Source organism: Cavia porcellus, unplaced genomic scaffold, assembly GCF_034190915.1.
Source record: "Cavia porcellus strain 051 isolate PalLab524CR breed Dunkin Hartley unplaced genomic scaffold, mCavPor4.1 scaffold_24, whole genome shotgun sequence".
Lineage (NCBI taxonomy): Eukaryota > Metazoa > Chordata > Mammalia > Rodentia > Caviidae > Cavia > Cavia porcellus.
In genome coordinates, this window is record NW_026947507.1 from 19,229,358 (window position 1) to 19,373,536 (window position 144,179).

The following is a 144,179-nucleotide window of genomic DNA, read 5'->3' on the forward strand; positions in this document are numbered from 1 at the left end:
TTACTACATCAATATTCTATTATATTATCTTGGTCTTTATAAGTACTATGATGACATTTAAAGGTTAAAAGTGTTGCTTAAAGTTTATGATTTTAATCTTTACTGATTTGATAAACTATTTGAAGGCATAAACAGAAAAAAAATCTCAGAAAGGAATAATATTCTCTTCTTTCATTTAGAGAATAAGATAACGCTTCTTTGTAATTCTAATTACATCCATAATATATGATCAGATAGTACCATCAGGTGTTCCTGAATTAATGGACAAAAGGAATTAAATTAGAAATATAGTACAACAATGATTTAACATCAGTAGAAGTCATTACTTAGTTTGCAAAGCTGCTAGGAGCAAATGCCAATCAAATAAATAGCCTGTATTTAGATAACCTAGGTAATAGTTCAGTGGGGAGTTTTAAAAAAAGGAATTATTATTTCAATGCCAAGTCACGCTTACAGCTTTGAACAAGTAGCAAAACATGGGCATGTTTCTCAAATGGATTTCACAGCATCAGTGCAAAAGCCGGAGGGGACGGCTTAGTTTTTTAAGCCTCAGATTTGAAATACCTAGATTCCTTGCAACTACAGCGTTAAATCCTCTGTAGAACCACAGCTTCAAATACTATCAGGAGAGACTCAATTCTTCATCCTTTTGAGACTGATAAATTGAAAGCCATGAAGTTTAGAGGAAAAAGAGGGGTGCGTGCAGCTCCTTGAACCACCTATCCTTCCTCAACCTACAACACACACACATACACACACGAGCACAGAAAATGGTTTTATTTGTAACATCATTTAAGGTTTCATTAGAGACTTTATCCTATGTAGAACCTAAGGATGCTGTTTTTAAAGACATGCAGAAATCTCACAACCCATGATGCAACATCTTTGTAAATTTAAACTAAATTTAGATATATCAAAATACACCAAAAACATTTATAACTCTTATTTAATATACAAAGAAGTTCTAAGTACTTACTTTAAAATGCATTCTAGGAGGCCAGGCATACAGCTCAGCAGCATAAGCACCTTCCTGGCAAGCACAAGGTCCTGAGTTTGATTCCTGGTAACAACCCTCCAAAAAAATGCATTCTAAGTATTCAGCCAACTCTATAGTTCCTATATAAATTTCTCTGTCTCAAACTAATTTCTTTTTGCTGCTTTTTGTTTCTGGATTGCTGACACCAATTGACAAATACTTGATAATACTAATTAAAACATTAGTATATTATTTCATTAGCACTCTAACATTATCTAACATCTCTTACCTCATTCACAAAACTTTGTATGATAAGAGCAGTATTACTATAGATGAAGAACCAGATCTAGGAAGACTACACAAAGTCAACTGCATTTGATATAGTTGCTCTAAGTTTCACAATCCAGGTCTTGAAAATCTGCTAAAGTATTGTTAGATATAAATTCAATTTAGGAATAAAAACATTTTACCAAACAAAACTGTGTGATGCATTTTAGATTTAAATAAAATTAATTATATAGTTTTTTGATTTCTCAGAAACACTGTATCTCAGCTATTAAATATAATGACTGAATAAAAATTAAAGAGAATGTCAGGAAAATTGTACACTGTATTATTGGTCTACCCACCAAACTGTAAACAAATGTTCTTGTTCATTTAGATTTTCCCCATTACAAAGCAGAAGGAACCAGTTAAATTGATGACAAATGAAAGCTTGAAACTAACAACAAGTGACTTCTAGGTCTGAAGGCTGAAGTACTGCAAATGTTAGTTAGAAAACAAGTAATAATACAGAAGGAAACCTAATATCCAAACTAGATTAACTTCCTTAAGCCATAGAAATAATTAAATCTAGACAAACTAGATTCAGTTGGTTTGTAATAGCCACCAAAGACTGTAATCTTTTGAGATTATTATTATTTTAAATAAAATGGGCCAAGGATTTAGTTCAGTGGCATAGTAAGAGCCTGCCTCACCAGCATGAAACTGTGACTTCAATTCCCAGTACCAAAAACTCCTAGTATGAAAAAAAAAAAAAAAAAAAAAAACTTGTGAGAAAATTAGCATTTTGATTAGCAAGTAATTTAGCTGTTTTTCTCCAACCAACAAATGGGATGAATTTCTCTGATGAGATTTTGACTTCAAGCAAAAAAATTTTGGAGAAAAGATTGAATACAGTAGGAGGTAAAATTTAGGTTCTTTTAATTGGAGAAACACAAACACCTGAAAAGCTAGGAAAAGGCTAGAGAATGCTGCAGGCACTAAGGCCAATTTCCCACGTATAGTATTTTACAATTTTTGCTGAAGAAGTGTCCTAGTTCCTTAGTCTGTATAAGCTATATTCAGCTCAAGTGCTAAGAAAAATCCATTCAGAGGACAATGTAAGTTTTCTTGGCTTTCTTAACCTGTTTCACCTACCACCTAGGATTAACTTTTGGTCTGCTCCCCAGCACGCATGGTTTATTCCCCCTCCAAAAGCCCACTGAAGGAACTCAACAACAGGTTTTTTTTTTATTATTATTATTTTTAATTACACCCGACTTTCGAATAGCATTCCTTTGCCTTTATTCTTCTAGGTATCTTATGCTGTTTAAATTACATATTCACTTTCCTAGCAGTAAGAGTTTTGAAGATTTTGTAAGCCTGACAACTCCCATCTAGTTCATATTTTACAAGTCTGGATAGATTTATAGAGGTTCTTCACAATTGTCTTCCCTTACATACATGGCTAAGCATTGCAGAGCCCCAGAGGGATTACTGGTCCACGCTCACACAACAGTGCAGCCGAGTTATCAAAATGAGCAGCTTCTACCAGGCATGTAAACGCTCCATCCTTCCTTTTATTCAAACATTTATTTAATACTTAATGGTGCCAGGCACGAAAATACAATAGGTAAGACTGGAGGTATTATTCATGCTGCAGGCGCAGGAATGCGCCCTTCAGTGGGCTATGCAGAGGGTACACTTCTATTTTCCCAACTGTCCAATTCTTCCACCTCAGGGATTTATAACCAGAGGACGTCCTACAAAAGTGTGTGGTGGGTGGCAACGCAAAGAATGGGTGGATGTCTGAGGAATTCCAGAGGACAAACTTTCAAACTTCAACTTTTAATTAAGAGAATAAAGTAAAAACTAAATGAAATAATAGTAATTACCAGAAGTTGCTACCGTCATACTAATTTTCCAATATGAGGCGCAATCTACCTTGTAAAAACGGAGAAAGTAGTAATTCAATTGACTATTAAAAAAAAAAATACTGCACAGCATCTAAGAATTCAAGAGGAAACAGTTCATGGCTGATGACCTCAGCACCACCGACTCAACTCTGCGCTCCACGGAGAGGTCAAATCTCGCGATAGTTCAAAGGAGCCCAGACCAAACCCGGGAGAGGGCGTGGTCACAGGAGGGCGGTGAACCAGGTTCCTGTGAGCGCCCGCGGAAGCATTCGGGTGACTGCGGGCCGCGGGTCTCGCGACCTTTCTCGTGCTGCTGGGCTCGGCTCGCAGCTATGGCGCGGAAGTCGAATTTGCCTTTCATTGTCATTCCGCTTCTGCTCAGCCCGGCTGTGGTGTGCGGCTGCGGCCCTCTCCCCTTGGTCGTCAACACTTGGCCTTTTAAGAACGCGACCGAAGCAGGTGCGGGGTGGCGGCCGGGGCGGGTGGCCGCGCCGCCGGGGCCGCAGTGGGGAAGGGCTGGCGCCGCCGAGTGGGGCGCGCGGCGGCCGGGCGAGCGCAGCCCCGGCCTTCAGCCCTCCTGCCCCGCGCGGCCTGCAGCCGGCCTTTCCTCTTCCTCCGTGCCACTGCCGCCCTTTACTGTCCTCTCCCCCGCAGTTGATCTAGAGCGCTTCTGTTTTTTCTGTGCCGGCGGCGCCCGCGCTGGCTCCTATCAGACGCGCAGTCCTCTCGCAGGCCGCCTTCCATCTGCTTTGCCACACCTCTCTGACCCCTCACTTCACTTCGACCTTGGGTTCCACTTTGGGAACATTAATTTATTTTCCAAGCAAATTCTCACTTTTCCCTTTTACGTTTGCTGCTGCTCGCTGATGCAGCGTCCTTGTTACCCAGGCTTGGCTGTTCATTAAAATGACCCGGGGGGCCTCGGAGGATTCCTGTGGACCTGCCTGCCCTGCGACTGCTCTCACTGCTGAACCAGGGCATCTGATTTTAAAAGCTGCTGTGTGAGTTTTCGTTTGCAGCCAGGGCTGAGAACCACAGGGCTAAGGTATCACCTTCTTGAGGACGTGTACCCTTGACTGCCCACTGGATTAGGGTCCTCTCTTGTGCTCTTTGTTCTTACCCTGTGTATACCATTATCGTAGCGTTCATGTAGTGTCATGCTCGTTTTTTGAATATGCTTCAAAACATACTACCCCGGGAATCACTTCAGACCTTTTTCTGAAGCTGCTAGTTGTAGTAACAATGAAAGAAAAATTGGTTCCAGGGCTTAGTAGAGGAAAATTTGTGTGTTACAAGTAGTGCATATAAAATCAGAGAGCATGAGAAATCAGACTGGGCAGGGGACAATTCTGTGTAAGTTACAAGAGAGTAAGTCCAATAGTGATAGCAGTTGGTGCTTTTCAATAGTAGCACCTACTCTTCAAGGAATTCTCTTTTTATCAGTAAAGAAATTATCTTTTTTTAATTACTTTTGAACTTGACCATTAAAAATGCACCCCCCCACACACACAGAGAACAGCATAGAACTAAAAGTACAGCCACACTTGTCAAAGTGACTACTGTTAGAAATTGCTGTGTGACCTTGAACAGATTACCTAACCTCTCTGTCTGTTCCTTGTGTTTGAAATAATTTTATTTGTACACAGTGCTACTGTAAAAACTGATGTGAATATAAAATAAGTTAATCCTATAAAGCTTGCATTATTTATTTCCTATTACAGTATTAGAGCTAATAGGTGTTGCCTCAAAAACAGCACTAGTTATGAGTATCTTTAATGCTCTAAGGATATAGAAGTATTTTATAAGGTGGGTTAATAGATTTTTGAATTTAGCTGGCTTTGGGTGATTTCAGTTGTGCCTTTTAAAATACAGTAGAGGAAGCTAGGTGTGATGGCCATATCTGTAATCTGAATACTTCAGAAGTCTAAGGCAAAAGGTTCATAAGTTGTAGTTCACGCTGAGCCACTGAGTGACCTAGCTGGACCTCGTCTCAAAATACAAATTTTTAAATGGCTGGGGATCTACCTTAGTGCTAGGGCCTTCAGTTCTGTCCCCAGCAGCTAAAAATAAATAAAGGAGAGGATACTTATTTATACAGAAGAAATAGATATTAATAAATAAACCTTCACTTTCCACCAACAGGTAGTCTGATTTTTTTTTTCCTGAATTGAGCATTCAACCTAAGACCTTTGTACTGAGCTACAGGTAGTGATGTACTTTTTCCCTTGTCTCTTAAAATTCCTTTGTAGCGCTTTGATTATCTTGTTAAAAGTTCAGTTTCAATGTGAAAACAGAATCTCAGTAGGGATATGCAAAATGTTTTTGGTTTGGTTCATTTGACACTGAAAAAATCTATAATTATAAACAAGCGTTATTGGGATTTGGCAGCATGGCGGACGTTAGCATCTGGAGGGTCTACCTTGGATGCAGTGGAGAATGGCTGTGCCGTGTGTGAGCAAGAGCAGTGTGATGGCTCTGTAGGCTTTGGAGGAAGTCCTGATGAAATTGGGGAAACCACCTTGGATGCAATGATCATGGACGGGTAAGAGTGCCCCGCTGCACCTGTTTATCCTTGCGATTTTGATCCATGTTTAATTACATTTAGAGGTGTGGTCCTCTTTGAAGAGTGAGATGGAAGGATGTATGATCAGTCATAGGTCAAACTAGGTTATTGTACTTGGCTTTTCTAAACAAAAAGACTTTCCCTCTCAGTTAAAGCAAAATCCTAATGGTGGAAATAACTAACAAAGTACATACTCTCAGGGAGACTCCTAAGATATAAAAATAAGCCTCTGATCCAGTTTAGTCATTTATTTGCCACCCCCAAATGATGTAGTTTGCTTGGTCCAAAACTGTAAGGCCACATTCAAAACCAGGTTTAAAGTAAGGTAAGAGATACAGAACTTAGTGCTTTGGTCTATATGGTTAATTGAATTACTACTTTGTCTTTAATTGTGTCTGATTGTGGTACCCTAGGGAGTTTATGGTTGTACTTTCACATTTGTGTTAAGAAGGTAGAATTTATTCTACAGCACATTACTTGGAGAAATGCATTGCAGTGAACTTAGGAGAATATTTTCCTGTACTTGGCATTTATATCTTACAGCACTACTATGGATGTAGGAGCAGTAGGAGATCTTAGACGAATTAAAAACGCTATCGGTGTGGCACGGAAAGTACTGGAACATACAACTCACACGCTTTTAGCGGGAGAGTCAGGTATTTTTTAATTATACTGAAAGTTTTTCCGGTCTTGTCTATAATTTTCACTGTAAAAATAGAACTCTATATAAAACAGGGATAAAAGCACATTTTAATTCAAAATCCAGCTCTTGTACTTAATACCTGTTTAATTAGATAGATTTATTACCTTGTAAATCTCACTTTCTTTGTCTTTAAAATAGGATTTTTAAAAATATTTATTATCTGTAGATGAATAATTACTGAACTGAAACTAGATTCAGCATCAGTTTTCTTCCTATATTACATTTTTATATATGTTAGACCCCGAGAACATTATTAGCAAGTGAGAGGGTAGAGAACCTGTTTGCTTTAGCAGAGGGTCTGATTTCAACATTTTGCCTCTTACATATGGTACAGTGATGTATAAACAGAAATTCTGACATATAGTAGACCTTCAGTTTGAAAGTATACAATTGTAAACCACCTGAAATAGAATCTTTTACTTTTTCAGTGGAATCCATTCATCTCCTTGGTTGATATCCTAAAGTTTTTTTGTGCCCTTAGCTTTATGCCCTAGTTAGAGCAGTAAGATTTTTGTCTTGGTGAAAGGTGAGTCTTTTGATTTTTGGAAAAGTGGGGAGGAGCCAGTGCAGGTGAGGTTGCATAGGAGATACATAACATACACACTTCAAATAGATCAGTTAAAAAAAGACATGTGGAAATTAGAAGTTGATCTCTAAACCTATCTCCGTCTGAAAACACCTTTGATAATCTTTGAGTACCCCACTTGAGAGATAGCTGACAGTAGACTGCCTCTAGTAGATACAATTTGCTCATGGTATATATAAACTTAGTTACCTTACATTTTTTTCCCTAATGTCTAGCCACCAAGTTTGCTGAGAGTATGGGATTTATCAATGAAGATTTATCTACCAGTGCTTCTCATACTCTTCATTCAGATTGGCTTGCTAGGAATTGCCAGCCAAATTATTGGAAAGTATGTATATATATTCAATTTTAAAAGGTAAATTGCTTGAAAATTTTAAATGACATCCTTCTCCTCTCTATTGCCTACCCATCGCCAAGGGTGCAGGTTATTTCCCTAGATGTACTACACATTAGAAGCAATGATTTAAGTTGTTTTGAGGACCTTGGGTGCTTCCAATGGCTCTCTAGCAACCTCACTTTCACACCTGGGGTACAGAGCTACTGTTCTCTAAAAATAATTTGCAAACTGTGAAAGGTTTACTTTCGAAGTGAAGCTGACTGTGTCAGAACTGGTCTGTTAGTATTTCCTTGGGACAGAGTCTTTTAAAATAAATCAAAAGTTGAGGAACATTACTGCAAAATATTGTTAAGTTTTATCTGTGTAAAATCTATCCAGTTCCTTCACCTGATTTGACTGGAGGATTTATACTGTTACGTGTCTAGTACATTACTAGTGGGATAATTGTCTTTAATGAGATTTTTAGCATAAATCAGTTTGTTTGTGCCATAAAGGTTCCTTCTATCTAGTATTGTAGTTTCTCATCTATTTCTTAAGTCCTGATTATGAAGGACTATCAGGGCTTATCATCTAGAAAGACTCTATTTATAAAACCAGGTTATACGAGGTATCTAGTACACTGACATAATATATGAGTATTTGTTGATCATCCTTGATCCAGATATCTAAAAATCCAATCCTCTGAGTGCTGACATGATGTTACAAGTAGAAAAATCCATACTATCTCATGTGACCCATTGCTTTTCAAAATGCAGTCACACTGGAAACACTGTAAAATTACTTTCAACATGAATACTTATGAAACATTAATGAATTTTATGTTTACATTGGGATCTAACCTCACAATATCTCATTATGTACATACAGATATACCAAAATCCAATACAGTTCTAATCTCAAAATATCAGATAAGAACTATTCAACCTGTATTTTTACCAAACTATATAGACAATCTAAATTTATGAGTTTAGATTATATTTTTGTTCCTTTAAGATATAAAAGATAATTTAAGAGTGTCTTGTAGAACATACATAATCCTAGCTTTGAAAAAAAATGATTTGAAAACCGATGTCACTTTAAACTTCAGAATTCTTCATCTGGAGAACAAGTTCTGAAATGTGAAGGTCAGGTTGTGTACCTTATTCCTTTGGGGATTAGTATCTAATAAAAAGCTTTATATCTGCCACTAGGCTAAGAATTTTAGGCATATAAGGAGAAAATGCAGAGACCTGTTCTATGGAACAAAGATGCCTAAACCTTATTATTTAATTCTGAGGCTATCATGGGAATTTAGTCAAATTACACATTCATCTATTTTTACATATGACTTAGCCAATCTTTAAGCTTTGAGTTACCAGATGTCTTTTTGATTTTGTACTCGTGTGTAATGATCATACATAATTGCTTGACAATTTGTAAAACACCTTTCTTAAAAGTAAAACTCTTTCACAGAACGTTATACCAGATTCTTCAAAATACTGTGGACCTTACAAACCACCTGGGATCTTAAAGCAGAACAGTCATACCTCTAAAGAAATAAGAGATGATTATGGTCATGATACTATTGGTAATTTATTTTTATATAGTTTTCATGATTAAAATTTAATTTCCTCCTATACCTCTTTATTCCTATATATATATGTTTTATATATATATATATATATATATATATATATATATATATCACAAAAGTATTTATGCACATATATATAATTCCCTCCTATACCTCTTTATCCCTATATATATGATAGATATATACATATATGTAACATATATGTATCACAAAAGTATGTATGTACATGCATACTTTTGCCTTAGCATTTTTACCTAGTTCAACATAGTTCAATAAATTTCTTATAAAGACCCCCAAAATTCAATGATTTCACTTTTCAATTTTAAATATTTATTTCATATTTATTTGATGTTTTATGTGGTTTGAAATATTAAAGAGACCTTAAATAAGACCTTAATAATCTTTTCCAAATTGCATTTCTGGCAATTTCTTTTAGTCTATATCAGAAATTTTATTTGGCATTACCTTTTTTAAAAGTATTGAAAGTAACTTAACATTTTGAGGAGTAAGAATATGGAATGTCTAACAAATGATGCTATGAAACTAGGTCATTAAAATGTAAAATTACATCACTGGTATAATTTTCAAATTATAAAATTTCTCTTTTCTTCTATCTGAAATTAACAAGAAAACATTTGTATCACTATTTTAGTCTTTATTGTTAAGTAGTACCATAGAAAGGCTGATTTATGAATAACAAATTTATTTTTCATAGTTATGGAAGCTAGGAATTCCAAGATGTATAGTGAAGGCTTGTATTTTGACTCATAGCTGGCAATTTCTCCCCATGTCCTTGCATTGTGGAAGGGGCTAGCTAGCTTTCAGGACACTCTTATGAGAATATAAAGCCAAATTATTAGGACTCTGCTTGTTCACCAGCCAGAGGTCTCCCTCCTAAATCTTTCACTTTGGGATTCAATTTCATCATATGAATTTTGGAACACAAACATTGAGATTTTACCACTGCTTGTTTATTTGATTATTAGTCTGATTATATCTGAAGTAAAATTAGGTTTATAACCTTGTATCTATCTATCTTTTTATTCCCCCCTAGGCATGGTTGTAATTCATAAGACGGGACATACTGCTGCTGGTACATCTACAAATGGTCTAAAGTTCAAAATACCTGGGTTAGTGTTTCTATAAGAACAGATTTCTCCAACAAACAATGTAAAGCAATATGTGCTAGGTGCTATGGAAGATGCAAAATGAAAAATACAACCCTAATCTCACAGCTGAGATAGATCAATGTGATAGAGAAGGCCTCACTGTCTGCTAAAGGCCAACCGGAACTTTGGCATGCAGGGCTGAGAGAGCTGATCTGTTTAAGCTAAGTAGGTAAGAAGGCCAATAAAGTGAATGGAAGGAACTGAGTCCTGAGTCTGCAGAAAAAAAAACAGGAAACATACAGGCCGAAGCCCTCGCAGATGGAAAGCAGGATATGCTTCAAGTCAGAGCCTCTGCTAACTGGAGAGAAATCACTGGTGGGAGTTTGTGGAGGGAATAGTGGGAGTTGGCAAGGGAAAGCTGGAGCCAGATTTCAGAGAGTCTTAGGTCTCTTTAAGGAGTTCTGGAGTTTACTTTGAAATAGTAGGACTTTAAAGATTTACTATATGGAAAAACTTTTATAAAAATTTGATACATTACGTGGAATGTAGAAATAAATTGCAGGTAAGAAAATCACTTTGGAAACCTGTTGAAGATCCAGGAATTTAGCTACTAAAGAATGGTAGTAATGGAATAGTAACTGTAAATCTATATATGTCATCTTAGCATAAGAAATTCTGTTATTTTTATAAATTTATTTTTAATTGACAAGTAAAAAACTATGCCATACAACATGATTTCATATGCATAGACAATGAAGTAGTTAAACCAAACTAACTTATGAATTACCATATATACTTACGTTTCTGTGATGAGAATGCTTAAAAAGACTCCTTTAGTAGTTTCCAAATATACGGTATACTGTTATTAACTTACTGTAGAACTGTATTATACAACAGATTCCTTGAATTTAGTCCTCTTGTCTAACTGAAATTCTGTGTCCTTTGACAAACGTCTCTTATCTGTTTTTATAAGCTTTTTTATTTTCTACATGTGATAACAAATTCTTATGTAATTTGTATAAGTTTATGAAGGCCTAAGTTGAAAAACTAACCTTTCCTCCTCATATTCTGGTGAAGAATTTATATAAAATAGTAATTAGTATCTATATGAAAATGTCCCATTTTTGAAACAGCTCTTAACATAATTTAGTTTACACCTAATTTCCTATGCTAAATTCTTATGCTGTGTGCTCATAAAGTCGAATAGGAGATTCCCCAATACCTGGAGCCGGGGCCTATGCGGACGATGCTGTAGGGGCTGCTGCAGCCACGGGGGATGGAGATATATTGATGCGCTTCCTTCCAAGGTATGACTTCTTAGATTTGCAAACTTTAAAGGTTTTTCATGGAAATGTTTTCTTTGTCAAAGTGTAAAATAATTCTCATATTATGTCACTTGAATTTGAGCTATTTAGGAACTACATATACAAGCTTTTTACTTATCATTTAATTAATGATCTTTCAAATTAAATATTCATAGCCCTGTGAAACTCCACAGATGAGAATATTTGTGGTAAATAATTAGTGTAAGGCCACTGAGTAAACGAATTGTGATTATTGTTAAATTAAGGAGCATAGTTGTGTACAATTAGCTATACAACTACATGTTTGGACACATTTAGTATTATCTCCTTTGTAGTTTCTTTCCTCATTTAAATATAACTGCTATTCCCTGAGACTTCTATTATTATTGACTGCTATTCAGCTATATCTACCTCTGCCCCTACAATGGTCATTTGAAAGTAATAGTGATTTAAATAAATAACATTATATTAAAGTATAGTTACTTTGTTATTGAAGCTTTAGCAGGAGTTTCTTCTGTTCATTTATATGAATTCTATCCAGTGTGATAATGTCAGTAATTTTAAATTTCTAACCTTACATAACCCAATTTGGAGTTAGTATTTATTCTCTGAGATTGAAGTTTCCTTTCTGTTTAAATCAAGCTACCAAGCAGTAGAATATATGAGAAGAGGAGAAGATCCCACCATAGCTTGCCAAAAAGCTATTTCAAGAATTCAAAAGCACTTTCCAAAATTCTTTGGAGCTGTTATATGTGCCAATGTGACTGGAGGTTATGGTAAGTTGTATTTGGATTATATTTGTGTGAACTTTCAAATGTTTATAAAGTTATACATTTAAATATTGTAGCATGTGATACACTATATTCAAAAGAAAGGGGACTGCATAGACCAGGCTCTAGGTAAATGTTAACAGATGCTCTTATCAAGTCCCACAAGTTTTAAAAACATACCTAAAATCCTGTTGTGGTTGACTTCTGTGATCTATCTACTGCTGTTAGTTCTTATCTCTTACATCTGTCCTAAAGGTAGTTTAGTTTCAGCTCTGGTACATGTTGAAATAGGCTGATTTAGTCAAATGCTTTTAGTAATTAAAAATAAGTAGGGAGAAATTATCTTCCCTACTTCTTTTTTTGTTCATCACATAAATGGTTTAGCCATTAGATCTTGGGGCTCCAAAGAACAAAATGTAATTCTAATTAATAAACCTGAAAAATTAGCAAAATTATTTTTGCAGTATATTTGAGGGATGTCTTTTGCTTCATTTAATTTATGGATGAGCCTACCACAGTTTCAAAGTATTTGAAGATCAACCACTGCTGATTCTTACTAGTGAATTTTCAGATAGGGAAGGTATACAGCTTACTGATCAATACAGCTTATTGGTTAGACTGCTGCTTATTGTTCTTTGATCTTTTACTTTTCACACTTCTGTATTTGAAAAACTTTGTTTGAACAAATCCTTATTCTTTTTTAACTACTAAGATGCAAAAGTCAGTAAAAGTTACAGGACAGTGAAGGCTTTATGTATAAAAAGATTCATTAATTCCCTTATAAGAAATAAAACATAGAAAACTCAAAGTTGCATTTAACAAGATGGAAAAATGCTAATTATATACTGGTAGATGAATTTAAAATTGACTGGTTCCTTATATCTGCCATAATGACAATGGAAAGACCCTCCTAACATGCACAATCTGTGTATTTGAACTGAAGGTGAGCTCAGTCGGACAGATAACATCTTGTCAGTAACTCTTCTTTAATGGGAGTAAAAGAGTAGAGAAGAATAGAAAGCAGTAGTGTTGGGGGGGGTTAGTAATAAAACGGAAGGAATGTGCCTGAATAATTTTTTCTAAGAAACAGAGGTAACAGTAAGGTAAAATAATAGAAAAGATAGCAAAAATAGAAAAGGTAGCAAAAAAATCAGCTACCTTTTTGAAGCTTGAAAGAATAGCTTACCTACTGTTTTTTTTTTTTTTAAACTTACCTTGGACTGTTCACTATTTAGAACTGTTCATCCTAATGAGGATGACACTGCTATACTTCTAAGTGACTTAATTAGACATAGGTATCGTAGCCAATATCCAGGCATATAGCAACGCATATACTGGTTATAAGTATATACATCCTATATTTAACCATGTAACTTTTTCTTTTTTGGCCCAAGGTGCTGCTTGCAATAAACTTCCAACATTTACTCGGTTTAGCTTTATGGTTTACAATTCTCTAAAAAACCAGCCAACTGAGGAAAAAGTAGACTGCATTTAATCCACCTTTTCTATTAGTGTCTATATGTAAAGAAGAAAGAAACAAAGCCTGAAAAGCTTGTTCATAATCATTGTTTAGTTGTCTTCATATATTTTAAAATGCTTGTGCAAATTAAGTACAAAAATAAATTTATACTGAAAAGGCACTTTCACTTTCTGTATCTGAAATTGTTTGATTGTTTTAAGCTTTGTAGACCCCATGAAAAAATATGCATATGTGTCTTATTGTATATATTTAAATTTTTAGTGATACTTGAATTTCTCACTGACATTGCACAAAATTGCTATTTTCGGGATTTATTTCCACACTGATATAATACATCCAAATCTGTATTTGAGTACTTAAAATAGAGTATGTGAGCTTTATAGACCCAAAGAAAAAGTAACACTGAGTCACAGCATATTAGTCTTGGTTGGATTTCAGTATGTTATCTAGTGTGTCTCCTATCATTGATTATTAGTTTTACCCAATATTTTCTAACAGCTTGAAGCAGAAAAGATGCTATGCATCTTTTTATTTTGCATATGTTAAAAAATATGAGCTATCTCCCAATAAGCAATTATGTTGATTTTCTTTGCATTTTTCTCTGATAGAGTGTTCACCCTATGAAAGTTCTTAGGCCACAGAAATCTCAGATGTTTTGCTAATGTTCAATATTGAATCGTTTCTTTTAAAAATTTATATAGCGAACTTTATTTGTAGTGAATTTTATAAATCTTTTTCTGAGAGGCGGAACTTGCAATTATAATTGTCTCGCTTGGTGTTATTTTCCTAACTTCTGAATTCACTATCTCTAACAGACAAGTACAGGAACATTGTATGTCAGCTTTTTTGACAAAAAGCATTATCTTAAATCAGCAATGGAGGATATACAACATTGTCCTCAAACTTTAGTATTCTGTTCTGTTGTTTTCCACAACCACCCTATTTACTGTCCTTATAATGTAAGGTAGGAAGCTATCATTGAAAATGATACAAGTCACTTGTTCTCAGGTCTTCTATGTATCAGAATTGTCTGGAGAGCCTCTTTAATAATGCCTGCTATTCCACTATATCAGATTCTCCACAGATAAGAATCTAGACTTAGTACCCATTCGTGGTAGTCTGAAGTCTAAAAAGAAAACAATTCTACAACTCCATATTCAAAAATCAGAAAAAGAAATATTACTTTTGAGGTTCTCAGGAATTGCAGAGTTGCTTAAATCTGATATTGAGCCTTGGAACAGGAGGAATGAAACCGTATTTAAATTCAAAGTGTATTTATTTTAAGATGATATTCCTGTTTTGCATTTTCCTCTCTGTTACTGCGAGGCAGTCATTCACCACCAGAAAAAGAGAAGAGTAGAATAGAAAGTATTCATGGCCTGTAATTCCTTTCCCAATTAGGAGTTCAGCTGACAGAAACAACTTACATCTGTTTTTAAAGCATGTTTTCTCTTCAACTCACATTCTTTCTGATGGAAATAATCTCCCTATATATTTTACAGAAATTAGCTTTGTAAGTACATTTATAAAGTTCTAAGTTGGAATATAACATATTTACTATTTAATATGATTTATGTACTATGTATTATCTTTTAAAAAGACAAAATTATCTGTCCTGGGAGCTCATATCTTTTATAATATTTTAGTATCAGTGTTCACTAAAATCATACGAAAAACACGTAAGAAACTAGTGAGACACTACAGCCATTAAAATGTAAGCTAATCATTAATAAATTGACTTTGAAATGGTTCACCTATACTTGGAAAAACCAAGAAAGCTGGCAAAGGAAACGTTAGAAAATGTAATGCTGATCTAACCTTTAATGGCAGACAGTAGTTTCCTTCACGTGTATCCTGGTTGTATCTTTGCTACAGATTACATGGCTGTTACAGAGAATGAGGTAAAGGTAAGAGATGTAATTCAGAGCTTTTGTCATTTTCTTTTTTCCTTTGTATAAGAAGTATTCTATGACATACTACCTAGGTGAAACACACATGTGGACTAGCAATTTTCCTAAATGATTCTGAAAACAATATTGTCACTTAAATTTACTTTATTTTCTATTTTGTTTATATATATATATATATATATATATATATGTGTCTATATATGTCTATATGCACACATATACAGAAGAAAAGTAGAACACTTTTTCAGCTCATGTTTCATATAACTACTGACAAATTTGGTATGCTTGAATTTGATCATTGTCCTAGTTTAACAACAATCAGCAAAAAAGAAGTGATTTTGTTATTAGAAATATCAGAATATCTTATTACCCCAGAGGCTACAGATGAACTTTACTCAAGTGTTTTGTCTTTTAGCATAACATGCAAAAATGAATATGTTAACCATAGTATATAATAAAGATTTGTAATTTTTCTTTTTATTTGCTTTAATTAATCCCTGGGATATATTTTTTAAAATCATTTCATTCTCTTTGTTTAAGTGGGACAAAAATGGGTTGATTCTTTTTCTACTAACTCCTGTATAAACTGGTAATCATGAATACTGTTTACCAGACATTTCCAGCTCTGCCTTCCTAGCATATTGTGAATTTGTTGTTCTTGACCCGGTATAATTTGGTGTAGCCATGTGACTCACTGTAGTAATGACTTTTAAGCAGAAGTGGAGTGAGACTCTTTCTATGCCTTCTTTTCAAACAACCACACGGTGGTGGCTTGTGTCCTTGAGTGATCAAAATGAGCAGATCTCTGTGGGATCCAGTATAGACTATCCAATTTTACATGATACCTTGATTATGCTTGAACAGGGGTTCACAGTGTAGCTCAATGCTTTCCTAGCATATGTAAGATACTGGGTACAATTTTGAGTTATATATTTATATATAATTTTAAAAGTTGTGGAGTTACAACAGAAAAAAGACAAAAGGAAATTTTTTATAAATAGACAAGGGTATCTAGAGAGATACTGATAGGAAATTAATCAGAGAGGTAGTACTTATGTGCAGCACCAACAGTGAGCTATAATGCAAGCTATGGATTCTGGGTAATAATGACAGTTCAATACATGCATTTCAAATGTAACAAACTATCACTCAATTTGGGACATTGACAGTCCAGTCAGAAGAAAGGGAAAATATATAGCTTCTCAATTTTGTTGTGAGCCCAAAGCTCCTTTAAAAAATAATGAAGTTCATCTAAAGCAAAGAAAATGTGTATTATTTTTATTATGGAGGACAGATATTTACGCATTAGAGGCGATATATTTCAGTATATGCTTAAATATTACAATAGGAGCCAGCAGTAATTTACCTCTTAATACTAAGCACTTGTACTTATGTTATCTCATTTACTTCTACCTAAAGCCATTGAGAAAGGTAATGTTGGGGTCCTTAATTTAGGTATTTAAATACATAATGGCTGCAATCACTTAAGGTGCCTATTGTTCTGGTTTTCATCTCATGTTTCTGTTTGAAGCAAAGTTTAGTTAGATTTGCTTGCAGCTACTTAGTAAAGGATCATGGTTTCTTGAGTGCCTTCAACTGGATGTGGGTAGTGTGTTCTTGAACCCACCTCTGTATGCCTCCTGTTGGACCCAGTGGGGACGTGGACATGAAGGTTATAGTGGTTGCTGGGCTGACTAATACAGTCCTGTGTCTGATGCCTTCTGTCAACTTCTGTGACAATGTGACAGGCAAACTTGTTTGCTGGAAAACAGGATAAAATCACAGGCCATCCACTGTTCTTGACATTGTCTGTCGATATTAGTGAGAGAGCCTCCTGATTTTGTTACTATTTGCAGCCCATTGTTTGCTGTCTCTTTTCTTTCCTTCTCCTGCTCCCCATCCTTGTCTGTATATACACATTTGACATAAAACTTTGTAGACCTACATGTAAGTCAAGGACAAAAATGAAAACTGTTTTGGGAGTTCAACTCCTGAGGAATTGTTTAACTAAGGCCTAGAAGGTCAACCTTAACATTGAGTGTTTCTTATAAATAGTTCTTATAAAATTTCCTAATCTCTTGCCCAGAAATCCACCTAAAATACCTAAATATTAACTGTATTTTTAAATAAAATATCCAAGTAGTAATTCAAATTTTATCAGCTTATATGTAAAAAACTGCATAACAAATAATACATATTTCAAAATAATAATTATAATGCCCTACATTGCATCTGAATATTCTTGATTTACCTTGTAAAATATTGGCTTAAAGTTGCTAGAAAAACACATATGTGCTATATACACAGAAAGATAAAAACATACCTGTTTCCTCAGTACTCCTTTTGGCTTAAAACGGCAAATAATAAACAATTTAACTGATGTGTACAAACTTCTTAAAGTTAACTAATTTTTAGTCATTTAACTTCTTTTTAAAACTGCCTGATGCTCAGTGACTGAATTTAGAACTGAGGACATAATTGAACTTATTTAATATCTCAAGCACTACAATTATATTCATTTAAATAAAAAACTTTGTTACATAAATATGTATTCTAATTGTATGCTGATTGCAAAAATAAGTCAAGATATACTTAAGTCACTTGTCAATTTTTGTTATTTCTAAATCTTCTTAAGAAAATGTTTCTCAAAGGACATTTAAAATTTTTGTTTTTTTGAGTATTCATGTGTTGCTCAGTATATTTCCAGCTGCTTTCTTAAAATGAGATAATGAGGTGCAGAAAAATATGATTTATTTGTGATTAATTTGTGCAATACAATAAATATTTTCTTCAATTTAGGGTCATCTTAGGGTGTTTTATTATTCAAGCATTTGAATAATAAAATAATTCTCACTTTCAAAATAGATATAATGGAAGCTAAAACTACTCTGATCAACCTATTTGCTTTTGAGTTAAAGGAAAAGGAAATTATGTATAGTTCTAATGCATGATTAGTGCACTAAAGAATTGGTCAACTAATTTAAATTTTGACCTTTCAATACAGTTCATTAGATACATTTACTCATTTATTTTCTTTAATTAAAATTTGATTACTGTAATGTATATGTTGACATAATATTTCTAAGAAAATCAGATTTTAGAGTAAATATGGAGAAACAATTCCTTCTAATTGCTCATAATCTATATTTTACCTAACTTGTGTAAAATTCTAAAGCACTATAAATGTCAAAATGCTTTTTTCCATTCCTTAAAGAAAGAATATTTGTCTTCTGTTCATTGTATAAGCTGATTAAAAATAAACCAAAGAAAAAAGAAGTGTCAGACAATTCAAGTTCATACAGTTTAATTCAAATAAAGCTAAAGCAATGTTGTAATGGAACCCACTTTTACCACTACAAGCATTGCTAAATTGTACACTGTGCATGTTACCAAATACTATAAATGAGAGCTTATTCTCACGCTGCCCCGCCCTGGAAAGATGGTTTTGAGATAATGTAGCATAAATATTACACATTCACACACTCACATACTGTTTTAAAGGAATTCTGGAGCCAAATTACTTGAAATTCCCCAACTACCAATATCCTACAACAAGTAGTATGTTTGTTATAATCTAGGAACCTACAGTGACCTAACCTCTTTACCCAAAGTCCATAGTCTACTTTCAGGGATGCTTGAAATATTGTACATCTTATGGATTTTCACAGATGTATAGTGACATGTGCCATCTGTTGCTATGTCTTAGAGTAAAATAATTTCCCTGCCTTAAAGTCCTCTGTGTTGTGCATATTCATTTCAGTCCACATTAACTTCTGGCAAGCACTGATCTTTTTACCGTCTCTATAGTTTTGGTTTCCCAGAATGTCAGCTGGGAATTTAGGTGGTGGGTGCTGGAAGTATATGGGGATTCTCTGTACAATTTTTTTAAGGATTTAAGCATAGCGCTAAGATGCAATCTTTTGGAAAGGGAAAAACAATTTCCGTTTCTAACATCTCTGAATGCCTGAGAGCTGTTTGTGAGCTCCCTGTTGGAATATACACAAGCTGTCAGGTCAACACCCTTTCAAACTGGCTCTATTTCTTTGCACAACTTGACTGGTTGTAGACTTTTAAGAGTTTGTGACCCCTGCAGTGGAGGATTGTAATGGCTTCATTCCCTTACTCATTAGTGCATGCTACTTTGAGATGAGATGTAATACTTGAATTACAGTAGAAAGAGCACTGACTGGAAGTCAGAACAAGTTCATAATAGTGGTGATTCCAGAATTCCATATTGATGAGAAGGTTGACAATTCAATTGAGAAATTAACTGAGTTTGCTTAGCAAGTACTTCCATTTTAATATAGTCCTGCTTTGGAGAACTGATGGAAACAAAGGAGAAGGCTACCTCCAAAAGTACTTTTTAGCATTAACACCAGCTCAAACTCTGCTGTCATAAACTTGTTTTGGGACCCTAGACTTTTCTCTGAAATTTTTTTCACTACTGAACCCAAAAAGCTCAGGTAGAAACTACCAATTTTAAGTCTCCACACCAACACTGTTAGCACTGTCTGGCGAGTATGAATACAATGGATGTAGACACCTCCTCACACCTACTAAGTCAGAGTCTACATTTTTGCAAGATCCCACCTGACTCACAGGTATATTATAATTTAAGCAGCACTGATCTGGATTTTATCAAGTGGTCTGCTTGATGACTCAGTTTTATAAGAATGTAACTTTGGAATGAGACGGACCTAACCTGAAATTCTTCTCTTGCTACCACAGTATTTATGTGCCACTGGAGAAATTTTGTGACTTCTCTGGCACTGTTTCACATCCATCATGTTACTAATATTAATGCATGCTTTATAAGGCTATTGTAGTAGAAGTTATAGGCACTTCTTGCAGGCCTGATTTACAATTGGAATTGAGTACATTTTAACTCCTCTTTTACCTGCTCTCTTGCAGGATCAATAGTCTATATTCTTTCATTTCATGTCACAGATCTCATTTCCTATTGTTAATGTGCACAACTGAAAGAAAATAAGCACAGAATATTAAATCTTGCAAAAGTAATATAACATTCTAGGAAAACTTGGGTGACAATGATTAGAATTAATCTTGTCTTTGATATGAAATATACCTTGGAAACAAATAAAATGGCTTCTTCCTCATTACCATCAGTTTTCCTAGAGACAATGAAACTAACATTTTGTTTTTTTAAACTGTCAAAATGATGCTGTTTTGTGGAGGTAAGATGCATGATCCATAGAGTGTTACCACAAAACACGGGGATTGACCTGATTACCTATTGTTTTAGTTTTTCAAACTATCCCTGAAGAAACCTGGTTAAAGAGCTGCTAAGTGAGAAAAATGTCTTTCAAGATACTGTAAAGTTGTTCATGTTAGACATTATGAACCTAATACCGCATCAGAATGTCACGCCATTGTACTTTGAGTTGATGTGTTTTGTCTGTTACTGAATATGTTATTATTCAAAAATTGCTCACTTTATATGCTTTAGTTTGAATTCACTACACTGTGACTTTCCTGTAAATCTTTTATGAACAAGATCCCTGGTGGGTCCACTTTAATTGGTTAAGGAATTATCAGCAGAAAATGCTGTCAAAACTCTAGACAGCATTTCTTTTCAATACTCATGGCACAAAACTTCCAGGGATAAAGTGTCTGGATACAGAGAAAAACAAATGATGTTCTCCTGCCACGGATACTATTTGAACTTGAGTTGTCAAAACAAAAAAAGGCTTTCAAGTATTCCATTAGCAATTGTATTCTAGAACAGCTTTGTTTCATAAAACTGAGTTGTTCTTGTTAGGATTTGAACAAAACTGGTTGAAAGAAAGGAGAGGATTGGCACTCTCTGGTAATAAGATATTCTTGTAGTTACTCTTTCGTGGCACAGACTAACAGAAGGCATTAGCCCCTAAAGGTTTGCTTCTGTCATCTTGCAAATCTAAACAACAATTTTATTATCCAACATGAAAGAAAAAGCACAGACAGTCTTGTTGCACAGTGCTGTTTTCTTTCCCACCCCCAGATTAATGTCTCAGGGAATTAATGCTTGAGTTTATATTGGTCTACTTCAAATCTCTTGTCCTCTTCCTTCCATTCCTATCCACACTTACCAGTGAAACTTCTCCATCCTTTCTGGATATTAGCAAATCACTGCAGGAATGAATATTTCATAGATACCGCAAAGGTCATTATATCCTCATTGCTCCCACTGACTGGTGTGACTATGACTACATTTTCATTAAAAGATACTTCTAAAACTTGTATAAAAATTGAAAGTGTTACGCTAAGCAACACTAGTATCTCTAATTCTAAAAATAGCTATACATTATCAGAGCTATTTTACATTGCTTATAAAATCATTTTAAAGTAAAATTGGCTTGCAAAATCAAGACTACACTCAGAATTAAATTATGAGCAAAGCTCTGTGTGATTTCTTAAGTTGCATAGGAAGAAAAAGTAAACTGATTCTAATTTTGCCATAAGTTGAATATCATTAGTAATGTGCCTATCCTGTGAAGGTGCTGATATTAGGCACTGGGAACCTAATACTACACTAGCAGTTTCTCAGTTGTGATTGTTGGCTCACCATTCTATTTTACCTCATTATTCTATTGGATATAACTCCCATTTGCCAGTTAGGACATATGTACAAATCCTGCTGGCTTTTACATTTTGTTTTGAATTGGCATAACTGATGGTCATAGTTAAACTTAATTGTGTTACTTTTAAATTACACATTGCTTCATCTTGTGTTCAAAATGTGCTTAAAGATGTTTTTATATCTCTTGTTCTTGGATGTTAGAGCCATCACTCTGAGTCACTTATATGATCAGGGCTTTCATTAATCTTAATATATCTAAATTTAAATTTTCCTTAAACTTGCTCTCATTCAGGCAACTCCTAGTCAGCAGTTAATAGAGAGGGCTTTCCCCACCACTTGTGCCACATAATAGATAAATCTTCAGGAGATGAGACCACAGCTGCTCACTCCAAATACTGAATGCCTTCCTCTTTTGAGATTTTGATCTGCTTTGGGAAAATGGCTTAAAAGGTCAGGGATAGTTGAAAGAACTTGCACAGGGACAATTTCTATATATCTCTTTCACCTGGGAGATTTTTCATAAGCCAACTCAGAACCCCTCTGCTTGGTATGCAATACAGAAATAACTGGGTAAGTCTCTCATAAATTGAATTGAACTGACCATGGATTTGAAGTTACTGCCTTCCCCGCTGAGTTAAAGCCAAATGGAGTTGCCTCCCTGGGCCAGGCTTTGATCAGTAGCATGGTACTTTCTTCTTTCTGACTTAAATGCATCCAGTCCCGAGCACTGGTTTTATTTAATGTTCTTGTTCACTTCACTGGAAATGCTTTAACTCCGGCACCTGCTGGCAGTGAAAGTGATTAGGATTTCATGGAACCGGAACATTTCATTTCTAGTAAGCCACACCATGGCCCATAAATTAATACAGGATTATGCTTCAGCATTTACTCTGCAGGCTTGTTTTGAACTGAAAAGAAAAGGCAATTGAAGGATGAAGAAAAAACGAAGAAAATGATAAGATGAAAAGTGAACAGTTTTACAAAACCTGACAGAGTGTATTAGCATAAGCACTTTCTTAGGGAAAAAACTAAGAAACCACTACGCCACTGTACTTTGTCAATGCTGATAAGCATCATCCTTTCCTGTCAAACCCAGATTCATTTTACACGTGGAAAATATCTCGCCCTCTGTCAAAATGTATATTGATAATCTTAAGTGTCTGTGAAAGTCAGTTCAGCAATTTGAGTTACAATCCCAGCTGAGCTCAGCCTTTCAGGCAATCTCATCAAGGTGCCAGAAATATGAATAAAGCCATCTAAGACCCTACAGGGCAATATGCCCAAAGCCAGGTATCATAAATGACCACTTGCAAGAGAAGCAGGAGATTCATTATGTTATGCTCTGTCTTAACTCTCATGTTTCCAAATAGTTAAAGGTACTAAGAATATGATCAGCAGATGATGACCCATGGATGAAGTCTAGCCCAGTGCTGTTTTTGTATGAACAAATTGTACATTATAAAAAGCTGAAAATGAATAAAAATAATGACAGTATTTGTGACACAGGAAAATTATCTGAAACTCAAATTTCCATGTGTGGCAGTAAAGTGATATTTGAACACAACCATGTTGATTTTTTTCTGTTTTATCAATGACTGCTTTTATGGCATACTGAAATAGTAGCAACAGAGATCTGGAAAATATTTAGTGTGTGACTCTTTACAGAAGAAGATTGATCAACTCCCACTTTAAATCACTAAGGTTTGAGTTAATTTGTTGCATCATTATCAGTATTCATGGGGCAGGGGATTTAGCTCAGCGGCATAAGCGCCTGCCTTGCAAGCACATGGTCATGAGTTCAATCCCCAGTACCAATTAAAAAAAAAGAAATAATCAGTATTCAGTAGCAGTAATCAAATTCAAAAGTCAGTACTAAATTCTCTAATTGAATGTGTAAAATCAAATTTAATAAAATAGTTAATTTCATAGTCACACACCATTATACTTAAGATTCAAGAGGAAGCTAAGATTTGATGAATGTAAATGTTGAACTTCTAGATTTTTCCATCTATTGCATATAATGGCAACATTTTTTTCCAGTGAGGAACAGGACAAATGTAACGTTTCTCGAGCTCCTAAACCATACACCAGACACTGTATTTGGCAATGGGATAGTAAAGGTATCTAAAAAGAGGTAAAGATTCTGCCTTCTTCAGATCAGTATTCAACTGGAAAAGATAAATGCAATCAAATAATTTTACAACACAATCTGTAAAAAATATAAAAGCATTCAGATTGTGATTTGATAACCATACCCAGAAAATCTGCCCTTGATATTGTGATACCTGATCTTCCCTCAAAGATGTAACCCTTAGGCCATGATCCTAATAGTAAATTGGAGTTAACTAGGAAAAATGAAATGAAAATACTAACAAGGGGAGAATTGTTTTGGCTGAAAGAGTATGATGGTGCATTAGAGAGCTAGAATATTATTGCAGTTAGAGACAAGAAAAAAATACAAGCTGGAGTTGGTAGGCCTCTAAAATTGTCATACTAATTTTTAATTTTAATTTTAACTTTTTTTGTACCAGGAATCACCTATGACTTTGTACTTGCCAATCTGGCACTTATGCCACTGAACTAAATCCCTACCCAATTTTAATTTTTTATGCTATGAGTTTCTGAAACATTTTAAGTAATGATCTGGAGAAAGAGATGCACTGTGGGTTGAATATAACAATACTCACGTTTTGAAAATGCATGAGGCAATGTGGAAAAACTGATCAGTCAGTGTGAAAAAGGATTGTATTACATAGCATAGAGAACAAGAATTACTGATATCCTGTGTTGGAGAAATAATAATTTAACGTCCCAAACCTGTCAGAAATTCTCTCCACACAGGAAGAAGAGGGAATTTTTTTGTTTTATTTTTGAATAAGAATTAAACCAACATATGGTATACATCATAAGTATCTTCTAAGAAATTACAAAGATATAAATCTTATCCTTTTTTATATCCAAGCAGATTCAACCAATTACATATACAGTATGTTCTCAAGATAAAGAATAATTAGTTCTCAAATAAAATGACTCAGTAGCACCATTTGTCACACATAGCTTATCCTAACTGTACCTGATAATTAGGATAGCTATGTATGCCTAGATAATTGGCCTTGCCTAGACAAAGTAGTACAAACTTCTATATTTAATGATTACGATTTGAAGAGAGGTACCCACCACCCATAGAAGTTAGGTACCTACCCTAACTCAGAAATAGGAAAAAGTCTTTCCTAGGTCATAAAACTACAAAAGTCTTAGCTAGTTTCAATGAGTTTCTGTGCATTTCAAAGAAAGAAGAAAGCTCACACTAATTTTCTGAAGTAAATACTCTTTAGAGAAAGGGCAGGAGGACAGAATCTAATCTCTTACCTGCTTCTTCTGCTGGGGGCCCGAGCTACTCTAACACCATCTGAGTAAATCACCAGCCCTTTTTAGATTTTTATTCTGAAACAGGCTCTCCCAGAACTGCCCAGCCTGGTCTTGAACTTGCAATCATACTGCCTCAGCTCCAGATAGCTGAGATTAAAGTCGTGAACTACCATGCCCAGTGTCTTCTCTTACTGTCAACCGGGAGATTTAAGCTTCTTGTTTATAATTTGTGTTCATCCCTGCAGCTGTTCCAGGGAAAATAGAAGATATTTCAAAAAGGATGGAGTGTTAAGAAATGAGTGATATGTATTAAATTTTACAGCACAGAAATCATTATGCACTTTAATGAGGACTGTTTCTAAGAAATACTTAGAGCAATATCCAGATAGAGTGAGCTAAAGATGATTGTAAGTGGGAGAAAAGAAAGTAAATAAAGAGAATGTCAGTGATTGAAGTTTGTCTGTGAAGAGAAAATAGGGAAGTACGTGGAGGGAATCGGTGAGACAAAAGTTGACTGCTTTTCTTTAAGATGAGAAGTAACTGAACATGTTCAAGGTCAATGAGAATTTTCTAGAAAAATAGGGAAACATGAAAATTCAGGAGATGCAAGTATTAACGTGGTGAGACTCCTGGGAAAGGAAGGAAGGACAGGATCCATACCTTAGAAAGATGGAAATCTAGCAAATGAAGATTAGTTAAGTACATGTAGACAGTTCTGTAATTAAATTGCATGAAGCACTTTGATGAGAAGGTTTTAATGGCTTGTAGATTTTGTCATTATGGAAGTACTGCTTACAAAAAAGTGTGATCTGAAGAGAGGAGAAAAGTGAGAAGAGACAAGAGGGAAAGGGGGAGTAAAAACGGAAGGAAGGGGAAGAGGGGAAGGAGAGGGGAGGGAGGGGAGAGGAAAATAACTGGAAATCTAGGGAAAGAACTAGTGATTTTGGAGGCCCGGGACATTGGACCTGTGTAGACCGGAGATGGAAGTTGTTACACTACTGCAACAGTCATTGAGAAGAGAAGGAATCACTGAAGCATGGTGGGTGGTGGGAACCCTGAATAACAAATACCCTACTTTCCCTCACCGTACCCTCCTGGGTCCTCCTGCTCCTTTTATGGGAAGGATGCAGCTGGGGGTGAATCTGAAGGGCTAGCTTCCATGGCACAGAGTTGAGGAGAGAACATAGTAGAGGGTGGGGTGAATTGAGTAGGTGCTTTTTTCATATTAAATCTTAAGCTTTGAATTTACAGTATTACATTTTTTACATGCATGTAGGCCACGTAGCCCCATTTTTTAGCTTTTACTTTATGTCTCATCACTTCTTACAGGTCCTTTTTCTGAGTCCCTTAATCCAGATTAAATTTCACTCTTACACATGCAGTTTAGCAACTGACTCACCCCTCCATCACACAAAATTATTGCCATAATTGCCCTTCCTAGGTGCTAAGACAGATCATTATTTCTGTTTTAAGAACTGTATCCTCAGTTCTCAGAGCAATGTTTTAACTTTAATAGGAGATCAACTATTGATTTGTTTGCATATAAAAGAAAGTAGAAAGGAAGAAATATAACCCAAAAGGAGTAATATTGAAGCTGATCATAAGGAAATGTTACAAAACTATAGGATACTCTGTTAGCTAAGGCTTAATAAGTATATTTTAAAGTTTAAAGGGCAGGGGAGGGCAGGCTAATTTACTATTTGTGATACCTATAGGCAAATACATATTGTTTTCCTGAGTCAGAAGTTAGAGGCAGAATTAATGACATTAAATCTTTCATAATAAAAGCACATTTATTTTTTAGGTTTACATAAATATGTGATTTTTAGATGATAGGACGTGGCAACCAGTGAATTAGTCTGCAATAATTCAAGCCTTGGATATTTTTTGCAAGTGTGATAAGATGCCCATTTGAAAGGAGCCAAGATTCAGAATGTAGTCTTTAAAAGTTAAATTTTAAGTTTTCACGTAAAAATCTTTTTCCCTCTACATGCCTTAGCAGAAATGTAGAAAATACAAAGAAAATTAAGCTTCCTTTTTTGTTTAACTCCTTGACTTTTACAAGCCAAACTTAGAATCTAATTCCCATTTCTCCTTAGCCAGGTACACAGTGACTCATAGCAGAATGAAGCGATGGCTAAGAGGCATTCCCTGGTGTCAAATAGCTGCTTCCCATTTTTTTTGCCTCTTCCAAAAAGGAATTTCTTCATAAAATGACAACTAGCCAATTAGACATGCAGATATTTTTCTCTTCCTTGAAAGAACCTACTTCTTCAACTTTTGGAACAGCATGTCAACATTTTGGTTAGATAGATAGATGTTCCTAAATCAGGTATTTCCTGAATTAAAAAAAAAAAAAAAGGTGTGTGGGAGGTGACAGGGAACAAGCAAGAGCACTGGGATTGGGCAGAGAACAGAGAAGGAAAATAGGAAGCCGGGGACATCTTGCAGGAACTTGTTCTTTGCAAAGCAACATATACTTTGAAAGGTGCACTCCTTGACTTGACGTGAAAACAAGTTACTTATCAAAGTCAGATTTCTTTTCTTCCACTATCCAAAGAAGTTTCTACAACTCCTATCTTTGTTTTTGCCTAATGCAAAAGAACCTTTTCTTTATGACACAGAAAACATGAGGATATGTGTGTGTCATTGTGTTAGGATATTCCTGGTTCTCTTCTGCTTCTGATTAACTTTCTGGCAAGATGGCATCATTTTCTACAAGTGTTGCAGGGAAATCATTCTCCTTTCTTGCCTTTGAAGCTATTGTCCTAAGACTTTTGCTTTGTTAAACCAAAATACTAGTTTTATACTTTAATTCTTACACATTTATTGGATAATATAATTTTCTGTAGAGTATTATATCCATACTTGGAGGTTAGAGCACAACTTTTTTTTGTTTCCTAAAACTTTCGTTCAAGTTAGCTATGAAAGCACTATGCCACTGAACACCAGATGTGGCAGATTCTTACAGCCTTGTGAACAGATTTGCCATTTTTGTTTGGAGTGCTGAGTCAGGAAATTGACATTCTACTGTTGTGCTTTTAAAAGTATTTGCTGTGACTTCATTTTTTTCCCCCACTGACAGTTGAAGCAGAAAGGTGGATTAGCTTTCTTGATTCCAATTATCTTTCCTCTAGTATATTGCTGATACGCTCTTGTGTCAGATAAGTTATGTGCAGAAGAAAATGTCACCTGCCAAATGTGACAGTGTTTGAGAGAAAGTGTGAAAGGTATTTCATGTCATTAATAGGTCTCCAAGAACTATGTAAAAGGGAGCTAGAATTCTTTTGAAGTATTTGAATTGGATGTTTTTTTCAGTCAGATGTACTGAAAGATTACCAGGCAAATATATGCTTTTGTTTTTAGAAAATATTTCAACCGAGATAGAGGAGTGTTCTACTTGATTTCTTTCTGCATTTGAGAGTCGGAATGGAAGGTGTTCTTCATGTTACTTAAAGGCTTCTCTCTTTTCTTTTTTCCTGGTTGTTAAACAGTAGGTCATATCTCAGAAATAACAGATTCTGACTCCTACAAGAGAGATTTGTGACTGATAGGATAACATCTGGTAAAAACGTGTGACTGTCTACTCACATGTCATTAAGTTTATTTTCTGGGTTTCAGCAAACTGAAAAAAATATTTCAGTATCTGTGTACTCATTCATAATGCACTTTTGATTAAAAAGAACTGATCAGAGTTTCTGACAATCTGGTAAAATTAAATTAAATTTTGCTTTATTTTCATATTTCTTTCATAAAATTGACCACTAATTTTTAAATTCTTAACTTTCCTGTATCCCCTCTTGAATCATCGATATCTTTTCACCATATTAAGAAAATTTAAGTAATAGTTAAATGCTACCCATATTTTTGAGGTAAGAATAAACATCTCAAAATTTTCTGGATAGGATGAAGAAACTGCTTACAGAGGTAGGATTTAAAAGGAAACTAGATGATTCTTTACATGGCATGAGCAAAAAATGACAACTGAGTGTTGAATTTAGTATTTTTTCCTATGGAGTACATTACCATGTTTTTGTATGACATTAGGGTATAATCATAAGACAAAACTATTTTTACAAGATTATAGTTTAAGTAAGGGATCTCTAAATTTCTCACATAAGAGCATCTAAAGGTAAATGTTTCAGAAATATTCTAGTGGATCATGTCTTCTGCTTTGAAAGACTGCAGATTGCTTGCTAATCTTTTCAAACAATCAAAAGTTCAGAACCATATTGAATATATTTTTCCTTCATTTACAGAATTCTCCTAAATTAAAATAATGTGAGGTGCCAAATTTGATTTAATTTGTTACCAGCATTTCAATGAAAACTCAGCATTCTTAGTGAAAGTTCCTATCTTGCCTTCCTATTAGTATTTATTTGGCCTATAACAATTAAATAGGGATGAATCAGCTCCTCTGGTTCTCAGTTTTCTTCAGCTCAGTAATTGAGTGTTTCTAGAATTAAAAAAAAAAAATACTCCCTAATCATTCTCAAGATGTCTCCCTATTAGCTACCCAATCTCCTCAGTCTAATGAGCAATCAACAGAGCATTTACTGGGCCATGTAGAGACTGTAGAGGAATTTTATTGCTTTAGGCTTAGTGAACAGAAAGGGGAGATCATGCTGAATGAGTAAAAAGAGGAAAATAGAACAAGAAAGACACTTGCACTTCCTGTAATTTTATAACACACACACACACACACACACACACACACACACGCGCGTGTGCGCGCGCGCGCACACACACACACACACTCGAAAAAAACTATAGGTAGAGAGAAAAAGACAGAAAAAAAGGGCAAGTTTGTAGGGAAACAGAAAGATTTGCTAACAGTAAGTTTTTCAATGTGCTTTCAACATTTCCCTTAAATATACCCTTCTCTGTCCTTCACAAACACACCCCGGGCTTTGAATAACTGGGTTTGATCTGCAAGATGAATTTGGAAAACCCTAGGGACACAGAGAGAAACAGCCAGTTCTCTACAGGGAGATGGATTACATCTCCAATTTGCAAATGTGTAACTCTTTCCACATGGACTCTTGTTCTAACAGCAGTTGCCAGTTCCTCGATTTCTCCTTCAGGAAATCTGCTTGTGTAGAAAATATGAAAGGAACAACATTTTGGGAGAAGAGGTTGAAGAAAAATATATAGAAATAGGGTTTGTGTTAGAAATATTACTAATATTTATGTACTAAAATAAGGATTATCATATGAGGGAGTATCTGCATTTTCCCCCTGGAAATATGTACTAGAATTCTGCCTAGGTTCAGAAAGATGGGTTAATCTGAAACTCGATGTGACTCAAATTTGATAAAAGCTAGCCAATCACTCAATACAAGTTGCATTTATTTCCTGAAAATTACCTTTATAATATTAGTATTTGTTTATAAAAATCAAGAATCAGCAGGCCTGCACTGTCTGTCTGGTTCTACTGCTGCTTGTATATTATATACCGCAATATGCTAACATGTTTCAAATGCAGTTAGTTCTTTATATCCACTGGTTTCACATCATATTTAATGAGTCACATTTAATAAGGAGCACAATTTGCTTCAAGTTGACCAATTTCTCTAAAATACTGCTTTTTAACTCTTAAGGATTATTATGACATTATTTTTAAGGGTTTATGAAAATTAAAATCAAAATGAAATCCATTTGGCACCCCACAGATAATAGGTTCTATATGCACAGACTCAATCAACTGCAGATCAAAACCATTCAAAAAAAACAATTGGATGTGAGCTGAACATTCTTTATAGATATTTTTCTTGTCATTATTCCCAAAATAATATAGTATAACATTTATAAGGGTAGCATTTTTTGTGTGTTAGTTAATAGGTAAATCTAGATTTCAAGTATGCAGCAGGGTAAGTGTTGATAATGTGCAAACACTACACCATCTTATATGAGGAACTACAGCATTACGATTTGTCTACAGCTTGTCCTAGAACCAATCCTTCTGATACCAAGGACAATTAGATACATACACATGTGTAATATGGTTGTTAACAAATATCATCCAGAGATTGTCAGAGATAGTGTGATCTGTGGTAAGCAGAATGGATTAGTCAGCTCTTTGACATTGGGACACAATACTCAAAGCCTACAATGCTAAAGAGCAGAGTTCTCTTTGTCTCACTGTTTCAGTGGGTTCAGTCCATGGTTGGCTGGCTCTCTGATAAAATTGGTACAGTAGAAAGATACGGTAGAAATCAACTGCTCATACCATGGCAGAAATCAGAAACTTAAAAGGAAGGAACATTCCCCAGTAACCCCTCCCCAAAGAGGCCTCACCTCCTAACAGTAAACACAATCAATGGATTTATCCACTGATCAGTACAGCATTACCATGCGCTGTTCACCTTCCAAGTGCTCCACCTCTGGCTATGTGACACTTTGTGTTTGGGAGGGTGCATTTTGGACTTAAAGCATAACAAGAGTGAAGGAAAGATAGTCTGTGAGTAGGGGAAAATGTTAAGACATCCAAGCATAATCAAGAATGATTCATTTCTATAATAAGGAAAATACATTCCAAATCTCAAATAAGGTGGAAGAATGGCATGAACATGAGGAAACTGAAAGATGAAAGGACCTTCTTTTGTTCTGACTAATCCATGAGTAATTCACTTGTGACCCAGAAGTTTTGAGAAAACAAATTTGGTATCGTATTTCTGAGAACAGTTTACAACTACAAGCCAAGAGGCTTGAGGGCCCATCACCCAGCTACATATATCCCTGAAAAAAGTAAGACAATGGATGCATACTCTTTTTTCTTTTTCTCAGTGTTTTAAACCCATAATGAAAGGAACAAAGGATTTGTCACGTGCTTCAGTGGGGAGCACTTGCATGGTATGCCTGAGACTCTGGATTTGATCTCCAGCACCATAAAAAACCTTCCCAAAAGGATCATTTCAGACTGATTGTTACGGTAAAGATACAGACTTAGTTTGGCAATCAATCTGAGATGAAAAATTGAAGTGAGATATGAATATTGAGATGGTGCCAGGCGTGGGAAACTTAGGGTCGGATAGCTTTTAATACTAACTAGCATAGTTGGCCCATAATTATCAAAATCATCTTTAAACCCATAGAGTTTCAAAATGATATACCACCAAAGCATTTCTGAGAACTTGTAATTTCATGCAATTCCTGCGTTGTAATGCATTGTATCCCCTAGACATTCTCTGAGATGTTTTTAAGATCCATCAGGTCAGTGCTTATCCTTGGGCACACCTCTTCCTAAAGATAGTTCCCTTTGATCTTTCAGCATTATTATTTCTTTCAAGCTCTTTTGGTATTTTAGAATGCGTATTAATTTGAAACTTTTTTTGACTATTTAAGATGTTTGTTTAAGACAGTATGCTTAATGATGGAAACAAGGGTTTTTTTCCTCTCTCTTTTTTTTTTGTCTAATTCAAGGCTATTTTGTGGTACTTTGTGTCCACTTTAAAATACAAAATTATATCTTTGTTGGTAACTGAAATGTAATGTTAGTATTCTCAGATTGTTTACATATTAAATAATTTCCTTGTAATATTAGCTTGATTTTCTCAAGCTTACTCTTATATATAGGCAGAGGAGGTATTCAACAATATCTTGTGAAGTTGTAATTTCAGAAACAAGAGTCCAAAATTCCAACTTATTATAATTGCCAGCAATTTCTACATTCTCACAATACGTATTTCATTATACTTTAATTGTTATTCTTATCTGGGTGAGACTCAGTCATTTATGCTTTGGTGCAAATGATTCCCACTCCTATCCTGATATCTGGTCCTGAAGAGGAAAGAATGAAAAGGGCAGAAGGACACTGTATTTCTGTCAGAAACTGAAATGAAATAGTATTTGCAACACCTGAGAGTTAGGTATCCCTGAAGAGAAAACCTGTGTACAACAGGAAGACTGTTGTCAAAATAAACATCCATTCTCACTGTCTTTCATGCAGCTATGTCTCTCCAAAAATAAGGTGTTGACATAGAAAAGAACACTTCTGGAGTATCACTCTACTTACTCAGAAGAGTTGCTGAAATTTCTTAAACAAATAGCATTTACTCTGTTAGGACTGTGAGAAATAAGAGTAGAAGCTTTTCTGTCCTCAAAGAGCTTATAATCTAGCGGTCATGCCGAACCTGTGGCATGCATTCCACAGGTGGCTGTATGTATCAGCTCTGAAATGTGTTCCACCAGTGAATTTTGGGGGATGCAGGAGTAAGTAGAGGAAACTGGTGTTGTGTTTTTTGATGCGCAGATAAGCTGACTTCCTTTGTTTTGGGCTATCTTTTCAAGGATGTTTACTGAAATGAATACAGCATAGAGCACTGTTTCTGGAGCAAAGCATTAGGTCAGTGTGCTATTCAGGATAATAATGTCTCTGCTGTTGCTTAGGTATTGTTACAATATGTTCCCTAAAAGATTCATATATGGAGGGGCTGGGGATTTAGCTCAGCGGCATAAGCTCCTGCCTTGCAAGCAGGCAGTTGTGAGTTCAATCCCTGGTACCAATAAAAAGGAAAAAGACAAAAAAAAAAAAAAGATTCATATACGGGAAGTTTTGTCCCCAGTGTGGCTCAGCGTGGGGAAACCACCAAAATGTAGGGTCAAGTGTGAGGTGGGTCACTGGGCATCACTCTTATACGAGATTAATACTAGTCTTGTGCAGTGAGTTAGTTTTTGTAAGAACGAGTTGTTTAAGTGCAGCCCTGCACTCATCCCCTTATTCACATCTCTGCTTTCTTTCCAATTTCTCTGCCATATTATCAGGTAGCGAAGAAATCCCTAGCTATAGGCTGAAGAGATGAAGCAGCTGTTACATCTTGAACTTTCAGTCTTCAGAATTATGAGCTAAATAAACCACTTTTTAAATATTTTGCCTATTCTCAGATGTTTTGTTATAGCAACAGAAAATAGACTGACACAGTCTCTCTCTGGGGCAAAATCCAAGCATTCTTTCTGTTCATTGCAAAGGATTTGGGTACCCTGAGCTCAAGAGTCCTCTCCCTGTTAGAAAATACATGCTTAGTTAATTATGCATTACTTGATCTTTGTGTTACCTTAAGAGAACTAAAATTAAGAGTATGATGCAAATGATGATATTCTAACTACTCATTTGTGCCTCTGTGTGTGTGTGTGTATGAGATATAAGCCCTATGTCTCTGAAGTAGTAGTTTTGTGTCTTCTGACAGCATTCAGGAATCTGACAGGAAAACATATTAGCTTAAACATTCAGACAAAATCTCAGATTCTTCATAAGTCTTTCTAACCACAAAATCTCAGATTCTTCATAACTCTTTCTAACCAATTTTTAATTTTAAAGCCAGTATATAATGAATAATAAAATGGACAACAGAACATTAATAGAAATAGAGACAAATTCCTATGCAGATATGTCAGACAAACAATTTTCATGAGGAATATATAAGAAAAATTAGAATTTCAGTTAATCATTAAAGGAAAGGTAAAGCTTCAACAGAAAAGTCAAGGAGGGTATTTCCAGTAGTTGGGACAATTTGAATAACACATAGACATTTTTGGCAGTGAGAGACAGGCTACATTGGATATAGGGGAGTAAAAGAAAAGGCAAAAAATAAGCATAGAAAAGGCATATCATCCAACTTTGGAGAGATTTGGAGTGCAATATAATTTTCGTCTTTTTAATTAAGATCATGGAAGATTTGATTTATGAGAAAGTTTCACATCTAAGTACTTTCTATTGAAGAATTTTCTTTGATGCTGAAAGCCATAACACTTAAATAATTTCTGTTCTTCAAACATGAGGGTTGGTACTGGGTTAAAGATTCTAGAAAAATGTGGCATTTTTCTGTATTATTTTAATAAAAGGGGCAGCCTGACACACTGTATTATTCACGACCATTTTGAAGGTAATATAATTGCTATTCACAGCCTCTGCTTTTGGTCTTGTGTAACCCATGTTGATGGGAAATATCTCTCTGGGCAGAGAAAAACAACTCCCTTTTCTGAACAAAGTTGCAGACCACCAAGGCTTTTTAAAGGAGGCATTTCAATTTCTTTTCACAAATAAGTCTCATCTTTGCACAGAAAAAGAAATGTAGGTAAATATGCACAAAATTCCTAGAAATACGATCTGAAGAATGTAGCCTTCTTCTCCTGAAAGACCTTAGTAAGCGTCAGTGCTTTTAAAAGTACACTCCAACGCCACTCAAGGACCGGGCTTGTTAGAAACAGCTCCTTCACCATCTGAGGCAAACAGAGTAAAATGGAGGAATATTGCTTCCAATATGTCTTTGCAGTTGATTCTTGATAGGACTGATGTTAAAAAGCTCTTCTAGCTTTAATAATATTTGCGACAATAGCATAATATAAAAGCACAAAGGCCACTTCTTGAATATTCTTTCACTATGTTCCTTTCCAGAAGTGTAAATATGACTGAGTGTCTTGAAGCTGCCTAACAGTGGTTTTATCATAAATTTGGAATGATAAATGACTTTCAGACAGTTCTAAGCATCTCACAATGGGCTCTAATAATACTGAGGAGAAATTTTTGATGAATACAAATCACCCCTAAAACCCGTAATACATCATGCTGAGTAATATCACAATAAGAATGAGAAAGAAAATGAAATTTTAAATAGGCATATGCCTTTATATACCTTGACTAGAATTTGTATTCTTTCCACCCATTCCCTAAATCTAGCAATAAATATTACTATGAAACATAGGAAAATAGCTTAAACATTTCCTTGAAAATTTTCTTTGTAAAAAAAACCACAAAATATCTAGTATAAAACATTACCATTATAATTTTTATTTAGACCTAGAATAATAGTACTTTTCATAGGTTACTTTTGGAAAATATTTTGCATGTATTTTTATGAGACTTTATAATTGCTTTAAATAATACATATGTTCATTTAAAAGAGAAAGGAATCAGGGTATTAATGATTCATTGGCTAGCTTATAGGTTAAAGAATGACAAAACCAAGATTAGAAATTTTTGTTTGCAAATTATAGTTAGCCTTACCTAAAATACACCAAAATGAATTTTTGAGTCACTGTTCTAATTAATATTGCTCTATAAAAATGATTCCTAAATTTATAGTCTCCTTATTTTATTTTGCTCATGATCTTGTGGGTCAGATGTCTGGGACAGGTTTGACTAGGCAGAGCTCACTGCAAGTGTCAGGTATCTGGTGTCTGGCAAGGGTCAGGTAGCTGGGGTCAGCTGGAACTGTAGTCATCTAGGAGCTCCCCTGGCCTGGGTGTCCCAGACCATCACTCCAGGCTGTATTGGAGACCAGCTGGTGGCTGAGAGTTCAGTTAGGCTGTTTTCTGGAGCTGTTAAAAGAAGCCTTTTTAGTATAGTGTCTCAGCCTAGCAGGACTTCTTAGATGATGTCCAGCTAGCCTGAAAGTAATTGTATCAAGAGAGTAGGATAGGAGGGCATAAACTTTTATGATCTAGTTTGGACAGTACATAGCATCTCTTTGATGATACTATGTTAAAGTAGCCCTGTGCTCTTTTTTTGATGTTTGGGATGTCAAACAATTTTTATCCTCTCATTTTTTTAAGCACTGTGGTGGCTGAAGTCATTTGTCTTCTCTGATTCCGTTTCAACCAAATATAACATTCATTAATATCTGATAACTCATTATATTCTATGGCCAGAATGATACACACAGATGGGCCACTCTATGTGTCAACTGAGTTACTTAAAAATGCTAGATTGGAAAAAACCAATGCAACTAATTTTAAGGTACGTAATTTGGTACAATATGCTAGTGTACATATGTGTTCTGTGTTTGAAGTGTTTTTACCAATTTTGTTTGAAACTTCACTACACTTCTATGAGGTAGATAGAATTAGTATTTGTAATTCACACGTTGATGATAACTAAGTAAAATTGATAAAGGCATGAATGGTTTGCCCAAAAAGCTCCTGGAAGTAATTGAAGCAGGAAGTAGAATCTCAGGCCTGATTCATGCAGTGTTCTTTCCACTAATCTGTAACAGAGAGAGACCCAACAAGATAGTAAAAAAAAAAAAAAAAAAAAAAAGGAAATTTTGTAGGCTTGGATTTTTGGCCAGAACAGATCTAAAATATTTCAAAATTTCAGACCATTTGAGAACCCAGTATATTTTAGGCAAGAAAAGATATGACAATAAATAAGGAAAAATAAAAAGCATCAGTCCAGGAAATGAAGAACCTGAGATTAGCTAGCATATGCTCTAAACTCTCTCATTTACCCTTCTTTACGGAGCAGATTACTCTTATTTTATTCCTCTAGATTGCTTAGTATGTAATTAATGAATAAACATAAGTATAGTATCTTAGTTTCTCTCATGTTAGAAAGGTATTTGTCACACTAAGGCTTTGAGAAGGAAGTGAAATGATCTGCAAATGAATGCAAATACATGAAAATATTAAAGTGATGACATTAAAAGGTGAAAGCAGGAGGTATTTTGTTGTTTTTTTAAATATCATTAACATATTTTACTGTCAGTTTTATAGGAAAACTGATTGAGTCCTCAGTGTTTAGCTTTGAATGAAATGATGATGCAGAGGCCAAAGGGACCACAACAATATAATAATACAAGCTTCCTCTTCTTCAGTTGGTAATGTCAATTTTGCTCCACACTGGTTTTTTTGTCATTAGTGTTGTATGTATAATCACTTCTAAGCATTATCAGATATAAAAGGGAAAAGTGAATTTAGATTTGTCTAAATTTGATTTTTATTAAGTAAAAGTCTCAAACCACCAACCCCATGTGCTAATTCTGCTCATTTGAAAAATGAACTACATGATTCTCAAAGCCCTGTTATAATTGCTTAGTGAAAAATTCAATCTCATGGTGCTCTTCCATTCCAGAGTCCTCACAAGTCCTTGTGCTCGAAGAGACTTGTCCAGAGCTGACCATTTGGGTCACACCCCTGCCACTGACCTGCCTAGATGCTTCAAATATGTTCATGGTTCAGATTCCATTTTCCCTTGATGTCCAGCTTTGCTGTCTCAGTGCCCACACAGCTTTTGACTGGGTTGATCATCCTACAACCAGAGTCCAGTTTCTTTATGCTTAGTGTGCTACCGTTCCCTTCTCGGCACTGTGCGCAAAGGCACTGGATTCCCTGTCTTTCTCCGTTGACATAAGGATCTCACAGAGTCCATGATCCTTGAAAATGCAGGTCAGGAGGAAAGGCTGATTATGGACTATGACTGTGTTCCCTCTGCACCAACTTTCCCGGTTGCAAGGAGGCACAGAGGCCCAGCTATCTGCTTGGCAAAGATAGAGAAAAGCAAAAGGCAAGCACAAGCGCAAGTCAATACATTAACAAATTATGTAGCCAGAATAAATTTCATTTGTTGACCTTCCTGAAAAGCAGATAAGAGGTCCCCAAAATATAAAATGACTATTTCTTTCCCAACAGTTCTTTTCTTTAGTTTTTACAGCTTTAAATAGAATGATCTTTAAAGGAATCAACTCTCATTCATTCAGGGTTATGAATATTCTAGTCAGATTGATGCCCTCCTCAGTTTTTGAAGTAGGGATATTTGGGTAGCATATGGGGAGAAGAGATACAAGAAGTGAGACTCAGCACCAAAACTTAGCCAACAGGAAGGCAAACTGGGGGTAATACAAGTGTGTGTGACGCAGTTGTGGGTAACAGGATAAATGGGAGGTCAATACAATGGAAGATAAGCTTTTGTATCTCCCAACTCATGGCCTCTCTCTCAGTCTGGACTGCCCTGGTCTACTATTGTGTTTTCATGTCTTTTTCATAAGAATTCTACAGGGTCTCTCTAATTCTTCTAACCTCCAAACCCGTGACTCTCATTATTATGCTTCCAGATTACAACTGCTTTTGTGATTTAATATTCTGAATACAGCGACAGAGATTTAATGTCTGAATACATATTATACCTACTAAGATTATAACGATGTAGAAAATATTTTCGTGTTTTGTTTCTCAGTTTTAAAAATTCTTTTCTTTGGGAGTTCTTGCAAAAGTATGCACCAGATAGCATTATATCAACTACCTGAGTTCTTCTAGCTCAATACTTTTAAAGTGGTTCCTAAGTGAGAAAATGACCCTCACTTACTTAAAGTTATAAGCCTCAAACTAGAGTCTCTGCTTAGCCTTTCTTAACAGGACACATGTAATCTCTAAGTTATTTTACCCCTATTTTATTTGAACTTATCCTCTTACCTCCATATAGACCGCCAGCAGTGTAGTAGAAATCACCATCAGCTCTTATCTGGATGATGACCATAGCTTCTCTCTTTCTCCTAGTTTCATTTTCTTGGGCATCTTTCTCATAGAAAGCATATTAGATGACGTCATTCCTCACTACAAAATTTTTAGTGGCATTTCACTGTCCACAGAGTGTTCTGCCCTCCTTTAAGTGAGGTACAAGGTCCTCAATGATATCACAATTATTAACATACCATGTTATGTATTACACTGTTTGCAGGCCCTGGTTTACCTCTCTTTTCTTCTCCACTGGAACATGTCAGCCACATTGCACACAGTATGTTACTAGGCAGAGTGAACTGCTGCTATGAATAAATATTTCTGGAAGTAAAAGAATAAATGAGGGAATTTAAAAATATACTTCTGAAAGTCACACTTTGGGTTGTTAAGATGGCAAAATTAAACTAGCTTCAACTATCAAAATTGAATTTTGATATAAGTTGTGATAAGTTCATTATTTCATGTGAGAAATGAGTTATGAGTAACTTTTTTTGAACCAAAGTAGTTGGTTTCAAATCTTCCTTCTACCCCTTTCCTTGAAAAAGTTATTTCATCTCTATAGGCTTCAGTTTTCTCACTGGAATATGGTAATTATAAAATATCTGCTTCATAGGGTTATTGTGCAGGTTAAAAATGTTAACATAAGGGCTGGGGATTGGGTTCAGTGGCATAAGTGTCAGCCTGGCAAGTGCAAGGTAATGAGTTTGATCCCTGGTACCAAAAAAAAAAAGTGAACATACAAAAATATAAAATAGGAAATAAGTTCTGTAAAAGAATTTACTATTATTACCATCCAAGTATGATAGTTATTAATGATTAAAGATATTTGAGAATAAATCAAAGTTTTGAAAATGTTATTATATACCATGCATACATATGGCAAGTTTTTAATATTTAAATGTATACCTTGTGTATATTCCGTTCTTCCATTTGAAAGAATACATATAAAGAAACAAGTTTTAAAGCAGGTTTTCGTTCATGCATGGTTGGGATAATTACAATACCCCCATTATTGGTAATCTCATTAGTGTTGGTCAAGATCATAGCAGTAGATCTAGGGATATAATTACAATTCCTGCCCATTTTTAAAGTGACATGAAATAGGAAGGCAGCAAGTAGTAATCTAAGTGTCTGATAAGAACGACAAGAAAAAATTTAAGGGAAGAAATTTTGCTCTGTGCCCCAGTCTTCTAGCAAATGGCCTGCAAGACACTGCATCCTCTTCCAGCTGAACCCACCTAGAAGGCTCAGTCCGTATTTTGGAAACCAACTCATTTCAGGAACAAAACGTTTTTCACAGAAACCTTCCTTCATTAGAAAGTCAATCATAGGAGATTGATACGCAAAAGGGAGTAAGATTCTATTTTTACCATTAAAAAAATTAAAAAGGAAAATAAGGACTTTGTCCTGAATTAATGCATCAAAAGCAAAATAGAGTACTAGTTTTGCGTTTAGTTGAAATAAAAAATATTTAATAGAATTAATGAACTAATGTAAATGATATTTCAAAGTCCCACTGGATAAAATATATTATAATTTTTCATTAGCATACAAATGATAAAATTGTTACTCTATACAAAATACAATATCAATTGTTGCTCAAGTTTTACAAATAGATTTTGAGTTATAGAATAAAAGCAAGATCCAACTATAAAATTACTGATCTTTAATCACATTTAGCTTTTCAGAAATATATGGTATAATCTTTTATTTCAATTTTGCTAAGTTTTAAAATGTATTATGAGAAGTGAAACAAAAAGATGTATTAAATAAGGTATTAGGAAATTGTTTTTTATTTCCTTATAATCAGCTCTTCTCAAACTTCTTGCTTGTCCATATCTAAATGGACACGAAGTATATTTGACTTTATCTTTGCATTATATCACATATCTTGTATTCTTTATGAATACAGTAGTCAGTAAACATTTGAGAGTTAATACATAAGAGTAGTGCAGGTAGGTAGAAGATGAAGGTGTGCTTTTCACTGTTTCCCATTATCTCTAGAATTATTTTACCTCGTGATTACATCTTTGCAAATGTCCCTACTTTCTCCTATGTGAATCCTCAGAGCACACTGCTAATCTTCATAAAACACATCTTCTCTATTAAAACTCTCCAGTACTCTTCTATAGGGTTAAGTCTGGTTCCTTAAGTGATTGAATCTCATTCTAACAGTTTAGTTTCATATTCGGTAACCTACATCCTTTGACCCTTCATTGTACAAGCCAATGTGTCATTATCCCTCAAAGTATGCCCTCGATCTATGCTACTCAGAATTCCTTCTAGTCTTCTGCATGTGATCCAAGGTAAACCCCAGGTGTGTATCTTTGGTTCAGTGGTCTCCCTTTCCTAGAACAACTGCCTTGCCAATTCAAAGTTCATATTATTTCCTTTAGGTATCATTAACATCCTATTTGGTATAAGAAGATTATTTTTAAAATTTTTATTTATATCAATGTATTCTTTTTCTAAATGGTAACATTACATTAATATTAATGAATTCTTTACATTGCATTCTAGTTTACTAACTAAAGTATTCTACATTATGAAATTTGTATACCCTGTAGGCTTTATTTAGACACAGTGAAAAGATGATTAGTTCAAATGTCTAAGGAATTTAGATATCTTCAAGTCCTATTTAGAGCTTTTAGTGTAAACAAAATAGATGGAAGAATTGGCTTGAGACTAAAGGAGAAACAATAGCAATGTATATCTAATATTTACTTTCTTGGGCTTCATCAGGTCTCTGAGGTAGCTCTTTGTGGGGTAGCTTTGGTGAAATTTTATTTCTCTAAGGCTTTGTGCTGGCCTCACTCTTCTTTCCCATTTCTACAATTATGAATATTCATCAAAGGTTCTCCTGCTATGGCAATGGTTAATAGCTCCACGATATAAAATCAAGTGTTGTGTTTGTTATGCTCTCTGCTTTCAAATTCAAGAACATATGAATAACTTAATTACAAAATTTTATATATTTATTTCAGAATGACATGGCATGCCTTTCATCTGAGATAGATTGATTGAGAGAATCAGACAGCAGAACATATCATAATCATTCATGTTGTCAAGAGAAATTAAATAGTAATGGTTACCTCCAAATGGCAAGGGAAAAAAAAAAAAACAGGTTTTTAAATGTGTAAATTACCTCTAGCTAATACTTTTGCATTAATTAGGAAAAAATTCTGAAACACAATTATATATATAATGAATGGGATTGTAGAATTATAAATGATTAAAAATATAGCAACTTTGAAATAAGAATGATATGATTTTTCTATCAGACACAGGTTTATAAGAACATTAAAAGGAAAAACAAAAAAAGTCATTTCCCTAAAAATGTATTTGTGACAAAGAGAAAGATATTTTACCATGGAGAAGTTAATGCTTCTTTTTGATTAATAGATTAAATACTTAAATCCAAGACTTTTGAGTTGCATTTCCTCAAACACTATTTAAAAAGTTAAACCAAAATAAGTGCACCAAGTTAAACCAAAATAAGTGCACCAGAAGTTTTAATATGTAGATTATTCAAGAAATCCAGGAGTACCCAAGAAATGCATGTGCTCACCATACTAATTAAGGAACAATGAATTTTCCTCTGAAAAAGATTAAATTTAACTCTCTCTAAAATAAATTAAAAATGTAAAAATAATTTTTGAATTAAAAACTCAGAAAAGCTAATCTTTTTTGGTTTTGTCAAATGTTTTATTGAGCGTAGACATGCAGAGTCCTATAAAACATGCAGTATCTGTAGATTGAAAAAGGACCACACCAAATTGTTCTCAGTGTCAAATGTGTCAGGCTTGGCATAAATGATGGAGATTAATGAAACAGCATGAGAGTAGAAGTTTGAAAAGCTTCTCCAGTTTGAGGTAGGGTCTTAATCACATGAAAATCAAGGCTGCTCACCTTTAGTAACTTACATTTCATGGGACATACACAGTATTTTAGAATTTAAAAACAAAAATAATTTGTGGAAGATTTCCATTGCCCAACTTTATCTGTCTCTTCAGTTTTCAGAAATTTTTATTTAAAAAAGCTATATGCCTTTTGGAAGTTGTGTGTTTATCTGAGCAATAACTAATTTTTTTTATCTCTGTTGATTGCTGAGGTATATTAAATCTGAAAAAGGCAATATCTCCATCTTCAACAATATAATTTCTGCCTTGTCTGGATTTTCCAGCTGCCTTGACTACATTTTCAGAACTTTCCTCTTTAAAATCTTCACGTTTCATTACTTCAGCCATAATGAATCCTTTTCCCAAAGTCTTTGAATCTTTCCTTTAGCCTGAGGAGCCTTGTCTCTTTCCTGATGGTTCACGTACATAATTCAGCTGGGCTGTAGTGGAAAAGTATTCCAGCTGGAGTGCTGCGGACCACTTGGGTAAAGCACTTTGTGTCGTGCTCACTTTCAGATACTTCTGTCTCTCCTCAACACTCAATTCTTGTAGCTTGAGTTCCAAGGCCCCACTGAAAAGAATAACCAAGGCATGTGGGTCATACTTGTCCAGCCACTCTTTGATATGTTATCAATCACTTGTTTTCCTTTCTAATGTAGTCTTTTTCAGAAAAGTTAACCAAGTAGACCATTGGTTTGGAAGTCAAAAAAGTGTTTATTCAACACTTTAGTCTCTTTGTCATTCCAATCATGATAGAAGTGAACAGATTTCTTTTGATCTACAAACCAGGATTTGACTTTGCACATTATGTCATATTCAGGTTTTAGTTTTTTATCTTCTCCTTTCAAGGCCACTTTTTCTGGTTTATCTATAATGGGCCCAATCATTTTCTCATCTTTAAGTTGAAGCTCTTCATGAATTATTTCTATATCTCAAATGGGATCTATACTTACATGGGTGACATCATCATCTTCAAAAGCACATGTTAGATGAAAGATCCCATCACAGGCACTAATACGTGATAAAAAGGCATTTCCCAAGCCCTATGCATTGTGAGCTCCTTTCACAAGGCCAGTTTTCTGCTGAAGCCTATTTGTTAATACATTAAAAAAGACAGATTTCCCAACAATTGCCAATCCAACAATACCAATTTTCAGTGATGTTCCAAATCTTCCAATCATTGAGGGTGGTTTAATTCTAACACCTCCCTTTTTGAGGGGCATTATGGTACAAGAGGAGGCTGACATGGGGTTCCGGGGAGTGGGAGACAAATCCTGAAAAGCTAATTTTTTTTTTTAAATGTGAGATTTACTTTTAGATGTTTACTTAATGAGGAAATGTTAGGTCTTTGGACAATATAAGGAAAATATGATGAACTAAACTGTTTATTATGTTAGTTGATGCACTGTGGTAGAAAACAAAAGTTAAATCAGCCTGAGAAAGTTCTTTGAAACAAAAAATGAAAACCTCTCAAAATAGAATAGAAAACAAGACATGTGGCATCAAATAAAAACCCAGATGTTATATGACTATCAGATTCTTAAAAATGGAAGAAGATATAGAACATGCAGATATAAAGTCTTTGGGAAAGCTACAAAAGAAAAAAAAAGGAGCAGAATAGCATTGCACATAGAAAAGCAAAAACCATCAATCTTCTCACTGAAAGTCTAGAATTTGTACTAATCCAGATAATATTTTATAAAATATTATGGAATTATACTACAGAAATTTGATAATGATAAAGTACTCTAAAATTGGGATGATCAGGAGAAATACAAACTTACCATGCAGAAATTGGTATGACATCTGACTATCCACACTATACTGGCAAATCTCTCCTTTAGGGAACAATAATTTGGGGAGAGATATAGGGCTATATTGAACAAAAGTGCTCACTGGAAGTACCTGAGGATTAAGCCACCATCTAATAAGAATCAATGTCTTCTTGGAGAGTGAACACTTCAAAAAAATGTATCACTTGTTACTTAAATTTAGAAAACAATCTATGACAAAATACAAGTATTGTAAAGCAGAGTCTATAATCAGCATGAAATCTGTATACTATTTGAAAACACCCTAGAGCAAACTTAGGAAAATGTATACTATCAATAAAAAAGAATGTGCAATTCCTAAACTTTATTACCCCAATTTCCATCTTTCTTTCTTCCTCTGATTCTTTTATCTTCACTAAATACTGACCTAATTTCCCCAATTTCCTACACATGGAAACTCACAGATAGCATGGTTAACTGTCAAAGACAGTAGTTTCAAAAATGTATCCTTTCAAAGCTCTTAAAATTTTCCAAGTAAGAATGACTATCTCATATATTGTGACAAGTTAGAGATAATCTAGAAATCCAAAAAATTATCACAGAAATAATTCAAGGAATATTACTGTTATTCCAATCTCTCAATATGAACCTACTGGAGTTATTTTTGTTCCTTTCTTCTTCATTCCCTGTTATACTTAAAGACCTGCAGTAACTGCCCACAGCCCACATTTAAGAGTTTGGTCTTGATTCATATTTGTCTGTACTTTTTCAACACAGGGGTCCCAAGTGGGTTGCCAAGGACTCTATCTTTTTAGGGATTTTAATAGAGTACAACCATGAGGTGTGACGGGTTTAAAATTGAGGAAAACTGGGAACTCCCTATGTTTAGGCAACAAGATTAATAGCTCAGGTAAAACTGATTAAATTGGGAACAAATGGGAAGATGAGTCACAAAGAAAGCTGGCATTCTCAAGAGAGCAGTGATTCTTCCCTAAGGATTGGAAGGGTGACTGACTTCTCAAAGTGATCCAGACTTAATCCTAAGGCTTATACCTAAGGGTGTCATTGCATTTGTTTTGCCTCCTATTTTGAGATCTGGTCCACAGCAAGAAGTGTGTGTCTTCTTGACATCTGGTCCTCTGTGCCAGCTTCTTTGAGGGACTAGCCCTGTCTGACTGCCTATAATATTTCTAACTAGCTCAGCTGGCTGTAACAATAATACACTACCTGAATTTGGATTCTTGAAAGTACAAACTGAAAGAAATGTGACAAATCCAATAATATTATAAGAAATGAAATGGATATATGAAGCAAGTCAGGGAATTACCATGAAGTTGAAAAAGGTGCTGGGGACAGGAAAATTTTAAGAGTCTAAAAAAAGGAACAGTACAATAGGATAGCTACAAGACTTTTAGAAAAATTTTCTCTGTGAAATGGTGAGTGCAAAAACTATAAATGACTTTGAGATGACTTTAGATAACATTATGGATAATAGTCTCTAAAGTATTATTAAGGGAAAGCTCTAATATTGAAATACAATTTAATTATTTTGAGGTTAAGATCATGGAGGATAGTTTTTTTTTTTTTTTTAAAGGAACTCTCTGACTATGGTCAGAGATATACTCATAACAAAAATTGTAGAAAGTTTAAGACCTAAATTACTGAGAAAGGAAATAGAGTTTGACTCCATCTACCACTTATTGACTGGCCAATTCACATGTTCTTTTAAGCTCAAAGTATCTACAAATTGTGGGGGACCACTGGGACAACTCTCCATTTTGGATAAACTTGGCCTACCTCCCTGTATTGATATGTACATGGCTGGCTAGGCTATTTCTTTTTCCCTTCAGTTGGCTTTAAGCAATGTAAATTGGGCTAGCTGCGAAGCTACTGTGTAATATCTGAAGCAAGATGACAGGTCAGTGTTATCCCACCCAGGGACTCCCGAAATACATGGTTGAGCCAGGCAGGATGGTGAGCTGTGCTCCACGCTGTCAGCTGGGACCCAGCCTCAAGAAAGAGGCTATGACTTCCCAGGGCAAACAGTATTATACATCAGAACTGATGCACTGACCCCAAATTATTAGCTATTATATCAATTGTTATGCAGATTGCTCTCTCTGTGTTTCTTGCCCTCTGCATATGGCAAAGGTGATCTCAGACCTCCTACCTAGCCCAGCTCACACTAGTCAAGGTAGTCACCTATTTCTGCCACTCTCTCATCCACTTACAAGCTACTCCCCTCATGGAGAATCAATCAAATCTGGGAAGGGCTCTGGGCTGAGGCCTTTGTTCTAATGAACCACCATCTTGACTAGATTTAGGAGCCCCTGGCTCCCCCTAACTGTGTATGTGTCTCAGTGTCTTTATTCTCACCACTGGTTCCACTGGAAGTGGTAGAATTCCAGTAATGTCTCCTTGGGATTATAATTATAAACTTCCTGGATTGCAATGAGGACAAGAAAGGGTTCTGTGTACAAATGAAAGAAAAGATGTATGGTTAAGAAAGATATGTAATGTGGGCTTGGCACAGCACATTGATTATGGTAAGCACTGAGTAGTTGTTAGAAATCTATAGGCCTTCCCTATAATTTTTGAATAAAGAAGAAAAGAAAGGAATTGAAGGAGGAACTGAAAGGAAAAGGGAAGGGAAGGGAAAGGAGAAGAGAAAGAGGAAAGAGAGGGGCGGAGAAGGCAAGGGAAGGCAAAAATGTCATGGTACAAGGGCCTGGGCAGAGGATTGCTGCTCATTATATGGCAGCCAGAAAACAGGGAGAGAGATGGGGAGGAGCTTGACACAAGAACACACCCTTCCAATTAACGACCCACCTCTAGCCAAGCTCCATCTCCTAGCAGCATATTTAGTTACTGAACTCATGGGTGAATCCACTGATGAGGTGTCACCCTCATGATGCAGTCATCTAACACACATGTGACAATATTGGGGGACATTTTGGATCCAAAGCATGACATGAACAGAGTAACAAAAGATATACAAATTACTTAACATGCAGACAGACAGGAATCATACAAAGTTAAAACTTAAAGAAGGATAAAACGGGTGAAGTTTAAGTACTTTCTTTGCAGGGGAAAGGGAATCGGTTGCTGTAGAGATTTTAAAGGAAGAATAAATGAGTTTTAGGAAAGAAGAACAGATCATAGCCTGAGACAACATTCTTGTGAGCTCTGGTAGTGGAATTAACTCTAATCTTCCTTCTTGGAGTTAATCTTCTGGGATGATTTAAACTCTAGGCAAATTGAGGACTTCAAGGAAAGTCCTAACCTGTGTATAGTATAGAAATAGGAAAGATGCAAGCAAAAGTCAGAGAGACACTGGTTCTCCTTTAATTGAGAACATTCAACACTCCAAAGCTTTACACTTGGGTTGTTTCCTGAGACTCAACAGAAAGAGGCAAGTGAGACAGAGAAAGAGAGGGAGGAGAAACGGTAATGGGTATTTCAAACAAGATACTTTTGAAATCAAATGCACTGCTCAGTCAACCTGAAAAGAGGATGTGAAAAATTAGATTAGTATAAATGATTGATATGGAAAGAAATCAAATAATCTGACAAGTTAATGTGTCTTTAGTAACCCTCTACAAGGAAGAAAAGACAATGGAATTTTAAAATTATGGGTAGAAGTAAAATATTTTTAAATAAATAGTCCTGAAGTAGCAGTAGGCACTGTCACAAACAGTATAGTGCGCCCAAATTCACACTGCTTAGAAGTTACAGTTCAGTGGTCTATTAGAAAAATAGAAAATCTGGAACTACATTTAGATATAAACATGGTTTGGGAAAGAAGAACTGTGATCATACTTGTCTAGTGTTGCTTTGCTATATCATAAAATTTTCATGTCCGTAAAATTTTCTGAAATAATTATAATAAAAAGGAAATATGAAAACAATACTACTAAAGAAACACAGGTTTTATAAAGTCAGTTAAACATCAGGCTCCGCCTTTTACTATTTTTTATAAGGCTATAAAATTTTCCCTGTGGCAGGTCTGAAAGACAACTGTGGAAGACCAGTAAAGCTTGAGACAGTTATTTCCAGCCATTTCCTTCGTTGCCTGAAATCCTTCTTCATGCCCTCGGTCTCCTGACAAACTCTTAGAAAACAGTTCCTGTCTTCTTGTGACCTGGAGGAATTCTCCTCTTTCACACTCTGAGCAGCAGTCACTTTTCGGTGTTCTTTAAGACAACTTGGTAACAGCTCGGAACAACAATCTGTAGGAAGACAGCAAACACCTCCACCCTCCCCTCTCTCCTCAATTGCTCTTTAAATTCTACATAGATCATATCTTCTGAAGAGCTTTATCTCTGAGAATAGAGATAGTTTTTAATTACTAATCTAGAGGGCCTGTGCACAGTGGCCCATAAGCTAGAGGCTAGAATATTTTTGACACCAATCTCTTATTGAGATTAGACATCTGAGATGCTTAACTTACTTTATTGTATTTTTTCAAAGAAAAGCATTTCCTTAGATATGAGGCAATTAGCATTTTTAAAGCATAGGTTTAAAAGTATTTTAAGTTTTTGATAAAATAATTCATAACTGAGAAGTTTTATGATACTTACTGTTGACCTTTATTTATGACTGAATTGTTACTAGGAAATTCTGTCACTTATAGGGAGATATTGTGTAATTTGGTTTAAGGAACCTAACTCTTTGCTCACATGATGCCAAACTGACCTGTCCAATAAAATTTAAAAGTAAGAACTGCTGTGTGTAAGAAGGAATTTAATCAATTACAATAGAATTTTCTTTACTTATTGGCAAATACAAAAAGTATATTCTTTTCCCTACAAGTATTTGTGTACTAATCAATGATCAATTTAAAAGCCAAAAAGAATAAATCCTCAATAAACCACATGGATTCTAGCAAAGTGTTTTAATAAACTAAGAAAACATTTTCAAATGGATCTATTTTAAGTAATTAAGAAAATGATATTTACTCCAGGCTAGTCCCTTGAATTTTTTGCTTAAAAAATAAAACTGAGGTAAGATTTTTTATTTCAATATCTGTCTTTCAATTAAAAGCAATGAAATACAGTAAAAAAATTACATAAGCTAATTGACATTTCATTGATCCTTTATTGTATTTCCCCTCATCATTAAAGTCTGAGAGTTTTTGTTGCAGAAATATAAAATTGGAATAAATAAAAAGAATCTCAAGTACTCTTAGCATCTCAAGGAAGTAGAAAAAGTTCAAAAGGTTACATAAGGGGAGTCATAGGTTTAAAAACAGATTCAAATACCACAGAGACCAGACCAATGCAAATCGACCTTGCTAAAAACCTCGGAAGCTTTTAGGAGGTACATACTGAGGCCTGGGCCACACTCAGAGGTTCTGATTCAACTGGCTTGGTAGGTTTTCTGATCATTGATGTTTTAAAAAGTGTTCTGCATTCTTTCCTTTTATAACCAAGTTACAAGGAATTCCCTGCACCAGACTACGACTTCTCCAAGTGTGGTCTCTGGGCCCTAGCAGTCCCAGAGGTATTCTCACAGGATCCACGAGTCATAATAGTTCATGATAATTCCAAGGCATCATCTGCCTTTTCCCTGTGTGGATGTTTACAATGATGGTGCAAAAACTGAGGAATGCACCTCACCACTGTTGGTGCCTTGACATTGAAGCCAGTGGCACCAGATTAATCTAATTATCACCATGTATTATACAGTTATGTTTCTGTTTTTTTTTTTTTAAAGGCAGATCCTCTGAAGAATATTCTTTATGGAGCAGAAAATAGTATTTATTTTTTAAATAGCTATCCTTGATTGCATGTCTTTTTAATAGTCTATGACAAAATAGGAATACAAATCATACTTCTACAGTATACTGGAGTACAATGTCTTGAGGAAAACTCACCTCTGATTGAGTTATGAGCTAAAATTTGTCAGTTTTCCTGAAATATCATTTTTATTTGAAAGACCAAATGACATATAACTACAATTATACAGAGTTGGGTGTTTGGCAAGCATTAATTGAAAATCATTAAAGTGAGCTTGATACTTCAAGGAATGTATCAGTATATATTATCAAGTATACAGCTTAAATTTTCATGTGGAAATTACATTATGGAACATTTACATTCACAAGTGTAAAACAAGATTCCTACGATGTAAAGACTTTTCTATGAGATCAGTAGTTATAATAAGTGCTATTTTAATATAATGCAATGAAATCATCAACATTTGTAACAGCTGCACAATCAGTCAACATTTTCCAAATACCTGATACACGATATTACAGTATTATGGATAAGAGAAATAGGCCAGAGTACAATAGGCAATGGATTTCAATTTAACACAGCAAAATAGGTTCATTGCTATGATGGCAGTTTTCACTTGTCAACTTTTTTGTAATATTAAATAAGAATATACAAAATTGTCTGAAAAGGCAATTAAAATACTGTTTCAAATCACATAGCTGTTCAAGGCTGAGTTTCCTTTAGAAACTTCAATTAAAAGATCACATTGCAATACTAAATTCAAAAGCAGAAATGAGAATCCAGCACTCTTAATCCAGACATTCAGGACATTGGCAGAAACTTAAGAGTATCAAATTTGGGTTTTGTTTTGAAAATGTGATTATTTTCCATAAAGTATTCATTTTGTCCACATGTTTTGGGGTTTACAAGTATTTGTATCAGGCCTCACATTTAAATTTGAATATAAGAATGGATAAATATAACTCACATAAACATTACTGTTCTGAAAAATTTTTAAGCACGTAAAGGGATCTTACAACCAAAATATAAGAATGTGTTGCATTAAACTAAAGGAGTGGGTCCTGAAGACTTTTTAGATGGATGCAGTGATGCACCTAACAATACAGAAGGAGATTGAGGGAGTTGAAATGGGAACTTAATACAAAAGTCCAAGGTAAGCCAGGAAAGTTCTGAAGGATAAACAGCAGAGTCAATCAGAAGTGAAAGACCAAACAGATGGTTTTCATAGTGGAGAAACCACAATGGTATAAAATGAGAGTGATCTGAAGCAGAGGTGCATACTGGAAAGGAAGATGCACATATTTTGATTGTCCTCAAGAAAATTTTTCTTATTCTGAAAGTAAAGAGTCAGAATTTGCTCTGAGATATTGTCCCTGGGTGACTGTCACAGACAGATAGACGACATGTTTAAGTGAAAAGTTTAATTCTTGAAGAGTGTTATAAAATAAATTGTGCTTTGGTCTGAAACAGTAGTTGCTTCCTGAAAAACTCTTTGCAATAATTTAGTGATTTTGTAAAATCTGATACAAGGTGAGGTGATCTCTGAATATGCCAGTTTAGGCTTGTGTATTCTCTTGATTTCTCCAAGATGTTATACAATATACACCTCCAGGCTTGGCATGTAAAAGAGTAGCAGAAACTTTCTGCTGTGATCTGAATAATGACATTCATCAAAATACACAGGTCAAAACCCCTGAGAATGTAGAGAGAGGCCCTTTTGTGTTTTAAGTCATACAAGCTCCAAGGGATTAGTGCTACTATAAAATAAATTGAAAGCTCCTCCTTGCCCTGAGAGCATCTGAGGATGCAACAAAAGCAAACCCTCTTGGAAGCAGAACTGAGACTTTTACAGGCTACTGAATGTACTGGCACCTTGATCTTAGACTTTCCAACCTTCAAAATTGTGAGCAATATATATTTTTCTTGTTCAAAAATTACTCAGTCTGTTACTGTTATATCAGCAGGAGCAGACGAGCAGACTGAGACCCCTGCCATGAATCCCTTATGTTTGAAACCATGAAATAAGGACTCTCTCCCTAACTTGTAATCTAAGGGCATCAACTCTTGCTCAGGAAAAGTCAGACATTGAATGCAAGAGCTGAATGTTATAGAGAACAAGACATTTTTAGGGCTATGATTTGCTTTTCTGAAAGTCAGGATTGTTACTTAAGGACGTCTGATACAATGCATTTATAAGGGCTGTCTCTGACATGCTGCTCTTGCTTAACCATGCTTCCTGTGAAGGGCTGCTTGAAAATCAAATTGCCACATTATATTCACGTCATATGTTATGCCTGGAGGATTGTTCTTTTAGATAGATTGGTCAGGGTATGCTATGCACAGAAGAGCAATAAGCAACCAGCTTGATATTGCTACTGAATCTTTCCTCTCATGAAGAGAATGCCAAACTAACATCATACAGCAATCTTGAGAAACAAGAGCCTCTTCAGATCAAGTAAAGTATGGAAAAAAGAATGCCTCTCTCCTTGAATAAATATTGCTTTATTCAGCAGTAGTATTTTCATTCTTTAGGTACAGCTGAAAAGTTCTCTGATAGTCTCAGTTTCAACATTTCCCTGGATACTCTTACATAATTTGGGTTCCAATCCCTTTCATCAGATTTGTGCAAAGTAGGCATGTGTATAGTCATGGATCTTCAAGGACATGCAGATTGGAACTCATGACTAACAGGCAAGGATATATACTCTACTTCCTGAGAGATAAGTATGAAAAGTCAGTTCTTAAAAGGTTTACTCATGATGTATATATATTTTTTTTATTTTAAAGAGAATAGAACCTAACAAAATAAAACAGAATAAAGCCAATCAAAACAAAACAGTGCAAGTGGTACAGAACTTAGACATAGGATAACAGGAAATCAACATGGATATCATAATATATCTTGTTATCTTCATAACCATTGTCCATACCATCAGACAACAAAATCAAATAAAACAAAACAACAAAACCAATCAGAACATTGAACGAAAAAACAAAAACAAAAACAAAAAAAATGAATTGGAATGAAATGAAACAATGAGAACAATATTGGATTTCAAAAACAAGACAGAGGAAAGCCCCCCATATTTGCTATTTTTTATACTGTCATCCTCTCAATAATGCTACCAGCCTTAAGCCTGCAAAGTTAATTAAACAATATAAGCAGTTAGTTGTTTTTGTATCTCAGTGGGTACAAAATGGAGTGGGTACACAGGCTATTAACTCAGCCTGTGTTTCTCTGAATCAGCTGGTTGCTTCTAGGCTGGTGGAGGGTGGGCTGAGGGGAGGGCAGTGTTCTTGATTCTCAGCGTGTGCCCTGGTTGGCTCATGGGAAGGGCCGATTGGCATCCAGCTGTAGTCCTTCCAACCTAGCATGGAGTCTCATGATGTATTTTTAATATCAGACTTATTCTGTGATGCCATCTGAGGGAAAATAATTTCAAAGTAGTCTAAAATACATGAAATCATGTTGGAAATATATAAAGAACATGAGGCCCATATTGTCCATTGCATTTTTTCTGAGATGTGCAATGTTGAAGGCAATATCATAAAACTACTATAAGCTAATAATACATTAACTTTGTAATACAATAGGATGTTTAGCTAATTAATCATTGTTCTCAAAGATATAAAATAGAAGTATTTATGGTAGAATAATAAACATTTTATGAGATGCAAAAAAACATTTTATGAGATGCTACCTTTTTAAATGATTTAATAAGATTTAAATCATCAATAGCAACTTTTTAAATACAATTTAAAAGCCCTATTAATTGAATGTCCCAAAAGGAATATTTCTTTGGAGGAAGTATAATAAGGGGAAATACTAATAGATTTAACTTGATAAATACAGGCAAAAAAAAGCTTGTGGATGCGTTCTTCAGAGTGCTTTTGTTTTTTTAGTGACCTAGCAAACAATATAATCAACTGAAAGTGAAAATGCAAAAGACTTTTAAAGTTTTGATGATTGAAGAGAGAAGGAAGTAAAAATAATACAAGAATAGAATGGACTAAGAAAATAAATTATTACTACTGGAAGGTATTGAGAACTCCCTTAATGTTAATGATACTAAATTTGAAATAAGGGCCAGAGATTTAGCTCAGCGGCATAAGCAACTGCCTGGCAAGTGTGAAGTCATGAGTTCGGTCCCTGGTACCAAAAATAAATAGATAAATTAATTAATTAAAATGCAACCTATTATGTGATTTGTTTTCAAATTAGATTCATAGATGTTGACACATGATAGCTTTGATTTAAACAGGCTACGGTTTAACAGCCAAGAAGAGTGAACTTAAGTTCCATTAATCATGATCTATTGTATCTACTACATGGATGTCTAAGAGTATGCACCTGGTCACATAGATAATTGGCTCCAGTACCACCAAATGCAGCATTCTTTACCACACAAGTCTGGTTTTGGTTTAGACTAAGGAGAACTAGCAGAATGTATACTGTAAATGAGCAAAGAAGGATAACTAATCTTGAAGATTATTAGCTTTTATATTTTCCTAGTTACGTAGCTAAAAAGAATAGAAGAAAAACTTTTTTCCACCAGCTGCACTTTATATATGCAGACAATACAAGTATAATTATAATAGATAATATATACAGACTAGATATATACTTTTGACAGCATATCTTGGCTAAGTAATGATTCTGGTAGTCCCTAAAAGACTCATTTACAGACACATTTTTGTGTTTATATTTATATATTAATGTAATAGTAGACATGAGGAAAGACCTGAAAAACGTTCACACATCAGAATCTTCAAAATGTAATTTTTAAAAATTACAACTACATGATTACATTATCTATCTTCTCTGGGCAATACATGCAGTCTGGAAGACAAAAAGCAAATAAAGCTTTATATTAGTAGTGCATTGTAATTGATGAAATTGTTTCTCATGAGGGTAAAGTTTAGATATTCTGATTCTACTATGTATATACATAGAAGTAGAAGGTTAAATCAGTGCCAGATAATTGAAACCATGTTTCTCACTATTGAAATAAGGATTTGGAGTTAAACACAGGAGAAAAGAAGGATGCATCTGGTAACAGATTATAGGAGAGGACATCAAAATAAACACTTTTAGCTTAATGCAGACACAGAAACAAATAAACAATTATTTGTAGCTATATGTATACAATGAATTAGTAGATGTATACCTATATTTTCTGTTTCTGTCTGCTAAGATAGACTAGGTTCAGTGATGTTTCAATGGAGTATTACACACAAAGGCTTAAGATCTTAGTTTGTAATGCTATATCCCAAAGGTTACTACAAGAAATAGGTATTTCTAGTATTGCAGGAGGAAATGAGCAAGACAAGCCCAAAGCACTCTTTAGGGCCAGAAAGCTAGCAACTATCAAAAACAAAAATGATACCAAAGTGGGAGGGGGAGAGATTGAGCTTCTCATTTTAGGTGTTTTTCGACTACCACTGCCAATTTGAAATGAACTCATTCCTGTTATTTTTTGAATGGAGAAGAATAGCAGAATTGAAGGGTACATATTTGTGGTGAAGCATTGTGCCATGTGCCACTCTACATTACTACTTAAAGAAGAAAGGAAGACAGATACACAGGGGGAGGGAGAGAGACAACAGTCAGTTTGGATGGTGAGGACGGCTTCCAGGTAAGAATATACTTTACATATTCTCCTAGGTCAGCCCCTCTTCTTCAGGCACACAGCAGTAACACGTTTGGGAAAGGACAAAGTGTAGGGCCATACCAAGGCCAACCAGAGATCATTACTTCTTTGGCTGCTAAGGGGAACAAAAACACAGAATTATAGTTCAGGCTGAAACTAGTAGAGTAGCATGCAGATGCTACTAAGATTATTTTTCTAACCTTGATGGAATCATGTGCAATGAAAGAAACTCCGTCTCTCCACAGCAATTGTGGCTGCTTTCATTATTGAAAAACAGTGCATGCTTATTACAAAAACGTGAGAAATATAGAAAAACAGAAGATGAAAACTATGCCAAATCTTGTCCCAAAGATAAATCATTTATCCATACAGTTACATATACGTATATATTACTTGTATATTTTAATGTAACTATAATGTCACAATACCATTTATATTCTTTGATAGTATATGTTGTCACCTTCTTGGCTAGTGTATTGCTGGAAACTAGACATTCATGTCCTGCCTGTAAAGAAATATCACAGAGCTCTTGACTGCCACAGAAAGCCAGAGAAATAAAGTTTTGCAGCCAGAAGGTGAGCTGATTGTCTCAATGACCAGAGCTATAATTCCAAAATCATTTGGAATGGAATAAATTCCACAAATCACCATAATGAGAATTCATTTCAGATCTTAAACTTAACTTGAGGAGAAAAACAATTAAGAATAAAAAGACATAAAGTGCATTTATGGGAGGTGACACTGTTGGAATGGCAGAGAGAAAAAGGAGCAGGAGGGGAAGAAAAAGGAGAGCAAAAGAAAAGAGAGAGAGAGAGAGAGAGAGATTGGGAGAATGATTACAAAGTAATATTCAAAAATAGCTTGCAAGCTAAAATTCCAAAATATACGAGGAAAAATAAAATAGGTAGGACGGCCGAACAAACCCTCCCAAATCAGGAGATTAATTTTGCTCCAGAGGAAATAAAACAACAGAATACTCTGAAAATTACATTAAAAGTAATTCAAAAAATACCTTACCAATGATTATAAAAAGAACAATTTTTAAAATTTGAAAAAAAACACATACTTTAAAATAAAATCTGTGAGATAACCCCCAGACTACATAAGTCTAAAACAGAAGAGATGAATTAAAGTATTAATTCAAAAAGAATTCATTCTGTTTCAGAATATAAAAGAATATAAAAGTAAGAACATTAAGAATAAGAATAAGAAGCATCACATTAATTTAAAAACAAGCCAAATGAAAGTAAACCCAAAATTTTTCACACTGAATGACAGACGGAGAATCCTCAAAGTTACTGCAGGCACTGAAGGATGGTGTTATGGAAAATATTAGCAGCTTGGACTTCAGAATGTGGCTGAGGCAGAAATAAAGCACAAGAAGATTAATTGCCTTGGTTCTTATTAGCGGGGCCTTCACACACAAATGCATTGTCAGGCAGATGATAGAAGCTTGAGAAGTAAAATGGGTGTAAGTTTGTAAACTATTTAAATGCAAGTGACATTCTTTTAGGTTTTGGAGCAATTCATGAGAAGGGGTAACTAGGGTGAGGACCAATGTGTGTCCTATAGAAAGCAACAGAACTGTATTCACAGAAGAACAATAAGCAACAAGGTTACCACAAAGACCCAGCCCATCTTGGAATGTGAATCCATTGTTTTAAGGCCTGACTTTTAAAGATAATTCATAAATCTGGACTTGTCAGATGACACTTTCCAATTTTAAATGCTGACAGGTAATTTAAAAAATAGAGCCATATATAACTCAACTGGCCAAACTGCAGGCTAGATTTTCACCTGCTGAATTTGGACAAAGGAGCACAATTAATTGAAATTTTATATTTCTCAATAGGCTAGATATAATCTTATGGGTTTCTTTAAAAAAAATATTTTGTCACTATCCTTTTCAGTGTCTTTCTTTTCAAATTGTGACATGCCAACTTTCTTACAAAAAGAGGCCATTTCCTACCCACGTGCAGAGATAGCATTATCTTTTACCATTGTAGCCAGAGTATGTCAGGTAATATTCGATTGGGTACTATTAAATCAATAAATTGCAAAACATAATAATTATAGCCTCATAAACATGTGTTGTTTTTCTTTTTAACTGGGAAGAATTATCAGTTAAGCTACATTCTCTTTCACAAATAATAGCAAAATATACATAAATTTTAAATAGTCTGATTTCTTGTGATACAATACTTTACTTTTGAAAGGAGTTAGTTGGACAGCAAAAAAAGCATATTAATCTATTATATAACATTTGTTAATATGTTGGAGGAGAAAAAGTCACATTTAAAAATACTTACCATCTTCAATTTGCTCACTTTTATTCCACATAGAAGTATCATTAGTAAGAAATCCAGATGTTATAAAATAATTATGATGAAAAGAATATACTCAGTCTGTTTCTTCTAACAGCTGTAAGTAGGCCAATAAGCAATCAGTTTCTGATTTTTCATGATGTTTGTATATATAACACGATACAGGTGTGTGTTATTTGTACAATGGAGTATAATAAAATGTTATTTCAATATTTTTGTGAGGAAAAAATGGGAAAGACCTACCCATTTCAATTACAAGTGCTCTTCTTTTACTCAGTAGAAAGATAGTTTTTTCTTTAAATATTTCACTGGGAACATTTCAGATTTTCAGCTAATAGGAATATCTCAGCAATTCTGCTTCTTTAATAAATTAGTTAATTTGCTAAGTTATGTTTTACAGCTCCAATTACTTGAATATTTATTGTAAAGCACCAATTACAATAAGTTCTATTTCATAATTAATGAAATCTGGAAAAATTATTCTAACTGGTAAGGTAAGATCTCAATATATTCTGAAAATTTTATCTATCTCCTTGATATTATTCTCTTTCATGAACACTTGGTAGTGAGAAAGATCAGAAGAAATATATTTGTTAAAGTAGAGTCATAAATACTTTAATGGTAAGGACAGCCACCAATAATAACATACTACTTGAGTTATATTATGCGTGCTTTTCTTTCCAAAGCAAACTGTCATTTGGGAGACATTTTCTAAAATTTAAAAAAAAATATTTCTGAGACTTAAACTATCCCTTCTTTTGTAAGACAATTAACTATAATTTTGGACCTACCACAGTGATTTCTGATGACAGTATTCAATAATTATATCATCTTCAAACCTATTTTGATTTTTTACTCTTTAGTTTAAATCCATTATATTCTTGAACTTTACATCAATTCATTGTTCATTCTTTTAAAACAGGAGTCTACCTTCTAATTATCCTAGGCTATAATTTGGTTTTGCTCACTTTTTCCTTCAAATTTTCTCATATTTCTATTGTTCCCAACAGTCCAAAATAGTAGAATTGTCCTTGACTTGAATTTACTGTTTTTCTCCTCTGCCTTGGTGTTATCCAGTCCTGAACATTTCTAGTACATGTTCTTAACAGAATCTTTCCACTGCTGAGATTCTTATTTATATCGTAATCATTTTCAATATCAAATCTTAACCTCATCTCATTTATAGCCTTCTTAAATCTTTAATCTCTGAGTTTCAGACCATCTGCAGTTCTGTTGCTTTACTATTATCGCTCCATTTTTCAAAGCTCTAAATTTCTGACCTTTTCTATAAGCTTTGATGACTTCATCATCCAGTTTTTAAACACTCAGTAGCTGTGCCTTTCTCATATTCTCTTGAAAATTTCACTTAAAAAGTCATTATACAAGGTACCTATTTTCCATTTTGTTTCTATAAACTTCACTTGCATGGTATCATTTAATATGCACCAATTGAACTAATTATATGCCAAGAAATATGTTGGGGGCTAAATAGAAAATGGTAGGCTGTAGACAGGGTACTACCATTGTTTATGAATTGATTATTCAATATTATTCAAATGAACAGAAATTTATATTTTAAGCTGTAATGAAGAGATGACTTTAAAACTTAATGAGAAAGAAAGAACCTTGCATTTTGGTTTCTTGATCTCTACTTGTCATAGTTTCCTGGCATTTTAGTGTTTTCTTTCTTTTATTAATGAGCACCAATGAGCATCCTCTCTGCCAATCTCCCATTTCTGCTTTTACTTCCCACAGTCTTGATATGTCAATCAATTTCATTAAAATAATGCACAAAGTGAAGAGGGTTACTTCATCTTTGGGATTAAGTACAGTAAGTTGTAGAAATGTGAACTCTGGACTTGAGAAACTATATTTTATCTCATGAAAAATACATTTGCTTACCTCACAGTTGTCAGCTTATACGAGACTGTTCCATCCTTGGGATCAAAACACAGATGTTATTAAATCTTTTAGGTATCTCAGGGTGTGTTAAAACTTTCATTTGGTTTCTGAAGCATATGTTCTATAGTCACTCATGGCAAATGTTCTATATAACTGAAAAGCTATTTTTGAAGTTAAATATATAAAAAATTACATATACATCTTTTTTTCCCCATGTCTAGTAAAGTTCCTTATTGGATTAAGAAATTATATTTCTGTAGTTGAGGAAATAAAACAAAAATATGTTTCACATGTATTTAACTTTATAGACTTTTACTTCTTTTGTACTTTTCCTTTTAGAAGCAATTGGATATAGTTCTGAAGCAACTAGAATGAACTGGCTTGAATGAATGGAAGAAATATAAGAAGTCCTAGAAAACTATGATTCTTAATCTTCTAAAATAATTTAATGGTATACAAGGAATATAATGCAGACACAATCATTATTTGCAGACTAAGAGCATTTTAATTATTAATCAGTATTTACCATGAGATCTGTATACTCCTGGGTCTTTAGATAATATCTAGCTGTGCATAGTATTGTCAGAATGGCATAGGAAAATCTTGATATTTAGTTTCCAAGAAAAAAAGAGGATGTTGTTTATCCACAAGAGGAGATGCTATAAAGTCATATAAACAAACATAACCTATCCAGCTGTTTTGATGACATCTGGAAAGAAAACAAATGTAGTCAATCAAGTGGCCTCAAATTCATAGTGTGGTTGAGCCTCTCTGTGTCTCTGGATTCTTGTGACCATGATCAGATAGAAGACTAAAGGGAGGCAGATTTGGAGCTATCACCTGACTCACCTCTCACTGGAAAAAATGAGTCTGATTATAAACTAAGTGTGCTTGTGAAGTGTGAGTCTGAGCATCCAGAAACCTTCAATTATTGTTTATAACTGTCTTTCTGCCCACTCTGCTCCTCTGGTATACTGAATACATTGATATAAACTTAACATTCCACAAAGGTTAAAATTCACAGGAAGCTCTTTATTTTGTTAGGAGTTCTAAATGAGTAAGTTTCTGCCATCACTCTTCTGGGACAAGGAACAGATAGTAGGAAAGAAAAAGAAATAGTGGCCTGGTTTGTTGTCTCTACGTGTCCCACTTTATTTGCCAGGAATGAGAAATATTTGGGAGGGCTGGAAAGTCACCGAAAGAGTATGAGATAAAGTTGCCCTCCAAGAATAAAATCAGGAAGATTCAAACATAATAGATGAGATTAGTTATCTGCGGAAATGACATACCCTAAGGAATAGCCAAAAAGATTATGTGGAGAAATTTAGAAACACCCTGAGGAATTCGAGAATAGTAGAAGCTTGATTGTATCCATATATTTCCAGCAACAATCTAATCACAGTAAATGGATGAACCTGTAACACAATCAAGCAGTAACTTAATCAGTTATAGCGAATAGATTAAGTACCCTAATCACAATGAATTGTGCTGTAAGCCACCTGAAGAAAGAACATACTAACAAAGGGGGGTATCAATAAGGTAGTGGGGACCCCCCAAGAAGCCAGAATTTGTCTGTGATGCCAGCTCCCTCCAGTGTAAGCCGTGCAACTACAGTGTTCTACTTCACAAGCTGCAAGAACCAAGGGCTGTTTCCATAGAAATTTGGATTTCAAAAGCTTTTATTTACATGTAGATTTGTCTACTTGGAGACAGTACACTTACCAGAACAAAAACCTAAAAACTAAAACAATCCTTATCAGTTTTCAGGCCAAAGAGTCTCATTTTTAGAATTATAATAACAGCCAAAGTGCTGGTAATAAAAATTAGTAAAAGGATAGGACTCATTCACTCAATAACCACTTATGGAATACTACTATAATACTCAGGTCACTGGCCTAGGAGCTGGAGATTCAGTTAAATAAGAAAAATCTAGGCCCTTTTGTAGCATTCATTTTAAAAACCAGAAGACAAATATTAAACAGCTGATTATACATTTAATTATTTTATTACAGTGATGACGTTTCTAGGAAGAAAATGTACAGGATTTAATTGAACTGAAAAAATCATGGGGCCCCTGAACTGACCTGAGATTTACAGAAAGCATTTTGAGTATTGTTTTGCTTGATTTACATATATTTTAAACAGGAAAGAAATAGAACAGCGATAGATACAGATGGATGTGTGTGGGGCGAGGAAAACCAGGCTAACAGTGTGAATAAAATGGGTGACAATAAGTAGCTCAAACAATCTGTGATAAAACAATCATTTGCTGAGAAACTAGAAAGGCCAACACTCATATCCCTTTAAAAATGGCTCCAAGAGAAGCTTACACAGTAGTCCACATTCCAAACATGATGTACAATATAGAAATGAGCTACTTGTGTGATATTTTTAGAACAGATAACAGCTTTGAAGATTTTGTACCACTGGAGTTGACCATGGACCAAAATTATCTATGTTCATTCCTGAAACAAAATGAGGGTGCTGGAAATGTGTTATGATTCCATCCCCACTGTAAAGCATTGCACAATCAGCTACAGCTGATAAGACCAATTTGAGAATGCAAGATCATAAGGAATAAAGGTGGAATGATTGCAAAGTGATGCTGAAATTGAGCATTCTCCTGTAATTTCTATCCTAGGCAGAGGAGGGTTATTGAAAAGTTTTAGAGCAACTATGCACATGCTCTAAGTGGGTCTCAAGGGCACTCAGGCAGAAGCTGTATTACCTAGGAATCTGTTAGGAGTTGGCTTGCCAGGACATAAAACACCGTGCTGTGTAAGGTACAAGGAAGGCGCCAGCATATGTTAGCTCCCCAGTCACAGATCACACAGAAAAGAGGTAGGACCAGATGAAGCAGCAAATAGGTAAATGGCAAGAGTATCAGTTCCTAAAAAAGAAAAAAAAAATTAGAGAAAGCACTTGGAGAAAAAAACTCAGTGATTGTAAAGAAAACTAATGAATAGACTGCGGCCAGGATAATAAAGCTTTATGCATTTATTCTTTAAGCCTGTAGTCCTTAAATTTTTACTGAGAAATTGTTTGGAGTGCTATGCTAAAATGTTACGGGAGTTAATACATTTGACGTTCTGGAATTCAGTACTTTATATATGCAAAATTTGGTAAGAAAGCAATTCACCAAATAGAAAATCAGCATGAATAAATGGGAAAAAGGAAGGATAGGAGGAACAAAGAAGGGAAGAAAGGAAAATTTGAATGCATTGTGCATAAATAGGTTCTGTTTTCCCTGAGTTTCTAGTTTCTCTAATCTTCTCTCCCTTGTCTTCACGTCCCTGAATTTTTTTTTTTTTTTTCCCTTACTTCACAGCCCTGTGAATTGTTCAATTGACATTCAAGACAGGATGCTTCACACATTGAGATGAGTGCTATTCCTTTTGTTTCCTTCTAAAAGTCTACTGGGGAAGTTTAATCAAGGAGACTTCGTGGGAGTTAACATGTGCAAAAGTAAGAATATCACATTTTAAAGAACTGCATAATAAGCTAACCATTGATCCCAAGGAGAGAATAAATAAAAGCTGGCTTAAATATGATAGAAAACACAACAGAGTAAGGATAACGTGGCTTTGAAAAAGCACAAGATGCTGAAACCGAGAGTAATCCAAAGGAGCCTGTGGATAACTGTATTATTTAATTATGCAAATGATTAAGGTTAAAACGTACTGAGAACCACAGCATTTTAGGTTTGGGAAATAGTTTTAGTGATGTTTTAGTGCAGTGTCCTTGTTTGCCAGCTGAAGAATCTATGGTCCCTGAGAAGTTCAGCATCTTGGAAGTGATATTTGTTATGTAGTAGTAGTTACTATTATTATTATTAATCTTATTAATATTTAGTGGTAGAGCTACAATAAAAAACCAAGTTGCCTGACTTCTAGTCAATTCACTGTTTCTACTCAACTTCACTTTTTTTGAGACAAGTTATTCTCTTTTTTTGAGACAAGTTTCCCTGTGTACAGGGTGGCCTTGTAATTACTGTGGGGTCTTTCTGCCTCAGCCTCCCAAGTACTGAGATTACAGGTTTGCACCACCATGTCTGGCTCCTATTCCATCTTAAATGTATGCCTCAGTATTATAACACAAACATAAACAAACATATTCAAAACATAAACATTACATATCTATCCTAATATAATAGATTAAAAAGTTGTCTAAAACAGGAAATTCTCTCGAAAACACAAATGTGGTCTTACATAGGGATGACCTGGGTGGCTTGTTGGAACACAAATTCCAGCATTCCTGGATTTCAGTCCCTGAGATTCCAGCAATCTGTAAAATAAGATTGCTGTTACGGGGCACCTTCTTATTCACATATTTACTACCACTGCTCTAGAAAATAGGAAATAGTTATAGTCAGTCCAATCTTAGTAAGCTGGGTGAGAGCAGCTGACAATTAGCAATGAATAAACCATGTGAACTGAATTACCATTACACTAAGTCCCTGACTCACCAAAGAGTGCCACTCGTGGAGAACACTGGGAAATTGGATTCCTTCGTGCTCCAGTAAAATGAGAATTCTGCAGTTCACCTGTGAAAGTTCACAGCTCAAACGTTCACAGGCCAGGGACTTACTGTACTGACTTTAGCTCTAACTATTTGACGTGCGCAATAGTCCTTTACAAATTCCTTCTCTGCCTACAGACCACTCTTAACCTCCACCTGTTTGCAGTGAGTAAAATGACCCCTCTCTCCACCCTTACCTCTTTTGTGAAATTTTCCGTGTCCTTCATGTTGCCATTGAAGTTTTTGTTTTTGTCTGTCTAGTTGTTATTTTATGTAAAAGTTTTGTTTCTGTTACTACATATTTGCAGTGCACAATGATTATATTCCTCATGGGGAGTAGGTATATGTATGTAACACATCATAATTATTTTTCCAACCGTCTCTTCTTCCCTCTCTATACTATTCCTCCTACAAAAATGTCTCTCTGTATCTTATTATCTTTAATTTGTTCTTTATTTATCTTGGGTTTCTCATATAGGAGAAACCATGTGATAATTAAACTTTGGTCTTCGATCAACTTAACACTGTGGTCTCATCATACATTTACTTTTCTTCAAGAAACTGAAGTTTATACTTCTTTATGGCACAGTAGTAGTTCATTGTGTATAAATGTCACATTTTCTTTACTCACTCGACTTTTGATAGCCATACATACTGCTTGAAAGGTTTAGCTATTTGGAATTATGCTGCCATAAATATGTGTATGCATGTATTACTATAATATGTCTTTAATTCTTTTGGGATGATACTTAGAAAGGGAATAGTTGTGTTGAATGGAATTTCTAGTTTTAGTTTTTTGAATAATATATTAATTTTCATAGTGTACTAGTTTGCCACTAGTTAGTGGGAAATTACAACTAGTGGTTGTACTAGTTTACTTTCCCACTAACGATGCAGAAGGATTCCTTTTTCCCCTGAAGGCTTGCCTGCATTTTTTATTATTTGATCTTACTTAATAAGTCATTAAAAATTAGAATTTTTTTTTCTGAAGTAAAACAGAACATCACTTTTGTTTTAGTTTGCATTTCTTTAATGGCAAGAGCTGTTGGACATTTTTTCATGTATTTATTGGCCACATGTACTTGTTCTGAAAAGTGTCTATTTATTTCAAATATTTATTTTTTATTGGATTTTTGTATCCTGTACCTTTCCACCATAGTCCTTGAACACTGAATTATAATTTCTGCCTTTCCTGTTTATTTCCCATAAGACTTTAAACCCCTTGAGGCACTATTTGCTTATGCTTTCATTATGCCTAGTGGAGCACCAGTCACAGAAATACTTATTGATTGAATGTTTAGAAAAATGAAAATAATTTATAAAGGTGAAGAGGATAAAACACTCATATTAGAATTCATTCTCTGTCAGTGAAATTTGTGGCTCCTGTCTGTTATCTGTCTATCCTCAATTTAATCTTACTAGAACTACAAATAAAATGAGACTAAATTTCTATGAGACATGATAAATGTGTAAATTCACGATACAAAATGTTCCACACACGTATTCAGAAATTACCATCCAAAAGTTTAGAACCCTCAAGGATAGTATATTATTTCATTGCTGAGCCATAGTCTTTAGTTTTAATTTCTAGGATCATAAAATGAGAAGGAATCCTTGATAAAATCTGAGTATTTTGGTTTATATCTGGATGTCCACCTCAAAGCTTCATGTTCTCATGGATGAGGCTTTGGATTATGGGTGTGTGATATAGGATCATGGGTACATGATACTGGATTAGTTCAGAGTTATAGTTTAGCATAATTTTGGGTGTTATTGATGGACTTACTAAAGAGGGAAGCACTGCCCTGGGTGTGGGTGGCAAGAACCACAGGCTTGCAGCCTGGAAAGAATAAAAAGAGAAGAAGGAGGAAGACTCAATCCCTCTGTGTGCTATACCTGGACTATTTCTCCTCTGCTATGCCCCTCTGCCATGACATCCTGTTTGGAGCTAGCTGACTATGGACTGAAACTCTGAAAACTGAGGTAAAGGAAGCATTTTCTCCTTTAACCATTTGCCAGTCCAATTACTTAAATACAGGATGACAAAAAATTGCACTTTTGTTAATCTTAATAACAGGAAATCCAAGAATAATTTTGTCAAATTTATTCAAGAATCAACTAGTTGAAATAACACCTGCCCAAGTAATACTCAGAATAGTGAGTATGCAAAAAAAGGTACTGCCCAAATGACATTTTAAATTGTTTGCAGGCTACCCTCCCTATGTCCTATGGTGGGAATAACATTCATGCCCTTAATCCCAGCATTAGGGGGGCTGGGGGTTTAGCTCAGCGGCGTAAGCACCTGCCTTGCAAGCAGGCAGTCGTGAGTTCGATCCCTGGTACCGATATAAAAAGGAAAAAGACCAAAAAAAAAAAAAAAAAAAAAAAAAAAAATCCCAGCATTAGATAAAGGAATCAGTCACAAACTCCTGATTCAGCTATCTCTGAAAAATGTCCCATCTAAAGTATATGAGGCTTTGGAGGGACATCTAGACACAAACCATAACATTATCTTAATTCAATTTCCAATGTTACAAGAGGTTTTTTTTGGTTTTGTTTTGTTTTTTGTTTTTAACTTGACAATATCCTTGTTTCCATATTTCTCCTTACAGAACTATATTTGGGTGAAAATTAGATGTATTATCAGAATAAAATTTCAAATGGTAGCAATATATACTTGAACATTAGAGTGTATTCCTAATTTTGTTTCATGGTGACACGCCTACCTAGTTTAAGACACAGCTAATAAACCTTCCTTGCACTTCAAGTATCCATCTCTGATAAAGAAAAATGGAATAGTTGAGTTTATGCAGCTGTTCATGAGCTAATTATCTGCAATCATTTCTGATTACTTAATAGGCCATGGTAGGATGTGTTTGCTGCTATGTTGAGAGTACACATTAGGCTTTAATGTGCTGATATGGTTAATTGTTGTGCTCACTGCTGCCTGCTAATAGACTATTCCTGAAAATGAGACCATATCTCAATGGAATTTGCTTGTTTATTTTAAATAAATAATAACTACAAACTCAGATCCTAGATCTGAGTTTTAAGAATGCTCTTTTTAATGCTGTATCATTTCTAATGCATTTAAATTATTCAAGTTTGAGAATACAAGTTATTAAACTTATGAGTCAATAACCTACTCAAATACGTAGATTCAACATTTTTCCTGCCATTGATAGCAAAAATTCTTTTAAATGGTGCCAAAAAGCTGAATGCAATAACATAATAATGAGAAAAATACTGCATAGTAAAAGTAGACAAGTATTTATTAATATATAAACCAAGATGCCCATGCGAGTGATTGGGGGTAACACTGGAATGTTAAAACGGAAGGTAGACAAGGAATTGTTGCTATGGGACCATTCTTTTTCTTTCTTTTTTATAGTTTTGCATTTATGAAAGCGCTTATTCTGAAATACTCTCATGTAGTTTAAAAAATTTAGAAGGCTGTTCTTTCATTGACTCTGTAAAACACTTTTCATACCACAAACCTGAATGCAGAGCACAAGTATAAATGGTTCAGGTGCTCTCCTTCATCCTTCCTTTTCTGTTCACAAGACTTATTTTTGTTGGGTGGTCATTTCTTCTGTCCTGCATCTCATTTTAACATCAGCTCTTTCTTCCCTTACTACTTGGAGAAGCTATAAGATTCAATGATAAGTAGGTCATGCAGTCCAAATCCCCTTTGCTTTCTCTCTGCAACTTTTAAGAATGATAGAGTTCTGTTGTTCTCTACCATTCCCTAGAAAGGCTTCGCTCTATTTCTTATATCATTGATTCATCCCTTTTTTGAACAAGTTTAACTAATCAAGACACTGTGGGATTATTGGCATGTGCCACCATGCTCTGCCTTAAGTCTTTCTTTAAGGTAATTACTATTGGTATGGGACATTCCACAATAGTTGTATCAGATAATATGAGTAGTACTATTAAATAAAGAAAATTAACTCAAGCACTCAAATTATTCCAAGGATTCTGCTATGTTACTAAAAATAAAGAAAATTAGCTAAAGCACTAAAATTGCCATGGATGCTGCTGTGCCTTTTACAAGGATATTATATTTTGTCCTTAAAATAGCTTTGTAAGAATCATACCATTATTGTCACCGTCTATAGATGTAGTAACTAAGACTTAACACATAGTAGCCAAAACATTAAAATATTGAGTTCAAGTTCATATAGTTAAGACAAAGATGAGTAGTTCAAGTCCTTGAAATGGCATCTGAATCCAGAAGAGCTTTATCTCAGAGTCCGAAGAATCAACACAACATATCAGCTCTCACGGCACTAACAGAATAGGTCCCTGGTACTCTCCTTCAAACACCTCCTTGTTTGTGTTTAGCATGTGTTCCAGAGTACAGGGGCTTGCTTATTTTCCAACAGACTTCTTAAGAGCAAAGAGTGACTTATTTTTATAGCCTCAGAACACAGAAGTGGTCTATCTTAGGAATTTCATTTATAGCCATGAAATGGGAATTGATTCCTTCCTTACCCATTTATCTCCCTGTATATTCCTTCACACACCCATGATATAGCTAGACAGGACTTTTGTGCTTTCTCATATATCCTTGATGCTGCTTAGATGTCTTTGCTTATGCTAGGCCTTTTGAAATGTCGTTCTATGTGTGCAAATCTTCACCAAGGTGAAATCTGACTGCTGTCTTTCTTGTAGGGCTAGTTTATGAATTAGATGTGATCTTTTCCTTTTATACCCTTTTAGCATTTTGTTTAGAATGCCATTATCCCTTATTATTTCAACCTCAACTATGCATTTACAAGATCTTAAAAAAACTGCCACTGACCTTTTCACACAGTAGGTGCTCAAGGGATTAACTGAATTAAAATTACATTATTTAAATCAGTTTGCTTGTTTTATACAAAGAGGTTAAAGTAATTATGCTTATTCTTCTTCACATGTTATTATGCACAGCACAGATGTATGACAGCACTATTTGTGTCATCTTTTTTACTGAATGTGTACTTTTTGCTCTGATTAATTCTGTTCTATTCATTTGTAAGTAAACTTCTATAAAATGCCCCAAATGAGATTTTTATTTAAATTAATAGAACAATTTAACGGCTTTTAGATATCAAACCAACACTTTTCAATGACATTTAAATGCATTCATATTTGAATGAGTTAACCATGTTAAAAAGTTCAACAGACGTTAAACCTTCATCCATTGTTAAATTCAACAAATGTTTATTCTTTTATCACAGTGTGTAAATATTTTTTTAAGATTTTGTGAAGAATAAATGTTATATATAACTCCTTGAGGAAGGGAGCTTTAAGAAATGCAGCTAGGCTGGAGATGTAGCTCAGTGGTAGGGGGCTGGGCTAGAAGGTTGAGGGTCCAGATTTAATTGCTAGGACTGCAGGCAACAGTGTAGACAGAACAACCTGCATATTGAAGAGGACCATGGAATAAGCCTCAGACAAGTCATAAGGTGCTGCAAAGGTAGTCAGTGAAAAAAGATGTTTTATCTTTTGGAAAAGTCATTAGAATATTCATTTTTCATTTTGTATACCAATTTTTCTAGAACTGATGAAAAGATCCATCACTTGGCCACGCTTTAGTCAGGCTTCTTGAATCTCCTGCTAGGCTCATCTGTGTATTTCCTGATAAAATCCTACTTCAGCAAAAAGTATTAAGCCAGTTTAGCAAAAACTCCCTCATCCTTCACCATCACCTAGATATGTATCATCCTGGCCAATCTTCAGCAAGAATTCTGCTAAGTTGTTGTCAGAGTGTTCTGGAACAATACAGAAGCAAAAGTACAAAAATGAAAAGAACAGGTTTATTAAGTTGAGAACTTAAAAAGGAGCACACAATCCATGGTGGCTGGGCTGTCTCCTTTGACCAGACAGAGAGGCAGAGTTATATGACTGAAGTGGCCCATAGAGTGGATACTGATGACATGTGAGGAACCAACTGGAATTCTCTGTGTGTGCAAACAGGAAGGGGAGTTGCAATTAGGGCTGAAGAAGAAGCAGGAAGTGGTAAGCACTCCTGCTTTGGCCTTCCACCATGTTAGACTACCACCATAATTGTACAGTAATTTATAGTAGGGCAAGAACCTTTCAGTTGGGGCTGGGGATTTAGCTCAGCGGCATAAGCGCCTTGCTTTGCAAGCAGGCAGTTGTGAGTTCGATCCCTGGTACCGATAAAAAGGAAAAGGGCAAATAAAAAAAAAAGAACCTTTCAGTTGGTTTAGCCCGAATCCTTACTTCTTACATTGCCTCTTAGCCATTTCCCATCCGCTGATCCCCACATTGCTTGGTGGCTAAAAATGACCATTTGCCCCGCTGCACTTGAAGCTGAGCCCAATCTCTCTCTCTTGTGCTGCAAGACCCTGTTTTTTTTTTTTTTTTTTTTTTTTTTTTTTTTTTTTGGTCTTTTTCCTTTTTTATCGGTACCAGGGATCAAACTCACGACTGCCTGCTTGCAAGGCAGGTGCTTATGCCGCTGAGCTAAATCCCCAGCCCCCAAGACCCTGTTTTGATGATCTCCATACTTATGGTGAAGGCGCTGAATTTATGTGCTCCTTAATCTTGCTGAAACATATCTTTCATTAACTTTTAGAACCTTTAATATTGAACTATCTTTAGACAAATATGTAAAACAATGGTTTTAAAAATATAATGAAAAATGAAGTACTGGAAATTTAAAATAAATTTACATGAAATTTAACATTAGAATTTTATCAGTGAATTTAAAGAAAAAAATTACCCAAATCTCATCTTGCCACAATTAGTTTTGTGTTTTTCTTTTGTTTTTTGTATATCTGAGATTGCCAATTATTTGTATGTGTCAAAACAGGTAGTTCTCTGTATAGCCAACTTTTAGGTAAAGCCTGACAAGAAGAATACCTTTGTTACAGTATGGGCTTTAATATCTGGCAAAGTTAATTCTGAATGTGGTCTTTGAAAACACAAATCTATTTCCTACTAAACTTACATAAGTTGAGTTTCCTATAATGGAAAAACTAGAGATGCAGACAGCACTAACATCTGAAAAGTTTCTGCCCTAGTATAAATCTCAGGACATTATGGTGGTGCTCTGATGTGGCAGACCACAGCAAAAACAATACTTACCCTGATGACCACTTTCTCCTTGTCCCTTTCCGGTGGTCATGAAAGGTGCTCCAATCAGTTCCTTGCATGTCATCAACACCAGCCCCAACCACCAGTTTCAGTCAGAGGTCACACAACAGTCAGGCCCCTCTGTATCTGGCAGATGAGAATGCCCAACCCCATGACTGGTGCACTCCTCTCCACATCCTCTGTAGAAGCTACTTTTTCTTTCCTTTTGCTCTCTATTGTGCCGGAAAACCCTAACAACATCTATTTCTAGGAGGGCCAAGAGGATTAAATGAAATGATCTATGGGAAGTGTTATTGTCAAGGACAAAAATGTACAACTTAATTACAAGGAAATATGATAAACTGAAACGTGATAGGTTTTAATATGATAAACCTGCATCCTTATCTAATAAAAATGTATTTTTAGAAGTCCTTTTTGCAATAGGTTCTTTGTTGGATGATTTTTTTTTTTGCAGTTTGCTTCTTAATGAACAATCTGTGTACTTCACACATCAGCTGAGACTGTCAACAGTCCCGTTCAGTGCTTGGTCTGTCCTGAAGATATGATACCCTGTTGAGTTTTTTGGCTTAAAATCAATTGATCTTAGGTTGGTTTTAATTTTATCTTCTCAGTGTTGTTCAAACACATATGAGCTGAAAAACTATGTTCTTCTTGCTGATCATTTCATGCATCATTAAATTCCATAACTTTGCAGGGTTAATTTAGTGGGCGAATAGCACAGATAATGAAGCAGTCTCTCCTGCTACCTTTTACAAAATATGTTGAAGTAGGTCTGAAAAGAATTTTCCACAAACATGCAGAAATAACTTTACATTGATGTTTTTATTTTCCTTTGGAAATAATGTTACCTAGAATAATTTTAGAAAAAAAAAAGGACAAAAGTTAAATAAAACTGGAAAAATATATATATACTATTGGAGACCATGAATTCACAATGGCTAATTTTGCATCCTCCCAAAGGTATAAATGGAGGCTTGGGATTAGGGTACCACACTTTTGAGACTTCCTATTAACTCTTGGCCATCCGCTCCTACCCACTGAGACTGAATTAAGACAACTAAAATGAAAAAGGACACTCCAAAGCAAGAGTCTGCTTACCATAAAATCATCTCTTCCCTCTTGAGACATCCCAGTATTATCTACTGCCTGCTGAGTTATCTACCTCCTGAATCTTCCACTAGTCCCTCCTATCATTGTATATATCCATTGCATTGTACACACCAATAAATAGTGGCTGGTTGGAATATCTGGGTCTCTGCCCATCTTGAGGTATTGACCAATAACTCCCATTATCATGCATTACTAAATTTGTCTGTTTCTTATTCTGTCCTTCATTATACCCCTCATAGAGGTAGTTGGGGATCTTGGCCAGATCCCCAATAATACAAACATGTTTTTCAGTGTATGTGTGAGACTTCCATCACTGTGACAAAATATCTGAGAAAATAAACTTTAAAACATTGTGGTGGATGCACAAGGTGAGGCAAAGTTGCTTATTGTGTGGTGGCCAGGAAGCAGAGTGAGAAATGGGCTGGAGTTCTGCTCTTCCCTTAGATGGTACAACTATAATCTCTGTAGCTTCCTCCTATGGAACCTGCATCCAAAAGGTTAACCACCTCCGACCCTCAAACATACGGTTCATTTGGGGACATTTCATGTACAAAGTATAGCAATATATTCCGATTTTGAAATTGACTTATTTTTTAATAAGTTAATAGATGTTACAATCAAGATTTTAAAAATATTACTCAACTTCATTTTGAAAAATATGTGACATCTGTTCATAAATATTACTTTTATAGTCTGAATCTCTATAATGTTCCATTAAAATATACCTGAAGTTATACGAAGGTTTGTCATACCCTTTGCATCTAATAGGAATTTAACGTTTAAAATTTTTCTCATAAAGTATATATGTATATCTTAATTTTTTTATTTAGGAATATAAAAAATACTTTCAATTAGATATTGTGAATAATGATAGTACCCGGGCAAATTATTCATTGAAGACACACTACCTTACCATTCTAATGTGCTGTCAGTTCTTTCCTAAACAGATAAATAAATCATTGCCTCCTCAAAGGAGTTAACAGATCAAGAACATACTAAAAACACTTTATTGTCACTACTACATGCATTAAATATACATTACAAATGCAGTATCCTGTACACTGACGAAAAGTACATTCATTAAGATAAAAGGAAAAAACAACAGCCATAGAAAGGAAAGATGGCCCAGCTAAAATACAAAGTCCTCAAGTCCTGTATGTGTGCCACGGATATTCTACAACCTTTGCATTTCACAAAGGCAAGGATAAATGGTCTGAAGAGATTAAATGCTAGATATTCTATAGAAAGAAAAAAATATTAGCATCCTGGAATAATTTTTATCCCTGGTCCATTTTCTGCCCACTGGAAAAAATTGCACTGTTTTTCCTTCTCCAAAGGACACACAAAAAAATTCCTTCCATTATTAGGTCCGATCTTCAACACTGTTCTCATGATAGAGCGCTTGCCGTGGCTGCAGAATGGGAAAGACAAATCTGCCCACTAGGGGAAAAGAAGAAATAGGATCGTAAACCTTACGCGGAAGTTACAGGGATGCACAGATCATGCCTAGGCTGGTTTGGCTGGTATCATACTGTCTTCACTGCTGCTGTCATTAATTTGATATTGTAAAACAGACCCAAATCATTAGTTGTTCAATTTTTTTTTAAAAAGTTTATTTCTTATAAGAAGTATTCTTTAGACATTTGTTTGACTCACACAAAGAAAGTTATAATTCTGAGTTTTCCTTTAGCTAGAGACATTTTTACAAACATTCTTTCCTTTTAATAAGAATAATTAAGGCTGGGCATGGTGGCACATGCCTGTAATCCCTGTACTTGGGAGGCTGAGGCAGGAGAATTGCTGTGAGTTCAAGGCCATCCTGGGCTACACAGTATTTAAGGCCAGCTGGAACTACATAGTGAGTCTCAAAAAATGAACAAACAAACAAAACAAAACATAACAAAAACTAACAATTGAAAACTACCAGAACATTATAAAGTAACCAGCAATGTTCTTATATAAGTTTTAGTTAAAATGATTAGATCAAGTATTAGATAACTCTAATACTAAGCTTCCTTAATCCTGTAGGGAAAGCCAGAATCCAATAGACTTACTCAGGCAGGGTAAATCAGACAGAGTATATACTATTACTTTTAATCCTATTAATTTTAGCCACAAGACAGGTATGAAAGAAGCTATCATATTATTAGTGACATATAATATTTTTTTCATTCCATCTATAAAGACTTCTGGTGAATTTAGTTGGAGATAGTCACATCTTGTTTAGGATGGAGGTCTAAAATCATTATCAAATCTTTCCTGGAAAATGCTTAATGAAAGTTATCATGATGAAGAGAGATACTTCATTTCTCAGTCCAATCTGAAAAATTTTGTTCCAACACTAAAACAGATCAGTATTTTCTTTCTTTCTTTCTTTCTTTTTTTTTTTTTTTTTGAATACCAGATGAATTGGAACTTGGGAAAATGTGTATTTTAAATATTAGATTCAAACTCAGTATGGTGACACATTTATACCCTTTAGAAATGCAGAAAGTGGGATTGACTAAAGGGACCTGGATTCTTATGTCTACAGAAGATTCATTTTTAGTGATACACCCATAGACTGGAAAGAATTACCTAGAGCTAAATATGGTCAAGCTTATGTAGTAGGATTCACTGAGGTTACTGTAGACCAAAGGCATGTACATTGTTTTTCTCACGTACCTCTATCAAATGTATAAAGCTAGACTTTTGATACAGCAATGAATTGAGAACAAATTCCTATCTTAGATTCTTAATTACATAGCACTACTAGTTCATGTTAACTACTCAATACCATCTTGGTGACCTTAAAGCAATATTTTTACATTTATGTTAATCTGATTATAAATATGATACACTCTAACAATCTAGTGGCTACTCTTTTATCATGATCACTACTTTGCTAAACTTTTGGATTCAATGTTCAAGACTTAGACTGAATACTTACATGGCTGTCTAACATGAAAAGGTAAAACTGAAAAGGCATTGCTGTTTGTTTTAGTCACCTGAAGTCATTTACACCATAGTAAGCTTGATTAATCTTGTACGTACTTCAAAAAATCCACATTGTGCATCTCCAGGGAGTGGACAAGCGTAAAACTGCCTTCCTCTGTTTTCACCATGCTTCCTGACAACACGGAGAACACACAGGCGGTTGTGCTTCCTGCATCGAGGACCGCCGGCATTTGAGGTACAAGGACCATCTGTCATACTAGCTTGGAGTTGGCTGTAATGACAGGTTACAAAATAACTCTAGCGCAATAGTGTTAAAGGGATCATTCTCACCACTTCACCTCTGCACCTGTGAATTCTGCTCACAGGAAAAAACTATATCAAAAGGTTGGCCCTGGTCAACTTTAGTAATTACACAAACTACTGCCATTTTAATTGTTTTAATTCAAACCTATGTATAAATGAAGAGCACAAAATTTAAATTTCTAAGAATAAACAGGTGAATTGTGTATCCAGTAAATCAAATGTTCTTAAATCTTCATTTCTGATACTTGCTTTTTTTAACCTCATGTTACAATGTAGTCATTTGTTTCCTCTAAAATATTGTCAAGTCTAGCTGTTTCTTGCCCCATAAAACAACTAAAATCATGATGTTCTCTAATTGTTTTCTCATGAGTAGAAATTCCTATAAATGGATCTGACAAGGCCACGGAGATCACTCTCTCTACTGTCCACTTAAAAAATAATTTCCTACGCTTTTCTTTGATCAAGGCTACTAAAATAGTTGTCAGCAAGAAACAGCCTGTCTGGAGGAGCAGAAATGTGTATTTTGTAAACCTAGTAGAAAAGCTTTATCTCCTGCACAATTAGAATCAAGAGCATCTGGAGGTCACCTGGATGGAGCAAACAAAGCCCAGGAGGTGATCTTGCACTCTAGTTGGAGAGGAAGACTTTTATCTTTGAAAAAGAACATCCTTATTATTTTTATGTATTTTGAAGTTTCAATAATGTTTTTATAATACTTTTAATCACCTAGTTGGCATATTCACAGTAATTAAAACCAGGGACTGGTAGAGTAGCTCAGTGGTACAGCCTGTGGCACATGCTTAGGGTGCTCAAGGCCCTGTGTTGGGTCCTCAGGATTTAAACTTAAAACAAAAACAAACAAGCAACACAATGAAACCAGAAATCCCTCTTACAAACATTCTTGTTTTTAAACATCTTAATGATAAGATAGTTCACCCTTTCTCAGGTTTGAGAAAATTTCTTTTTCTTTTTTTTTTTTTTTTTTTTTTTTTTTTTGGTCTTTTTCCTTTTTATCGGTACCGGGGATCGAACTCACGACTGCCTGCTTGCAAGGCAGGTCCTTATGCTGCTGAGCTAAATCTCCAGCCCTGAAAATTTCTAAAGAATAAAATATCACTCATATGTAATGTTTTAAAATCCTTAAAAATCAAGTATAGTTTTCCTTGCTTCCCAACTACATTTTTCAGAATACTTTTTTTTTTTCTGTACTGCTGCCTCAGAGGATCATGTCTAATCCCAATATCCAGAGAATGTGATCTTCTGTGGTGAAAGTGGTATAAAGTTGTTTATTCTTTACAATGGATATTTAAATACATTGCTTTAAAAATGTTTGCTGGGATAGATTAAAAAATTCTTAGTGTAGTTCCTGAAGCAATCATTTATAATATAAAAAACAATTGTGGATGCTGCTAAAGTAATCATTTTAAGTTAAATATTTCACCAGCAACTACTTTATTGGTAGCTTTTTCAAGGTGAAAGGTGCTATATTTCAGTCATGGGTAATACCAAATACAAAATAGGAAAACAGAGAATTTCTTTTTTCTTTTTCTTTTCACAATCCTCCTTTCTACCAGCTGCCCCTGAGAGGTAATACTAAAACCTCAACTTCAAGACAAGTTAAATATCTGGGTGGTGGTACAGAAGATAAGCAGTTTCAAAACTCAAATGGTTTCATAAACAGCTTTCAGAGATAAGTTAAAAGAATGAGGTTAAGAATATTACTTGAAGTGAAAAAATGATGCTAATTTAAAATATACCTATGTAAGAACATTTTCTATGTTATTTTAAAGGTGGCTAGAGGCCAGGGATATAGCTCCGTGGCCCAAGGGCCTGCCTGGCAAGTGCAGGGTCATAAGTTTGATCCCTGGGTTCCAGTAAAAAGGTGGTTGGTTGTGTTTGGCAACTTTCACTTCAAAATGTTCCAACCCACTTGCTTCAACCTAGAGATCTGCAGGTTTCCATACATCCAAGAAAAATGCAAATTCTTTACTGCTAAAACTTTTCTTAGGAGAGGGGCAAAGGTGCAGGGTAGGATTAAGGAAAAAAGAAGCACTCCAGTTGTCTTCCCTCTGGTTCATTTCTGTCTCACAGTCTGTTTCTTCCTGAGTGGGAAGCTAAAGGAAAAACTCGTCTTACGCTCGTGAGTCCTTGGTATCAGAGTGTGCTCCACCAAATAGGAACAGTTCTGTCACCACATATAGCTTTGACCCTACTCCAGATCCCTGTGGACCAAGTCTCCAGGTCGACAAGATTCCTAGGGGGTTCATGGGCACATAAAGTTATGATGATGCCACCTGGGATCACATCAGCTCTAAATAGGCACAACTAGTCCTAATTTTATGATAGAAAAATTATCTAGGACAATTAAATGTTCTGCTTAATTGAAGGCATTTTGGCTTCTGTTTCAACTGTTATTTGAAAACTTTCTAAAATATAGCAGAGCATTTTCTTAGATAAATTTTGCATAGAGAATAAATTAGTTTGACAATTAGTATCATCATTTTGAATATTGACTTATAATACCTCAAGAGCTGGCAAACATTTTCAGGTAAGACTCATTTTAGTCTTGTGGGTCTCATGGTCTCTGTGGGAATTACTTAATTCTGTTGCTGGCAACAAGAAGTCATAAAAAAATAATCAAACAAATGGAAATAAAAGTTAGGCTGGATTTGGCTCTTCTGGCTATAGTTTGTAAGAACTCGTCATTATAATCAGGAACAATGCTTGAAGCATCAAAAGATTCTCAGTAAGTGCCTATTAATCAGGAAAATTAAACAGGTCAGATAAAAACTATCATCAGAAAGACAGTACCAAGTACAGATTTATATTTTCAAAATGAATGCTATGTTTATTTTGTTAAACAATCACCTTATCATGGTTTACCTTCCTTGAAATTAGGATAAATTCATTCTAATTCAAATATTACATGGAATGTTTTTGAATTAATCAGTGCTATGTAACATACACTTTATCATCCGAGATAATGTCCAGCATTAAAACAAAACAAAGAAAAGAAGTTAAATGATTCATTCTCCATGTCCCCAGGTGGTCCTGAAGTTCTGAGGGATGAAGAACTGCAAAAGGGTGATCCCACAATAAGCCCAAGGTGTCTCTTCCAAGTCTAGTGATTCCAAGTAGCCAGCCCTTCCATATCGCTAATGGCAGTAGAAAATGCCAGTGATTTTCATAGCATTATTTCCCGCTTCTATGTAAGTTTCTGCATCAACATAGGAAAAAATTCAACCTAGAACTTAAGCTTTCTTTGAAAATGTATTATTGTTTCACTTTGTGTTCATAATAATTGGATGATAGCTTTAAAACTTTTTAGTGGTTATTCTTAAGTGCTTAAAAATTTCTTCATTTATCTAATTTATAATTCAGTAGATGGATAACATTCAGTACATCTAAAAACCAACCCTAAAATATGCTTCATCAACAAAGCACGTATGGTGTGGTGATGAGATCAGTAATTAAGAGAACAAAAGTCAAATTAATTACCCTATAATTATTAAAGAAAAAAATGAACTGGCTATAAATTCTGAGTGGACCACCTGCTTGAATAGTATTATGTTGTTTCTTTTGGTGTCTTGTCCATAAGATAAACACTGTAGCTGCCAAACAAGCAGAAAAATGAAATAAATGACAGTAATTTGCAATTTATTCCTTGTAAAGTAGTTGGGTACAGAAGGGCTACTGGGTAAATTTATTTCATCACTTGAGTTTTATTCTGCTGGTTGATCTTGATTGATTGTGGAGTCTCAGTCTTGGTGTTCTCGTATTCAGTACATACACATGGCTACAGCATTTCTAAGTAACACTGTGCACTGTGATTAATCATATGGTTCTATTACTAATGGTTTATGAAGAAATCATTTAAATTTAAGGTTACATTAATGTTTTTTAAAATCCCTAATTCATTAGTTAAATTGTCAGAGATTTTTTTCAAAAAAGCATTAAGGAAGTAAAAATATACCAACATATTTCATCTGGGTAGAAATGGCACAATATTTTAAATTGATCATTTCCACTACTTTCCACTTAAGCGTCACAAGCAAGAAAGCTGCTCAGAAGTGATTTTCTCCTTCAGGACGGCGTCCTCAGTCTTTCTTTAGCAAAGGCTTCATGATTTCCACCAGGAAACACAAATTATGGTTAAAGTAAAAAGGCGAGGCATTTACTCAGTCAGTTGAAAAGTTTAGTCTCTCAGAGTATAATCCAAATGGGAGTATCACGGACAGAAGTTAAATGGGTTATCATAAATAATTATGTACTGAGTATTTTTAAAAATCAATCAAGAACTAACTGATGGCAAATTTAGAGTTAGAACAGGAAATAGGAGCAAAATCCATGTTTATGAGAAACTGTCACAGAATTGTTATGAAGGAATCCTTAAGGATTCAAAGAGTTTAGTCTAGGAGTGAGTAGCAAGTGGCCCCTCATCCCACTGCCCATTGGAAGACTCTATCAACAATGGAGTAGCTCATTACAGCAAAATCTGCTCATCAAAATTCCACCTGAGATTACTTTAGAGCTACTGAAAGTGCACAAAAAGACATACAAATAAGGTCCTTCAAAAAAAAAAATAAGGTCCTTCATTCATATTATTATATGAGTTTCATTTTAAAATGCTGGATATATGACACCTGATTTTTGAAAAAAAAAGTAGCTTTGGAAAAAAAAATACCTTTTAGATGCAGGCACGATATGAGCTATGATGGTGGACCAGACAAATAGATAGAAGGAAGTGGGTTGAGAAGCATCAACAGACAGGTGCAGGACCTGCCCTCTTCAGTAATGAAAGAGATAACATGTCTATTTTCTGCATCTCAGTGAACAGCAGTGGGGGACTGTGGAATTGCAGCTGGTAATCTTGTAAACCACACTGAGCCTTGTAGTGTTTATTGCATGGAATTAAAAGTTTTTCATTTCATTTCATTAAAAATAGGATGCTTGCTTTTTAGGACTTTTTGGTTGAAGAACACTATCCCACATTGCTGTTTGAAATGCAGCCATGTTTGTTAATAGAAATACCGCTAAAAGCATTTCAGTTTTTCTTTTAAAACAGAGGATACTTACTAAACTTTTATGAATGACAGCTTCTCTTCCAAAAGAATGGCTTCTTTCACTGGAAGAACTACAAACGATCTTTGACTTACAATGGTTTGATTTTGTTAGCTTTATCATATTGTGAAAGCAATAAGACATTCATTAGAAACAATATTTCAAGTTTCGAATCTTGATCTTTTCCCGGGCTGGTGGTAAGCAGTACAATACTGTCTTTTGATACTATGTATTGCCAGGGAATCTCAGCTACTTGATTATCGGTAGAAACAATCAATACTTTACAGTAAGCTATGTAGCTAACTTATGATGTTCAATAGGCTAGATGTATTAAATGCATTTTTCAACTTATGACATTTTCAACTTATGATAGGTTTAAAAATGATAATGGTGGTTACTGATAACAGAAATGATTATGGATGATTTAAAATTTTCTTTATACTTGCCAGTATTTTCCAAATATGATGTAGTGATCATGTATATAGTTAGTGTCACAAAAAAATAACCTTTTATAGATATAGGAAAATGTTTTATATTTTCTTCTCTTGTCTATAATAAGCTGGTGAAGAGAAAGGAGAGTTACTATACTAGTTTTCAAGGTTTTATTTATATTACCAAAATCAATTTAACTGCTTAGCCATAGGTATTCTGCCTTCTTAAAATATATGCAATACAAATACCTTAAAGATCTTAAAAATATCTTAAAACAAGTTTAGGGCAAATGCCTTAAAGACCACGGTTGGAAGTATCATACCTGTTAGAAAATCCAGTGTTGCAACTTTTGAGATCTGGTGTTGAGTAGTGGGTTGTTTTCAATTTTTTATGTGCTGAACTAAATAATTCAGACTGAGAGCAGACTGTAGGAGATGTGTTTACTTTGTTAGATACTTGAGTTATATAGTTTGTTCTCTCCTTGGAGGGGTGCCGTGTATCACTAAAACAAACGTTTGCAGGAAGAGAGTTTTGAAATTCCCCATCTGGTGTCTGGGTTTGGCTTTCTTTTCTTTTCAAAGTATTGGATTTATTGCTAAAATCAGTCAAGACAAGAGTTGTAGTTCCAAATGCAGTTTTCCTGTTAATTTTCACTTCTGCATGTGCTTTCCTGAAGGTATTACAAGGGTACTTCACTAAGTTATGAAAGACTATAGAATTTTCTTCATTCTTGAATACTGAATCTGGAAGGAAAGAGAAGTTATCATGCAATATTCCTAAAAATATATTAACTACTTGAAACATTTTTATCTGATCAAAAAATGTAGTTCAACATATATGTATCTATATTTATATTTATCTGCTAATATGGGCTTAGTTAGCTTGGGCAAGTTATAATTAATCATCTTCTGGTTAGGAATTAAAGAATTATTTAAAATGCAAAGGTTAAAAATTCATACATACCTAAGATGAGGTTAGCAAAGACTTGTATTTGCTTTGAATTATGTTTAAGCATTTAAAAGTTCATCAGCTATCAGCTTTATTAATATTAAGCAAAGCATTAAAATGATAGTAATTAAGAGATGATACTCCACAAAACAGAAACTCTATGTCAACTACCAAGAATGTTTTTATGAATAAGACACAGTAAAAGGCTTAAGAGAAGTAAAGATGAATTAAAAAGACTTCATATTTATTAAACATGTTTTAACAAAATTTTAACAACGTTCTGGAGTTACAGAATCTGTACTGTATTTTAAACTGCAGTGAAGATATATGTCTTTATTCTCAGACAAAAGTAACTAGAAAACAATTTATGAGACTTGTAAAGGCATTTCAGAATGTTGAAATAAATGTGGGAATGGAAGATTGTGGTTTTCTGAGGGCTTTTTTTTTCTGTTGAATGATCATAAAGAAGAAGGAAAAGAAAGAAATAGGAGGCGCAGTCCCTTTGGCTATTAGAAAAGCTGTGCAGGGGGCAACGCCTGCATTGCAGGCCCAGGGAACAAAAGACAATGTGACAGCACACAAAATGTAGGGTCCATAAGTCAAAAACGGACTTTCTCATCTCTAATTGAAGAAAGAAATAACACTTCGAGAACACAATAGAAGCTGCATCAATGAGATGCTTTCTTAATCACAGGTTTCCTCTGAGGTTTTGCATTCTCTGAACGCATGAAATTGTGAGCTATAAAGAGTTATTTTGAAGGATTTCAATGAAATCAGTACAATTGTCTGAGTAAAGATTTTAATAACAAGGGGTAGGAAGGATAAAGAAGAGAAAAAATTCAGCATTTTTCAATTCCACCTGCAAAGACATTCTTACAGAAATCCTCCCTTTCAATTTATGAAACACTTGGACTGAATAACAAACTCAAAAGTTGCTGAAATCTGCATAAAACAAAGCTTTATTGAATAATTCATTAGAAACAGTAGAGAACAGATGCGATCATCTCAGTTTTTTGAGATACAAAGACACACAATGTTTTAGCACAAGCATGTTTTACCTCCCTGCTAAAAAAATATTTTCAACTGAGTACCAGCATAGTTTACATGCAAAGGCAAGCAATTCTTTACACCTTAGAAAGAAAGCACTTAGTTAAAAGTATCAAGACTGAGTGAGAAATATAACTGATCTTATATAATTAACCACCTTCGACATGAATGCAAAATTAAAATCCAGTCTTACCAACAGGCTTTGAGGTGAAGCAAGCATCGCATGTCTCAGCAGAAGGCTTATTTATTAGGGTACACACCAAACAGGTCCATTGCTCTTCTGATTTCCGACCCACTGAGTCAGTCAGATGGTCTCCACTGCTAGGTCTCCAATTAATTATAGTATTTCTAGTGGGCAGTTTGCTAGAAAATGATTTTTAAAATTAAAAGATATGATTGACTTACACATTCTGAGTATTTTAGAAACTATTACAAAACCATTAACATCCCAATTCTATTTACTATTGCTTATGTCATAAAAAAATATTAGATAAGGGCTGGGGATTTAGCTCAGCGGCATAAGTGCTTGCCTTGCAAGCAGGCAGTCCTGAATTCGATCCCCGGTACCGACAAAAAGGAAAAAGACAATATATATATATATATATATATATATATATATATATATATATTAGATAACTTTTGTCTTGAGTACTGCTGATGCTAGTAAGTTAGAAACAAATACAAGTGTTTACTTAAAGAGCAGATTTTTAAAACAGACTGAAAGTGTTTGATGTATCCAGTAGGAAACAGTTTGCAAGTAATATTATTTTTGTACCAGAGATTGAACTCATGACCTGGCGCCTGCCGGGCAGGTGCTTATGCCACAAGTAATATTTTAAGTAAATAGTGCTCTTCAAAGTACAATTAAACTATGATTAGTCACTTAAGTCAAAAAAAGAAAATCTATACCGAAATCAAAGCATTGATAATACAGTTAGAAAATTTTTACATTACTTTATGATCTTAAAAATTCTAGAAAATTTAGCATTTCTTCATGGTATTTATTAAGTACTTTTCAATGACTGGATCTATAATGATAAAAATAATATTTATATTTGTGCTAGTTCTCTTCATGTAAAACTATTTCATATTTTCTAATAATTATTATAAATCTAGTTATTTGGTTAGTAAGAAAACTATAAAACAACCCTGACCTTTGGCCACAGATGTAAATTAATGGAGTTCTTGATTGGCCACTTACTGGTGTACAGAATGCCTTTCTAGAGGTCTGATGCAGTCTTGCTCTCCACTGCACATGTGGAGGTCTGTGTAACACTTCATGTGGTTACGCGATCATGGCCATGTTAGGATTCCTCTCATGTTCTAAACATTAATAGTGAAAAAGCTCTTCCAAGTAAAGCTCTGTATCTTACATTTCAGAACATGAGTTCTTTGACTTTTAAAGGTAGCCTTGACTTCTGTAACATTTTGCTTCTTATATATAATTATGCCAGTTTTTAAAAAGCAGGATTGTCTGGTAAAATAACAAATAGCATAAGAAAATCTGATAGTAAGATACATCTCATTATGATTCTCTTATCTTTACTTAGCTTGACTTTTAATGAGCTGTATTTCTTATTTCTATGGAACACCAGAACTTCTGCTGAATTTGTTTCCCTGACCTAATTCCTGTCCTCTACTAACTCTGAAAAGGAACATGATATATTTATTCAGAATTAAACAAACACAATTTAAGTGACATTTATATTTCAGCTTACTCTGACTTTTCACTATTTTCTTCCTCTTGTGTTCCATAATAAGCTTTATCAATATTGTTCTTTTTCCAGCAATGGGTACATGCTAGTCAAATTCTCTACCAATACCTTTTATTACGTTTTTAAATTTTTTGAGTTAACTTTCTAAGGGACCCAGGGGGGCTTAAACTTGTGATCCTCCTGCATCAGCCTCCTGAGTATCAAATTTGATGTTTATGCCACCGTAACCTGGTCCACAGCTATTAATGCTGGTGTATATGGAGAGTTTTGAAGCACATTCCTTACCCTTCCATATCTTAACAATCCACTAATGAATTCTTTAATCTGCACTGGATAAGTTACTGAAAACTCAAACTTAATATGTTGTAGTAGGCCACGAAATGGCCTCCTAATGATATCAGGTGACAATTCCAGGAAACAATAAATTTGAGTTATTGCAGGTATAATTTAGGGCCATGATCTAGGGAGATTATCTGTATGGTCTCTTAATCCAAACACAAGTAATCTTATAAGACATTTGCACCAGGAGATGATTTGATACACATGGAAGAGAATGCACTGTAAAAACAGGCAAATGTTGTAAGAATGTCGAAAGAGGCAAGGGATGGAGTCCCTCAGAGAAAGCCATTCCTGAACGCACCTTACTTTTGACCCTTAACCCCAGCTCAGCCTCCAAAAAGAGCCCGCGTTCAGTCCCTTTTGGCAGCCCAGCTCTTTTCCCTGGAGCCATTGCCCACTAGCTGTGCCCCTGCTGAGAGCCCTGAGGTTGCTGCTGCCTGCTGATTAAACTGCAGTCCTGCTCCTGCGTAGCAGCCTCAACAGTCCCCATAAGACCCAAGGCAGTTCATGCAGCACCTCTGCTCAGGCCTTCACATGATTTCCCAGCTTTCTCAGTCAAAACTTGTCTCCTTAGCTAGAGATTTTTCAAAATGTACAAGTAAATGCGTTATTTCACACCTTTTCAAAACCCCCCATAGACCTCCGCATTATACACACATTGCATAAAAAGGAAATTGCTTTCTGGGGCCAGACTGACTCCACATGCTCTCTGGTTCATACCTGACTTCTGGTTAGTCGATCTCTGTCTCTTATTTATTATCCAAGACTTTTGGATGGTTACTGCACTACCTTCTTGGAAAACTTTCTTCACCAGTTTTATTCAGAAATCTGCTCAGGGATGTTCTCTTTCTAGAATGGATTCTCCTTGTCACTTTTTATTGCCTACTGAAGTTGCTATTTCTTTAGAGCATTGATCGCTACTTATTTTTGCCTAATATCTTATACATATTGTTTTCTTAAAATCTCTTCCCACTGAAATACAGTAATAACTGAATATTCCATAGATACACGCTTCATACATGAGGTTTACACTCACATTATCTATTAATACTGCTTTGTTAAAGGTTACCTTAATTGTCTAATAAATTAGCCTCGCACAATTTCCACCCTCTAACTCACTCAGTTGAATTTAAATTGCAATTATTTCCCCTCTTGGTTTCTTCCACCTCTTTCATGAGTTGTTTTTCTTCTTTTGATTACCAAAGCTAACCTAGTTAGAGACTCTCTATTGGACTTCCCTCCCTTGTCTCTATGCCATTGGCTCAGTGATAACAAATACTCTGATTCACCTATTATCTCACATGACCCCAAAGTGGGTAACAGGAAGAGTGCACAGTACAAGTGAAGGATGACAGTGTCATTAAGGTGTCTTTGCACTTCTTCAGGAAGACAAGTTACTACCATGGAAAGCAAAATTTTTCTTTGCCCAAATACCAGTATGTGTGAATACTATAAGAATTTACTATCCTAAATCTTAAAGTAAGAGGCTTAAGCAGAAAGCAAAATTTTCTCTACTTGCTCTGTCTTTGGAGAACTCAGACAAGGCTACTTCATGGCTTCCAGTCTCTGAGGCTCTGGTTCCTTCAGCTTTTCTGTTAGTTCTGTGAATTACCCAGACATTCACTTGACTGCGTTCCCTCTTAAATTATCCCCTAAATATGGCAACTACATGAGCTTCCTTCCAAAAGCAAGTTAATTGTGCCAAGACTAACCCATCCTAGGTTTTCATCAGGACTCCTACACACCCTCTGGTAGTTCTGTCCCCTCCAAAATCTTTCCATTAAAACTGCCTTGCAAAGGGCACTATTCTCTCATTAACTGGCAACCATCAGGATGCTTCCAAAGGAGATGGTTTTTAAAAATCTGAATACAGTGCAGTATTTTAAAGGAAACAAACACCTCTCCCTCATCTTATTTTGCAGTCCTCCACATGCACCAGGGATTTTCCCTATGCAATTGCCTGTATGCTGTTTACTTTTTTCTTAAAAATCTTTTGCATGCCTCTGGTCTATGATGAATTCCTGCATTCTTTCACACTAGGCTCAAATGTCTCCTTCTCCATAAAGATTCACTTGCTCTTTTCAGATAGATTTAAGTGTTTCCTCTTCTATGGATTCCTCTTCTAACACTAGTACAACCATATTCACTTATGCAGTTCATCCTGGTGTTTTAATCCTATATTTTCTCATTTATTTCCCAATTTATTTCAGACTTGGAGCACTTTGAGAGCTACATTCTTTCTGTTTTATCTTCCATTCTCAATACTGTCATGTAGATGATAATAAAGCAACTTATATTTTAAAAATTATTTCAAAAATTTAAATTTTAAAATTTCAAAAATTTTAAAAACTCTTCTAAAAGTAAATCTTAGTTTTTCCTAAAGAAACAATACTTGCACACATAAATTACATTAGCTGGTATATAATTAAGGTCCAAAAATAAGTGATGCAGGTATTTAAAATGTGGTGCATAATAAATAAAAACCAGAAAATTTGGGGAGGATTCATCACAGAATTCAGTAAGTATTTAGTGATTGAATGAGCATTTAGGTCATTGCTACTGGGTTTTTTAGAAATTATGATAAAAAATAACTTAAAATAATATTTGGTCAACATGTAAAGTGTTCAAATATTCATTCAAAAATTAATTTAGTTATTAATCATAGTTTAGTTTTACTTTGAAGATTACTACTTACTTAATCATAGAAAGCCTAAAATAGCGACATGGTACCCGTTTCCAGCTTTTTAAGCTATGCTTATTTACTTGGCAATGTATAGTTGTTTTCGAAGCAGTGTTAACTGCATGCCTATATATAAAACAGGATTAGGCCAGAAAGGAGAATTAGAAGGCCTAAACACTTCTGACATAGCATGGCTTTTCCTAAATCATAGATGTGTACTAAATCTCTCTGAAAGAAACTACAGCCTTTAAAAATCCAGTTTAAAGACATCTTTGGAAGTAACAATTATTTATATGATAAATGACTTTATTTGATGATTTGGAGAGTATGGATTTTTTTAAATTTCAGAAGCTACCAATTCGTAAAAAACAAAGATAGCACACTAACCATTTGTTCAGTAGACAAATACATATTGACAGTCTTCTATCTGTCCAACACTGTGTTGACTGCATGTGGTCAAATAAATGTATACCAACCAATGCAGTACTGTGAAAAATGTTCTTGCTCATGAAAAACAAAATCTAAACTGGTACAATGAAAATAATTAATTACTCAGATCTCTGTGCAAGTAAAATGGATGAAGAGGCTGAGAGGAAAGAAATACAAGGAGAAAAGAATTTTTAACAACCAGCTTGAGATATATTGACAAAGCCATGAGTTATAGGACCTCCACTGTGCACTGTCTCCGTGCTTTGCCCCTGAGTGCATGATGGCCAGACCTTCTTCTCTGGGCATCTGCTCAGCCAAGAAGTACCCCAGTTGTCTTTCTATTTCCAATCACATTTTCTTTGTGTATTCTTTCCTCCTATTCTATAGGCATGTGGTTTTCCTGAAGCTCACACCTTGTTTAAATCTGTATTCTTTCTCAGCGAATTAAGACTGTTTCGATGCTTCACTCTGCAATGCTACACTGACAACTCTTCAAGCCATCACCTCCGACACTCTAGAGTGACCCATAAAGCCTCCCCTCCTGGATGCTCACTGCTGCTTCACATCTCCAAAACTCAGTGTCTCTCTTACCATTCTATTCAGACTTTCCCAGATAGACCCATAAACTGAAACCTTATCATTTGGCTCTGAATTCTTTGCATTATCTTACATATCAAAGTTTGTCACAATTCTTTCTTTTAAAACTGAATTAAGGTACCATTTCTGGTGTCATGACCCTAGGTTTGATAATCATCTCTCACTTATTACTCTGCATAGTCATCTGCATGTTTTGGTTTTTTAAATTTTCATGCTAACTACAGTATATGCTATAATCAATGAAAAGTCCTTTTCCACTGATTCAGGCAAGACATTGACTCTTCCCAAAACTACTGATGACCCCTACTGATTGATCCCATCCTATATGCAAAACTAGTCTTAACTGTTCAACAACCTGGAGCATGGAACATGCTTTCTGTGGCCAGTACAATTCATACTCCTTCAGCAGCCATGCCGGTTAATATTCACAGCCTTGCTTTTTATCCAATTAAAAAAATGTTTGCTTTCTCAATTACTTAACCCAAATTCCATTTCTTAAAGTAAATTTCAAATTACACATTCTTTATAAGTTGGTCCAACATATTAAAGGAATATCCTTTAATGTTCCTTAACTCTTGTAACATTTTAGGCACTTCATGTCTGCTCTGATACTTTTCATCTATAATCTCATATACTGCTTTGCAGCTACTTTACGTTGCTAATCTTTTTCCTGGCTGTCTTTAAAAGGACATTTAGCCTTTCACCAGGGTGACTGTGCATTGGCAGAATTAGATTTTGTGAGGCTTACTGGCTCTGGAATAGTAGTAATTCCAGGAGTCCCAAAATATCGCAGTGGTCCACAAATTAGGTCATGTGATCAGCAGAATTTTAGGACAAGTTCATCTTTTAGAGGCTCCCCAACCCAATCTATGATTATTTTCCCAGTTCTCTGGTGTGAAATTGAAAGAAACATACTCAGCAACTGGCAGAATCACCATATATATGTTTAATAAGAAGTATGTTATTTCATTAAGAAGACATAAGTTCTAGAAATCTTGCTGTTTTATAACATTATTTTTAAATGAAGCAAGTGTTTTTGAAGATATTTTTTAGATTTTGTAATTATTTAATCTTCTGATACTTATTTTACAAAGTTTACATCTTATAGGTATCTTATCATAGCCTGAATAAGACGTTTTCTACCTGGATTCAGAAGTGATCCATATATCAACTTTGGCTCCTTTTAGTTCTTTGATGACACTTTTTTTAACCATATCCTTCCAAAGTCTCAAATACTTCTGAATATGATCCTTCATGAATAGTTTGATGGTTATTCAGATACATTTCCTGATAGCAGCATTTTAAATAGATAATTTAAATTTGATAACTTACCATATGTCAGTGTGTTGAGGATTTTCTTTTTGACAATGAGGACAGAAATATGTCATTCTGTTATTCTCTCCTAAGCGACATACAGTAATTTTGCAGTGGCACTGACCGCAATTAGGACGCTTATAAACCTTATAATGTTTAGAGATAGCTGATCCTGTTTTACAGCACTTAAAAAAAATTATACACAAAAAAGTATTACTTAGAAGCCAGATATAGTCTTGAAAGTCAACTCTGAAAACAATATGTCAAAATTTTACCTATCTTTGTACATAGATCCACATAATATTTGCTTTCATCTGAGCAAAAGATATTAACAAGATAATAACATCTGTCAAACAAGATTTGTGTGAAATAATTGTTATTACACAATAACATGTTAGCATTCATAGTTGTTCTTTGCATGACTATCTTCTTATCTAAATGGTAGACAAAAGTTCTACATTTTAAAATGTCTTTTGTCCTTTTGTCTTAAAAAAACATAATTATATAGTTATAAAAAAAAGACTCGATCAGCTTTAAGTCTGATTATTTTTAGAACTCTGAATCTGCTCACTCAATTTCAACAGCCAAAAACGTTTTCTAGGGAACAAAATTTAACAAGACTTCTTTGTTGACTCGAAAAAGTATACATATATCCTTAGAGATTCACTAGAAAGAGAATAAAAATTCACATAACATTTTACTAGAGATATGTTCCATTTTAGTACATGTTCTATTTCCAAAGACATTTTGCTATTTTTTTGTCAGTTTTATTCTACTCACATACATTTAAAGTTCCTACCAAGAACATATTGTGGGTTAACATCAGCAGTGAGAAAATTTAAAATTTGAGAAGTAGGCCCATTATTTATGAGCTGAAAATTACACAAACAATTTATATAAATTTAAGCAAAGTACTGACATACTCAATTTAATCTGAGTAGAAAATGTGCTATTTTCTACAGTAATTTTTCTCTAGAAGAAAAAGACAAACCTGTATAGTTTTAAAATAGCCACAGCTTAAAAAAAGTAGATATGTAAACCATTAGTACTTTAGGTCAATTAATGAAAAAGGCTATGGAATCTTCCTTCTTTTTTAAAAATCACTTTTTTAAATATAACATGGAGTCATTTATACTGCTTAATATTCTATTTTTCTGCTTAACATATTTTGAGTAGTTTCCCTTCCTTCTTCAACACAGTGAAAGAATTCTGAATACAGAAAACAGCCTGTGACAGACTAATCAAGCATACTTGATTTAAAATATAAAATGTGTTTATTGAATTCTACATATGCAAATATACAACTTTCAAAATCTACCAGTTAGCCATACTTACTTCATTCTCGGAACAGTTTTGGTTGTAAATATGACTCAATTATACAGGTGAAGAATCTAAATTTAAATAGTTTCTAAATAATCTAAATCACTAATAAGTAGCAAATTCTGAACTCAAGTCTATTCTAATACATTTTTATCTCTTTATGGTTTTTATATTTTATATATCCAAAAATAGAACAAGAATCTAAAAAAATGCTAATATAATTGTTCCCCATTTTGGTCTAAAGATAATTTAACTTAATCATAGTCAGACAAATTTGGACTGACTTATGACCTTGAATTTCAAAATGTTAATTAAGCCCCCCAAAGTCACTCCTCTTTATTGTACCTCTGTACTCTTACCACTAGATGGCTATATACAGCTTTTACATTTTTGGTGCAATCAAAAGGGAAACCATTGACATTTAAGTACTTGACAATTTCAATTTTGATTCTTACCCTGTAAAAGAGAATGCTGAAATCACGCACCATCTTCACAAGATGATGGATCTGTTCATCTGTTAACTGAAAAACCTAAAAATGGGGAAAAAAGCATAACTTCATAATTTATTACTTTAGGTGAGTGCCACTTTGGAGTTCTGTTAAAGAACTGTACACAGATTTAAGATACACACATATCTTCAAGAACTGTTTCTTATTTATTTAATGTAATTAACTATTTTTAAGTGATTGCAGTACTGATAAAAAGTTCTATTTATACATTTTAATCTTAAATTCTAACATTTATTGAACAGTGTGCATCAGACATCATCAATGCTCCAGGACTGTCTACCAACCACTCCAAAAGTCTTGCTAGATTTGAGAAAAGAAATGCAAATAAATAGAAAGAAGAAGACAAAAGTAGTCACAGGAGTACATGACCATCAACATCACTATGAAGCTTTAAAAAGGTATGAATTTATATTCATGTCTTAACGTGAAACACCTGTTAATACTTTGAAGAGCTCAGAAAACAGATTTTATTGAAGAGTCGAAAGTGTGGTGTGAATCTCAGGATCACCTTTGTAGAATTAATTATCATTTGGACCATGTGCTTCTGATAGTAATACTAAAGGAAATTCTGTGTCACTCTTTGTGCTTGTTTTTTGTGTTTGAATACACACACACACACACACACACACACACACACATTATCAGATAGTATGAAAACAAAAAACAAAACATCTAAACAACATAATCATTCTAAAAGTTTTAATTTCAACTATTTAACTTTCAAAACTTATTTCAAAAACATTCATTTCTTAAAATATTAGGTCTTACCTACAGATGTTAAAGTTACTTTTTCAATAATTGTGTTACTTTTTCAATAATTACCGCTATTCTTTTAGGAGGTTAATAATTTTAACTTCAGAAATGTTATAAGTTTTAATTTTTCTAACATTACCAATAAATGATGTGATGACTGGCTGGATGTACAGATCAAAAGTAAATCCTTAGCTAAGTACAAGTAACACTAACACTGCTCTAGGTTGTTTTTTTAAAAAAAAACATTTTCCACGGAGGTCTAAGTGAGTTGAAAACATTCATTCCTAGCTGGGCATGGGGTACATGTCCCTGATCGGACACTCAGCGGCTGAGGCAAGACTGCATGCTACAGCCCAGTCTGGGAAATTTAGCGACTTAGTACTAAAAAAAAAAGTAAAAAAAGAAACCCTCTTTTCTGCTAAGAATTTGTTTAATTACTGCCACATTAAACTAAATTATTCCTAAAGAGAGAACCTATTTGAAAATTATTGATTGGTTTCTTTTAAAACTTAATTCTTACTGATTTGGTTTTTACCAAAATGATTTAGAAAGTATATGAAACAAAGAGGTATCTTTGCATGTACATTAAAAATAATTTTTTTAAAAATTAAAAAATAAAAATAATTTACTTAATAGCAATTATATAACAGTAAAAATAAGAGTAATAGTTAATTGAGTTAAAGATATTTAGTTTATAATAACAAATCTGGATAAAAACCCTGATGTGAATTCTTTGTTGGAAAATAAAATATATGTATTCTCCCTGCGCTCAGTTTCCAATCTCTCTTGACTTTCTCAGAACATCTATGAATCACCACTCTCTTATCTATGACTTTAACATCTTTCTCTCCCAGTTCTTTTCTTCCCCCTCAATTTATAAATAAGTTCAAATCTCTCTAGTTGAAACACAAGAGAAAAACCCAAACTCCAAAATCCATTCCTTGTCCTGGTGTCTCCTCTAGCAGTTTAGTATTTTTTTCTTCATGTCAATCTAAGTTATTTGAGAAAGAATACTAATTTTTGTCCCATTTGCTTACTGATTGCTGATTCCTGAGTCTCTGCTACCTGAATTCCAGTTTTATCATTCATTCTGTTGAGACAGGATTTTCTGCTATCATCATGAGCCAGAATAGAGGAGTATTAGGAATACGTGAGTATGTATAGAGTATGTATTTAATATGCCAGATAGAAAAAAATGAGTTGTGAACTTCATTTATTCACACATTCTGCAAATGTCTGTTTAAAGTCTATCAAATGTCAGACCCTGTTCTCTAGATGTTTGCATGCATCTCGGAACAGGACAGATTTATGCTTTCTGGAGACTGTTTTCCAGTGGAAGGAGACACATTTTTTAGAAACAACAAATGTAACAACTAAATATTCTGTGTCTGAGAGTGAGACGTGGTACAGAAGACACAGAAAGGGAAGCAATTTAAGGCTGCCTGGGAACATGAAACGGAAGGGGGACTTGCACTGCAGTTTTGAGAAGGTGTTCACCATGGGCCACACTGAAAAGTCACACGAGCAAAAACCTGCAAGACACTTGCAGACTGAGCAGAATGTGTCACTGAAACACAAATTTAAGTGTCCACACTGGACTTTTGATATTACTGAAATATAGAGGAATAATTACAAAATCTGTATGACTTACTTTGAGAGCTGGATGGAGACCACTGTCAAAAAGAGCTTCATTTTTGATGATGTTCCCCACGCCAGGCAACACTTTCTGATCCAATAGCACATCGCAAAGCATCCGGTCTCTCTGTTTTTTAACTTCACTTTCTGCTCCTAAGAAACTAAATTTAGGTGAACACACATCTAATTCTCTCATCATTCTTATTCTCTGTTGGATTTCCACTGAGTTTCTGCGAAAAGGAATATAAAATACATTAATGATAAAGTCTGGTTTACAATTTCACAGTGTCATTTGAAATGAGCTTTAATAGAAATATAAAACTTTACGTTAATCATGGTGTAAAAGTTCTATGGATAAATGAACACCTTAACAAATGTTATTATTTGAAGGCTCCATTATAATGAAGCTTCATCAATTACAAGCTATTACTTAGTAACAGGTAATGTCCAAACTAAATTGCAAGTGTAAGCTCTGAATATTTTATTTTATTTTTTACCTCAGTTCTACCGATGAGTCAAAGAAACAAATCAAATCATTGGTGAGCTGCAGTTCAAAAACAGAAGAATCTCCATTTTTATTTTTGCATGGAAGTAAATTAATCATGATGGAGCCTTTCATCCCAAAATGTATCCTAAAACAAAATCAAATCCATTTTGAGTAGAAACTTACAATATATCAAAATATTTCCTTGGCTTCACTTTTTGGATTATAAGCAAACAAATGTTACTAGTAAGGATAGGTATTTACAGGACAAAAATTTGTAGCTAGTATTATCATACAGTTTTCAATTATAGCTTTTTAAAGCTATAAATAAGAAAAATAGTTTTCATTCTCCAAATAACTTCTAGAGAAATAACACCCACAAATAAGCATAGGAAAAATACATTTGTGTTCTTTTCTTTTAAGATGAAATATCCTTTATTCACAAAATGGTCTAGTATCTCTCAGTATTTTCTGATTTGAAGGCTTAAGAAAAGCCTAAGTTGCCTATCTTTTGTGCTTATAAATTCTTCAAAGCTATTAGCTTTCAAATTCCTTCTTTCTAGCCACAATTATTTAGAAATGTTTACTTATTGCAAAATAAGATCTACAGTTTAAGGCATTATTGTTTTGGGCTAAGCAATGAAACAATTTCCTGCAGAATCTTGCATATCAAAAAAAAAAAAAAAAAAAAAAAAAAGGTAGTGGGGAGGAAGAGAAAGAGGCCATGAAGAAATAAGACAGAACAAGTCAAAATGCAATTGTCTTCATTCTTTTCATTTTCTTTTACTTTTATATATATTGGGAAGAAGGGATTTATAAATATTTACAGTTAGCTTTAAAGTCACAATGCAATGATGGAAAAGTCATAAGCCTTCAGATTGTATAGGATTGATTAGCGTGTCTGGTTTAAAAAAAAAGTGATTTTGTGAGACCTCTGGTGATGAAGATCAAAAATGATTCTCAAGATGAAATACGGTGTTCTGCCTTTCAAATCTGACTCTTATAGCTTTGTTGAGTTAATAAATATAGTTCCTTTGGCAGCAAGTGTTACTGCTGCGGCTTCTAATTCCAAAGCACCATGTTATAGTATTATACAAGGTTAACCAGTCTAACTTTAAAACTGTAGGTTTTAAACTCTGGGTGCCCTACTATCAATCATAAATGCATTTTACATGCCCCATAGTTCTTGACAGGAAAAATGTGTGCCTGTAAGTACTCTATAATTTAGCTTATGGAGGCCCAGGCCCAGTGAATGGTATACAGCTGTCATGCCCAGAGGCCATCGTATCTAAAATCTTTTCAGCTGCATAGCTCATAAAGTGGATTCTAAATCACTTTCCATAATGAAGCCACATTCACATAAAAAATATCAAAGCTAAGACTCAATTCAAATGCAGAAGTAGCCTCAAAAAGACCTGTAAATAAAGTAAGTATGCCCTTGTCTTATAACACTTAACAATTTAGGAGAACATGCACATAAAATAACGATTCTCTCTTATATTTATTTAATAGGTAAATATTATAACTAAGCCTCAATAAACCAACAAATTTTGTGTTTGAGTTCCTTTTATCTCAAACTAAGAATGTGCCATGAAAAATTTCAAGTTACAGTAGGTGTCTATATTGTTATAGCATACGGGATTTTTATAGACCAGCACACTGGGCCATATTGTAGCCAAGAAAGGGACTTTGATAGAGTTTTGATTGCTTTTCAAGATTTCAAAATTAATACTACTGGAGGAAAATTTTTTAGAACCTTAGTTCTATCTCTTAATTGTCCTCAAACTTCTTGTACCTCTAATCAAAATTGTTATCTGAGATAATTTACTTTGCATAATTGATCTCTGCCTGCTAACTGGAGGTACCTGGTCTAAAGTGGGTATTAAGCCAAACCTGGTCTGATCACTGTCCTCTGATCCTATGCCTTTGATACCAATGATTTAGGAACCGATACGTATCCTAAACTAGGTTCATCAATATCCAAGCTGGATTCATTAGTTCTCTTGATGAAGGCAAGGATTTGGGGTATAAATTGGTTTCTTGTTATTAATGCAAAATCTCATATCTGAGCTATGGGTGGGAACATTTCCATGTGGGAACGGGGCACCAGAGAACCCAGAGAAAGATTCTACACAGAGGAGGAAATCTAAGGAGATTTCAGTGAGGAGCAGAGTTAAGAAGGAAATGAAGAATCCCAATAGCTTTAGTCTTTTCTTTTAGCTCTTTCTCAGCCCATCTATATCGTCCTCAGATTTCACAAGATGTCCTCTATTCTTACAATTAATAATTGAACTCACTTAAGTTACACTTTTATAGTATAGTATTTGTAAAATCTATGCTGAGAACTCAAAACTTTGTAAATAAGATTTGTGTTAACCATACTAAGAAAGAAAAAGGGAGCTCTACTAATGGAATATAAAAGGCTGAAAGTAGACATAGTTCTCACTCTAACAAGGAGAGAAAAAGCTATATTATTAAGAAAAATCATACATTGTCTTAAGTCTATCAGAGACTAGGTTGTAAGGTAATCAGCTGAGTTAAACTCCGAAGAGGGACAAGACCCTAAAGCAAAACATTTTTACAAATGTATTAGGGGCAAGGAGAAAGAGAGGGCTACCATAAGGGGGAAAAAAAAAGATAAGAAGTAAAGAATTAAATCTCAGCAAGCGTTTGCATAATATGTGTGGACTACTGTCACAGTTTAGAATCCCTGCAGTCCCAGGGTAGCTCACACCCACAGACACACTTAGTGAGCTGGGTGTAGAGAAGAATGAGGGCAAGAGAGCAGAAAAGACAGCTTTTTGTGGCATGATGCCTGTTTTTATGAAACCCTGTCTGCTTTTTGCATGCTTCTTTAAAAAGAAGAAAAAGAAAAAAAAATGTTAGGAAGTGTTAAGCTGCTGTATCCAAGGATGTAGAAACAAAAACCTGTTTGTCTCTAAAGGCGGATCAAGAAACCTCTGCCCACACCATAAATTTTGCACTGAGCAGCAAGCTTAAGCAGATTGCCACAGGGCCACAGTAGGCAACCTTTTGCCACCAGGCCTAGGCAAAATATGCTACTTTTGAGAACAAGGGCAGAAAAAGCCATCTATCCCTTGGTTTGAGACACAAAATTCTATAGTGATTCAGAAGAGAAACCTGCTTCCAATGGGAGAGAGATAGAGAACTCTAGCACACAACCAAGAACATCAGAAAGCAGGGCAGAGTTTGGCTGCCACATGGAAGAGAGTAGCAGAAACCTGGAGTGCTACTCCATGGATAGGGCCAACCCAAGACTAAAGGCGGTCAGGAGCCCTCCATTGTCATGAGCCTCTTGCTAAGCAACTAGCAACAGTGGTCAACCATCAGGGAAATGTGGAGTGGAGATTCCCTCTGTGACACATGTATCAGGGTCAGCGGAGACTAAAGTAAGAACATGAGGAAGGCATCAACAGCCAGTGAGGACATACATTAAACATCAAGCAGCAGCAGCAGCTGCAACTGAGAAGTCAATAGTACAATACCAAATGCAACAGTAACTCACCAAAACTACAACCCACTCAACTGCCTACACCAATCACCTGAGAGACAGGCATTATCATTTCTGAGCTTAAATATTACATAGCACAGGCTCGCCTAAAAATGATATCTGTGATGTAGCTCTTGTTTTTCTGTAATACCTTGAGGTTCAAAAAATGTAAATAAGACACAAAAATGGATTTTAGAAGTCCAAAATCAAGAGTGAAAACAATAAATAAAATCTAAAGATGTTGCCAAAGTTGGAATTTTGAGATAAGTGACTAAAAAGTAATTTTAAATTAATTTAAAAGTTAAAATGTTAATTATAGTCAGTTTTATATTATGTATTGGTCATTAATATATTAATAAGATGAAGTGGTATAAAAGCACATGAAGAGATGCAAAATTTTAGCAGAAAAATAAAAAATCTGCTATCAGAGATAATTCTTTCCATGATTAGACCACTGGACTATATAATTCAAGCCCCACGCAAATGTTTACTTTTAGACAGAAAATGTAAGAGGAAACATATTTACATTCAATTCCCATTTCAAGTGTTCTTTTTCTCTAGATTCAAATTTTCATCTATTATACAGTGCTTATGCTGGACAGACTTTCTTTTGCATGTTGCATATTTGCTACTGCTGGATTCTCTCATTTGGTTGGCTGGTAGGTTGATTCCAGTCTTTTATTACACCTTCTGTTTTAATGGATATTTTTGGTAAGTTTAGCATTCTCAAGAGTTTATTATCCTTTTGGCAATTCAATGAATTTACTCTGCTGTCTTGCGCTCTGTGCAGTTTCTGATTAGAAGTCCAATATATGTTTTCACTTTGGTTTTTTGTATGTAATACTTCTTTTTATGTGATTGCTTTCAGGATTTCTTTTCATGCTTTGTTTGTAGCATATTGGCTAGGTATGTGTGAAGGATATTTGTTTTTGTTTGAGGTTCTTTGAATTTCTGGGTCTGAGATTTGATGAAGAAAATTTTTGGTCACTTAACTCTTCAAAAATGTCTTCTGCTCTATTCTTTATTCTAGGATTTTAGTTACAAATATTTTAAGCCATTTGACCTTGTTCCATAGCTCCATTAATTCTGTAAAATTCTTGACTATAACTAAAAGAAAAATAAAAATCAAAAAATTATTCTCTTTTTAATACTCCAAATACTTTCGACTCCAAATACCATTACAAATTTGGTATTATGCCAAATTTGTTGAAACTCTTCCAGAAAATCAGATAGGAGGGAAAAACTGCCAACTCATTCAAAGGCCAGTATTGTCCAAATATCAAAATTACACTAAGATGCTAAGAAGAAAATAATCCTATGGGCCAGTATCTCCCAAGAAGACAAAAATGCAAGAATCTTCCATAAAATCAATCTCCTAATATACAAAGGACAATACATCATGACAAAGTGGAAGATACCCTGGAAATGCAAACCTCATTTGGAACCCAAAAATCAATCGGTATAATTGACCATATAAGCAAATTAAGAAAAGCAATTATTATGACAATATATACAGAAAAAATATTTGAAAAATGTAATATGCAGTCAAAATACAAAATCTCAACAAAGCAGGAGTAAGAAAGAACTTTTTTCAATCTAACAAAAGGTACTCATGAAAAAATAAAGTTAACATCGGAGAAAGTAAGGTAAAGATATCTGTTCTCATGACTTTTACTTATCAAACTGAGGTTTCTAGCCATTGTAATTAGGAAAAAAGCAAGCAAGCAAGCAAGGATAGAGGCTAGCAAGAAAGAAATAAAAACCACCTTGATTAACAGACGCTACCATTGTCTACTTATAAATCCTAAAGATGTACTCCTCCCAAACAAATAAACATAAACTGCTGGAATAACTTAGTTTAGCAGATGTAAGGACAATAGGTACAAAAATTGTTGCTCCAAATGTCATTCCAGATACTAGTAATGAACAATTGGAAATTCAAATTTAAAGAGTACCCATCACAAGAATACCAAAACTTAATTTGATTAGAAAAATAAAATGTCTGAAATTGAAAACTATAAGATAATAATAAATGAAAGCACAATTAAACACAGAGAATACTGTTTTAATGAAGAGGAACATAGTATTATTCATTTATAAATTATCACCTAATTAATCTTTTAAATTCAATATAAAGCCAATTAAACCTCTAGAAATACCCAGAGGGTATTTTATAGAAACCAACAAGTCTGAAATTTAGAAAGACAAATTAACTAAAATAGCAAAAGTCATTTCAGAGAGATAGAGAGAGAGAGAAAACCAGATGACTATACTAACTTTCAATGTTTTAAAGCTACTTCAACTGAGACAGTATATAGCTGGTCAAAGAAGAGACACATAAATAGCCTCATTAAAGAACATAGTGAGTTCAGAAACAACCAAATTTATGGTGAATTGATTTTCAAGCAAGTTGCAAAGAAATTCAATGCAGAAAGATAATCTTTACAACAATGGAACTAGAACAACCAGATATGCCCAAGAAAGTATACTTTAATCTTGGCTTGTATTATATGCAAAAATGCCTCACAATTCTAAACACAAGAGCTAACACAATTAAAAAAACAAACAAACAAACAAACAAAAACAAAATAAAGGAGGAAATCTTAGTGAATTTGTACTGGGCAATTGTTTCTCTTTACTGTTCATAAACAATGTATAAGTGATAAAAGAAAAATTTGTAAATTAGAATTCATCAACATTACAATCAACAGTTTAATCTTCAAAAGACATGGTTAAAAAATGAAGAAGAAGCCACATGCTGGAAGCAACTGCTTGCAAAATATGTATTGTGTAAAATGCTGACATCTGGAATATGTAATAAACACAACTCAGTCACATAAAGACATACCCAATAAAAGGCAAGAAACCAGCATATCATAAAACATAAAATATACAAATTTACAAATAACAACAAAAATACAATGTAGGCACTGTGGCCAAAAATATCACTTTCTAATAGAAGGAATGCTGACTGACCCTAAAGGTCAAGTGGATAGGCTGGGTAAATGGAAGACATTTACTACCCTAAGGTATACAATTAACCTTAAAATTTTATCATACTTCTATTCCTTCTAGCAGATATATGACAGATTTCACTAAGTATAACAAAGCTTTAAAAACCTTTTAAGTAGTTTATAATAGAGCCAACAAAGATATTTTAGAAAACTGAAAATGGTTTAGCGCATTAAAGTTTATACAACTTTAAAGCCAATAAAACTAAAAAACTGATTTATCAGCAAAACTCAATATTTCAGATATAGTTTCTCATCTTCAAGTACATATGCTAATTATAGTCATATAAATCACAAATTAGAGACGGCAAAGTATTTTGTAGATAAATATTTTAAAATATAGCTTGAAAGTATTAGACTAACATATAACATTCTGATTGACAATGACAGTTTTTAGGGTAAATATGTCTGAGTGAAAAGATATTGGTATTGTACAAGTATACATAGTACTGTCAATATATATACCCAAAGTTAATAAAGGTTATATTTGGCAATGGGAAAAAATATATATATATATACAACAATTATATACAGGACACATAATTTATAGTATTATTTTGTAGTAGTCACCCAATAGTTAAACACAAGAAGAAGGAGTACAGAAAATCTGTCCACACACTGAGACCCAAGGAATCCAGCTGAGGGCCTAGATCCCAGGGCAGTATCCTGCATGAGTTCAGCTAAAGACCTAGAGCGCATGACAATACCCCCTACAAGTCCAACTTGAGGCTAGAGCCTATAACAGTTACTCATACAGTTCTGTTTCACAGATTTGAACTGGGAAGGCCCAAGTGTCAGAGGTGGAAGCTAGAAAGTCTGTGCCAGCAGGCTGAGGGATCTGCACTAGAGCCAAGAAGCAACACTCGACGTAAGAACCAGAGCTCCCCTCAAAAGTACCGCAGCCCTCCTCAGTAATGACAAGGTTCCAAGCTTCTCTTCTAAGTTCATATCAGGAAACTAGCTTGACAAGCTTCTCCTGGAGATTGAACAGCACACATCTTACCCTGAGTCAGGAAGTGGTAAAGACCAGAGCTCCCCAAAGTGAACCACAGTCATTCTCAGCAACAACAATGTCCTGAGTTCCTCTGAAGATGAGAACAACCAAGTTCATATTAGGAAAGAAGCTCAACAAGCTGCTCCAGGTGAGGCAACAGCAACATGAGAACCATCACCAGCACAGAGAACTGATGATACTCAGCTCTTCCTCTCCAGTTCTCCTTTTTATTTTGGCAACAATCCTCAGGTGGACCATCCACACTCAGCACCATGCTGATTCAGTTGATATTACAAGTTGACCACTAGTTATCAATCCATCACTATATATATATAATATATATATATCTCACATTTTTTCATCATTTCTGTTTACTCTAGTATTTGTTATATTTTAAAACAAAGATTAAATTTTTGCCTTATTAGCTGGAGATACACTGCTAAGTTTAGCAGTAGTGCACGTATTAATTACATGCAATATCACAACTATGTTCATAAAATAAAATATATCAAATACTTTTTTAATATTCTATTGCACTATTATGGGCCCTTAGATATAGCATGTACTAATAGAAATAATCACTCCGTAATTTGTATTTTTTTTTTTGTCTTTTTCCTTTTTATCGGTACCTGGGATGGAACTCACGACTGCCTGCTTCCAAGGCAGGCGCTTTATGCCGCTGAGCTAAACCTCCAGCCCCTGTAATTTGTATTTTTCTGAAGTGTAGCTTTTTACATGGCCATTACTCTTAGACAGGGCTTTATCCTTATTTTATTTTAAGAAACAAAAGAGTTCCAGAAGTTTCCTGGGCTGTCTTGTGCGATGTACATTTATTATAACTAAAACCCACTAGCAATTTTGATCACGGAAAAGCGGGCATGAGGGGAAAATTGGAAGAAATCCTTAAACATGTTTCCTACTATATGTTCTCTAAATGCAGGCCAGCGTTACAGAGCAAACAGAAGCCAGAAATGAAGACAGTGTCTCTGTCTCAGGCTCACAGACATGAGGCCTCACATAGTGTCCACATGTCTTCAGAGAGTCATCCAACATTTAAGCATAGCTTGTGAGTGTGTATTTTAATTTGTTACATTATGAAAGGGGATACAGTTGATTTTAGGTTCATGAGTTCAGATTCTAACAGCTGATCTGCCACTGACCTGGAATCATTACATACAATAGTTGCTAAGGCTGCAGGAAATTGAAAAGAAGCAAGCCTGTGCAGTTTTTCCTACCCATGAGCTGAGATAGGTACTCCCCAGGGATGATACTAGTTCACGCAGTTTGAGGAACTGATTGTCCTTGTTTAGAACTTCATGGAAAACTTACTGACAGGCCTGCACTGAGAAATGATCCTCTCCTTATCAGTCTGGTAGAGAACACTGATAAAAACCTCTCTCTCATCCTACAGAAATAAATCTGCACCTAACACCAGAAAATCAATAACATATCAATGTTTTCAACTATCGTGCATGTATTCCATCGTCTACTATTCTGTCCAGAGCTAAGAGTTTTCAAGCACATCAATCTACTATAGCATTAGGTAATCTGCAATATATTATTACTGCATGAACCAGTAGGCATATGTTGATGCTATCAGTCCCAGACTAAAAAAAAATATAAAGTGACAATGTTGTCCAAGGACAGTAGCTACTGACAATAAAGAGAGCACTCCTCAAAGGAAATACAATTATATAAGCCTGAAGTACTCTAAACAACTGGTAGATGAAATTCAAGAAATAACAATCAGAATCACATCATGTCTCTGTAAACATTGTTCACCTTGAGTTAGAACAAGGTTCAATAGTGGATCTTTTCTTTTACAAAGGTGATGACTAATATCTTACAGAAGCACTAAAAAGAATCAAGGAAGCAGAACTCATCTTTATATTTTGCAATGGCTTAGGTTAAACTCAGAAAGACATACTGAGATTCAACAGGCATATTATCTCTTAGACCTTTTTCATTTTCCTGCAAAAATTAAATAGGTGACCGTGCATTGCAATTACATAAATCCTGACAGTTTTTATCATGCAGTCAACCAAGGTAGTAGATTGCTTGTCTTTTTTTGCCAACATATTAGCTTTGAATTTCTGTAAGTAATATGAAAAAAAGAGAACCTGTTATTTCTTTTGAAAGTTTTTGAATTCTGAAAGTAATTTCCCAAATTCTGTTCAAGGCTTCAAAGAAAGAACACAAAGGCAGCCAAATACAAAAATCTAGTGATGCATTTAAACCAAACAAGGGCCTGTCATAAAGGTAAAATAAATGATGTCACCAAAGGCAGTGAAAATTTGATGACAAAGGAAGAGATTACAATGGAAGGAGTTTGGGGAACAATAAAACAGATATACTGCTCTTACACATCTTCATAAACCCTGGTAGTCTATCAATTTTTGTAAGTGAAATAAATTGACTATCCTCCAAGTAACGATGACATCACAATTTATTCTTTTTCTGGTTACTGCTTTCCATGATGGAACTTCAACCTCTTTTATAGAGCTCTCATAAACATAAGAGAACTTTCTACATGATTGAATGTGACACCTGGCAAATTGCAAGAAAAGCCTTCTCTACATCTTTAAATATAGAGTTGTAAGATGTATTGCACAGGTTTAACTTACCGTAAAGCTTTTGGGCCAAAAAACATAAACAGCTCTTTCCCCAAAGTTTCCACACCACTGTAAAGGTATCCATTAAGCAGTCTCAAGAAATTCTGGCTGGAATCATTGCTATCTTTCATTGCAGCAGCCTAATAGAAAACAAATACATGTATAAACACTCCCATACATCCAAACTCTAAACAAAATTATAATTTAATTCTTAAATGTATTTGTATTTTTTCATGCCTACGTGCATTCCAGTGAGAAGAATAAGCTCCAACAAGTATTACAATCAACTGTTTACATATATTTTGTTCAATTACTATATACTAACATAAAGAAAGAGCTCAAAAACATTAAGTGGAAAAAAGTAATTGGCCGACAATCAAAATAGGTTTCTTCCAGCTCTGCTCATATGAAAAGAAAACACAGGAAAAGAAGGCAAATGCTCTGAACTAACAAGTGGAACAGAGTCATCTATTTCCACAGGGTAGCAAGGAATAACTGAAAACGATAGGTAACATATGTAAACAAATTAACTTTAACTGTGTTAATGAACTTTTAAGCAAGACATAACAATGGGTCAAAGCCCAAGTAAAAGTAGGACAGACTCTTAAAGGGGAGGGTAAAGAAGACCCTGAAACCAAATTTTACCATAAGGGCATGTACTAGACCCAAAGTATGAGAAAGTTTCCATTCACTTTGTCTTGAGTGGCTATAGTAGATCAGAAATAGAGCCTGGAGTCCTGTAAGTAAAAGAATCTAATTACAGACCTGCCCTATTCTAAGCACAATGTTAAAACTGAAACTGCATTTCCCTTTCCCCCAACAGCCTTCAAAACCAAACAACAGATTATTAGGATTAAAATCTATGTACTGAAAAATGTAAGAAAACTAAGGATATCATAGACCTACCAAGACACAAAACATAGGCTCTGTGAAGACAATACTGGCCTTCAACATAGACACTGGCAATGTTCTTTTACTTAAATTGAGCATTAGGTATACTTGTTATAGGTGACTAAGTCAGATAAAAATATAGGTAGTCAGATAGGGATAGGACCTCAAACAAGCCAGTGTGCAAGACAAGATACCTGGCAACTGTGGGAGAGTCAGACACCTCTGCTGTGGGCCAGACCTCAAGAAAAAAACATCAAAAAATGCATCCACAAACTTCCTAAGGATAAACATCAGGGATTGGTATTCTAAATAGGTATCATCACTTTGAGGTGTCCATTTTATTATAATTTTCTTACTGAGATATTTTATGAACATGTGTAATTTGCACTCAAAATTCAATAAAAAAAGTAAAACTTACAAATTCATAACTCAGGTTGTTAGACTGGTGTCGCAAGGAAGACTCCAAGGGCCTCGCTCTCATGTAAAAACAAAGGGGTTTTTATTATTCCGTGTACACGGGGTCCTCCAAACAGGTGGAAACGGAGAACCCTGAGTTGGGGCAGGGCTGGTGTTTTTAAGGGGGAAAAACTGCAATGTAAGCATTTATTACAGAAGCCAATCATTACAGTTAGTGCGGAGCGGTGGGCATCTTATCTATCTGCTATTGGTCAGTTCATAAGGGGTGACCAGCAGGTCAGAGTTAATTAACTGTCTTTGTTCTGCACAACTTGTCTTTAAGACACCTGGTTTCTGTAGACTTGAGTCTGACATATTTTACAACCCTGATTAGCATAATGGCAGCCTCTATCTCTGAGTTCCCTGGCACAGCACATCCCCAGCATATCACAGCCACAGAGGTTGTTTTTATTTCTGCAGGGCTGAGTTAGGACTGAGTCACGAGGCCCAGTGCTGTTTCTAGCTGAGAAACAGCATCTTGTTTTTAACCTTTAAATTTCTGGTTCTACAAGGTAAAATAAAATAGGTACATATAATTATAACCATACATTTGTACTTAAGGTGACAGACATCTTGCCTCCAACATGTTTGTCCTTTTTCTCAAAGGGCCTAACGATCTTGAAGATAAATCAATTGGGATGGGGAACATAGCAGGTGATTTACCTTTTGATAGCGAGCCTAAAAGAATCACAAGTTTTTCTCAGCAGAAGGTATAATGATAAAAAATTTTGGTTAATAAATATGTCATTCTAAATGCTTAAGATCATGTATTCACAATAGTAATACATGCATTTTAGTAAATTAGTCCTCATTTAAAAAACAACAAAAAAGACACTATGGTAGTATTCTTCCATTAAAGCTACTTAGTTTGTAATGATGACAGCAGATGGTAGAATCACTCAGTTTTAAGGAGATTTAAATCCCTCCTTTCACAATAAGCATTGCATAATTAGCCATCAGCTTATAATAACTGACTGTTACAGTTTGTGTCTAGATGTCCCCCTAAAGCCTCATGAAGTCATACGATGAGCTTCTAAAATTTGTGATAGATTCATGGTCTAATACTGGGAATAAGGATATGAGAGCTACACTCACTCTAGGGTAGGCAGCTAGCCCACAATATTAAGGCCACAAAGAATCTTGTCTCTCTCTCTCTCTCCTTTCTCTCATGTTGCTTTTGGTATCTTCCATGCCTGTCTGCCACGTGCCACCCTGCCTTAGTGCCAGCTGATGTCTGAAACCTCTACAAAGTATGTGCTAAATAAACTTCTCCTGCTTTAACTTTGGGTAATGGGTATTTTGTCCCAGCAATGAGAAAAAGTAAATAAGACACTGATAGATAGACAGGAATTGTTAAAAGTGATAGATGCTGGATGTGGTGGTGCACACCTGTGATCTCAGCTACTCAGGAGTGTGAGGTGAGAGATCACATGTCCAGGCTAGCCCGGGCAAGATTCTCAATAAAATTTAAAAAGTCTCCAACTACAGTTGAGGCCTTAGATTTCTATGTCCTTTACCAAAAATAAGTATATATATATATGGGTAGACTTCCAGTTTTGCTTTACTCTCAAAAAGAACTTGTGGGAGATTCTAACATCTGGAAGTAAAGGTACATATGTCACCATGTCCTCAGAACTTCTGCCACTGACTTCCCTCTCTTGGATGAACTCAAGGGCCCAGCTTGGTTATTAAGCACTGGCAATGCAGGCTTGAGTACTCAGTGAGGAACAAAACGCATTTCCACACGTGCCTTGCTTTTATAAATAAATCTGTTGGAGTTCTGAATTGAGAGGCAACAAGAGTCTTGACACTTCTTTCCTTCACAAGAGATTCTAAGCCACTTATGTACACTTCAAGCCAATACAGATTACAGTAGGAGTCAAGGTAGATTTCCATGACAACTGATTAACGAATAAAGCCTTCTCATAAACTAACCAGGATACTTTTAAGATGACAATATACAGATCAGATATAGGTTTATTGAGAGTAATTTAGAGATCACCTTTTTTATATTTGTAGAATCTCAGATTTAAGGTCTTAACTATCATCTAAAATTAATTTATATACTAATGGTTCAGGGCTTCATTTCCCCACCATTCCAGTACTCACCATCTCTTATTCCCCCTTCCTCAATGTTCTTCTTTACCGGCCAGTTTTGCTCACATTCTCTGAAACCTTCTGGCTTCTGTTAGGCCTGCTACTACACGGAGTGATGAACTTTATCCTACTTAATATATATAGACACATGCACACACACACTCCTCAGACACACACACACACACACACACACACACACACTCTATACATTCATATATAGCAACCTTCCCTGGTTCTTCATTGGAACAGCAAAAGCTAGTGCTATCCTGACTTTCTAACTTCTGATAGCTACTTTAAGTTTCATAAATTAAACCCCAAACACAAAACCAATTAACTGTCTAATTGGCTAATTAAAAATGCTGTCAGCTGCCATATCAGTTTCTTAGGGTAGAGCCTCCTCATTCCTGACTACTGGACTTCACTTTTCCTAAATGGGAACTCACAGGATTAAGCTACTGTCACTTACTACCTGTCTGCTTGCTATCCCAATCTCCGTCCCTTTACTCAGTTCTGACTATCGTATTTTTTAATGGCTCTTGGCCAAGAAACAGATACGTAGCCTTGAAAAAAGCACTACTGTCACAATTAATAAAATAGTAAAGAAGTCCCAACAGTTCCATGTGAAATCTACTCATGTTGCTAAAGTAATCGCTTGAAAAGAATTTAGTTTAAAACTTTAGAAGCTTAGAGCTATACTGGTTCATCTTTTCATTTGGCATTTTGTACAACACAAACATCCTATCTGCAAAGAGGAAATGGGCCATTCATGGCCATTTAACTAAATTAATTCATTTTGGAAAAGTTCACTGATCTTCCACTATACACCAGACTTTATTTTAGAAGTTGGGCATATACCAATTAAAATAACTAAAATCATCCTGTCTTTATGGAGTTTATATTCTAGTAGGGGAAAAACATAGGCAATAAACCTAAGAATATCATATTTTAGAGAATTTTGAAAAGAAATTGAGATAAAAAGAGATCAAAATGGAGGAATATGTAATGGGTTACAGTTCAGTAGCCATAATCTCAGTGGGGGAGTGGGCATTTGAACAAGTTTCAGATCACAAGTGACCTATAATTCACATAAAAGGAATGACAGTTCAAACAGGTCAGTATGGCCACAGCACACACAATGGAGTATTAGAAGTAAATGAAACTTAACATATAGCAGGAATCACATTATGTGGTCCACAAAGTCTGACCTAAGGACTGGCTTTCTTTTGGGATAGCACTAGAGTAGAAGAGAAAGTGATCTATGTTATTATTTTAAATTGTTCCTCAGCAGTGAGATAGAATTCTGGCTCAGCAGATTGAGATGGAAAGTCAGGAAAGTACTTACAAGTCTACTGCAAAAATCCTGCCAAGAAATAAAGGAAATTTGGACCAGTGGGGATGGAGGAGACAATGAAAATTGGTCAGATCTCTAAGTGTGTTTTGAAGATGGAAATGCCACTCACCAAGATGAGAAAGACTTGGGTAAAACATGTTGGGAAAGGAAAAAAGCAGGCTATTAAACATATTAAGGTTGAGATGTGTATTAGAAACATGTTAAATAAGCAGATGGATATAGGAGTCTGGATTTAAGAGAGATGTCTGTTCCAAAGAAAAGCAATTATTCAATTATATGTAGAGAAATGATGTCTAAAACCCTGTCAAAGAGGAGACACACGAGAGAGTGCACTTAGTTAAACAGGAGCCCAAGAACTAAAGTCTGGACCACTCTGATGATATATTGGTGGGAAGAAGAACCCCTGAAGAATGCTACGATGTCAGACAGAGAGGAAGACTTAGGAGATTGGAAAGACGATTGGCAATGCATGTCCAAAATCAAAACAAGGGCTCCTGTAAGCAAGTGAATAACACATTTCTGGGAAGAGGACATGGGAAGCACTGCTGCTAACAAATCATATAAGATGAAGACTGACACTTGATCACTGGATTTAGCAATTTGTTAGTAATTAGTGACAAGAGTTTCAGAGAAGTGAAAGGGGACAAAAATTGATTTATAGTTCCTGTATCAAAACACTGAATTTTAATTTATGAAGAACACAGCTGAAATATCTCAACAGCCAATGCTGAGAGGCGGGTTCAGAAAAGATTTGTTTTGTTTTCTATAATTAGTCTACCAATGCACCACAGGATGTCCTGCAGAAGACTCTGCATCTACAGATTTTTTAATGATCTGAGATTGTAGGAATATCTAAATATGGAAAAAAATGATCATTTAGTTAAGAAAAAAGTATCTGGAGACAATTCTTCAAATCTTTATAGTTTCTATTAACAAGATAATGGTGACTATATTGCCCTCACAAATAAATATTGTTTTGCATAGGAGGAGGAGTACAAGAATATGAAGGTCAATATACTTAAAATGCATAAGGCCATTTTATATCCTTGCACTATGGTCAGGGGCAAGGAATTATTTTCCTGGCTGCCATAATCTCAAAGAGAACCTTGAACCAAAGTCTGAATGTTGTAGCATTTCTTACATGTTCTACTGGTGTTTTGACCTACTCTTCATAATTAAAAATATAATGTAACATCACAAATTGGAAACACAAAAAACTGAAAATTCTACAAATGTTGAAAAGATGTTTATGGCCCCATAAATGTGACTGTTACAACAGATGTTGGCAGAAAGCAAAGAGAGGAATGATCACAGGTGGAGAACTATTCATTTGTGGAAAAATACTGACCTGGAACTACCAGCTGATGTCACCCCAGCAGAAATTCTTCCCATTTCAGCGGCTATGTGACCTCGGTTCAACTATGTTTAAGAATTAAGTGGTTTCTTTTTTTTAATACCCAATGATGAAGTGTTTAGGAATTAAAATGAAATGTTCTATAACCTCTTCAGTGCTCCCATATACAGTTTGTAATCCTCTCTGACTTTAGAGTTTTCCTACCTGAGCAGCTGAATAAGCTTGCAGATTTCTAGCTGCCACATTTAGCATAGTGTTTTCTAAACTACAGTCATGGTAGTGATACTAATGATCTTGAATTATAATTTGTCTGTAACTTGTATTTCTCCCTTATCTGTGTATATTTAGCTAGTATCCTCAAGATCTGTACATAATGCCTGTGGTTTAGTAAACATTTGTGGAATCCCTCCTAAAACTGACAGTAGTTTCAAACAATAGTGTCACTGTTTCTCTACCTACCATGTCCAATTGGCTTTACCTGTCAAAAATTCATCTTTTAAAAATCTATTGATATATCAATGCCTTATTTTCTTATCTGCAATCAAATGAGACTTAAATATCAGAAGACAGATTTTTCATACCCACCAAAAGCTAGTATTGTACTTATCAGAATTTCCCATAAAAGAAAAAGAACATTATGGGAAAATTTGGAAAGGGATTGATGTACGTTCAACAACCATTTCCAAAGTACTCTATTCTCTCACTCTCTTTCTCTCTCTTTTTTCCCTCTTCCCCCTTCCTTTCTTTGACGTGTTTACTTAGCATTTAATTGTTGCTTATACTTCATTTTTGCTTGGATAAATATGATAAGTAAAGATCACTTTACTGAGTTGTCCATCATGCAGGCAACTTACCCAAGTTGGCTGATTCCTATGTCTATGATTTCTAAAATAATCAGCTCTGCAAAAAACTTTTGCAAAAAAAATAAAATTTTCAATTTATGATTGACCATCACAAGCCCTACATGTATTTTGCATTGTTTCTTTAAAATTCTATTTTATGAGGAAATGCTGTATACCAGTGATGAAATGTTCCATTTATTTTGTAAGCTATTATGTACAAAGTGGGTGAGGCTTTCACCATAAATCTAAGATTTACAAGATACTCACTTGCCCTGCTGTAGAACAGGGGTTATCACCTTCTTCTATAAGCTTCTGCTGCCTAGACAAATGCAAAAATTAATTTCCACAAGCCTATTATATTTGCTATAACTATACTCAATTGCCCAATATATACTTGACTTTCTCATGTTGACCCATATGATCCTACTACTGTATTATTTGAACATTTCAACCTTCCTTTTTCTGAAATAGAGATGAAAATCTCCTTTGCCACAATTTTAAGTATGATTGAGTAGGGTTCACCTTCCCATTTTCAAGTGGCTTAATAATATGAAATTTTCCAAACAACACATATTTTCAGAGGCAGTACATGATTTATTGTGCTGATTACCATTTATCCTGCCTATCCATGAGTGAACAAGGAAGATGAACTTTCCAGAACACAATAAGACGTTTTCATAGATAAATGTTTCAACTTTACTGCAGTTATATATTTTCTCCAGAGAAGATCTCATATTTATTTTTGTATTCTCTCCTCTTTCCTCATATTTCTTTACTGTAATATGACATTTTTCTTAATAAGAGGCCATTCATCTTTTAATCCAAACCATCAAAGAACCTAATTTTAAAATGGTCTTTAAATTCCAAAATAGATAAAGGACTTTAGATTCACATAATCTATAACTTTTAAAGAGCAAAATCTCTTAACACTTACCCAGAACCTAAATACTTTGCATCTTACTTGATAGCTTCAAATGTTACAAGCTTTTCACAGGGTAATAGTTTTTGAGATAAATGGGTCTGGTGAGAAAGCCTCAATGCAAGAGAAAAGACAATTAGCAGGTTGCTTAAGTTATCACACTAAACTAAGAGTTGTATTTGCCTTTAATTTGACCAACTAAACTATAACATGAGTACAAGCAACTCCAGATGAGGGGTGACAAAGGAGTGGAAATTCAAAATCAAGATGATCAGATGTTCTTTTCTCTACAAGCATACTAAACAGTGTTAGGTAAAAAGTTACAACGGTCATGGAAAAATCACTCTTTTTTCATTGCTTGTCTGTAAGAATATATTTGCTCTCTGCTATCTCATTTTTGTGAGTCCATATAATGCTGGATTTTGATAATAAAGATACCAAATTGCTACAGAGAAATCATTATCAATATCCATTTAAGAAGGGAAGAAGTATATAATACATGTTCTGTAAAATATTTAAAACTTTGGATACTTATAGGAGTGAACTTCACTTAGCTGAAAGTGAATTTCTGTGGATTACCTCATTTGTTCAAATAACAGAGATGAACTATGATTTCCCATTTTGAAGAACAGGTGGAAAACTTACCTAGGAGGCTTTATTATTTTTGTGAAGAGGGCATTTCCAAATAACACACCCAAAAAAGAATACACATATAATGAACAATTTCAAATGGAACTTATTTTTAAGTCTGTAATCATTCTGCAGTATGCAAATGTTGCTTTTCTTCATTTACCTTTTACTAAATGCCTAATGTGTCCACGGCACTCATAAATACATGTCTGAAATCTTTAGTCATAGTAGTTACATGATCATGTTTCAAAATAACTGAATGCTTATAGACTACTTCATATCCTGTTCTGTGATGGGAGATTAAAACACACATATTACACACTGATTTCCCTAAAATATTATATCCATTCAACATTTAAAATCATAGAATTGACTCTTCAGAGCTCATTAGCCAGACATGTGCATTTACATTCCAATATTGTTTCTTACCACAAGGTTCCACAGATCCAGCAGAGTTTTATACAACGTGCTTACACAGTTGCATAATTTTATGCTGACAAGACAGTGGATCAATGGGGCTGGAGATTTAGCTCAGCGGCATAAGTGCCTGCCTTGTAAGCAGGCAGTCGTGAGTTTGATCCCCGGTACCGATAAAAAGGAAAAAGACAAAAAAAAAAAAAAAAAAAAAGACAGTGGATCAAAACTCCAAGAAATAACTCTGTGCATACATGACTGGCAGATGCTGGGATTCTTCTACGGCTAGCCTTTCTTCCTTAAAATGAGGATCAGTTTACACAGGGAAAGATGCATTAAAATATATTTTCTGTAACTTTAAAGTAGAGAAAATAGGAACACTATGTGACAAACAGAATAACTGGTTTGCTATGGCAGTAGTGACAGATAAGGGTTGCTTTTTTTCTTTTTCTTTTTCTGGCTTGGTTTTTGAAACAATGATCATCTGAAATTTAAATCTGTTACATCCCAGTTAATACTTTTAGCTCTCATTTGTATTTTTTTGTGTTTATTGAACTGTAACTCTATAGTATGCAGTAATAAAGATATTTTTAAATGCCATATGAAGAAAATTAATCATTTCAAGCCATGTTCAGAAACACTTAAGTATTTGTAATTCTCTGGCATATATGCTTAGGAAAGACGATCATCTATTATTATAATGTTCCAAGAAGTTTGCAACAACCTGTCACGTTTTATGTAATTTATTGTGGATATAACATTCCTCTCAAATGTAAGACTTCATATTTTCAAAGGTTATTATTATTATTATTATTTCAATCAGTGGCTAAGAAAGTGAATCATTTTGCCAACACATACAAGGAAATTATTATTAATTCCATATTGAATTGCAAATCCAATGTCAGATTCCTCATTGTAATATCAAAGTCTATTTCAATTTTTAATCCCTCCATTAATGTATAAAACATAACAGTTTTCAACAGTTATTTGTTTATGAAATATAGCTTATTTTGACTATTATTGCCAAGCAATATTAATCATTGCCAATAATTAACAAAGTTAGGATAAAAGCCGCAATTTTTTGTACCATCTGAAAGTGAGAATGGAAGCCATTAGAACAAAATTATCAGAGTGATAAGAGTACTGACTCAATCATACAAAGCTAAAAATGGTGGTAGACTAGTGCAAAGACAAGGTCACACGTCTGTAGTTAATAAGCAATCACTACCACATACAGAGCCCTGTAGTGTTCCTATCATTGTCTTAGCCAATTTCCTTCTGCATCTTTTATTATTGAGAAGAATTACCACACAGTGAAGAGAGTAAGCTTTGGAATCTGAAAGAAGGCAGATCAAGCCCTGATTCAAACTCTTAGTGCTCTGACCTTCATATTATTTATCTGTATAATTAGGTTAATCCTTCATTATAGAGTTATTCTTTCTCATGACTAAATGAAATATAAAAACACTTCAGCTTTGTTACAAGGCATAATTACAACAAACTTAAAAGGAAATATTCATACTGTTTTGCTGAAATACCAGTGAGGTGATTATTTAAATCATCAGGTTAGATTCCTCCAGCAGAAAATTTATCTCATTCATCTTTATATCCCCAGGAAATAGCATAAAGCCTAATACAAAATACATTATTGCTGACTGATACAGATTATGATATCTATGGGATATTCCTATCAGATCCATTGCTAAACCCTACAGCCTTCACCTCTAGTGTAGTGATTTTCTTCCCCATCTTAATCTTCATGCACCAGGAACTAAACCCAAACTGATTGAGGGACTAGTACCCACTTTGGCTTTCTCCCAGTCTCTGTTTGCTTCTCAAGGTAAAGGGATCTTTTCAAATTTGTAAATTAACTCAAAATACACCTAGGACTCTGAGAATAAATACAAAGTCCCTAATTTAGTCAATGAATTCTGTTGTCTGGGTCCTGCCTGCTACAATATTGATTAGTAGGCAGGATCTACCCCCTAGTTCACTCTCTTTTCCATTCATATCAGTTTTCTTTCAGTCTCTCCTATGCTTGGAGTTCTATTTGTTTGCTTTTGTTTGGTTTGAAGTGTTCTTTCCCAAGCTTTGATCTAGATACCGTGGGTCTCCAACTTGCCCTTTATATATCAGCTTTGTTACTTCCCCAGGGAAGCCTTCTCTGATCTTTCTGTAAGTTCTTACAGAACCATAGACCTCTCTTTTAGAAAAAATATCAATTTATATTTCTTTGTCCTATTCTTTAATGAATGTCTGTGCATCTTCTCAATTAACATAGAAGCTCTACAACAGAACACACTTTTTCCTCAGATACTTTGAGATTATTCAAAATTTTGCTGGAGTGATTTTCATTAATATTAATATTAAAGAAACATTAAAATTCACCTGTATGGTGCACTCAAATGATTTTGAGAAACAAAATTTTTAAAGAATTTATAGTGCAATTACTTATGTATCTAATCAACTAAAGGGCAACTGAAGGCAGATATAAAGCTAATTCTGTTTCGGAGTTTGAAAGTGTATTTCCTAAGACTTAGAACCTCATTTCTTTAAATTTGAAAGCATGTATTAATTTCAGAACAAGCAATTTTTTCTAACACTAAAAGCTATAAGGAAACTGTAGGAGAAACTGAAGTATGGCACAAGCAGTAAGCAAATTTTTCTAAGACCAAAGGCTATGAGGAAACTCTGCAGGAGAAATTGGCACAATATTGTACATGCCCACAGAATAAAATCATTTACCCATCTAAATGGCTTTAAAAGGTTTTTAAAAGCATGATGGCTTAATTAATATTTTTAGCACAAGTTCTAAGGTCTTACACCAAGTGAATATCACACCATTTGCAATGAATACTAGAGTGGAAAGATGCTGTGCTATAGTTTACTTTGAGTAGAAATGAATTCTCTTAAGGAAACCAGATGGGGTTTTACTGAACCTTCATTAGATGGTAATATTAAGGTGGGTGAGCAGTGCTAAATGTTCTGTGTACAATTTTATAATTAGATATTACCTGAAACATTCTTATCAATGGCAGAATATTTGGAAATAAAGAATTCTATGCTAAAAGCTTACAGTCTGAAAAATGTGAAGAAACCTCGGAGGTTGTACATATCTAATATTAACAGTGCAGAATGCAGTTAATTGGAGTCATAGGAAAGCCATTTCATGCTGAGTAACTAAGAATTTAAGCAAGGTAATGGAATTAAAAACCCTCACTGGATTCCATCTTATCAGCTCAGTGTGCAACTGGGGAAAGTCCCAGGTGACCTGGACCAGAACAAACAAATGACATTAGGGATTCTGGAAACCTAGTTGGGTTTTTATTCCATCTCTCCCACAGCGCCATAGCCAGTCAGACCTGTAGCTCACCTGAAAAGAGACCTCAGCCACAGGGGCCGCGAGTGACGACCCTGGGCCCTGAGGGCTTTGCAGAGCCCTTCCTCGCACGTCAGTCACCGCCTGTCCTGGGAGCACTCGCGCCCGAATTTTCTCTCCATTCACTGTACACCCTGGTCCTTCCACCATCTCTCTGGCCGGCCTGTGGCCTGCAGCTGAATCAAGGAGAAGACTATGTTGTACTCTCAGCTCCGCGCCAGCACTGAAGCCTAGGAGAGAAAGTTCAAATCTCCCGCGCGTCCATCGTCCCCTATGCCACGCCCACGACACGCCCACGACACGCCCACGACATGCCCAAGGCCTGCGGCGTCAGCGCCCCAGCCTGTAGTCGCTACACCGCGCCCTCCCCCGCGCGCGCATGCGCACTGACCCCCTCAGCAGCCGCGGGGGTTGGAAACCCCGGAACAAGTCTGAGCTCTGAGCAGAAGAGAAAATTAAGACTTGGGAACCTCCAAACTTACTTATTTTCTTCTTTGCTCGTTTAGGGTTCGCCCATGTTTCAGCTAGTCAGTCCACGAGCAGTTTTTGACTTGACCCTTGCAATCTGTGCCCAAATCCAAAATTGTCCTACTCTTGCAGGCTTTTTGTGTACTGTAAGTGAACTTGAAGAGAAAACTGCAGAAAGAGGGTTTCATAGAACAGCTTTTTTTTTTTTCCCTAAGTTTAGCGTGTTTTTAGAAAAAGCTGCTTTATTTGTCAAATATATAAGCGTCTGTACTGAAAAATCTCTTGGCTTTTACATAGCCAAGTGAGATCTAGGCAGCAGTCTAGGCATCTGATTATCTGTTTTGTTGTGGCACACCCTGAGGGGAATAATCTTTGAAAGTACATTGTAAGAGGAAGGGCTCTCTATACATACTTGAGAGCAATGTGTGAAGCTTTTCTTTCTTTTTTTCTTTTGTGTGTGTGTGTATGTATGTCTTTTTGAGACAAGGTTTTGCTGTGTACTTCAGGCTGGCCTTGAGCTCACTTGTAGCCCAGGTTGCCCTGGAACTCACAGCTATTCTCCTGCCTCAGTCTTTTGAGTGCTGGGATTACAGATGTGCACCACCATGGCCACCACCATGCCCTACCAGCTGTTCAAATATGCCCACAAACCTAAGCAAAGATGAATGCACACATACATATATAACACTAGAGATTCTCTAGTTTTGTAAGTTAGAATTTGCTTCTTTTTGAATTGAAATATAGCAAATTAAAAGTATGAAGCTTACCATTGTGCTGAGTCTAAAGCAGAATACACATATAAGGATGTGAATATATTACTGTTTTAAATATAGGAATTTTAACATGTTAACTTACTTAAATGATTACCTTAATATATTTAAATATTTTAATACATAGAATTTCTATAAATATATTATTTACGTGTATTTGTATGATTTATATAGCATATGTTGTTGACTTGAATCTTAGTGGGGAATGATTAGTGGTCAAAATTGGCTAGATCAGTTACAGAATTATTTGTATTTTATTCTTCTGTTCAGTTTTTACTTAATTTTCTACATCATTAAGAGGTCAAGAAGTACTTTTGTTTTCTCCTATTTAAATTCAGTTACATTCTCTGCCCCAGATGTCCTACACTGTGTAGCTTTTTCAGTTTTACTTCTGTATTATTTATTTTTATCTAGCAAATTATCATATTTGTTTTTCAAAGTTTCCGTTGGTCAGAATTTGGCAATGATCTAGTTGGGTGGTTCTGATTCAGCAGTTCTTAGAAGGTTACAGTCAAGATAATTGGCCAGGGCTGTCATCATTTAAAGGTCTGATTAAAACTGGAAGGTCCATTTCCAAGAATGATACTGGAGAATGGGATGTTTTTGACCCTGAGGTGGTAGAAATGAGACTGGGGCAGATATTTCAAGCATCACAGTACAGGCAAAGTTTTTTGTTTTGTTTTTGGTGTGGGGGAATGACAAGAGCTTCAGCAAAATCAGATCTTTGGTTGACAGAAGAGCAAGCAATTGACTGAGTAACTGAACTAATACACATAGAATAAAGAAAGCTGCTACTCTTAGGAAAGCAGATTTGTTGAAGTTGGCTAAAATTCAGTAATTTTCATTTGCCAGTGATATTCTCCAAAAGATTTTCTTTTCCTTGTGACAGACTTGGAGTACTGGTTAGTCATAGTCAATGTGTCTTAGAAACTGTTCAATTTCCATGCATCTAGTGTCCTAAACCTGTACAGACACATCTTGACTTTGTACTTGGTGAACTAATAGATGGTCAACTTTGCTCAGGAACTGACGATTTACTCTAACAGCTGATTTCATCATCTTGCATAAACAGGCTGGCTTTATGATAGGACTAGAGGAATTTTAATGCTTGAGCTGCCAATAAAGTACAAGAGTGGGATAAAAAAGACACATACCAACTCCAACAATGGTTAGGCCAAATTCACCCTCTATCATAATTGTGGGCAAAACATTTCTTTAATGATGAGCATGTCTGTATACATCACAAAGACAGCAAAAGACTAAAGAGTTTTCTCACAAAATGTAGTCTTCAGGTCCATCAGAAGTAACTCCAGTAATTGTTACCATAATGTGAAAATCAGCCCTGCTATCTATAGCAAAGATTGTGGGGAGCAAATAATGTACTGCCTAACTGTGTAATCTCCAAAATTGGAGATTTTAGATTGACTAAGGTCATATGAAGATAGAGTTTGGTTTTTCTTTCTTTCTTTTTCCCCCCTTAATAACAACTCCCCATTTCATGCAAACATTCAGTTTTTGTGGTTTTATCAGGGACTTGTGATCGGTCCATTAAAACATAACACGGAACCCACAAGTTTATTTTGTCAGTTTCAGTCTTCTGTCCCACCATGATAGCCCCAAAGTACTTGAAGATGGCTCATTTGCAAGGCTGGTGACAGGAGAACTTAATTTCTTATCTTAAAGTTCTCTTCATACAGCTGCCTGGCTGTTCTGATGATGTGGGAGCTAACTTAGTCTAGAGTGTGTGATTTAAAGAGAATGCAAAAAGACAACAGTAATACTCTGTATTACGTAGTGTCGTAGCCCCTTTTGTACTGCTTAGCAGACCCGAAACTGGGTTTACAGTGAACAAAAATTTATTTCTGACCATCACAGAAGCTGGAAAGTAATAATACAGTGCCAGCAGGTTGTGTCTGCTGAGAGTACAGTCTCTGCTTCCAGGATGGAGACTTGAACACTGCATGTCTTCCAGAAGCAGAGAATGCTGCTGTGCTCTCAAATGGCAGAAGGTGAGAAGGCAAACCCTTTCATAAGCATACCTAATCCCATGCATGCCAAAAACCCACACCTCTCAGTAGTACTGCATTGGAATTCATTTCCTACATGAATTTTGGAGGATGCAAAAACATTCAAATCATATCATCTAGCCTAATATAGTTACTCATTCCGTTTATTAGAAGTGATCATTCTGCACAGCCCATAAATAAAGGCAATTAAATTTATTTCATACAGGAAAAGTATCAAAGAACTGTGGACATACATTCAAACAATTAACAGCTTTATTATCTGATTCATTACTTTCTTATTTCCTCTTTAGATATTTTACATTGGGGTACATTTGGATCAAATGTAATCGTTAATTAGAATTGGGCTCCCCTAAGAGCTAAGATTTGGAGACTTGACACTAAAAATAGTAAGATATTTTACTTATGAGACCCACAAAGCCAAACTAGTTTATATGTGACTAGCCTTTGAGGCTTTTGTTACATCTTTCTTCTATCCTTTACATCCAATCAAGAGCAAATCATGTGCACAACGCATGTGTAATGTTCATTTTTTAAAAAAGGCCTGTCTCTTCATAATTGCAAGGAAATCTATTCTGGTGCAAACTTGTACATCTTCTATGGTAGTGACCTATACCTTCCTTTTTTCACTTTCTCTTTCACACTATTACCAAGTTAATAGTCATGATTTCTTCTTAGGCACAAATTAATAATTGATTAACATTTTACAAGTCATTTTTTTGATACTCATTTTTAGCAGGTTTAGTGATGATGTAGGTCTGTAATTTCAGCATTCACGAGGCTGAGGCAGATGAATCACCACTAGCTCAAGGTCATCCTGGGTCACATCTGCGAATTCAAGGCCAGCGTGAACTATGTAGCAAGTACCCCTGTGAAAAACTAAAACCAAAAATCCAAGAAACTCATTTTCTTTCTATATAAAACACCACAAATATCTTTTCATGATAGTTTAATATGGTTGTTTCCATCAACATTTGTGTTGAGACTTAGTACGTGGCGTAGTGGTGTTGAGGTGGTGAGGGCTTTACAAGAGGTCGTTAACTCTCTGTGATGATTAATGTCACCTTGTAGGAGTTCTTGCTCTCATGGGACTAGATTAAGATTTTTTTTTTAATCTAGTTGTTATAAGTGAGCCCGGCCTGCATCTCTGCTGAATCTCTCTTCAGCACACATCAGTCACCACTTCTGTGTGTGTTCCTGCTGTGTGATGACACCTATCATGTTAAGCGTCAGGCCTTTACAAGAAGTGATTTGATCTAATCCAAATATTAAGCAAGTTAGAGTTTTCTTTTTTACATAGACCCTGCCTTGGGTTTTTTATTATAGCAACATAAAATAGGTTAAGTTTCCTACAAACTTCCTTGTAAATGTGTAGTTCCCAAATAAGGTAGCATATGTGAAAGCACTTCAAAAGCTATACAAATTCAAGCAATCAAGAAAAATTCAACTTCTTATTCCCGCAATATAATCTGCACTTTTTACTGGAATTTCTCCACATTTTAAGGTCAAATCATGGATATCTAGAACTTTCCATATCCAGATGCAGTCAGAATTCATCTTTAATGTTACGTACTAGATCCTTTAGAGGCCTTATGAAACCAACTTTATAAATTATTTATATACATACTGGCCATCTTCTGGTCTAGAATTGTGTTCCTTGATGATTGGAGAGTGAGTTTCCTGCATCTTTATATTTCTCATAACCCGCTACAACATTCCTTTGCATATAATAAAATTCAACAAATATTAAATTAGAAAACAATTGGAGTTTTATGTCCCCAAATATCTACCTATATGAATGTGTGCCTATGTGTGCATTTGTGTCATTCCTTTGAATTGAAATTTAAAATTTTCAGAATCCTCTTGTAAAATAAGTTATCAGAAATATGTAATAAATTGTCCTGTAACATAATTTGTGAAGTCATCAAACCAGGTACCAAGATGCTTTCCTAAGGAAATTGGACCAACTATTTTTGCATTTGTCATTTGTGTAGATTGTTTTATATATATATATATATATATATATATATATATATCTTCACAATAACTTTATATGATATTCATTGTACATATTTTCACTAGTGTTTTACAGATGAATAAAATGAGTTCCAGTTATAATTTTCTATAATTAGATGTAAAAACAACACAGATCTAGAAAGAGAACTCAATTTTTCTGACTCCTTGATCAGTATTATTTTCATTAATAACACTAGTAAGTGTTGGTAAAATAAAAATGTCTAAAGCTTTGGAAAAAAAGCTGCATATTGTACTCTTCAGGAGTCCAAGTGGCCAATATGCAGCATATATATGTATAAACTAATGCAAACAGTATTTAAAGTGGGTAAGAATTTGCCAAAAGAAAATGGGTGAAGATTAAAAGTAAATATAAATTTTACTTCAGAAACTATAACTAATAAAAAATGCTTGTTCTTTGTGAGGCACAGGGCTAGGTTCTGGGGTACAGAATGACACAGACGAACTTTTGCACACAAAATATAATTCATTAGAGATATAAGCAGTAAAAGGAACATAGAGCTTGCATACAAAAAAAAAGATACTTAGGGAATTTAAAGAAGGAATGAGTAGTAATTGAGTGCTTTAAGCAGATGAGACCATAGGCAAATAAAAGAAGTCAGTTAAGGGAATTTTTAGCAGATAAAAATGGGAAATTAGATACTACTTTTGAAAAACTATAATTAACTATAACTATGCAGGGAAATAATGACAGATAAAAGATCCCTAGAAAAACTAGTAAATCTAGGATAAGGAAAAGTAAAATTATGGTGTTAGGATAGCCAGTGAAGATTTGGGCAAGTACAGAAATCCCAAACCCATAAATTCTCACAAGATATTTAATAAAGCTGAAATCTAGATTCAGTAAATTTATGTCAGCAAACTAGTAATCTTTAAATCTGAAATCCAGCCAGATTCAAAAAGTATTTCCTTAATTTATTAAACTAAAACACAGAAATCCAGAGTATGGAGAATGACCCAAGCTGTCATGTTGATCCCTATTTGTTTATTCTTCATTAAAGATAGGTGCAGATCGCAGCCAGGGATGTAGCTCAGCCACACAAGATTGTGAGTTCAATTCCCAGTACAAAAAGAAAAAAAAAAAAAGTTGCTGACAGTAGGTGGGTAGGGTTTCCTGCATAAGGATGAGCACAGAATCCTTTGAGGAGTCCTAAGTCCAAATTTCTTTGTTTTCTTTAATAATTATCTCAGATAATTCATGTGCCAGGCAGTATTCAAAATGTTTTGCAATTATCAACTCTTTTTATGCCCAAGGAATCTTCCGAGGGTGGATCTATTATTATTACCCTCATTTTCCCTGGGAGGGAGTGGTACCAACAAGCTAAATAACAAGGTTACAGATTTGGGATTCAACGAGACAAGCTGCAGTTTTAGCCAAATATTTTCAGCAACATCAGTTACGTTACACTGGCTCTCAACCAAATATTTTCAACAACAATTTAAGAAATGGTGGTTTCAAGGAAAACAAAACTTAGCCTTATATGGGAATTAAAGACAATCTAAAATTCTTCCTTCAACCTGTTTTGGATTGTGAAACTTTGTTGATATTGTTGTCCTTAAAAGGTCTGGGAGCAGATTTTTAGCTGAAATGATAAAAATATACCATGAGAGGAATTTCTTTAATTTCTCTGCTTTACTTTATTACCCGAATGTGTTTAACAAGTACAGAGATAACATCATTTTCTCTCAAAACCCTTTTCAACTGAGCTTTAAATAAAGGAAGCCATCATTAGTGAGCACTAATGCAGGTGTTTTCAGTTGTATTTACTAAAGAGTCCCCAGTTTTCAAACATTAAGAGAAACTTTTAAATTAGAACACCAGAAAAATAATAAAATGTACAGCAACAGAAAAAATTTTTGATACTTTGATTGTTTGAAACAAATACCAGATGTTGAAGCTTTGCAAATCAGTTTGCTACTCGTGGAAGTCCCCACGTGACAGTTTTCTACCAGTAAAGTAAAAATCAAAACTGCAGAATTTATGGTACCCTCTTGATGTAGGAAAGCTCTGTGACGTGTCTAACCTTTTTATAGTGTTACCAATCTATGATTGTGATGTTTTGATTGTAGTTTTTTTTTTTAATTCTGTGAGAGGATTTTTTTCCAAATTTAAATTTAAACATTTAGTAAATTAAAATATCTTCTGAGCGTGAATCTCTATTTTTGGACAAATAATGACTAAATACTGATTAAACAAATAACATAAGTAATTTTTTTCTGAATATCTCTCTACATGAAAGATAATGGGAGAATTAATTTCTTTTCTATTTTCAAATAGAAAAACAAGTTGTCTTCTGTTACTATCTTGGAACCAAATTCTTAGCCTTATCCACTGGAAAGTGTATTCTGGTGGATACATGACTCCCACCATTTACTCAGTAATTCAAAATTAAATAGAGATAACCAACCCATTCCAGGAAGAATACTAGACTCATAGATGTAGATATAATAAGAGAAACCAAATATTTCATAGACAAATATAAAGAAAATATGAAACAACATCAACTCTTGAATGACCCTAGCTCCCAAAGTGCTATAAGCATACATGGGAAGGAGATCTAGATTCCCAGACATCTAAGCTAGATTTTGAGGAGGAGTAAGTAAGAGTTCATCAGATGAAGAGTAGAAGGAATTTTTAGGTAGATTGAGAAAAACTATTTGCAAAGTTGGGAGATGAGGGAACCTAATATTTTCAAAAACAACAAGAATATCTGGGAAAAAAGGATACAAAGAGGACAGACAGAGAAATAAGAACAGTCAAATGATGAAAAATTGTAAATGCTCAGAGATATATAGAAAATAAAGAATTCTATGCAATATTAACATGATTCGATTTTCTTTCAAAAAGGAGCACCAGAACAGGATGTAGGTTGTCAGCTTGAAGCAGTTACACCCCTCATGTGACATTTGGTCAGAATTCAGGGAAAGGTTTATGTTATTTGCATCAATGGTCAGAGGGCAGGATGCTGCTAAGTGTCTCACTAAGTACAGGATAAGGCACCATAGCAAAGAATTATACAGCCAAATATGTGGTGTGATGAGTTAAATAACATTTCCCTTTCTCTCTAAGTGTTTATTTTCTAATCCCTGAATCCTCTAAACATTACCTCACATGAAAAAGGACTCCACAGGTACAACTGAATTAAAAATTTTGAGAAGAGAAGACTGTCTTGTATTCTATGAATGGGTCCAGAAGACAATCATTTTGAAAGGAAAACAAGAGGATCAGTGATAGAAAAGGTAGTGTAATGACAAGAGCAGGGACAGTGAATGAGACTGAGACACTGAGCTGATGCCCTTGAAGATGTTGGAAGGAGCTCATAGAAATGTTCAGTCCTCTAAAAGGTAGGACAAGATAACAGATTAGAACCTCTGGAATGAACCAGCCCTGCTGATTGTTTGACTTTACCCAGGTGAGTCTAATTTTGGGCTTTTGATCTCCAAAATAGAGAAAATTTGGGTTGCTTACACCTTGAGTTTGTGCTGATTTGTTACAGCAGCAATAGTAAACTCATGCATATTATTTTAGAGAGTAGATGGACAGGTGGCAAATCTTGACATGGGATAAACATTACAGGAGGCTTACCAGTGAGGAGTAAAGAGCTGCTGGATCATAACGTCACTGGAGTTAAGACAGTGACCAAGGCAGGAAAAAAAATCCTGCTGTCCTAAATTTCATAATCTATGATTTGTATACATTCTTTTGAGTTTGTGCTATACTCTAGAAAAATAATTCCTTGTGTAATGCACACTCCCTTTCTAATCTGTCATATATTGGCTAATTTTTCATTTATGAACAGAAGATTTTCTTCTGAATTATTCAAATTTATCAGTATTTTATGTGATGACTTGTACTTTCTCCCAAATCCAAAGTCATTCCAATATCATAAAAAAAACCTGAATTTCTTCAGTGAAAATCACACCTTTATTATGTTGACCACTGTTCCCAATTACACTTGCTTCCTAACTCTGACATTAATGGTCCCACCTTAGCCATTAAGAGATAGACTTCCATTGTTCATTTTCTGTTAGTCGATTCTAAATACTCTGTAACGCTGTCATTCTCTTAAATGGTTTTACATTGTTTTGATATACTTAATGCTACAGTATATGAAGTTGTACTCAAGGACTTCAAGGAAAGAGTCAATATGGTAACTACTTTTAGGTCGGAATTATCTGGTGGTGAAACACTATTCTGCTTAAATGGTTATGTTTTGATCTGCGCTGTTTTGCTGTTATGCCCTCTTTTTTCTCAATCTCCACTCCATTATTTACTTTTTTATTTTTATCCGTTTAACTAAAGGGAAAAAAATAGCAGGATATAATATAGTAACCCACTTTGACTTTCTATTATCTCGATTTGAAGCCCTGTATTACTCTCACCATCTTGTTTTTGACTGATGTTCCCCTATTCTGTTTTGATGGATAGTATCAGGTTCGAAAGTTTAGGCATCAGCTGAGAAGATAATGAGATTCATTATAACGCCCATTCTCGTTGACTTTTATCTACTTTTGAAGACCTACAATGTCTCCAATGTTTTGGTTTTGTCGGTTTTGTTCTTTACTATTTTGTTCAATTGTATTATAACTAATGATATAGGCAATTCTATTAGAGATAGCGGGAGGCATTATGGTAACCATTGTTGATCACCTTGTATTATGTTTTTATATTATCTATTATGTCCACCCTTTTGACTTGACTGAATCTGTTCTGTTATGTCACATTTGGTTTTAAAAAACTCTCTTCCAAAAAAGCAATAAGAACCGTGGGAGCAATGAAACCCAAAATGTGTAATAGTCATTGTACAAAAGAGAGGAAAAGAAAGTGCTCTAAACTATATAACTGCATGTATATTTAAGTGTATAAGATAGAAAATGATATCACAGAGTTTTATTGGATCATTGAACAGAACTGTTCGCAGTATCATTGTTGGAATGTCCACTCTACAAGCTTTAATTTTGTGACTTGAACAATTATTTTTAAGATGGCAATATGTAATCCATTAACTAGTGATTTCCTACTGTTCATTTTTTTCTTCTGTAAATCTGTATAACTTGTACCCTTTCACTTTTTTTTTCTTTTCTCCTTAAAAAAAAAAAAAAAAAAAAAAAAAGAGACTTTACCATTGTCACAACAGCCATTTGATTACCTCTAGTGAAATGCATGTGGGTTCTTTTTTTTTTACTGTAAATTTGTAAGAAATAATATGTTTATTTTTAGACTTTGGGATGAGGCAGCATAACCTGAGACTTAACTAAAATTCATATACTCATATTTTCATTTAGGCCTTTAATCTATGATACTTTTATTATATGTAAAGTTGACATTTGCATATAAGTCTGTTTGGTCTCTTCCTGTTTCACTGGCCTTTCTGATCCTGTTCCAGTTTGATGCTGTTTTCTGTTGTTTGTTTGTTTGATTGGTTGGTTTTAAGAACCGTGGGAGCAATGAAACCCAAAATGTGTAATAGTCATTGTACAAAAGAGAGGAAAAGAAAGTGCTCTAAACTATATAACTGCATGTATATTTAAGGGTATAAGATAGAAAATGATATCACAGAATTTTATTGGATCATTGAACAAAACTGTTTGCAGTATCATTGTTGGATGTCCACTCTACAAGCTTTAATTTTGTGACTTGAACAATTATTTCTAAGATGGCAATATGTAATCCATTAACTAGTGATTTCCTACTGCACATTTTTTTCTTCTGTAAATCTGTATAACTTGTACCCCTTCACTGTTTTTTTTTTTTCTTTTCTCCTTAAATAAAAAAAAAAATTGGTGTCAGGGATCAAACTTATGACCTCATGCTTGCCAGGCAGGCACTTGTGCCGCTGAGCTAAACACCCGGCCCTTGATGCCACTTTTAGTACGCCGGTATTAAAGTACGCCTTACTGTCTTACAAGATGTGTGCCTGCATCCACTTTTAGTTGTCCTTGAAATTTTATTAGCTTTGTGAGTGTTTAAACTTTCAAGTCATATATAGAATCAGTATTTCAAGTTCTTCCTGAAATTCTGTTGAGATTTTAATTATGTGTGCTTAATTTATAGATAAATTTGGGAAAAAATTAATAACTTTACAATGTTAACATGTCTTCTTCTATTAAGGTCCCACTTGATTAACTTTAGTATATGTGCTGCCAAAGCGAGCACTACTTGATTAACTTTAGAAAATTTGTAAGTTATTCTGTAAAGATAGTGTGCTTGAGTTACTGGCTTAATTCCTACTTATTTGATAATGTGGATTTGTATTTTAAGTGGCATATTATTTCTATTGTATTTTTAGTCAGTTTTATTATATAAGGCACTGAACTATGATGTAAAATATGTACTGAGCAAAAAAAATATTAGCACTTTTTTTGTAAGTTCATATTTTAAATTTTATTTTAATTTTAGGCAAATGGTTCCTAATATAGTAATATATTCAACATTTTAACTACACATTCATTATAAATATACATTCAATTATAATTCTAAAATTATACTGCTAGAATTTAGTCTGAAATGTGTCCCAAAGTCACATGTGTTAAAATCTGAGTCCCCTTATTGAGAGGTGGTAGAGGCTTTAAGAGATCAGATGTCAAGGGAGGTCTTAAATCATTCAGAATGTTCCCCTGAAGAAATCTACTAGGACCTGCTTTCCCTTCTCTCTCTCTTTTTGCTTCCCAGCTGCCATGATGTGAGATGCTGCCCGATGCTGTTTGGAAACCTTCCACCAATGATGTAAAGTAATCTAGTCCAGAGGTCCGCATCCTCAATCAAGATCTGGGATGCAGAAGGAATTGTTGACAGACATCTTGGGTGGGCCTTAGATGATGCCATCTGACCAGGATAGGAGGGTAAACAGAAGGCTCTGGAGGGCCTAGCTGGAACCAGTTCTATTGGCTGGAAACAAATTAATCAGGAGCGGAGAATGAAGTCACAGGTGTTGGCAGCAACTCTGGCAGGCAACAAAGGTGTCAAGACCAAATTCTCAGGAAAAATGGGGCTCTTTTTGTCTTTTTTTTTTTTTTTTTTTTTTTTTTTTTTTCCGCCTTTGAGAGACAGGGAGTGCTTTGGTTTTAAGTTGAATTCCATAAAAGCCCTTTTTCCTGAAGTCAGGGACTGTTGGGTTTGACTAATTCCCATCTCTGACTTCTACATGTGTGTTCTGTATGCTTGAATCATGGCACAACAGACAAAGGGTGGGTGCCCCTCAGAGAGATTATTCAGATGCCTGCCTGGCCATGCCCCTCACAGGGATTTAGTAGTATGACTTAGCTAAGGAGGGTGTCAGGCCTCCGTTATGCCATATGTTGATGTCCACCAAATCTCGGGTTGTTGTGGCTTCGCATAACTGATGCCATCTTGAACCTTGCTTTTAACTAGTGCCCTCTATTTGACTAAGCAAAATGGAAAAGTACTCAGGGACAAGCAGAATGAGCTGTACCTACAGGAGAAAAATTAACCTGCTCAACAAAAGAAGCAGGATACATGTGTCAACTGAAAATTAATGAAAGACTCGAACTAAATTGTTTCCAGCAGGATGTCTTTTGTGATTCTCTTTTAAAAATGCTGTAACTTTCCAGTTCGGTGCCACTTGTTTGGACCACGAGCTAGGGGGTCGGTACAAGGAGTGGTCCTGAGCTCAGTTAATTAAATGTATCAGTCTGGCTGCTTGAATTCCTATATTGTTGTTCACAAACCCATACCAAGGTGAGGGCCTCATCAGCCTCCATGACTGGTCCTTCTCAGGCTTGCTGCACAGATGGAGCTGCCTATTGCTGTCCATGCCACTCACATTCATTCAGTGGGTGCTGAGAGGTGAAACATTAGGACCACCGTTCCCTTGAAGGTGGCCTTAACAAGAGTTGATCAGGCTCTTCTTCCTGAATTGAGCAGGACTGACAGGCAGACTAACTGGGGTGCCCCCAGGGGTCTTACTAGAATCAGGTAGGCAGACAGACAGTTTGCATCCTTCTCCCTTTGGGGTTAGATGTGAGCTACTTAAGCAGGGAACCAGGAATCCTCCAGACTTCTAAGGGACTCAGGAAATCTCGAGGGTAAGCCTTCCCATCTGGACCTGGAGAGTCCCTTGCTGCTTCCCCAAAGGCCATGATTAGTTACCAAACAGGTCAGCATAGACGGTCTTCCTGGCCATCCCACCAAATGCAAAGGCAAGCAGACACACCAAAACAACACACATGATTTGGAGGCAGATTTATTTATATCAACAGGCAATGGTCAGGGTCATTTCCAGAATATCAGGCCCTGATCTCTGGTGGTCTAGGGCTTACATGAGATAAGCAAGTGGGAAGTACAGAGGTAGAATGGCTTGTCAATTGAATATTGTTAATGTGCTTCATAGTGACCAGCTATGTGTAACAGCATTTCTAAGAGACTGGAATAACCAGAATTGGAACAGGAACTGTTACCTGGGCAACTATGGTGAATTTAAAACTGGTGGTCAATTTAAACACCAGCTCAATTTAATCAGCATGGTGCTGAGCATGGATGGCCCACCTGAGGACTGTTGCCAGCATAAAAAGGATACCTAGAGGGGAAAAAAAAAGCATGGTGGGTTCTCCTAAGTATTGTTGTTTGGAGCTGTTGGTTTTCCTGGAGGAGCTGGCTTCCCAGTATGAATTTGGCTGTTCCTATCATCAGAGGGGCTCAGGACCTTGTTGTCACTGAAGATGGCTGTGGTACTTTTTAGGGGAGCTTAGTCCTTATTTTGAGCATTGCTTCTTGGCTCCAGTATAGAACCCTCAACCTACTGGTAGAGATCTTTCACCCTGCTAACAGTCTTTCTGACTTCCACTGTTGACCTTTGGGCCTTCCCAGCTCAGATCAGTGCAACAGACTTGCAAGAGTCATTGTCGTGGCCTCTAGGCCTCCAGGTGGACTCATGTGGAGCACTGTCATGGTCTCTAGTTCTTCAGCCAGACTCATGCAGGACTTTACTATGAAATGCAGGCTCTTGGCTGTAGTTTCTTGGGTCTTCCGTGCGTGGACAGATTTCCTGCAATTTCTTTGTATTTGACTCTGGGTGACTCACAAATAATACTATAGATTATGTGTCCCGTATTATCTTGTTTTCCTTGCAACACCTGACTACAATAGCAACTAAGAAACTGAAGTGTCCTGGCTAGGGTGGGGGACATTTTTTTGCTATAATATCTAACAATTTAATTTTATATTTTTATTGAACACTTTATTTTGAATTTTCTATGTGGATTTTGTTATCTACAAATAATAAATATTTTCCTATTCAGTTCTTATCATTGGGATTTATTTTCCTCGTTTTATTGTGTTGGACAGGATCTTCAGTAATAGATTGAACAGTGTGGTGATAAAAGATATAAATCTTTGTCTTGTGGAGTTCAGTTTCTTCATTATGACCTGTCTAGCTGAATCTTTTTAAATGAGTACTTTTCATGTACTGCAATAATACAAAGCTGCATTTCATCTTTGTCCCTGATCCTTCAACCTTCTGAAACCCTTGGAGTTTCCTAATTGATAAAATGTCTTAATGGATTCCTTTAAATCCTGAGCGTATGCTACTGAAGTAACTTACAGTGAGACGCCTACATAGCTTCACGATGGCTCTTCACCAATAAGGTCAAGTAACTAGAGGATTAGCACTTTTAATCCCACCCATGGACCACTGCAAGGAAACAGCAGACTGGAGATTGAGGTAATAAAACAAACCTTGAAAGATTTCATGACCTTCCAAGGGTCGAATGCATCTAAGAATTGACAGGCCGATACTTGGAGGGGACATGGAGCTTCTGCCTTCTCTCTCCCTACCTTTCCCTGTGGAGGTGGTTAGTTTCTCTGGAGTTGCATCTTTTGTAATAAACTAGTAAATAGAAGTTGCTATCTTGTTTATTCTGTGAGCCCTACAAACAAATTCTGATTTTTAGGTGGGGATATAGAAACTCTCTGTTTAGATCTATGAAAAGTAAAAGAGGCCTGGGACTTGCAACTGGCAATTGGAGTATGAGGCAGTCTTATGGGGCCAAGCCATGAAACTGTGGGGTCTGCTCTGCATCGGGATCAGTGTCAAAATCGAGTGGAAATTTGAACAACATGTTGGTGTCCAGAGAATCAGAAAAGTGTTTGGTGTGAGGAAAACAAAAGAAAAAAACTGAACATTTTAAGTCAGAACTGTTCTGTTGATAGAAACAGATCATAAAACAAGTTAAAAACATCATATTTTCTCAAATTTTCTTAGTTTTTCCTTTGTTTTGTTATTAAATAAGTCAGAAATTTTGTTAACTCTTTATATATCTCGGATGAAATATTTTATTTTTCTTCTTTAGTCTGTTTATAAAGAATTAGATTGATTGTACTTTGATCAGTAACCATTCAAGCATTCCTGGGATAATATGTACTTATCACATGGTATTAATCATATGTTTTCAATTTATTTGGCTAAGATTTTATTGAATATTTTTTCATCTGTGTTCAGAACTGAATGAAAAGTATTATTTTATTTTTCTTTCATATTTTCCTGTTATCATGTCAGCCTGAAGACACAAAGCTAATAAAACTTGACTTGTGTGGTCACTTTTACTTTTTGAAATAAACTTATAAGATAAAGGTGATCTGCTTTTAATATTTCGTCTTTCAACATTTAAAGACCCTTTTGCAACTTCAGCTATTTAATTAGCAAGGACTAAAAGAAGGGACATTGGTGCTGTGTTTTGGCTTTTTTTGGAGAAGACTGATTTAATCAATTAAAATTTCTAAGTCATAATAGATAAAGGAGCTCTAATGTATCAAAACAACTTTAAAATTCATAGTATTTGACAATTTTGGAAAATATTAAGAATATTAATTTTTTATACATTTGCCTCCATTGACATTGCTGCTCTGGTTGATAACCATTTTAGAAGAATTTTCTCCACAAATCTTGTCAGATTACTAATTTAATATAAAGAGGATAACTATGTCATAGAGTAACTATGTCAACACACTGTATTTTGCAAAAATAGTTTCAGGTCCCAGAAGGATTTTAGTGTAAAATTTGTGTTTCTGGTGGGTACCACATTTGTTTCAGTCAGGAAATATATGAAGGTGAGAGCTGGGAATGTAGCTCAACTCACATGGCATGCAATAAGCCAGGATTCTCCAACACTATACACACACACACACACACACACACACACACACACACACACGGAAATAATCATTCTTTAAAAAGTAGAATTGTGACTTGAAGCAAAAATATGACTATTATCTGTCTTAACTGAGTTTAAATATGGAGTAAAGATTTAGTGAAGAGCTTCCCTTTAAAAATAGAAGATAAGAGCAGAAATACTATCAACTTTCAGCTCGCAGGTCAGACAGAGATTCAGTCCTTTATACCAAGAATCAAGGCTTGAAATCTTTACGTGCACTCTTGTCATTTTTGGTGATACTGATATGGTATAATGAATATCTGGAAAATTCTGAAGGCCTAAAAAATTCTATGTTATTGTTTTTAGAGACAGGAAGACATTTGGACAAGTGAAATCAAAGGTCAGTATAGGAGGTGGCAGGTGACAGGAAGGGCAGAAACTAAAGTAAATCCTCTGAGTGCTACAAACAAGAAATGTTGCAGAAAAAGCCTTGCATCTAAGAATGAACCTAGGGTGTGAAACACAGAAATGCTTAAATTATGTCATTATACCACATTATCTGCTCTGTGCACAAGCTGAGCTTGATTGTATTGAGTCATGATTTGAAGCAGAGCAACACGGAAATTGATAGTTGTGAAATGACAGCAAGAGATGGACCTCACTAGCATGAAGCAATCAAAGCTGTGCAGGAGTATGCAGAATATTCTATCTTGAGCTTGATAGACCATGTAGGATGAGGTTATGTCATTAAACAGAGGTCAGACACGGTGGACTTTTTAAGGATAGTTGGGGATGCTCTAGCCTTGTCAATCACATTTGTACACCTACCAGATAACTTGTCAGATACGTGTGTATCTATCTTTATCTATGCAACAGCATAAGTAGAAATCTAATGAGATGATTAATTTATTTTATTTATTAAAATAATAAATATTATTTATTTATATATATTTATTATTTATTAAATCCAATTTATTGTATTTATTAATAGGAGCACAATGGTTATAATATAATAAAATAGATTTATATTCCTAACAGAGCAAAGGAGTCAGTTTCAGCAGCAAAATAGAAGACTACTTATTGCTCAAAATTTAAACATATAATTTTAATCAGGTATCAATGTCAACAGAAAAACTCAATTGTATGTGATTTTTAGATGTCTTGACACCCATTAAAAAAGAAGAATAATATTTCAAAATGCTTCATCTTATGTAGATAACATTTAGATTTTATACACTAAACTTTAACAATGATTAATTGGAATTTCTGATCTATTATTGGCTTAGACCTAATTTGAACTAGTGATTAAACACAATTTTGATCTCTTTGGTTTGAAAGTTTTATCAGATCCATACATATCCAGCATTTAAAAATTCTGAACTTTTTTCTTACTTGTTAAGTACTATCACTCCATTTTTTTCTGTCTCACTGACTTCGTTTGTGAAAATGCTGTGTGTGTGTGTGTGTGTGTGTATGTATACATGTGTGAAGCTGTGCATGTAGGTACACAAATAAGTTAAAGTCATTCATAGATCAGCATTCATCTTTACATAATATTCCAGTGTAGATTAGTGAATTTGAGAAATACATACTGCATCTTATTCATGTATTAACTCTCAAATAGGGCACTCAGAGTCATACATTAAATGCCACCTAGAGTTACCTTTCTTCATAGATGAGGAACCTTTCTTCATAGATGTTTGTGTTTCAGCTTGATTATAAATGGTTTTGATTAATTCCTCACCATGTACGTGTTAGAACTTGCTTCTAAGGTTGAGTACTAATGTGAAAGAGATGAGCACTGCACACTGGGAATTTGAAACTTTCTCTAAGAAAAGGGTTAAGCATAACATCTATTCAGATGGAAAAGGCTAAGGTTGTTACCCAAGCACATTTCCAGAGTTTCCAGATATGAAAATAATTTTGTACAAAATTCACCTTGGTAATGTCTTTGAAACTCTGTAGGAAGTTGAATTGTTTTACAAAGCAGTTTGCAATCTTCCTTTGTCTAGCCTGGACTTTATGTTTCATTTTAGAAAAAGTAGTGATATTTCAAAGACAGAAAAACACTACTTGGGAGGATTTCTGATTACTGAAATGATGCATAATAGGGAAAAGTATTGAGTTCTTTGAGCTCTTTGCACGATAGCACAAAAACTTTTGGAGTTTATTTTTTATAGAAACTATTCTGGAATGGTAGAAAATGGAAAATACTATTTTCTTGCAGAATAGAGTTTGAATTCAACTTCTAAGAAACTCCTGAATTTCCTAGGACTTTCTTTTTTGGTATTAGCTAGGGGTTCTGTTCAAGTTAATATATCATGAATATGACTCTTGTTTCTTAAACAATAGGACTTTGTTTTTTTCTAAGCTAAACTTGGACATAGATAGACAAGGCTGATCCAGGGACTTCCATGGTAGCAACATCCTGACCTCATTTTGTATTTTACCCCTTCATCCTCATGGTTTCTTAATTGTTGCAAGATACTGTTGTCTACTACAATTCTCTTTTCTCTGTTACAGTTAGTAAGATTAAGAATGCTATGATGTGGGATGGCTGATCCCTATCTCAGAAAGAAAGTCTACATAGTTATTCTTGGCAGGCTCTAGCTAAAATCCTTAACCAAGTTATGGTATATGAGAAAGCTTTGCTGTAATACAGTGTAAGAAGTAGGTGTTGGCATTTGTGATTGCTTTGATTTGACTGCCAATTTTTTTTTATTTTAGCAAAAACAAAGGAAAGAATAGGGATTGAATAAGCAATCAGTATATTTTACCACACATTGCTTCAAAATATTTATCAGTGTCCATTCCTAATTTTAACAATAAATGTGACCTGTGAGTTGTTATTTATAAATGGCACCTTGTTCATATTTTGCTAGATTAAAGGAAGATTTTGTGCAAAATAGCTTTAATGCACAGAAATAATGTTTTCAGGGTATAATTACATCCTATGAATTTGCTGCTCAAGAGTTCATTCCTCTAAAGTACTCCTAGCAATAACAAACTCTAATTATTTATACATGCAGAAAGGCTAGGAAGGTATATTACACTGAGAATACTGGATAAGAAATCAAAAGCAAGATATTCTTTATATGATGGTCTTGAAAATTCACACTTAACAGACACAATTTGATATCCAAAAACAAGGCTGATACAGAGACTTCCATGATCACAACATCCTGACCTCATTTTGCATTTTAATTCTTTATCCTCATGGTTTCTTAATGGTTGCAAAGACTAGTAGAAGCAACAGAAAAGCTGAGGATTTAGCTCAGATGCATAAGCACCTGCCTACCAAGCACAAGGTTTTGAGTTCAATCCCTGGTACAAAGCTCCCCAAAAGCAAAAAGCAAAACAAAACAAAAAAACAGCAGAAGAGAAACAGATACATCAAGATGGTATTTTAACACTTTCACCAAGGTATGATACAATCTGCAGGGTAATCATATGTTGAGAAAATGTTCATAAATGTAAAAGACTTGATATTGTCAAATGTTAGCTGGTGGTAGCAGAAATAAATTATAAATCAGTAATAGAACTATAAAAGCCTGTTTTATTAATATGTTAATTGAAAATTAAAGAGTTTCTTTCTACCAAAAGAATCAAAGGAAAATCAGCTTGAAAATTAAGATATATTGTTGGTGCCCTTGAAGCTGAATACACATGCAGGGTTGTGGCATGGGCGGGGCATGGCTGAACTGAGAATGAGGAGACACCTCAGGGGACAAAATAGCCACAGCTGAGGCCTCCTGGAGACTTTCTCCTAGGATCACTCTCCTTAATTAACATCATCTATTGCTTGGAGGGGTCCTTGAACCCCCTCCCCAGATCTTGCTCAAGTTTGCTGCGTTTTCCACTCAGGAAACCTTCCTTGTTTGAATATAAAGTAAATCTGGGCCACCCAGAGACATTTTCTGTCTCAGCCCCCAGAGTTAAGAACTCTGCAGAGGATTTTGGTACTCTTGGATCCCTAAAGATCATATCACTTGTCCCATTTGTTTGGGCCTTCACCCTGCGCTCATTTGAGAGATTGGGGATCTAGGCACAGACCCCAGTAACATGAGTGAACTCATAAAATGCAACATACGAATATTCATGAGATACTGCTGAAGCAGTGAAGATGAAGCAAGATGCATTATGTGCATGTACTAACTCCCCACCATGGATGTAATCATTATGTACAGCAAACAAATACTAATAAAAATAAAAGAAAAAACTTTAAAAAGATCTAAGATTATTTTATAATTCTACTTAAGCAGGTATGAAAAAGCAAACACTTAAACATATACATGTATATGGAAAAATAATAAAGACTGCAAATCAAGAAATATAAAATAAAAATTAAAGAAAAGTAAAAGTTCAGATTTGGTTCTCTGCAAAGATTAATAAAAGTGATAAAGAAGGTAGAAGCTATTGTTAATTTCCTATTATCTTGTTTTGAAGCCTTGTATCATTTTCATTGTTCTGTTTTGCTTGGTTTTTTTCTGTTTTGTTTTGTTTGATTTTATTATATCTGATGGTATGGATAGCTGTTTCAAGGATAACTATATTATGATAGCCATTGTTGATTTCCTATTGTCTTGTTTTGCTTTCGTTTTGTATTGCTTTCATTTTGGTTGATTTTTATTCTGTTTTGTTTAATTTTATTACGTATGATGGTATAGGTAGCTACTTTGAAGATAACGAGAGGCTTTATGGTAGCCATTGTTGAATTCCTATTAACATATTTTGAAATCCTGTATCATGTTCTCTGTTTTGTTTTGATTGACTCTGTTTTGTTTTATTTTATTTGATGTTATTCTCTTCAAAATAAAAAGTGATAAAAGTAAACTATATATAATACTAGCATAAAAAATATGACTTTTTAAATAACCATTTCATATCTTTCCTCTTGAAAAAGGACTTTTTAATAAGATTTTTGCCGTCAGAACACTGTCACCATGTTACAGAGGACTATTTATTACAGACATCACACTACCAGGCAGTGTGTGTGTTCCTTCTGAATGCACACAGATTTTTAAGCATGGCATTTTCTTAATTTTCACAGTAAAAAGTGACATTTAACTAATGAGATTTAAATACCATTAAAATATACTTTGCTTTGAAATCTTAAGTTTTAAAAGTCAAAGGAAACAAATACCTGTAGTCTAATTAAAGACATTTATTGTTAATTTTGATCTTCTTTAACCTGGATATTGTCTGGTACATACTGTAGTGTTAAGTCATCTTAACTTCTATTTGAAATCAAAAGATACCTGCATTTAATCACTTTAAAAATCTAAACTCATTCTTTACGTTGCAATTCCCAAATTGTATTTCACAAACAGTTATTTGAAAATAATATTCCAAGAAACATGAATTTTTAGGAAACACTGAGTTAAAACGTGAAATTGATAATACTGCTAAGAATCTTAAGCTTTTGTTTATGTAGACTTCTAAAGGGAAAGTATAGAACACTATTTCCCAACTTTCTTCCATCACTAAAATTGTTTCCAGAAGCCCACTCTGGAAATGTTAATGTGGATTCATCAGCATTGAGCCTTGTCATTATTTTATAAAGTTAGTAGAAATTTTGCCTAATTTCTAAAGAACTGTTAATTTTGCCTTTTCCATATTTATCAACCAAGATATCGTTTTGCCTTGGCTCTCTTAGGTTTATTCTCATTCACATAAGTAAGGCAGACATTAAAGTTAGTGATAAAACAATGGTGGCCCCCCATGAAGGGCACCGTGAAGTTGTAGTGGCACAGGCAGTAAGCAGTTATGGGGTAGAGGAGGCAGATATTTACACAGGGTAAGAAACTAGCACAGTCAAGGCTAGTGAAGAATGCCAAAGATCAGTGCAGACTTTTCTGAGGAAGTCAAGTTGAGTGGATATGGTAGGGTTGAAATTTAATCAAGTTAGGACTAGAAGTGCAAATAATGGAGGCAGTGTCTTAGAGAACTTGGCTCTTAGCACCCCATAGAAGGGAGGACCTGAGTCCTAATATTCTGATTTTTGCTTGAAGCAAATATCCTTTCCTTTTTCTTCCTTCTTTCCTCCCTCCCTTCCTTCCTTTCTTCCTTCCTTCCTTCCTTCCTTCCTTCCTTCCTTCCTTCCTCTCCTCCCTCCTTCCTTTCTCTCTCTCTCTCTCTCTCTCTCTCTTTCTCTCTCCTCTTTCTCATTCTTTTTTTCAGTATGAGAGATTGAACCTAGGGCTTTCACACTAAGCTGTATCTCCAGTCCTTTTTAAAATTTTTAAGTTTCAAGACCGTCTCACTAAATTGCTGAGGAGATACCCAGGCCAGGCTTGAATTTTCAAACTTCCTGCTTCAGCTTTCCAGAGTGTCAGGATTATAGGTGTTCTTTTTCTAACTGGGATCTCTGAATGTTTTGTCCAATTAGGCCCAGGATGAGTTATGGTTTTAAGAGACAAGTATTTTTAAGGGAATCTGCCTGAGTGGATAATACTGTATCCGTAGATTTTGGATTCAGACAGTCCCTTGTGGAATGAGTAAGAATGGATTCCTATGGTCCTTAAACCTCATCTTTTTTCCTCCTGAGCAAGGTATCTTCACTAGAATCTGGACAGAGTAAAAGTCTCCCTAAGGATTCATCCAATTCCACTTAGGTTTTTAAGCCTCTTACATTTTAAACCCAAATAAAATTTTATCAGTAATACATATTCAACCTCACATGGTGTTTGGGTTTCAGCCTAACGACGGCTTAAACACAGAAAGATTATCTTTCTCATGGGCACAGTGTGTGGTGATGGGCTGCTGTGGGGGAGGCTCTGCAAAGTCATCAAGGATTCAAAATGTAGCTTCTAGTTCTCCGCTCTCCCTTCCTCAGTGTGTGGCCTTTGTGCTTGCTACAGCCTGAATATTTGTTTTCCCTAAAAATCACGTGTATAAATTTAAGAAGTGAAGATTCTGAGAGATGTTTATGTCACGAGGGTGCTGCCCTCATTGTGGGATTGGTATCCCTATGAGAGAAACTTGAGGAGAATGGCTTGCTCCTTTTGCTGTGTGAAGATAACATGGAAGATACTAAACATGAGGTGTTTTTCTCTAGAATCTTTACCAAAAAAAGCCCCACTAGAGTTCATCCAATTCTAATTAGGTTTTAAGCCTCTTATATTTTAAACTTAAGTACAATTAAAGGACCCTTTTAGGGTTCTTAGTCTTGATTATTCAGCCTCCAGCTGAATGTGCTGGCACCTTAATCTTGGATTATTCAACCTCCAGAACTGTGAGCAATGAACTTGTTTTCATTGCTCAGATTGCTTTCCACAGTGTTTTGTTAAAGTAGTCTAGATAGACTAAGACAGTGCTCTGATTACAAGATAGCTCTTGCCTCTCTGAGAATCTCATTGTCATTCTAGGCAGAAGGAAAGGGAAAACCACAGATTCATTTCCCCAAGATTTTCCTTGTCTTGAGAAGAAATGCTGTCCACAAGCGTGCTTGTCTCTATCTTACTGGCCAGAACTGGTTGACACAGCTTCAATTAGCTGGAAGAGGTTAGGGGGAGTTAGTGTATTTACATATTCCACTGAGAATATTGATAACCCTCTCCAACACAATTGGAGTTCTGTTCACAGGGAAGAATGGGAATTTAGACAGTGGCCAAGTGACAGGTAAATTCTGCTACAGGCTACAGTAGAAAAACCAGAAAATATACAGAATATTTTTCTATTTTCTTTGTTAGCTTATTCATTTATTTGCCCTTTCCTTGTCTTCCTTTTGGTCAATATTTATTTGCAAAGTGGAACCCTTCTTGACCTTGCTTCAGACACAGGCTATGTTTTTATCTTTAAGCTTTCTAATGCAAATAACTTAACAGAAAACATTCTTCCTAGGACAGTTTAGTATCTTTAAGATAGAATCTGTAAGGAAAAAAGATGTAAATATGGATTCAGGGCAGAAATTGAAAATGGTTTTATGACAGAATGTCAGCATTTTATTTGGGTCACAAAACATGCTCTTTCCTGTTTTCTTAGAGCCCTACACTTAAATCACTGCCCTGTGACCTGGTGTATAGAAATGTACCCAGCTAACGCCACAAAGGCAAGCAGCCTCCCTCCTCCGGAGTGCATGGCTTTTCGTTAATGGCTCTAGACACTGATTGCAGGCCCTGGGCCTATTCATCATTGTCATAATCACCATGGATTATATTTTTGAGTGCCCATGGGGTGCATGCACTGTACTCTGCATAATGTTTACTGTCCTATTTCTGCTTCTGAATCATTAGATGTTTTGTTCACACTGAGCTTATCTCTGATTGCAAGCAATACTGTTTACCATTGTCAGCTAAACTTAAAGCTTTTTGTACTGTGGATATTCCCTGAAGGGCTCTGAAGAAAAGTGACATAAAGCTTTTTAGCTAAGTTTTTTTATTTATTTTTATTTTTATTTTTTTTTTCTGGTCAGTAATGTATGTGTGTGATGTACCTATTAGTAAGTACTATTTTCTTCATTACATAGCCCCATGATAACATCAAAGAGTCTGTTTGCTATAAACTTCAAAGTCTAGAAGAAAAAAATAAGAGGTAATATGTAATATTTCTAGTAATAGTACTAACTGCTTTATATTTAATTCCTAAATTACCCTTCTGAAGGAATAATTAGTACACGTATTATGTAGGTAGTACAGAAGATGCTAAGAGAACATAGATAAATCTGCTCAAAATTCACAAAGCTGGCCAAAGATCAAAACTGAATTTGAATTTGAGCCTTAACTTATTCTTTCAATTATATCGTCCTTTAATAAATTGTATAATATTTCATCATAATGTTATAAAATGCAAACCTCATTAGTGAACTTGAAAAGGACTTACACCTTTTATTGGCAACAGTGATTATTGTGCAAGAAGAAAAATAGATGCTTTCACAAGGTAATGAAGATACTTAAAAAATTAAAACAGAATTCAGGAATAAAGTATGTTACTTTCTTTGAAGTATATTATGTGCTATGTTCTTTTAATATAAAATGGAACTAAAATCATATTATGTTCTTGCTCAATATACTTTATTTACTCTGAACATATTTATGTCTTTACTGTGCTTCCTTACTTCATAAGTGACTCTTCTATCATAATAATGGTTCTTCTAATCATTTATCCTGGATCTTAACTCTT

At 34.9% G+C, this 144,179-nt stretch overlaps 2 protein-coding genes and 1 pseudogene across 13 annotated transcripts; 1 reads left to right on the plus strand and 2 right to left on the minus strand.

The window, feature by feature from the left end:
• Positions 1-3,369: 3,369 nt before the first annotated feature.
• Positions 3,370-115,875, plus strand: Aga (aspartylglucosaminidase). Of its 12 annotated transcripts, none has more exons than XR_010042582.1 (12): positions 3,370-3,612; positions 5,542-5,695; positions 6,260-6,372; positions 7,221-7,333; positions 8,795-8,909; positions 9,970-10,045; positions 11,224-11,331; positions 11,971-12,104; positions 15,454-15,485; positions 93,564-93,719; positions 103,486-103,857; positions 104,650-115,875. XR_010042582.1 is itself a non-coding variant. In XM_063234718.1 (11 exons), exons 1-10 carry the CDS (start codon positions 3,486-3,488, stop codon positions 33,736-33,738), a joined length of 984 nt encoding a protein of 327 aa, XP_063090788.1. In that variant the 5' UTR covers positions 3,371-3,485; the 3' UTR covers positions 33,739-33,781; positions 34,201-34,307. The 12 variants fall into 12 exon arrangements, 6 of the variants coding, with proteins under 6 accessions (XP_013007120.2, XP_013007122.2, XP_063090788.1 ...); XR_001201136.3 differs by adding an exon at positions 64,281-64,417 and having other exon boundaries at positions 3,371-3,612; positions 103,486-115,875; XR_010042584.1 differs by lacking the exons at positions 103,486-103,857; positions 104,650-115,875 and adding exons at positions 64,281-64,417; positions 76,753-80,139 and having other exon boundaries at positions 3,371-3,612; positions 93,564-93,900.
• On the minus strand, positions 43,683-44,788 carry LOC100722160 (obg-like ATPase 1; annotated as a pseudogene).
• Neil3 (nei like DNA glycosylase 3) lies at positions 74,684-119,028 on the minus strand. Its single transcript, XM_003469117.4, has 10 exons — positions 118,649-119,028; positions 106,334-106,461; positions 96,207-96,341; positions 95,726-95,939; positions 93,268-93,342; positions 91,511-91,677; positions 84,612-84,781; positions 82,746-83,166; positions 76,724-76,898; positions 74,684-75,130 (listed from the first exon to the last, which is right to left on the minus strand). Exons 1-10 carry the CDS (start codon positions 118,802-118,804, stop codon positions 74,948-74,950), a joined length of 1,824 nt encoding a protein of 607 aa, XP_003469165.1. The 5' UTR covers positions 118,805-119,028; the 3' UTR covers positions 74,684-74,947.
• Between the last annotated feature and the right edge of the window lie 25,151 nt (positions 119,029-144,179).

Excerpts from the sequence above, each read along its gene's own strand:
- Aga (XM_013151666.2), top strand. The coding sequence starts at position 3,486 with ATGGCGCGGAAGTCGAATTTGCCTTTCATTGTCATTCCGCTTCTGCTC. Across the intron at positions 5,696-6,259 it reads GATGCAATGATCATGGACGG|CACTACTATGGATGTAGGAG; the intron begins GTAAGAGTGCCC and ends TATATCTTACAG. Across the intron at positions 12,105-15,453 it reads CAATGTGACTGGAGGTTATG|ATTACATGGCTGTTACAGAG; the intron begins GTAAGTTGTATT and ends TCTTTGCTACAG.
- Neil3 (XM_003469117.4), bottom strand. The coding sequence starts at position 118,804 with ATGGTGGAAGGACCAGGGTGTACAGTGAATGGAGAGAAAATTCGGGCG. Across the intron at positions 106,462-118,648 it reads TGGCTGAGGTCTCTTTTCAG|GCTGCTGCAATGAAAGATAG; the intron begins GTGAGCTACAGG and ends GTTTTCTATTAG. Across the intron at positions 93,343-95,725 it reads GTCTCCATCCAGCTCTCAAA|GTTTTTCAGTTAACAGATGA; the intron begins GTAAGTCATACA and ends CCCCATTTTTAG.